Source organism: Rana temporaria, chromosome 1, assembly GCF_905171775.1.
Source record: "Rana temporaria chromosome 1, aRanTem1.1, whole genome shotgun sequence".
Classification (NCBI taxonomy): Eukaryota; Metazoa; Chordata; class Amphibia; order Anura; family Ranidae; genus Rana; species Rana temporaria.
In genome coordinates this window covers 453,212,177-453,356,355 of record NC_053489.1, presented here as the reverse complement: position 1 = coordinate 453,356,355, position 144,179 = coordinate 453,212,177, and positions in this window count along the sequence as shown.

Here is a 144,179-nt window from a genome sequence, read left to right as displayed (position 1 = left end):
TATATGATATACTGTATCTTCAATCAGAAATGCAGCAACGATTTTTAATAGTGTTCACTAGGTTATCTCTCACAGCTTTTGAACACATTGGCAACATCCTTTCTGCTCTCTCAGGCCCTGTACACACAGGCAAGAATCTCGTCAGGAAAAAAACGTTGTTTTTCCTGATGAGATTCTTGGCAAGAATCTCTTGCCGCCCAAGTGTACACACTGACCTTTTCAAAAGAACCGCGGTTCTCTTGAAAGGCAAGAACGCAGTGACGTCATCGCGTACGACGAGCATGCGCTCGTCACATTCGATGCCATCGCCGCCATCTTGCTTCACCCTACCTATGCCGTGAAAGCTACCGCGCATGCGTCAAAGTCATTTCGAGCATGCACAGGTTTCCACGGCGAGAGGTATGTATACACACCCTTGGGTTTCTCGTCGGGAAACAGGCCGAAAAGAATCTCGACGAGAAAAATAAGCGCAGGTTCTCTTTTTTTTCTCGTCAAGATTCTGGCCAGATTTCCTGATGAGAAACCTGAAAGCCTCGTACACACGAATGGTAATCTCGGCAAGAAGCAGTTTTCTTGCTGGTTTTTGCCGAGAAAACCGGTCGTGTGTACAAGGCCTAAGGTTTTTTTTCAAGTTTAATGCAATAGCATTCATTTTTTTTTTGCCTTTTTCAGGGTATGCAAAGCACACAAACCCAAGAAGATCATTATGCTGCGTACACACGATCGTTTTTCGGCATGAAAAAAACGTTGTTTTAAAAAAATGTCATTTAAAATGATAGTGTGTGGGCTTCACATCATTTTTCGGGTTCTGAAAAACGGCAATTTTTTTTCGAACATGCTGCATTTTTTAACAACGTTTTAAACAATGTCGTTTTTTGGGTTGTAAAAAATGATCGTGTGTGGGCTAAAACGACGTTAAAAACCTGCGCATGCTCAGAAGCAAGTTATGAGACGGGAGCGCTCGTTCTGGTAAAACTACTGTTCATAATGGAGTAAGCACATTCATCACGCTGTAACAGACAGAAAAGCGCGAATCGTCTTTTAATAACACGGAATCAGCTAAAGCAGCCCAAAGGCGAATGGAACTTCCCCTTTATAGTGCCGTCGTACGTCACCGCGCTTTGCTAGAGCATTTTTTTAAAACGATGGTGTGTGGGCAACGTCGCTTTAATGATGAAGTTGGAAAAACTTTGTTTTTTCTACATGCCGAAAAACGTAATTTTTTTTCATTCCGAAAAACGATCGTTTGTAAGGGTTTCAGTAGGAGCTGTACACATGAATTCATTGCAGCTCAACCCATGCACTATGTGTACAAAACCTATGCATTAAATGAATAAATTAACCCTTAGGGCCCTTTCACGCTCACGGATCCTGTGAGGATCTGTTCCTTTACTATTCACTTGCTCAGCAGGGGGTCGCTCCGTTGATCCCCGCTGAACCGGCAGATGATAGGGCGGTCCCTGCACGCTGTGCAGGGACCGCCCTGTCCAATCTTCGCTCTCCTCTATGGGGGGATCGGATGAACACGGACCGTCTGTTCATGTTCACTTGATCCAATAGGATTTTCCTCCGTCTGCAGAATCAGGCCATAGCGGGGACCGATGAGATTGGCTGCCGCTGACATCCGCTATCTCCTTACAGTTGTTTGCCTTTGACCAGACCAACTTATGGTTTCTAACCCCATACTGGAAGATGAATCTGCTTGTTTATTTGTTGTCTGTGCAGTTCTCGGCCCAATCAGCATCCACATTTCTGACCAGTTTTGCATGTGAAGTTGCTGGTAACCAAAACTTCATTTGAATTGTTTCTTTAAGGTACTGCATCACTCTTTCTACTGCGTTCCAGTCACGCTGACAGGGAGCTGAGACATTCCTGCATAGTTTGCCCACTGCTGCAGCTAGGTCTGGTCTTGCCACAGTGGCAACATACTGTATAGCAGCTTACCAATTGCTCTATGATACATGTCATTGTTGGGTAGCAAGTTTTCTGCTATACTGCTCTTTTGATAGTCTGGTTCCATAGGAGTTTTCACTTCCTTTGTATCTTGAATATGGATTTGTTCCAAGATTTCCAAGGTTTTCTAAAATTGGTTGAGAAGATAACTTCCATCTTCTTCACTTTTAGTTTGGATTCCCAGATGTTCCCAAATTCTTTGATTGCAAAATCTTCTTTCAGCTTGGGAATTATCTGATTGTAATCCCATGCTTGTTCAAAACAGGCGACAATGTAATCGACATAGATAGGGAAGTATATCCATCTGTCTTCTTGATTCTTTGAGTAGAGACAGGGGTCTGCTTTACTTCTTGAGAATCCTTCTCTAGTAAGCACTTCATTCACTTTCTCATTCCACATCCTTGTAGATTGCTTAAGACTGCAGATGCTCTTCTGAAGTTTACACACAAGGTTGTCTTCTTGCTCAAACCCTGGTGGTTGCTCCATGTAGAGGTTTTCCTTAACGTCTCCATATAGGAAAGCAGTTTTAACATCTAGGTGTTTCACTTGCATGCCCTTCCCAGCTGCAACGCTAAGAAGCTCTCTGATGACAGAGTGTTTTACGACGGGAGCAAATGTTTCATCGTAATCTTCACCAAATTTCTAGTAACCCTTGGCAACTAGTCTGGCTTTGTATCTGTGGATATTCCCTTCTGTGTCTGACTTTATATTGAAAGTCCACTTACTTCCTATAGTTTTACTGTTAGGAGGGAGCTCTGTGAAGCCTCGTACACCCGACCAAGTTTCTCGGCAAAAAACTTGCTGTTTTTTTTTTTTTGCCGAGGAAACCGGTCGTGTGTACACTTTTCGACATGGAAACTGTCGAGGATCTCGTGAAGCCAAAAAGAGAGCATGTCTTCTTTTTCCTCAACGACAATGGAGAAATTTGGCTCGCCAAGATCCTTGACAGCCTAATAACAAACTCGACGAGCAAAACTATGTGTTTCGCCCGTCGAGTTCCTCGGTCGTGTGTACAAGGCCTGAGTGTCCGGATTTTATTTTCTTGAAGTGACTAATTCTTCTTCAGCTGCCTTTGTCCATTTATTGGCTTCACATTTTGGAAATTTTCTATGTCTTCCCAGGATGTTGGTTCAAGTATACTGTGTGTTTGACAGTGAATGACAGCTTGCGGGGTGGTATCCCCTTTGTCGGCTGAATAGATCTTCTGACTTCAGGCAGTTCAGCAGGATCTGGTGGGGAACTTGATTTAGGCAATGTGACTTCCACCCCATTGTTCTGACACCTGCAAAGGTTCGATTTGGTTGAGGTTTTCTTCTCATTACCTTTGCATACTCACGTCACAACTTTCAGGGATCAGTGTTTCTGTGGGCTCTCATCAATATAAACACTATGGCTTACGGTTACTTTGTCAGTCTTTGGGTGTAGGATTCTGTAACCCTTAGTTTGCTCACTGTAGCCTACTAGAATGCCCTTTTTGGCTCTGTTCTCCAGCTTGTATAGCTTTTCACTTGGAATATAGGCATATGCTTTACAACCAAACACTCTGATGTACCCTATGCTAGGCTTTGATCCATGCCACATTTCAAATGGAGTACTTGTAATGGCTCTTAAGGGGAAGCTGGTTTTGTAGGTAGGTTGCAGTCATAACTGCTTCTCCCCAGTGCTTGTGAGGTAGGTTGGCATCCGACAACATGCATCTGGCCATTTCTATAAGAGTGAGATTTCTCCTTTCTGCTGCACCATTTTGTTCAGGAGTGTATGGTGTGGTTGTCTGGTGTACTATTCCTTGCCTTATAAGATATGAGGCCACTTCTTTGCTTATGTATTTTCCTCCATTGTCGGTGCATATTATTTCGGGTTTGTGTTGAAATTTGTTGCTAGACATGGCAGCAAACTCTTGAAGTTTCTCTGTTGTTTCATTCTTGTGTTTCATCAGAAAAGTAGGTGTGTACCTGAAATAATCATCAATAAAAGTCAGTAGATACAGTGGGGATCGAAAGTTTGGTCACCCTGGGTAAAAATTTGTATTAATGTGCATAACGAAGCCAAGGAAAGATGGAAAAATCTCCAAAAGGCATCAAATTACAGATTAGACATTCTTAAAATATGTCAAAAAAAGTTAGATTTTATTTCCATCATTTACAATTTCAAAATTACAGAAAACAAAAAAATGGTGTTTGCAAAAGTTTGGGTACCCTGCAGAGTTAATATCTTGTACTGCTCCCTTTGGCAAGTATCACAACTTGTAAACGCTTTTTGTAGCCAGCCCAGAGTCTTTCAATTCTTGTTTGAGGTATCTTTGCCCATTCTTCCATACAAAAGTCTTCCAGTTCTTTGAGATTTCTGGGCTGTCTGTCACGCACTTCTCTTTTAAGGTCTATCCATAGATTTTCAATTATGTTGAGGTCAGGAGATTGTGAAGGCTATGGCAAAACCTTCAGTTTACGCCTCTTGATGTAATCCCCTGTGGATTTTGAGGTGTGTTTGGGATCATTATCCATTTGTAGAAGCCATCCTCTCTTTAACTTCAGCTTTTTCACAGATGGCATCAAGTTACCATCCAAAATTTGCTGAAATTTTATTGAATCCATTTATCCTTCTACTCGTGAAATGTTCCCTGTGCCACTGGCTGCAATACAACCCCAAAGCATGATTGATCCACCCCCATGCTTAAAGCGGTAGTTCACCCTCCTTCACCCCATTATTCCATTACTTTCGGCATCGTAGCGCGAGCTACGGTATGCCGGTCTTAAATTTTTAAACCCCGTACTCACTGTGCTATTGTTGATTGAAGAATCCGACTCCCGCGGGGAATGGGCGTGCCTATGGAGAGGGAGGATGATTGACGGCCGGCTCTGGCACGTCACGCTCCCCGAAGACAGCCGGAGTAGGTCTCGGCTATTCACAGCGCCTGCGCACAGGCTATGCGCAGGCGCCGTGAATAGCCAAGCCTATTTCGGCTATTTCCGGAGAAGCGTGACGTGCCAGGGCCGGCCGTCAATCACCTTCTCTCACCAGAGGAACGCCCATTCCCCGGATTCTTCAATCAACGATACCGCAGTGAGTACGGGCATAAAAAATGTAAGACCGGCATACCGTAGCTCGCGCTACGATGCCGAATTTAATTGTCTAATAAAAAAAAACTTTTTTTTTTTTTTTTACAGGGCGAACCCCCGCTTTAACAGTTGGACAGAGGTTCTTTTCATTAAATTCTGTGCCCTTTCTTCTCCAAGCGTACCTTTGATCATTCCGGCCAAAAAGTTATATTTTAACCTCATCGGTCCATAGAACTTGTTTCCAAAATGCATCAGGCTTGTCTATATGTTCATTTGCAAAGTTCAATCCTGTTCTTCTGTCTGTAAATACACACCGTAATACGAGGCTTTCTCCCTGGTGTGGTGAAAGCCTCTTGAGGGGGGAGGGGGCGAGCAGGATGGTCAGGACACTCTCTACTTTGTAGATAGAGAAAGGAGCTGTGTGGTAGTGGGGGTCCTGACACTCCTGCTCGCCCCCTCCCCCCTCAAGAGGCTTTCTCCACACCAGGGAGAAAGCCTTGCAATACTGTGTGTAGTTACAGACAGAAGAACAGGAAGAAATAAGGACATTTAAAAGCAAAATGGAAGGATGAGGTAAGTGAAGGAGGACTGCACTAAGGTAAAGGAAGCTATTTAGGGGGGAAAAAATTCCTTTACAACCCCTTTAACTACTAGCCGACCAGCCGCCGTCATTCTACGGCGGCAGGTCGGCTCTCCTGGGCGAGAGCCCGTAGTATAACGTCGGCTCTTAGAGCGGCCACTAGGGGCGCGTGCGCGCCGCCGGAGGAACGCGCGCACGCCCCCCGCTCGCCCCCGACTCCCGTGCGTGTGCCCGGCGGGCGCGATCGCCGCTGGGCACCCGCGATTGCTCGTTACAGAGCGGGGAACGGGAGCTGTGTGTGTAAACACACAGCTCCCGGTCCTGTCAGGGGGGGAATGCTGATCTTCTGTTCATACAATGTATGAACAGAGGATCAGTGTTTCTCCTAGTGAGGCCACCCCCCCCCCACAGTAAGAACACACCCAGGGACATACTTAACCCCTTCCCCGCCCCCTGGTGTTAACCCCTTCACTGCCAGTGGCATTTTTATAGTAATCCAATGCATTTTTATAGCACTGATCGCTATAAAAATGCCAATGGTCCCAAAAATGTGTAAAAAGTGTCCGAAGTGTCCGCCATAATGTCGCAGTACCGGAAAAAAATCGCTGATCGCCGCCATTACTAGTAAAAATAATATATTAATAAAAATGACATAAAAATACCCCCTATTTTGTAAACGCTATAACTTTTGCGCAAACCAATCAATAAACGCTTATTACGATTTTTTTTACGAAAAATACGTATCGGCCTAAACTGAGAATTTTTTTTTTTTTTATATATATATATTTTTGGGGGATATTTATTACAGCAAAAAGTAAAAAATATTATTTTTTTTCTAAATTGTCGCTATATTTTTGTTTATAGCGCAAAAAATAAAAACCGCAGAGTTGATCAAATACCACCAAAAGAAAGCTCTATTTGTGGGAAAAAAAGGACGCCAATTTTGTTTGGGAGCCACATCGTACGACCGCGCAATTGTCAGTTAAAGCGACACAGTCCCGAATCGCAAAAAGTGCTCTGGTCTTTGGGCAGCAATATGGTCCGGGGGTTAAGTGGTTAATAATGCTAAAATGCTTTTTCACAATGGTAAGGCCTCTTACACACGACCGTTTTCCTCGACAAAATCCATCAAGAAACTTGGTGGCAGAGCTTTTTCGCCGAGGAAAACGGTAGTGTGTATGTTTTTTATCGAGAAAACTCGTGGATCTCAACGAGAAAAAAAGTTCTCTTTTTTCTCGTCGAGAGTCTCAATTTCCTCATCGCGTTTCTCATCGGGCTGGTTCGTGTGTATGCTTAGAAACGCGCGCATGCTCAGAATAAAGTTTGAGACGGGAGCGCACCTTCGGTAAAAGTAGTGTTCGTAATGGAGATAGCACATTCGTCACGCTTTTACAGACTGAAAAGCGCGAATCGTCTCTTACCTAAACTTTTACTTAACACGCAGTAACATGAGATTAGCAAAAGCAGCCCCAAGGGTGGCGCCAGTGGAATCGAATTTCCCCTTTATAGTGCCGTTGTACGTGTTGTACGTCACCGCGTTTGAGAACGACGAGATTTTGTCTTGACAGTGTGTACGCAAAGAAAGCTTGACAAGATTCTCGACAAGCCTGACAAGGAACTCGTCGAGGAAAACAATGTTTCTTTTATGAAGAGGGCCTGAGGGCTTGTTCACACAGAGTGCTGTGACATGATTTTTCCTGATAAACTTGCAATCACATAGTTTTTTATGTGCCCCATTCACACTGCAATGCAGCTGGGAAGTGCAGTATGGTGAGCTGCAGGAAAATGCAGACATATAGCATTTTACTGAACCACACAGGAAGTCACTGCGTGACAGTCACTGATATGCGCTACTGTGTGCAGACATGAATGAAGTGCGACACTTCATATACGTACATAATAAAAAGGAAATGCGCTTCACAGTGCCCCCCCCCCCCTCACTACAAGGCAAAACAGACATCTGTCCACACGGTAAAAAAAGAGCGTATAGAATGTGGTCAGTATGAATGAACCCTAAAAGATGAGACTGTACATAGGCTGTCTTCAGGTCTGCAACAATGTTTTGACACTTCTGTTTCATAAGAATCAGCACAATTCTACCACTTAGACATCTAATTATTATCTTTAGTAAAAACACAGACAAATTATTTTCACTTCAGAAACTACTCTCCGTTGGCAAAGCATGGTATTCATTAACATTCTAAGTTTAACCACTTGCCACCAAGGCCAATCCTGACATTTCTCTCCTACATGTAAAAATCATAATTTATTTGCTATAAAATTACATAGAACCCCCAAACATTATATATGTTTTTTTTAGCAAAGACCCTAGAGCAGTGGTCTCACAGTACCGGCCCGCGGGCCATTTGCGGCCCGCGGACCAGTTATAAATGGCCCGCAGGCAGGGTGGAAGTGAGGGGAGCAAAAAAAAATAAAAAACATTTTTTTATTTTTTTTTATTTTTTTTTGAGCTGGCGCCATCTGGTGGTGAGCCGTTGGTATTACAAGTTATTACCACCAGATGTGAGCTGGCGCCATCTGGTGGTGGCCGTTGGTATTACAAGTTAAGCATTACAAGTTAAACAGCAATTCTAATGTCATTTTACACTATTTTCACTGCCATCTTCTTCCCTCTAATTAGAACCCCCAAACATTATACATTTTTTTATCCTAACACCCTAGAGAATAAAATAGCGATCGTTGCAATACTTTCTGTTACGCCGTATTTGCGCAGCGGTCTTACAAGCGCACTTTTTTGGGAAAAAATTACACTTTTTTTAATTAAAAAATAAGACAACAGTAAAGTTATCCCCATTTTTTTTAATATTATGAAAGATAATGTTACGCCGAGTAAATTCATACCCAACATGTCGCGCTTCAAAATTGTGTCCGCTTGTGGAATGCCGACAAACTTTTTTACCCTTTAAAATCTTCATAGGCGACGTTTAAAAAAATCTACAGGTTGCATGTTTTAAGTTACAGAGGAGCTAGAATTATTGCTCTCACTCTACCAATCGCGGCGATACCTCACATGTGTGGTTTGAACACCGTTTACATATGCGGGCGGTGCTCACGTATGTGTTCGCTTCTGCGCGCAAGCTCGTCGGGACGGTGTGCGTTTTCTGGCTCCTAACTTTTTTAGCTGGCTCCTAGATTCCAAGCTAATTTGTCAAACCCTGACTTACACCAGTGCTGGTGGAAATAATGCGCTCGCTGACACCAGTGCTGGTGGTAATAATGCGCTCGCTGACACCAGTGCTGGGGGTTAATAATGTGTTCGCTGACACCAGTACTGTTGTTTTTGAAGTTTGAAAGTTTACATGCGGCCCCCCATGGCATATGAAAACTTGTCTTGTGGCCCTCAGGTAATTTGAGTTTGAGACCCCTGCCCTAGAGGATACAATGGCGGTCATTGCAAATTTTTATCTTGCATTGTATTTGCGCAGCAATTTTTCAAACACTTTTTTTGGGGTAAAAAAAATGTTTTGTGCTTTAAAAAAAAAAAGATTAAGTTAGCCCAATTTTTTAGCATAATGTGAAAGATGAAGTTACGCCGAGTAAATAGATACCTAACATGTCACGCTTCAAAATTGTACGCGCTCGTAGAATGGCACCAAACTTCGCTACTTAAAAATCCCCATAGGCAACGCTTATTTTATTTTTTACTGGTTACATGTTTTGAGTTACAGAGGAGGTCTAGGGCCAAAATTATTACTCTTGCTCCAACGTTCACAGCGATACCTCACATGTGTGGTTTGAACACCATTTTCATATGTGGGCGGGCCTTACATATGCGTTCGCAATGCGAGCACATGGGGACAATTTTTTTTATTATTGTTAATCTTACTTTATTTATTTTAGTTACTTTTCCCCCCCAAAATTTTTTTGATCACCTTTATTCCTATTACAAGGAATGCAAACATCCCTTGTAATAGGAATATGGCATGACAGGTCCTCTTTACAGTAAGATGTGGGGTCAATAAGACCCCACATCTGACCTCTAGGCTGGAAAGCCTGAAATAAAAAAAAAACAATCCTGGCTTCCCAGCCGAGGCGGCACCATTTTTTTGGAATGCAGAAGCGAGGCGTGACGTTATAACATCGCACCTGGCCTCCGACGATCATAGAGACTCCAGCGACCATCTGGTCTGGGAGAAATCTCTATGACAAACATCTGGGGCCGGCGGATCCTGTCTCTGATTCACCGATCATAGCGGTGAGTCGGTAGAAGCATTAGAAGGTGGCGGGAGGGGGGATGTCCCCTCTCGCCTCCCGTAAGAATGATCAAGCGGCAGAACAGCCGCTATGATCATTCTTATGTTGTAGGGAATCGCCAGCTTTAAGATGATATCTGAATGATGCTTCGAAATCCAGGAAGTCTTATGGCGGCTGGCGGGCGGGAAGTGGTTAACCTCTTTAATCTCAGAGCCTTCTCCTCCTTAATTTAACATGATGACATTTTCACAGGTTTGCCATCACAAAAAAAAAAGACGTGACACTCACAGATGCAAATTCAGATCACCTATCTGATGTATTTGTTGGGACCTAGCAATTAAAGTGAATCTATACCCTAATTTTTTTTTTTTTTTGATAGAGCAGGGAAAGGTTTTTCAGCTAGCTGGAACTCCATTACAGAAATTTCCTTGCGCTGCTCTGGAGACAACCTTTTACCAAACAGGGAACAGGAGAAAATCTGCAAGGGAAACAGACAGCAATAAAAAAAATTACATAGATTCTAACATTCCGCTAATTAGATAAAAACAAACCTGAAATTTTCCTTTCCTGATGCATCATGGCAGCACTCACTGGGAAATAATTGGCCAGTCTGGTGGGTGCTAGAAAGTATCATTTATTAACATGGGACCAAAGAATTGGCTTAAATAACCATTTTTCCAAATTCCACTGTCGTTAACTGAGCAAAGTCCACTTTATAATGGGACCTAAACGTGTTTCTTCATGACCAGGTTGCCGCTTTGCATATTATTTCTGGAGATACTCTGCAATATGCTGCCCAGGAGGTTGCCACTGTCCTAGTCGAGTGAGCCTTAAGACCTAGGGTATCGGAAGTTGCTAAACTGAGTACGCCTTTTTTATGGTCTTGATGAGCCATGATGTTATCGTGCGTGGCGATGCTGTTTGACCTTTCCTGAGACCATGAGGTCTCTTATCTTATCCATATCTTTTAACTTGTGATTAAAAGATATGCATTGATAGTAGATTTGACGTCCAAAGGATGTGGTTCACCTTGAATGTCGAGAAAGTTTGGTAGACTTATGTCTTGAGAAAAGTGGAAATAAGCAATCCGAAGGTCTTAGGATCACCCTATCTGTATAAAAGACCATGGAAAAAAAAACAAAAAAAAACACTGGCGCTAAAAATGGTAGTATAGATGAAAATAATGAATGGTGATTGATTCAGGAAGTTACCAAAAATCTCCTAGGAGGGTGTAAAGGAGAGAGACCAGAGCGGCAGGAAAAAATCGTACCCGGAAGTACTGATTAAACACAGAAAAAAGCACTAAAACCAGCGCTCATGGCTCTCAAAGTCAGGGAAATTAGGCACCCACAACGTTTAAATAGGAAAAAGGGGAGGGAATAAGGGCAAATGAGGGGAGGGGAACAGGGGCGTGTTCTTTAAAACCCTGAACCTTAACCCATTTGTTGCTCATACAACATAAGCACATACATACATATAATAGAAAAATAGAAAAAAATATATAGAAAAAAATTGAAAAAAATATATATAATAAATAAATAAATGATTGAAAAATATGATAAATAAACAAACGAAGGATAAACCTTAAAAATTAAACATAAAAAATAATATATTGATGAATACAAATGTTGAATTAAATTAGAAAAATATTATTACAAATATTAAAAATATTAAAGAGGGGAGAGAAAGACTATAAAATTCTCACAAAATTTATATAAAACTACAAGTCTCTATCTCTTCATTTAACCCTTTAGGGATCAGAGAATCGAACATAAAAATACAAAACACTTCCCTTTTGCATAAAAGGGAGAATCTTTCATTTGACGTTAGGGTTCCTTTGGGAATGTGTTCGATTACAAATACTTCCAAGCATTTGATGTCCCTATTGTGTGCACGGTTAAAATGCCGTAGCACACTATGTTCAATACAGCCTTTTTTAATGAGTCGGCGATGATCTCAGACTCGTGCACGTAATGCCTGTATGGTGCGCCCTACGTAAAATAACCTGCATGGGCACCGCAATACATAGATGACAAAGTCAGTGGAACAGGTGATAAATTGTTTAATCGTATACACTTTACCTGAACTCATACTGATCTTGTCAGTTCCATGTGTAATGGACTGACAGGTCAGACATGCTCTTTTTTTACATTAAAAAATATCCTTTCTGTCATTAAAGTAAGGCCTGATGTCTAATGGAGATCCTGTGGATTTTTTCTGCACTTTACTAGGAGCCAATATGTTTTTGATGGTTCTAGCCCTACGAAACGTTATTTGTGGGGTAGTTGGTAATACCGAAGCCAGTCTCTGATCTAAATGCAAGATGTTAAAATGCTTTTTGATTTATATTTATCATTATAGGTAGATATAAACCTTATAGTATGAACATCATTGACTGGTTCCTTCCCTACCCTCTTTTTTGGGTATGTGCCCACATAGGAAGAAAACACCTCATTAATTAGTTCACAAGGGTACCCTTTCTCTTCAAACTTTTTCAGAATAAGGCCACTTTGTTCTACATAGTCCTCATTTCTTGTACAGTTCTTCCTAAGTCTATTAAATTGTCCTTTTGGAATATTTTGTTTCCAAATAGGATGGTGGCAACTTTTGTAATGGAGATATGAATTCCCACTGGTGGGTTTCGTGTGGTTCTTGGTAATAATCTTGTCCGAATCATTCGTTAACACCAAGTAAAAAAATACCAGTTCATGTGAATCCAACACATATGTGAACGTTAAGCCAAAAGTGTTGGCATTGCAATGCGCCACAAAGGAGGAAAAAACATCCATACCCCCGCTCCAAATGAGCACAATGTCGTTGATGTAGCGACCAAAAAAACACAATGTGCTCCGCAAAAGGGTTGTGAAACCAGATGCATTCCTCCTCCCAGTGGCCCATGGTAAGGTTACATACACGGGAGCAAAATTTGCTCCCATTGCTGTACCTTTGCGTTGTACATAAAACTGTTCACAAAAAGAAAAATAGTTGTGCTTCAAACAAAATTCTATAGCATCAACCAAAAACTGTGATTGCAGTGAATTGAATTCTCCACTTTTGCTTAAAAAGTATTGTACAGCTCTAATGCCTATATTGTGGGGTATGGACGTATACAGTGAAGCCACGTCCAGAGACGCCCACAGGTAACCTTGCTCCCAAGAGTAGTGCTGTAAGGCATCAATCACTTCATTAGAGTCCTTGATATAGGACGGTAATTGAGTAACCAAGGGTTGCAGAATAGAATCAATATACATAGATAACCCACTGAGAAAGCTATTTGTGCTTGCTACAATAGGTCACCCAGGAGGGTCAGTAAGAGATTTATGGATCTTAGGGAGGTGATAAAAGTGGAGGGTGCTACACTCCGATGGTAATATGAACTGTCTCTCTTTCTTTGTGAGGACTCCTTTCTCCCATGCTGTATACACTAAAGTTTTTAATTCAGGCTGATAGTCCTGTAGAGGGTCATTGCGGAGTTTGAGATAGGTGTCTGTATCGGCTAGTAGACGGCTTGCTTCTTTAATGTAATCCACTCTAGTTTGTATAACCACACTCCCTCCTTTATCGGCCTGCCTGATGGTAATATCAACATTAGCTTTAAGATCATTCAAAGCCTGATTTTCTTCTTTTATTAGGTTGTGTTGTTTAACACTTTTGGGCATATCACAGAGGGCCAGTAGATCCTTATATACAGCTTGGTAATAAGTCTCAATGAACGGACCTTTAGAGCTACTGGGGAAAAAAGTTTATTTTGGCTTAAATGAGGTATATAAAATAGGGGGCTCTAGATGAGACATAGGTGTATAACCCTCCATCTGACCCTCTTACCATAGATCCTCAAGGATCTGTAAGACACCTTCATCCAAAGTGGTAGAAGGTGTAGGTTCTATAGGTAATACTGGCTTGTTCACATTGTCATTAATGATCTTCTGACCAGCATAAGGGATGGGGGCATAGTGGCGTTTGAGGGTAAGTAACCGTATAAATTGATGTAAATCCTTAAAAAGACTTGTTGGGACCGGTGGAAGGGGAGAAACTTAACCCTTTTTGAAGTACAGACGTTTCTGATGGAGTGAGGGTATGTGATAAAAGATTATAAATTTTAATAGTACTAATTACTCTTTCACTTCTGTCCTTTCTTTTTTGTTGTTTCTTGTTGTAAATTCCTCTTCTTCGTCCTCGTCTAGTTTTCTTTTCTCTTGATGTACTGCCTTTGGAGGCAAGGAGTGAAAATTCTGGCTCGTGGATGGCAAAGAGATATTGGTTGCCTCTTTTAAAGAAGAAACATTCCCCATATCCTCAAGAGACTTAGGTCTAGTGCCCAATGCCATATATTTTTCTAAATCCAGAGATAGAGGACTATAACTATTATGGGTCGGTGTATTATAGCTCACAAGTAAAGGAGCCAGGGGGCAAATAGGCTGAGATAAGATGACAGGTTCTACTATGGAAGAAGGTGGAGAGAGTCTAGGAGGTGTGATGCTATTTAACACTCTGGTGTCTAAAGTAGACGCCATTGGTGCGGTGTCAGTAGGCGTAGGGATCTGAGTGTCCCTCAGCCTGTGAGAAAATAAAGGGGGGGCGTTGTTGGTTATCCTCTGTGATGGTGAAATTGAGAACTTATGTTCATTCTGTTTAATTTTCATCAATTTTTTTACCCTGGGGTTTAGGTTTCTTGGCATTATTGCTATTACCTTTATGTATCAATGGACTAATCTTCTCATGTCGTGAATGTTTCCAATCAAAAATTTGGCCATTGCTATAATCGAATAGATCCCGTTCTAGTTTATTGGTTTTCTTAAGAATGAGATTATCCTCATCTTTTTTAACGTTTTTATTCAGAACTTCTAGCCATTTGGCAAACAAGCAGGAAGAGCTATAGTCTTTAATATTGGTCTCTTTCTCTGCAGCCTGTTGCTGTGCTAGCTCGAGTTTCCTACGTTCCTACGCTGATTACGTTTGAGAGTTCCAGCTCCCTCCCCTCCACCATTGATGGCTGACAGGTACTGACAGGTACTGTGTATCTCTTTGAACATAGGAGCTGCTCTCTGAGTCCTGAGACCTTAACCCATTGTGCTCCCTGGATCTTGGACACTACTATTGCTTGCTGTACATTGCTGCTTATTTTATATATATTTTTATTTTTAACTGCATTCACTTTTTGGACTATTATCCACTCATGATTGGATCCAGTATATGCTATTGTGACCAATAAATGGACTTACTTTACATTTTTTGGTATTGAGTTTATATGTGTTTGAGAGCCATGAGTGCTGGTTTTAGTGTTTTTTCTGTATAAAAACCAAGTAGGGCTCTTTAATTAGCAACGCATCTCGGAAACTTTTTTTGCCGAGGTTATGGGGATAATAAAGGTTATTTTTAATGTCAAAGCGATTGTTACCGGTAACCCAAAAAAATAAAAACAAAGATCCTATTCCTTTAAAGCATGTTATACAGCACAGCGCCTTTGCTGTGTAATTTGGCCCCCTGGATCACCTGAAATTCCTGGCTGATCCTGGCAGTTTCTACCCTCCCCTCTTTACGCTGACCACAATATATCAGGGCTGCTGTTTTTTTTTCTATATAAAGCACAGGCACTAGGATGCAGCTTTTTATCTGACAGAGGGGATGATATAAAGATGAGAAAGTGTCTTAACAACCACTTTAAATCCCAACAGTGAAAAGGAGAACATGAAAGTGCCTCTAGAACTACTGACAGATCCCATGGGGGGAATGTTGGTTTCCTTGGAAGTCTTATCTTCAAGCTTGGCCTCATGAACTGAATGACAAGGGAACACAATGCCCATTTTACCACGTTTTGGCAGATAAGGCAGAGACTTGAACTTTTAGGGTACTTGAACTTAGGACTTTCCCCAAACCGAATTTGTGATATCTCTGGAGACAATGAGTTTCAAGCCTTCTGAGCAAACAAAGTAAATTTTTCCCATATTCTTCCATATATGGTGTTAGTAGTATTCTTCCTGGCTTGTAACAAGGTAGACACCACTTCCCGAGAACAACCTTGTTCTAGAAGTCTATTCCTCTCAACTTCCATGCCATCAAGTGCAGTCTCTCCGGCGCTGGTTGTAAGAACTGACCTTGAGAGAGAAGATCCTGTATTACTGGAAGAATCAAAGGGTTCTCTATGCTCAATTGTAGAAGGGTCATGAACCACTGTCTACTAGGCCAAAAGGTAAATACTGCTATCACTGTGGATGCTGATCTCCTGAGTCTGGATAGGAATTTCGCAAATCAGAGGTGTTAGGGGAAAAATAAAACCCAGCTGGAAGTTCCAAGGCTGGTTAAGGCAGTCTACTCCCTTGGCTGAATTGGGTAAAAGGCTCTTGCTAGATATCTCCAACAATTAGCATTCACAGGTGTTGCTGCCAGGTCGATTTCTGGAACACCCCAAGTCTCGGTCAGGAGAGAAAAGGCTTGATGACTTGGGGACCATTTGTTGTTTAATAAAAAATTCATGCTCAGACTGTTGGCTAAAAGGTTCTGTGCACCCAGGACATATATACGACTGTCAGGAAAAGGTTTCACCTGCTGGTGGCACTGTCAGATCTATGGGCCGCAGTACTGGTGTCCACCAGAGGGTGTCTCTCAGCAGTCTGGAGCCGACATTATCTCCTGCAATCAGGCGTCACCTGAGACTGATTGCAGGAGGTGTACTTATACCCGGCAGATGCTTGCACTCATCGCCTTGGTATTGTTCCTTGAGCCCTGACCTTTGTTGCTATCCTGAAACCTGTATCCTGTTATCCTGAACCCTGTATCCGTTCCTGGACTCCTGACCTGCAGCCTGATCTCTTCCGCCTTCTCCCCCTGTCTCCTGTTACCTTCTACCTGCTCCTTGCCCCCATCTGCTTGATTTCCTGTGTATAACCCTGGCTTGTTTACGATTAGTATTGTATCTTTCACTTGAATATACATTTGATTTGGGTAGTTATTTGTGTGTGTCACTGGGGTTGGTTGCTGGTTTATTTTATTGTTTGTCACATCAGAGGTGCATTTACTTTGGTGTATTACTTATCTTCATAATAAATCATATTATTATTATTACTTTACATGCATTTGGTCTTCCCAATCACAGTCCACACATTTCTGGTCGCACTAGTTTATGACAAGGACTTTCAAATCTGCTAGGTATATTTGAGCCCAATCCAGGATAGGTCGAACTTCCCTCAAAAGTTTATGACTCATGGTGCCTCCTTGCTTCTGGATGTAAGCTACTGCTACTTTGTTTTCTATGCGTAGCATGATGCTCTTCCCTCTCAAGGATGGGGAAAATGCCAGGAGTGCCTGAAAAGCTGCCAGTACGTTCCAGTACATTTGAAACCAATCCTTCCCTGGACCGCTTGGTATTGATAGTGAGTTTCCCATCCCTCCAGACTGGCATCCAGTGTGACTATCTCTGGCTGCGGACAAATTATATGTCAATGTTTCTTGAGATTGTAAACATGTGTCCACCACCATATGGATTGCTTCACTACCCTGTGGATGAAGATCTGTTCAAGTACTGATGTTCCATCCCACTGCCTTAGAAAGGAATTTTGCCACATTCTCGTGTGCCATTGGGCCTATTGGACCATAGGGAAAGTGGAAGTTATGAAACCCAGTATGCTAATACAGACTCTGGCTAGAAAGGGAAATTGCTATTAGCAGTTGTTTCATTTTTTTTAATTAGACAGTTTATCTTCTCTTGAGGAAGTTCTATTATGTGTGTTCAATTCTGCACCCAATAAAAATCATCTTTTGAGTAGGCTGAAGATTGCTTTTTTCCCAATTTATTACCCGGCCGAAGCATTGGAGTGTTGTGATCAGTATTCTTCCTGCTGACTGTCAGCTAGAAGAAGGATGTCATCCAGATAATGGTAGACTCTCAATCCTTTCTCCATCAGGATGGCAACTACTGGCAATAGGATCTTTGTAAAGGTTCTGGGAGCACTGGAGATCCCGAATGTCAAACGTTAAAAACTGGAGGTGCTGGTGGTCTACCACAAAACGGAAAAATCACTGAAAGGTGGGATGTATAGGGACATGAAGATAAGCGCCCCTAAATCTTTTGACAGCATTCAGCCACCTAAGTTAATTGCTAGCAGAGTCGATTGTAGACTGCCCATCTTGAAACATTCAACCTGAAACTTTTTGCTGAGATTTTTTAAAGTCTCCTGTTTTCTTCTTCAACAGGAATAGTAGAGAATACAATCCCTTTCCTCTCTGTATCGACTGAGCCTCTATGAGTGCATGTTTTTGAAGAAGTTCCAAAACATATTTCAGCAACAGCCTTCTTTTTTCCATTGTTGATGGTAATCTGGTTGATTGGAAATGGTCTTTTGGAAATCTGCTTTTGAATTTCCACCTGTGTCCAAATTGAATGGTAGAAATTGTCCAAGGGTCTTTTATGTCCATCCAAACCTGTACAAAAAACGTAAGTCTGGCTCCCACCATTACAGGTTGGATGGGCGTACCTTCAAAAAGATTTCTGCTGATCTATTGCTGCAGAGGGTTTTGACTTCTGCAGTCTCAGAAAGAATTTCTACAGTTCCTCTTGAACTCCTTCCCAGGTCTATAGGACTTTGTTTTCCTGTATCATTCAGGAAAGTTGCACTTCAAAGGTGGGCCTTTCTGTGGTATTGGTCTTCTGTCAGGGGGAATCAGACCTGATTTTCCACCTGTCACCTTTGAAATGACAGAATTCAGTTTAGACCCAAATAGATTGGAACCATCTAGGGTATTTTGCACCAGTTAGTTTTGAAAGCTGCGTCCGCTATCCATGGCTTCAGCCACAAAGCCATTCTGGATATCACTGAAGCCAACATTTCTTTGGCGGATGATCTAATGATGTCCACTGATGCTTCTACCACACAATCTTCTGCCAGCTTGAGCTCCTGAAGAGAGGTTATGATTTGTTTCCTGATCTGCTCCTTCTCACAGTGACTTTTCAATGCTGGAGGTCCAATCAGAAAATGCTCTAGCAACCGCCGCTGAGGCTGGTCTGCTGCTGAGTATGCTCTTTTTAGATCAAGATCAATCTTCCAGTCAAGCACATCTCTGAAGGTCACCGCATCTTCTATAGCAGTGGTTCTCAACCTGAAGTCGGAACCCCCTCTGGGGTGAAATGATGATTTGCCAGGGGTCACCAAATCCTGGGCTGTTCCTGAAGCCTGCACCGCTTTCAGCTTTTATGCGGCTGCCCAGTAGGGCTGTCCCTGGAGCCCACGGCCACCCACTCAGCCTCTTCGCAGCGGCCCATTCAGTTCAGGGCATGGCTGGGGGGCAGAGACTAGAGGTCCGCTGACTGGTGAGGATTGTGAGGTGGGAGGGGCTGGAGGAGACCCCATCTATTGATTTCAGCATTGGTGTCACTGCTATGAGACACCACAAAGTCGGAGACACAGTGAGTAACACTACCTGTGATTATAGTTCCCATTAAAAGTCCCCACTACAGTTCTCAGATCAGCAGATGACCTTGATCAAGAGCATCTACGTTGGCTGTTCAGAATTCCCCCAGCATTGCCACTCATTCCATCCCCCCCACCAAGGATTAAGAGAAGGAATAAAAATAGAGAATACATGGAAGGGAGAGGAAAAGAGGGGCAGGAAGAAAGAAAAATGGAGAGAAAGAATAAGAGAAAAAACAAAAAAGATGGCTAGAGAGAGGGATGGGGAAAAATAAATTAGGATAGCCAAAGATAAAATGGAAAGAAAGGAGAACAAAGAGAAAAAGTTGTATATCCTAAAATGTACCGTATGAGGTTTTAATGCTGTACGAGTGGAAGGGACTCACGGAGCACTAAATTTCCGTGGGTTAGGGTCGCAAATTACTTGTCTTGCCTTGGGTGCTGACGACCCAAGCTACGAAAAGAATTTTACTGTTGGGGGTCCCCACAACTTGGGAAATTTTATCAAGGGGTCACTGCACTAAAAAAAGGTTGAGAACCACTTTTCTATAGGCAAAGATACATGGCTGGCTAATTGCATCAAAGAAGCAGGTATAACTTTGCTAGTCTGTTGTTGAGGCTAGTCTTTTTGTCTGGTTGTGCCAGGCTGTGTAAAGGTTCCGCACATCTTGTATCTCCATACTCAGGTGGAGTAGCAAAATGTATTTTGGGGTGTATTGTAATGTACATGCCATCTGTTAGAAAAATCTTATACATTGACAACTTTGTGTAAAGAAAATTGTTTTAATTTTCTTCCCACATTCTTCGAAAACTAGTGGAATAAAATTACATGTTCAAAAGATTCATAATGCCTCATAGATTATACATTGAGGTGTTTGCTTTCCAAAGGGGCATTGGGCTCAATGATAACTGGTATCTCTTCTAACTCCTCCTCTGCTGCATACATGACATTTATTTTGGTGTCTTCTTCCTGGATTTTGTGGGGGGAATGTTATAGGAAAAATGGTGCTCATGAAGTCGACTCACACTATCAGAGCGAATGCTTCAAGGAGTGGGTCCTTGCTGGTAAATCAGGGAAGTGACAACGTCTTCAATATATTTGAGGTAGGTGATGGGTTGGTTTTTGGTAGCAGACAAACAAATTAAACATGGCCATATGAAAGAGATGACTTTTTTTATACCAGTAACGGGACTTTCGGGTTGACAAATATGGTTGTAGCATCTGGTCATTTAAATCCACCCCCACCCCCCCCCCATTAACAGATTATAGTCGTGGACTATAGTGGATTCAGGCTTTACAACGGGCCCTATCTTCTTTAAATCTCCACCAAGGTGTCATTATGGATGGTAAAGAGGATGTGAACATATTTTTTGTCCCTCCACTTCATGGCCAACACTTCCTCATTTCTCATAAATGCAGATTCCCCGTTTTGTAGCTTTTTTGTCAATACGTTTTGTGGGAAGTCCTTCCGTTTCGTTTTTAACCACTTAATGACCGCCTCCTGCAGATATACGTCAGCAGAATGGCACGGCTGGGCACAAGCACGTACCTGTACGTCCTCTTTAAGTGCCCAGCCGTGGGTCGCGGGCGCGACCCGGTCCAAAGCTCCGTGACCGCGGCCGCGGGACCCGCGGACCCGATCGCCGCCGGAAGTCCCGTAAACACAGCTTCCCCGTTCTTCACAGTGGCAGCTTCATTGATCGTGTGTTCCCTGATATAGGGAAACACGATCAATGACATCACACGTCCAGCCCCACCCCCTACAGTTAGAAAAACATACAAGGTCACACATAACCCCCTACAGCGCCCCCTAGTGGTTAATTTCCAAACTGCAATTGTCATTTTCACAGTAAACAATGCATTTTTATAGCATTTTTTGCTGTGAAAATGACAATGGTCCCAAAAATTTGTCAAAATTGTCCAATGTGTCCGCCATAATGTCGCAGTCACGAAAAAAATCGTTGATCGCCGCCATTAGTAGTAAAACAATATTTTTTTTATAAAAATGCAATAAAACTATCTCCTATTTTGTAAACGCTATAAATTTTGCGCAAACAATCGATAAACGCTTATTGCGTTTTTTTTTACCAAAAACAGGTAGAATAATACGTATCGGCCTAAACTGAGGAGGACATTTTTTTATATATTTTTGGGGGATATTTATTATAGCAAAAAGTAAAAAATATTGATTTTTCTTCAAAATTCTGGCTCTATTTTTGTTTATGACCTGCTGTGATTGGATACAGCCGATCACGTGGTAAACAACCAATTTAATTGGCTGTTTACCCTGATCAGGTATGGTCTCTGTCCGGGGGACACGCGCCATCCCCAATCGCCGCACTGCATGGCCCCTAGCCTGTTATCCTGCTGGACATCATATGACGCCCAGTCAGGATAACTGAACCACTTTCCAGCCATCATTCTGCTATATGGTGGGCAGGAAGTGATTAAACAGGTCCTGCCATCCATGAAACCACAAAGCCCAGAAAAAAGGGAAAATACCCACGTGCAAGAGATAAAAAAGGTTTCTGGAGGCCACTGCAATTATATAAGCCTATTTAAGGTTTGTAGACACCAGCAATCGTTAAGCATTCCCCTCAAGACCACCAGAATGGGGTTCCCTCCATATAGCTCCTTTAGAGACCTTACAAAAGAGGACTTCCACTCAGAAAAGGCTAAACCTGGCTGGGGCAAAATGCAGTAAGGGGTAAGCCCTTATCCATCCATCCTGTCAGGCAAGGAGAAAAAAGCAAATGCTGCAGGGTGTCTCTCTCTAAGATTAATAGCTAGCCAATCCTATCCGGTTGTGGGGGAGGAGTCACAACCCAGTGTGTACTGCCATGATGTGTCAGGAAAAAAACCTGGCAAATTCCTTCTATTCCTACCCCATTCAACTAAAAACATAAAAAAAAAAAGTTTTGGGTATAGATACACTCTACCACCAGAAGGTTTTACCCTCTTTATGACCAGGGCATTTATTCAGCACTGGGCTACTTTAACTGACAATTGCTTGGTCACACAAAAATTATATACATTTAATTCCTTTCCGCAAATTAAATTTATAATATTTTTTCACACAAATTCTTTTTGTGGTATTTTATTTTTGTGGTATTTTATTTATTTTTTTAAATTGTTTTTTATTGAAGAAAATATTTTGTAAAGAAACATTACAATGTAAAAATGGAAACATTACAATGTAAAAATACAAAAGTAAGCTATACAGCAAAAATACAGCAGTCGTACAATATGTATAAACATACACGATTAAAATATATATTGCCAAAAACATGCAAATTAACCTGAGAACATCATCAAGAAGAATCTGCAGCACCATTTACTCATGGATATCCGTGAGGGAGAAAAGGGTGGGGAAAAGGAAGGAGCAAAAGAAAGGAAGCAAAATAAAAGGGGGAGAGGAAAAGTTTAAACCGTGGTGTGACCGCTAATAAACATAAACGAGATGGACAGAAATACTATAAGCGATAATCAGATGCACAAATACAAGCGTAATACCTGTAAGTGGAGTTTAATTTATACCACTATACCACTTTACCACTTTTGGTGGTATTTAACCACCACTGGGTTTTTTTTTTTTTTTGCTTTATAAACAAAATATACCCAAAAATGTTGATTTTGCACACAAATAATCTTTCTTCATACATTTAGGCCAAAATGTAGTAAATACCCCAAAGGTAGAAAAATGCCCCAAATAAGTGTACAATATTTAGTCTGTGTGAAAATTATAGAGTCAACAACCTGTGGTAAATATATTCAAAAAATTATCAATCCTGATGTACTGGCTGCGCATCTCATTCTCTGAGGCCCTAAAATGCCAGGACAGTACAAATATTCCCCAAATGACTCATTTTTGGAAAGCAGACAGACCAAGGTATTCAGTAAATGGCAAGTTGTATATTTTTGGTCACAACTTTTTAAAAAAATTAAGAAATTTAATTATTTTTTCCACAATTTTTTTAACTGCTTGCCGACCACCCGCAGTTATACGGCGGCAGGTCGGCTCTGCTGGGCGAGATCACGTAGCTATAAGTCATCTCGCCCCCAACTCCCGCGCGCGTGCCCGGCGGGGGTGATCGCCGCCGTGCACCCGCGATCACTCGTTACAGAGCGAGGACCGGGAGCTGTGTGTGTAAACACACAGCTCCCGGTCCTGTCAGGGGAGAAATGCCTGACCGTCTGTTCATACAATGTATGAACAGCGATCAGTCATTTCCCCTAGTGAGTCCACCCCCTCCTACAGTTAGAACACACCCAGGTAACATACTTAACCCCTTCCCCGCCCCCTAGTGTTAACCCCTTCCCTGCCAGTGGCATTTTTATAGTAATCCAATGCATTTTTATAGCACTAATCGCTATAAAAATGCCAATGGTCCCAAAAATGTGTCAAAAGTGTCCGAAGTGTCCGCTATAATGTCGCAGTACCGAAAAAAAAATCGCTGATCGCCGCCATTACTAGTAAAAACAAAATATTAATAAAAATGCCATAAAACTACCCCCTATTTTGTAAACGCTATAACTTTTGCGCAAACCAATCAATAAACGCTTATTGCGATTTTTTTACGAAAAAATATGTAGAAGAATACGTATCGGCCTAAACTGAGGAAAAAATTTTTTTTTTATATATTTTTGGGGGATATTTATTATAGCAAAAAGTAAAAAATATTAATTTTTTTCAAAATTGTCGCTCTATTTTTGTTTATAGCGTAAAAACGAAAAACCGCAGAGGTGATCAAATACCACCAAAAGAAAGCTCTATTTGTGGGGAAAAAAAGACGCCAATTTTGTTTGGGAGCCACGTCGCACGACTGCGCAATTGTCAGTTAAAGCGACGCAGTGCCGAATCGCAAAAAGTGCTCTGGTCTTAGACCAGCAATATGGTCCGGGGCTGAAGTGGTTAAACACTATCACTATTGCAGTACCATCATTTTTTACTTTTTTTTCTTTATTTTACTTTATTTATTTTTTACATACTGTCATCACCATAATTACACTAAACTACTCTGGGGTTATTTTTAATGCTGTTATTGCTTATAACAATGATTATCACTGTCATGGCTTTCATTCATGACAGCTTGCTCACTATTGTGATGCTGTGATTGACTACAGCTAATCACATGGTACAGAATTCTGTGATTGGTACAGGTACCATGTTAGCTGTGGGACAATCACAGCATCACAATAGTAAGCAAGACATCATGAATGGCTTCCATTCATGACAGTTCTGCTTGCATTCAATCATGATTGGTCATAGCGATTGTATAATACCCCGGCCGCTGTACTAAGAACCGTGATCCACTGTGACCGGTTGATCATGCCACTAGAGATGTGTGCTGAGCAACGTACTCTTGTGCTGAGCATGATGTGCTGCCACCTGCCAAGTTTATATTGCTGCCTTTGCCCCTGTTAGGGAGATTTTCCGTTATCACTGAGAGTGAAAGTGAAAAGAGTCTCAAAGTTTTATCCAACTAAACAGGAATAGAGGGAAATCTTCCACTTAGGATATTAGTTTTGCAGACCATGGTGAAAACCTGGGATTTCCCCACTTTGGAGGGATTTCCTTTCACTTCCTGTGTTTGGCTAGGGAATAGGAAGTGAAGGCAAATCTCACCAATTAGACAAGGGTGGCAACAAAAAAATTCAAAACTGTCAGGGGCTATAACCTAACAGAGGTTCAGGAATGCATAACTCAGAGAGTACAGGGCTCAGGGGTGCAAATCATAGAGGGCACAGGATTCAGGTGGGGGCATGTATATTCAAATGTTACCTTCTTCCAACCCCCCAGTACAGACTTCTTTCTCCACACCCCTTTTTTCACCAGTGCAAAGCGCTCCCCCCCCCCAAGTACAGAGCTCCACCTCACAGTATAGAGCCCCCTTCTTTCCAACCAGAGCCCCTCTAACAGTACAGAGCTCCCCCACAGTACAGAGTAGATAAAGATGTTAATGGTGAACCCCCACAAAAAAAAAATAGGACTAGCATTAATTTTGAGAGAGTCTCCAAGAACAAAAAAAACAACGTGAAGTTCTCCCTAAAATCTATAGCAGGCTTTTTGGTTCTGATATAGATTCTAAGGGGGAACCCCATGCAAAAATCAGTGTAGTTTAGCCATGTAGGTTCCCTCATAGTTCATACTAGGCCCTACAGGTCTGGTATGAACTTTGAGGACCATATGCAAAGAAAAAAACATACCAGTGGTTTGGTGGGTATTGTGATTGATGTAGATCTACATTACAGGATAATGTGACTGAGGACTTGTCCAAAACGTTCTGTTTATAGTTCTTTATTTTTTTGTGAATGTGTATTCATAAATTTTTTCACCGGATTCCCACTAAAAATCTATACCAGACCCTAATTATCTAGTATATAATTTGGGGAAGGATGCAGTTGCGATAGAAATACCTGCCATAAAGTTTGTTGTTGAGCTACTGCCAAATAGGCTGAAAGTTTGGATTGCGAAAAAAGTGTGGGAACTCCCATCCATGATCCACTCCCCCACCAAAAAAAAAAAAATGATACACTCATATGCGGAATTACTAAACCGCATGTTTTTTTTTTTTTTTTTTTCGATCCACTGTACCTTAGTAATCCTTTATGTTACTGCCCGCTTCCTGTATATGGATTCATCTGGTAGTGTGCTGGTATTCCGTCACTTTCTCGAAAGCTCTTTCTAAATCCCGCGATAACTCGCGACAGACCTCCGCAATGTCTCCTGGGAACAATGACAAAAGCTCCCAGAAGACATTGCGGCATCGAGGAAGTGACGGAATACCTGCACACTACCTGATGAATCCATATACAGGAAGCGGCCAGTAACATAAAGGATTACTAAGGTTCCCCTGCCCCTGACAGTGACTCGAGCTGGGCATCGCCGCTTAGTGAAGGATTGGCTCGGGCGGCTCGGCTGCTCTCAGCTGCTCTAGTCCTGCAAAGAGAACTGCGTTCCTGCTGTGAAAAAAGTGCAGGAACTCCGTTCCCACTCGTTCCCGCAGGACTTGAGCCCTGGGAGCAGTGGTTTATAATCCTCATCAGTTTGGATTTTAATTAAGAATATCCCAAGTTACCAAGAGTAAAACATGGTATTCTCTACCTTATGAGTTCACAACCACAGAATGAATATATTTAAAGGTCTCTATATATATGAATCAAGGTTTATTTTTAGATGCTACAAGCTTAGCAATATTATCCATCTACCAGGAGCAAGAGTCTCATTTTGCTGAGATCAGAGACAAAACAGTGTCAGAAATGTTTGACTTGCATTCTTGTTCACAAATTTGCTGATCTTTGCAACATTTACTGACTAGTAATTACTTTGAGTATATGATCTGTTCAACAGCCTAAACAGATTTGATGAATGGTTTTATCATTCACCATTGATTGGTCCTGTTTACTTCAAACACTTCTTAAATGCTGAAATCAACCATCATTTCAGATTATCATTTAACAAGTTTTTATTTCTTTGACATCTATTCCACATTATCTGAGGTATGTTTCACATTATTTTTTATTTATTTAAGTAACTTGTATCCTAATTTGGCTCTTGAATAGCTAATGATTGTATTATTATTATTATTATTATCATTATTATTATTATTATCATTATTATATGTTTTTATTGTTCAAATAGAAAAAGAAGCATATTTAAAAAAATAATTAAATAACTGTATAGAGAAAGATTTTTTTTTGTAAATCTATACACAAAGGAATATGATAAAAGTTAAATGCTGCAAGAGAATTTTTTTTTATAATTTTTGTTTAATTCTAGGGATATGCTAATTGACAACAAATCCACACAATACTGTACTTCAAAAAAAAAATGGCACTGTGAGTTGATTAAAGTTATATTATATTTCTGTAGTGTCAGTTTTCAATATTAAATATATTTTTCAGGTTAAATATACATCTATCTATATCTATATAGATATAGATATATATTGATATTGATATATATTAGATAGATAGAGTATAGCAATTGCTGACAACATATGGGGGGTTGGGGAGGATTTACTAAAGTTGGAGCAAACAGAACCTGGTGCAGTGGTGCATAGTAATCGATCAGCTGCACCAGATTCTGTGTTCTCCAGTTTTAGTAAATCCCTCATTGTAGTATATAGGATTGTAGAGCATGAACAGCATTGTAGAGACATTTTTTTTTTAGAGGTGCTATAAGGATAGGGAATAAAATAACGGGTTTGAGATATTACAATGAAATTGAAAATAGGATGGGTGTATATAGGAGAGCAACTCTTTTCTAGGGCAGAATGAATCTACTAAAGAAATGGCTTTTACATTAAAAACAGTACTTGCTAAGAAGAATATGGGAATTCCTATTAGGGAGGACTGAGATTCCAGGGGTGGCTTGGGTTCCCACCAACCCAGATGTCTCCTGTAAAAAATAAATAAATACGGTATATATATATATATATATATATATATATATATATATATATATATGTGTGTGTGTGTAAAATACAGAAAACCATTATAATAAACATAAATAGTGGCTTTTCCTTCAGATGTGATGGAAATTGAATATGGGAATATGGGAATTCCTATTAGGGAGGACTGAGATTCCAGGGGTGGCTTGGGTTCCCACCAACCCAGATGTCTCCTGTAAAAAATAAATAAATACGGTATATATATATATATATGTGTGTAAAATACAGAAAACCATTATAATAAACATAAATAGTGGCTTTTCCTTCAGATGTGATGGAAATTGAATATTGGGGAAATACTTAAATAGGTACGTTTTATGAAAACTAAGTAAAAAATAACAACATTAGTAATAAGAGTGTGATGTGAAATAATAAAATAATGAAATAAGATGAACATTATCATTCAAATTGCTATATGATTCTTTGTGTTGGAAGACACCACTTTGAGGTAGGTTAAATGTATTTTGAACATCAGATATTTCCTTGGTATCTTATGCTACATACGCGTTCGGAATTTCCGACAACAAATGTTCTGTGAGCTTGTTGTCGGAAAATCCGACCATGTGTATGCTCCATCGGACATTTGCTGTCCGAATTTCCGACAACAAATGTTTGAGAGCTGGTTCTCAATTTTTCCGAAACCAAAAGTTCTTGTGGGAAATTCCGATCATCTGTAGCCAATTCCGACGCACAAAAATCATACGCATGCCCGGAATCAATTTGACGCATGCTCGGAATCATTGAACTTCATTTTACTTGGCTCGTCGTAATGTTGTACGTGACTGCGTTCTTGACGTTCGGAATTTCCGACAACCATGTGTATGCAAGATAAGTTTGAGCGAACAATCCATCGGAAAAAAATCCACGGTTTTGATGTCGGAATGTCCGATCATGTGTACGCGGCATTAGTGTGCTAATCATTTGTAGAATTTTGTAAGGCTTGATTTTGATAAATTAAGTTTTATTCATGAAAGTTTTGATAGGTGAATGGGCTGTTTTTAGCTTAGGCGGTAATAGTCTGTCTTAGATTGACTTGGCTCATTACTATAAAATGTCAGCTATAACAAGATTAGTCTTCATCTTGTAGACATCTCACACAATACATTTCAATACATTTCACAAAAATGTTGCCAAAAAGTAGAAACTGGATTGGATGGCGGCACAGAGCAACCATAGCGACAGTGTATTAAAACTGAAAATGAAAGTATATAGAAATCTGAGAAACTGCATAACAAGAGATTAGTGTCAGTAAGAAATAGGGATGAGCCTGATGTTTGAGTCGAACGTAAGATCAACTCGAACATTGGGTGTTCGCCCGTTCGCCAAATTTAGAACATTATGGGGTGTCCTGGGAAAATTGAGACCCTTTTGGTCTGGTATGAACATTAGGGGAACCCTGCGCCAATTTTTTTTTAAATGGCGTGGGGTCCCCCAAAATCCATACCAGGCCCTTCAGGTCTGGTATAGATTTTAAGAGGAAAAATGTAAAAAAAATGTAAATGTAAATAAAAATGGCGTTGGCTTCCCCCAAAATCCATACCAGGCCCTTCAGGTCTGGTTTGGGTTTTAAGGGGAACCCCATGTCAAAATAAAAAATAAATGGCATGGGGGTCCCCCCAAAATCCATACCAGTCCCTTGTCCAAGCATGCAACCTGGCAGGCTGCAGGAAAAGGGGGGATGAGAGAGCACCCCCCCTCCTGAACCGTACCAGGCCACAGGGCCTCAACATGGAGAGGGTACTTTGGAGTCCATGATGATAGGGATAAGGGCCTCTTCCCCACAACCCTTGCCCGGTGGTTGTGGGGCTCTGCGGGTGGGGAATTTTATCAGAGTCTGGAAGCCCCCTTTAACAAGGGGGCCCCAGATCCCCCCATGTGAATGGGTATCGGGTACATTGTACACCTACCTATTCACCTTTCATTTTTACATGGTATGAAATTTGGGGGGACCCCACAACATTTTTTTTAATATTTTGGTGCGGAGTTACCTTTAAAGGGGTTGTAAAGGTACAATTTTGTTTCCTAAACAGCTTCCTTTACCTTAGTGCAGTCCTTCTTCACTTACCTCATCCTTCGATTTTGCTTTTAAATGTCCTTATTTCTTCTGAGAAATCCTCACTTCCTGTTCTTCTGTCTGTAACTCCACACAGTAATGCAAGGCTTTCTCCCTGGTGTGGAGTGTCGTGCTCTCCCCCTCCCTTGAACTACAGGAGGGTCCTGACTAATATCAAAGGGCCTGGTAATGGACTGGGGGGGACCCATGCTGTTTTTTTTTTTTTTAATGATTGTTATCTATATTACCTGGATCTGACAATACATTACAGCCATGAGCAGTTCTAATGATATTTTTTCCTTTAGAAATGTAATTTTGCTGTGGTACTGTTATAAACATGGGAAAGATGCGTTACTTTACAGGCAGTCTAGGGCGACCCCCCAGGCAGGATATTTAAAGGAATTTTTCATTTTTATTGTTTCACTTCAAGCATTATTAAAATCACTGCTCCTGAAAAACTTGCATTGATACATGTCCCCTGGGGGAGGACCCAGGTCCCCAAATACTTTTTATGGCAACAACTTGCATATAAGCCTTTAAAATTAGCACTTTTGATTTTTCACATTCGTGTCCCATAGACTTTAACGGTGTTTGCACACATTTTTTGCCTGTTCGCATGTTCTGCTGAAAACCGAACCGGGGGGGGGGGGGGGTGTTCAGCTCATCCCTAGTTATAAAATTGTACTTTAACTCTGATTGCTAGCTCTTTGGGTAATTTATTTATTTTGTTTCTTTTTTTTTCATAATATTGGGAGATTTTTTTTAGTCTTAATTTTTATTTTGTGGTTGTCATGAGGCCAGAAATCTGTTTTAGCTGCTGTCCATATGAAACATCAACTTTAAAAAAAGATGGATTTTTGGTATGAGGGTGGAATTTCAAGGTTTTTGTTATTCCTTTTGGTATTTAATTGAGGATTACCAAATTTCTTGGAATCTCATACATAGTCTTAAGAGTACAAGGACTTCTTTTTGATCATAGAAATGTTTATCATTTAAATTTAGTTCCTGAAAAAAATCACCTAAATAATTATCTACTAATTTCTTCTCTAGAGATTGTGAAATGATTTCTTTGCTGCTGTTCTACCTACAATTTTCTGTTGCAATTACCGTAAGTTACCCAATATTAAAATGTATTATTTCAATTTTTTTGCTTGTGATAGCAAAACTAATCAGAAAACTCTATTCTCACATAGATGCCTTTCCCATACAGAGGCAGCAACAGTGAAGAGGTAAGAAAATACCTTGTGCATCTGTTGGCAAATTTTATCAATAATGTTAACATTAATTTACCAGTTGGCAACTTGGACCTCATGCTATCTGCATCAATTTGCAATTGTTGTCCAGTACAAACCTGAATTTATTGCCAACACACAAATCCTAATGAATGTTGTGTTCTGAGCCTCTGAAACGCATTGGAGTTTTTAATTATGTGTCTTGAAAAATAAAAATTCTTAGTGAACTAAATCAAGCTTTGTCGCACTCCCATCCTTCTAGTGTTCTACATTTATTTTTAATCAGGAAATAACTTCTTTATGACCAACTCAGTTAAAGTGTTACAAAACCTACAGCAGTAAAATCATTCTGTATATGCAGTAAAGCATGCTTGGTATACTCACTGTGGAACATAAGGGGTTAATCCTCTGCATTGTGTAAAAAGACTGCTTGAGTTTGTATGCACAGATCCTCCCTCCTTCCACTGTTTTCAGAACATTTCTGATAAGGCAGAGCCTTTGGAGTCAGGCTGCACATGCTCAGTTTGGTGTGTATTGCTAGAGAGTTTTTTTTTTCTTGGGAAAGTGCATGTGAACAACACAGTGCCAATTAGCACTGTCCAGACAGAGGGTAAGGGGTCCTGGATCCTGATAGAACAGATCAGTGCAGTATGAAAACTCCTCCTACAAGCTTTACTGGAAACTGATAGAAGTCACAAAACTGCTGTATACTGCTGATGAAAAAAATTTGATTTTTCCTACAGCTTACCTGTAAAATAATTTTCTTGGAGTACATCATGGGACATAGAGCAGCCATAATATAAACTATGTGGGTTATACGCCACCTATAGGTGAATGGACACTGGCAGATCAATTAAACAGGAAGTCCTCCCCTCCTACACAGGAAGTGCCTTGGTTTTGTAGCAAAGCAATAAATACCCCAAAAAAGAGGGGAGGGACCTCTTGGCAAAATCGCAGTAAAAACGCACAAATTTCTGTCTGAAAACAAAACGCTCGGGTGTGCATGCAGTCTTAACCACTTACGTACCGCCCGTCGTCGTTATACATCAGAAGTTTGACATTGTACACCATTGTTATTGCTGTAGATAGCTGCCATAACCCCAATATTTTCTGAAACAGGTGGCGGTCCGATAAAAGTGGTCTCTGCAATGGATTCGCAGCAAGATCACTTTTATCGGCGGCGAGAGAGATGCCCCCCTCCTGCCACGTCCCGGTCGTCTACGCACATTGTACACCATTGTTATGGCTGTAGATAGCTGCCATAACCCCAATATTTTCTGAAACAGGTGGCGGTCCGATAAAAGTGGTCTCTGCAATGGATTCGCAGCAAGTTCACTTATCGGCGGCGAGAGAGATGCCCCCCTCCTGCCACGTCCCGGTCGTCTACGCCGCTTACCAGAGCCTTTGATTGTGACAGAGATGATCTGATAATTTCCGGGGGCCCTCAGTCGAGTGAGGGAAAGATGGCCCCCACTCAACTCAATGCCGTTGCATGATGGAAGTGACATCAAACATCACTTCCACCCAACGGCCTTAAAGGGACATTTTTTTTATTGAAAAATATCTTTTATTTATTTTTTTACTTATTGCATCTAAGAGTAAATGTGTGATCTGAGGTATTTTTGACCCCAGATCTCACATTAACCGCTTCAGTTCCACGCTATAGCCGAATGACGGCTACAGCGCGGACCAACTTTGCAAGGAGGGCGTCAATAGACATCCTCCCGTGCTCGAGCGGCCTGCACGCACCATGCAGGGCACGCGGGGCGCGCTCTATGATCAGCAAGTCTATGAGACTCGCTGGGTCACGGATCGGAGTAAGGGATCGATCCCGACCCTAACCACGTGATCAGCCAATGACAGTTGATCATGTGATGTAAACAGAGCCGGCAATCAGCAATTTTTTCTCCTCACGCTATTAAAAAAAAAGCCGATCACCAGCGGCTGTCAGAGGGACATTGGTCCCCATCAAGGAGAGCTGCTGCCAGCTCATCTGTGCCCACTTGTGCCACCTGTCAGTGCCACCTACCAGTGCACAACAGTGCCCACCAGCACCACCTACCATTGCCCACAGTTCCACCCATCAGTGCCCACAGTGCCACCTATCAATTTCACTGATCAGTGCCTCATCAACAGTGCTGCCCATCAGTGTCACCTACCAGTGCCCATCAGTGTCACCTACCAGTGCCCATTAGTGCCACCTATCAGTAACACCTATCAGTGCCCTTCAGTGCCACCCATCAGTGCCATCTTATCAGTGGTCATCAGTGCCTCCTTATCTGTGCCCATCAGTACAGCCTTATCTGTCCCTATCAGTGCCACCTGTTTTATGCCTATCAATGCCACCCTATCTATGCCTATTAATGCCCATCAGTGAAGCCTATTAGTGCCCACCAGTCCAGCCTATCAGTGCCCATCAGTAACGCCCTATAAGCGCATATCAATGAAGGAGGAAAACTACCTGTTTGCAAAATTTTATAACAATTTTATTTCAAAATGTTCCTTTTTTTTTGTTTGTTTAGCAAAAAATAAAAACCCCAGTGGTGATTAAAAACCACAAAAAGAAAGCTCTATAAGTGTGAAAAAAACGGACAAAAATTTCATTGGGTACAGTGTTGTATGCCTGCGCAATTGTCATTCAAAGTGCATTAGTGCTGAAAGCTGAAAATTGGTCTGGGCAGGAGGGGGTTTAAGTGCCCAGTAAGCAAGTGGTTAAAGAGGTCCTGTCATGCTTTTTTTTTATTACAAGGGATGTTTATATTTCTTGTAATAGGAATAAAAGTGTTCCAAATTTTTTTTTAAGCTGGGTTCACATATTTGTGTTGCGGGAACCAGCGCGTTTCCAGCGCTGATTTCTGTATCACTTCTCTCCCACAGGCAGTTCACACTGCCTTGTGCGAACTGCTGCGGGTGTCATTAACACACCCCCAGTCTTGTTCACAGATCGCAGTGCGAACTGTGAACTCGCACAAGAATCGGATCGCATAGGTGAGAACACCCATGCAATCCGATTCTAGTGCGGTGAAAAACAAGTCCCTGCACTATTTTCTGTGCGAATTAAATGCGAGTGTGATCGGCACCTGCAGTGCGTGTCAGAATCACATGTGATCTCTGAGATCGCAGCAATGTGAACTCATGCTCAAAGGAACAGTGTAAAAATAAAAAGTAAAATATATAAAAATAAATACATTTAAAGCGCCCCGTTCCTGCGCACAGAAAACGCATACGTAAGTCGCGCCCCTATATGTAAACGATGTTCAAACCACACATGTTAAATATCGCCCGATCATTAGAGCAAGAGCAATAATTCTAGCAGAAGATCTCCTCTAAAACTCAAAACTGGTAACCTGTACAAAATTTTAAACGCTGCCTATGGAGATTTTTAAATGTCAAAGTTTGTCGCCATTCCACCAGCGGGTGCAATTTTGAAGCATGAAATTTTGGCTATCAATTTACTCAGCCTAACATTATCTTTCACAATATAAAATAAAATTGGGCTAACTTTTCTGTTTTCTTATTTTAAAAAAGTGTATTTTTTTTTCCAAACAAATACAGTGTGACATAAAGTATTGCAAAGGCCGCCATTTTATTCTCTAGGGTGTCTGAAAAATAAAATAGATAATGTTTGGGGGTTCTAAGTAATTTTCTAGCAAAAAAAAATACTTTAACTTGTAAACACCAAGGGGCAGATGCTCAAAGATCGGCACCGGCGCAGAGTATCTGAGATACGCTACGCTGCCGTAACTTACCTGGCTTTGGTTTGAATCCAGAAAGAATTTGCGCCGTAAGTTACGGCGGCGTAGTGTATTTCTCGCGGCGTAAGGGCGTGGAATTCAAATGCGGCGAGTAGGGGGTGTGTTTCATTTAAATGAATCGCATCCCCGCGCCGAACGAACTGCGCATGCCCCGTCCGTCAAAACTCCCAGGGTGCATTGCTCCAAATGACGTCGCAAGGACGTCATTGTTTTCGTCGTGAACGTAAATGGCGTCCAGCCCCATTCACTGACGACTTACGCAAACGATGTAAAATTTTCAAAATTAGACGCAGGAACGACGGCCATACTTAACATTGAGTACGCCACCAGATAGCAGCTTTAACTATACGGCGAAAAAAGCCAAACGGAAACGACGTAAAAGAATGCGACGGCCGCTCGTACGTTCGTGGATCGTCGGAAAAAGCTAATTTGCATACTCGACGCGGGTTACAACGTGAACGCCACCCAGCGGCCGCCGGAAAATTGCATCTTAGATCTGACAGCGTACTAAGGCGTACGCCTGTCGGATCTAACACAGATGCCGTCGTATCTTGTTTGGTGGATACCAAAACAAAGATACGACGCGCAAAATTTGAAATTACGCGGCGTATCAACAGATACGCCAGCGTAATTTCTTTGAGGATCTGCCCCAATGTGTAAAAAATAGGCCTGGTCCTGAAAGTGGGGTTCCTGGCATAATTTTTTTTTTTTTTGCAAGCTAAAATTAATCACATTAAATAGTCCCTAAAACATATTAATAGCTCCCCAATCGTTCCAGAAATCATTACAAACACTTGCCTTATATCCTGAAGCTTATGTTGTGGCCGTATCCATCATATGTGTGGGCATGTGAAGCTCAGTTCCTTTTTCTTCCTGGTTTTCAGGGAGAGGTGCATGCTGGGCGATTTTTAGGCACAGTAATGCCCAGAGACTCCTCATTTCCCAGGAGGTAATGGGGTCTTAGGACAGGAAGTTGAACCACCTACAGTAGGACCAGGAACTAGGCAGATTCCGAAATAGTAACAGCCAGATAGAAGTGAGTAAAAACTTTTTTTTTTCTTTTTACATTAAAGGCAAGCTGTTAATAGAAAGTTTATTTTTAGGGTGGAACTCTGCTTTAAGTGGTTAACTTTATTCCCTGTTCAAAACATTTTCTGTACCCTCCAGGTCCGCAGCTGGTTACACTTATTTTGCCATTTAACTGCCCATGTTGCCATTTTATCAATATCCAAAATATTCAGGCAGTTTCCAAAAATTTGAGTACATTTTGTGTCATCTGTAAAGCTGGCAGTATTGTCTATTTCATCCTTAAAATCAATAATAAAAAAAGTTTTAAAAGCGGCCTAGTGGATCGAATCTATGTGGTATACCACTGATAATAACTTTACCTTACCTTTGTTTTCTATCATTTAACAGGTTTGTTACCTTTTTACTAACTTCTCCCCCCAAATCCTTGCATCCCTGATTACTGTACAGTGTTATAATGGAAAACAGCATTGAATTATTTAGCAAAATTCAAAAAGCATTTCTGCCATCCAGATTTTAACATGCCTCCTTATAAAAACCAAACATGTTAGACATGACCTACTTTCATAAACCCATGCTGATTCTCTCTTATTAGATTGTGTGCCACTTTATATTTCTGTAAGTACTTCACACATAACAAAGTCATGAATGCTGTTCTATAGTTAACAGGTTCTAGTTCTTTACCCTTCTTAAGTAATGGTATGGCATCCAATGAAAGATATTCTTGCAAACAGAATAAATGTATTGTAGCACTAACCCCCGAAGGAGCTGCTGAGTATTTCGGGTGGCACGTTACCTCTAACTTCTCGCTGTCCAGGGTAATAAAAGAGAGTCTGAAGAATTCCAATGTCCACAAGATACACTTCTTTTTCAAGGATTTATTTGCAGAACTTAGTAGAAAAAAAGTTGGAGGGGTGGAAGGGTAAATAGGTAGGTAGGTTCAGGTGTATAGTCTCAAATAGGAAACACTCCTGCTTCCAGCAAAAAGTTCTCGTCGCCACTCTAGCCAGAGTGGGTATTGCTCATCCGGATAGGTCCTTCTCTCTGACATATGGGCCACGAGGCGTGTGGGACGACAGACCGACGATCTCGCCCCAATGGCGTCTGTCCCTTAAGTACCCCTCCCCAGAATGCACATTGGGACGATCACTCCCACTGATTCGCTGCCAAGGGGGACACTCAACAAACCCTGACTCTGCTGCTGCCACCCTTGCCCTGGGATGGCAATAGCACCCCCAGGCGAACAATGGTGGTTACTCCCAGCGCAGCCATGGCTGGAACAGAGGCTAAATTGCCCATAATTACACATGTCTGAGACAAATAAAAGCTCAGGCCCCCTCTAAATTTACAGCAGCGCCTGTTCAACAGGAGCAGGCCGATACACACTCCCCCCACTAAATTTAGACACTGTACCCAGTGTCAGGAACCATGGCGTCTCAAGTCTGAGCTCCAACACCTAAACCCCCAAAAAAAAGGATGGGGAGGGGAAGAAAGAAAATAGAAACACAACAGGCATTATCACATCATGACAAATTACAAATTTAGATTATCATTCCTATCTATCTAGCTTGCCCCATTCTCTGGCAGTCTTGATAGAAGATCAACTGGACCTGAAAGAAACAAACAAAACAAAGCACACACATAACAATCCTATACCTAAAATCATGTACATTTTTAAGGCAGAGCAAAACTACACCTCCGTAAAGGTGGAGCTTTCCTTTTCCTTCTAAAGAATACTTAAAGTGTGATGGCTAGGCTTAAAATAAAGTCCTTACCTAGCATAACTGACCACTGCCGCCTAGTGGCAGAAGTTGCAATTCAAAGTGTTGCACAAATCCTAGAGCAAAAACAATTCTTGATCCCGGAGTCCTCAGAGGCCCTGTCCTAACTGACTAGTTTGCTCCCCCCAGAGTTCAGCAGCAAAAGAGAGAAGAATGTAGCTCCTCATAAAACTTCTCATAGAAAGGGTAAAAAACCCTCAAACAAGTCCTGCCAGTTCTTTTAACAAATAGAACCGAGGATCTGGCAAAGTTAGGGATCTTCCCTGGTCATCAAGAGTGGTGATGAAATAGACCCTGTCATCCTTCCCAGGCCTTTGCATAACCACCCGATCTAAATAGATGTGTCGGCCATAGCTCCAGGATTGCCGACATCCTTCAAAGCGGTGAGCCATGAGGAAAGAAAACTTAAATTCTGGGACGGCTTTGGTACTTTGAGATACTCCCATATAGCTTCTTCATACCATTTCTCACGGCTCGCCTCGATCTCCTTCATGGTTGCTTCTGGCACATAGGGAAGCTCCAAGCCGTAATCAAGAGCTACCCTTTTTAACAGTATAACAACTTCTAAATTCACACCCGGGGATTCCGCCAAAGGCGTTGTGTCCCCAGAGTCCATTAGAGAACATTTCCCTCAACTACGGGTAGAAGCAGCTTTAAATCTCTTGTCCCACTTCAACTCGGGAAACTCTGGCTCGAACCAGTGATCATCACCGTCATCTGACAAAGAGTCCAGATCAGAGTCTGCATACTCTTCCGCAGGCAACTATGTACACACAACTTTAATCATTTTGTCCCCAGCCTGCTTACCAGTCCCTGTCGCAGTCTCCACAAGGGCAACATCTTCCTCGGAGTCCGGTCCCGGTAGACCACAAAATAAATTTTATGTTGAAAATGAAAGGTTAAAACTCAGATAGAATATGTATTTATAATATGATCTCAAGTGCTAGAGATAGAAAAAAAAAAGGGTTCTGAATATTAATTCACTTAAATCAAAGAGCCCCAACAAAAGCAAATGCTTTATGTTGTAGTATTCTGAGAAAATATGCTGGGATAGGGATTGGTAAGACTCGAAAAAGATATACGATTTTGGGTAATATAGTCATCTTTATTACATTTATTTTACCAATCCATGATATTGGTAAGGAGGACCATTGCTTAAAGAGATTGGAGATATTTGGTAGTATTGGAGGGAAATTAGCAGTGAAAGGGTCTGAGTGATTGGGGGTAAGAGTAACTCCTAAATAAGGGAGGCGCGAGGTGGACCAGGAGAAAGGGAGGGATGTTTGTGCTTGTTGTAAAATATGAGAAGGTAAGGAAATATTTAAGGCTGTAGATTTTTGAGAGTTAATAGTTAAACCAGAAATTATCAAATTTGTTTATAAGGTTAGGAGCAGAGATATGGGGGATGAGATGAAAATTAAGATATAGTCAGCAAATAGGCATAGTTTGTGTTTGTGACCAGCTAAATCTAAACAATTAATAGAGGGGTCGGTACAGAGGTTCAATAAGTAGGGCAAATAAAAGTGGAGAAAGTGGACAGCCCTGACGTGTTCCTCTACATATGTCAAACATTGATTTATATCCTGCATATTCAATATCTTTGGGGTTTTTGTATAATGACGAAACCCATTAAAGAAAATGAGGACCAAATCCCCATTGTTGCAGGGCAAAATCTAGGTATGACCATGATACTGTATCAAATGCTTTTTTAATATCTAGTGATAGAAGACACATGGGTATTTGTCGTGTTTTGGCTGCTTGAATCAATAGAGTAGTCCTGCATATGTTGTCTGTAGTTTAGCGTAATGGAAAAAAGCCTACTTGATCTTTGTTTATTAAAGAACCTATGATATTAGTTAAGCGTTTCGCAAGAACTTTCGCTAGTAGCTTAATAGCCTGTAATTAGCACAAGATTTTTCATCTGACTAAGGTTTGGGAATCATTAAAATTATAGCTGTTAAGCCCTGTACACACGATTGGTTTGTCCGATGAAAACAGACCGATGGACTGTTTTCATCAGACAAACCGATCGTGTGTGGGCCCCATTGGTTTGTTTTCCATTTGTAAAAAAAAAAAAAAAAAATAGAACATGGATAAAAAACCGATAGAAAAAAACTATCGTCTGTGTGGAAGTCTATCGGTCAAAAATCCACGCATGCTCAGAATCGAGTCGACGCATGCTTGGAAGCATTAAACTTAATTTTTTTCAGCACATCGTAGTGTTTTACGTCACCGCGTTTTGACACGGTCAGATTTTTGACTGATGGTGTGTAGGCAAGACTGATGAAAGTCAGCTTCATCGGATATCCGTTGAAAAAATCCATCGGATTAGATTCCATCAGATATCCGATCGTGTGTACGAGGCTTTAATGTTTCAGAGCGAAAGGATTGATTATTGAGAAGGGAATTAAAAGCATGTGTTAACATTGGAGCAAGCATATGAGTACATTTCTTATAATAGAGGGCAGAGAAGCCATCAGGACCTGGTTGTTTGTTAGGTTTAAGAGATTTAATAGCTAATTCAACTTCTGTAGATGTAATAGGGCTTTCAAGGCTATCACGTTGTGTTAAGGGAATAGTCAGAAGTTTAATTTGTGAGAAAAATGATTCAGCAAAGGTTTGATCAAAAGATCCTTCTTTTTTATATAGGGAAGTGAGATGTTTGTGAAAGGTATGAAGGATCTTAACTGGGTTACTAGTGTATGTATCATGGGGTAATTTTAGTTGAATCGGTTTAGAAGGGCGATTACATTTTTTAAGTGCTCGGGCAAGAAGAGTACCAGGTTTATTTGCATTGAGATAGAATTTATGTTTAGTCTTACGTAAGGATTTATCAGCAGATTCTGATAAGAAAATGTTGAGATTTAGACATGCCTTATCAAGCTGTTTTTTTAGTTATAGGGGTAGGATTAGATTGAAAATCTCGATGGAAAGTATTAAATTCCATTTCTAATTGTTGTTGCATTTGTCGTTTTCTTTTTTTAAGAAATGATGCCTGGCTTAAACAGACCCCTCAGAGAACCGGTTTATGTGCTTCCCATAATGTTAATGGTGATATATCAGGAGTCTTATTGTTAGCTAGATAGTCTTTTATGGCTATTTATAGATCAGAGGAGTGTGATGGGTGGGATAGGATTGAATCATTAATATATCATGTGGGATCTTGTGTTTTAGGTATTTAAGTGGTAAAAGTTGAGAGAATAGCAGTGATCAGTCTATGTAAAAGGGATAACTGATGAAGTAAGCAGTTCCGGAGACATCTAGCAATGCATGTTCTTGAAGGAGTTTTTGAAACTTTCAAGATTGAGGATTGGATGCAGTAGGGGTTGGGGATTTGTCTAAAAAAGGATATAAAACTTGAAATGAGTCTGCATAGATTAAACGTGTGCCCATTTTATGTGTGTCTATTACCTGAAATAAGTGGGAGAGGAATGAGGATGGATTTCTATTAGGAGCATAGTAGGATACTACTGTGATTGGGAATCACATAGATGTCCCGTAAGTATAAGATAGCGACCCTCCGCGTCTTTTATCTCTGTCAGAAGAGAAAAGGGTGTAGATCGATGAAATGCTATTAGCACCCCTCGTTGTTTAGGCTGTGATAACTTGGGGATAAGCTGAGCAAAAATATTTGGGAGCTGATAAGTGAGTGAAGTGCGTTTCTTTATAGGCATACCTATGTGTGCTTTTGCAGAAGCCAAGGAACGAAAACCATTAGTTTTCTTTTGCGGGATATTTAGACCTTGTACATTTAATGTAATGGCATTTAAGGGGGCCATCTAGAAACCATAAGGAGTATATTGTAGTATATTGCATTCATAGATTGTAAATTTATAGGTACCCCAGGGAGGGGCAAGAAAAAAGAAGGAAGCAAAGACAGATTGGTAAGGAAGAAAAAGAGAGTAAGGATCATATGCACAAATAATTTACAATTAACTGTGTAAATAGCAAAAAATAAAATAGTGGCTTACTGAGTGCATATACAATGCTAACTCAGAGGCCTAGTATCTGCCAAAGGAAATCCCCCACCAAAAAAGTGGAGGATAAACCAGAAAAATGGTGGAAGCAGTGTCCAACGGCCAATAGCTATATTTGAAAAAATTAATATTGTATCTTGGACATCCAAGTTTGGCAGTATATAAAAAAAATGGGTGAAGCGAAAAGAAAAGTTAGTTACCCATAAACATCTATAACATAAGGTAAGTGTAAACCTTATCTGTGTTTCCTGTGGTTATATAACTAAAGAAAAGAAAAAGTAAAATCTGTATGATTTTTCTTAAGGTAATATAGTTAATAAAAATAAAAATCTATATGGTTTGCTTAACATTACTGATTGTTATAGGAATGCCAGTAATGAAAGAGGCAAGTAATGCTATTAATGATCCGGAACATAAAATATGGAACAATTGTAGAATATAAAAAAGGGCGGGTGGGGAATAGGTAGATAATATAATAAATATAATTATCTGAATCCGGGGGAGATTTAGAGGAGAATTCATAACTTATTAAAACAATATTAAATTAAGTAGGTATATTCAAAATATAATAAAGGCAGTAAATACTCGAGCGATTCAGCGATTGCTGAAAGGGAGAGCCTTAAAATAAAGTAAACTTCAGGTTGATATACGAAAGCCATTCAGTCCATTGTGTCCAGAGGGTCTGGGTCTGGAGAGTTGAATTGATCTGTCGTAGAGGAGTTTTATCTGCTTCTATCATTTCCGAATTTGGAGGATTCTTGTGGAGAACTGGATTTTGTGCATCGACGAGGACGAGCTGAGGGTCATTCATAGACATGAAGTTCCTGTAAGGTATTCAGTACAGTAGTTCATCTGAGGATATGCATGAATGCTTGGTGCCTTGATGTGTGAAGTGAATAGAGAATGGGAATCCTCATTGGTAAGGGATCTGGTTTCATCGCACGTCGCTTAGCTACAGTTATCAGGGATAGGTCAGCAAAGAGCTGATAGGGGTGAACTTGGAAGATGAGGGACTCTGCTTCTGGCAGCAGCCATAAGTTGCTCTTTATTGCAAAATAAATGGAATTTTGCAATTATGTCACAAGGGGGACCTATCTATCTATTTCTAATCTTTCAGTTGGTACTGATGGTGACAATTCTTGGAAGAGTGCAGTCATGGTAGATTGAAGGTCAATAATAGCCTCAGGTATACCACGTATACGGTGGTTTGAGCGACGTGCTCTATTTTCAAAATCCTCTAATGGAGTTTACAGTATAGGATTTTCATCTTTAAGAGCCTCTATTTCATTATCTTGAGACAGTACATTAGTTTCAATGTCATCCATTTTATTTTCTAAGTCAGCAGTGCGCTGACCTAATTTATGTATTTCTTTAGTAAGGCTTTCAGTAATATGATCGGAAGTCTGCCTTAAGGCTTTCTGAAGCATTTCCTTATTGTCTAATTATATTTGGGTGTAAGGTATCTCCCTGTTTTCCCTGGGAGGTGGTGCTGTGTTCACAGTCTGTGTCATAATCTTCCTGAGGTAAATGCAGCTGCATTTACCTCATTTATCTATTAACTTTATATTGACACCCGCAGCAGAGAGCAGTGTGAACTGCATTTGAGTCAGGTGTAATGTGATACGGGAACCTGCACAGAAATCGCGGTGGTTCTTGCATTGGGCCAGTATGAACCAAGCCTTCATGGCAACTATCCAACCAGGTTTCTAGTGTTCTTGATAATCATAATCTTTGACAGTCATTGGCAATTATACAGTAATTTACCATTTTTAAGACATTGTATTATTCATTAACACATGCATTTATTACGTCCTTATAATCCTGCTAACTCAGTATGCTAAATTAGTATGCTAAATCAGTATACGTTTCTTTCTGCAAAAATTTAGTAATGTCCATCAATGAAATGTTATGTTTATATTTCAAATTTCAGGCCCAACCATATGGACCATACAACCGTCTACAGGTAAGGAGTTACACTCCAAACATGAATTGTTGTTTAACCACTTAAGGACCATCCCATTGCAGATATACTGCTACAGGGCTGCAATTCTATGCAGAAGCACGTATATATACGTAAACCTTAAAGAGGAAGTAAACCCTTGTGGGTTTTTCTTTCTTTCTTCTTACCTGCAAAGTAAAGGCATAATGTGCTAGTTATTCATTGTATACTAGCACATTATGTGACACTTACCTGTAAACGAAGCCCACGCTTTTACAACCTCTTTAAATATGAAGAGAAAAAAATAAGAAAAGCCTATATCTTATTTTTTTTTTTTTCAACAGCTTAGTAGATGTCCCCTACTTATTCAAATGTGGCAGTGCACTGTTAATAGTGAAGTCAAATTTTTATTTAGTAATAATCTTTTGACTAAATGACATTTTTGTTTTAGTCTTATTTTAGTCAACTGAATGTTTTCGTTTTAATCATATTTTAGTGAACAAAATAAACACTGCTTCAGTGTATATCACTGTTAGACACAAAGCTATTAATCCCTGTAGCACCCAAAGGGAATATTTAATTACAGGTAAATTATGTGACTGCACAAAAAAAAAAATCAACTTAAATTTGCAAATTATAAGGCCAATGCAGGATACTAATAAAGTATGTGTGAAGGCATTTTTTTTTGTTTCGTTTTGGATAAAGTGGGGAGGGATTAGAACCTCTGTCAAGTCGATTTTGCTGTCTGTGTCCTCACTGGGAATATTCATCTCCTATGCTTGTCTGGCTGACCACTGTCCTTAAGCAGGAGAATTTTTGAAAATCCCAACTTTAAGGCTGGGTTCACACTATTGTGAATTGGATGCGGGTTTCACTGCATCCAATTCACATGTCAGGAGATTGTGACCAGCTCTCTATGGAGCCGGTTCACACATCTCCAGAGCAGCTCTGATGAGAATTTCACAGAAGCCCTGTGTGTCTTTTGGTCTGTTTCAGGTCCGAATTCAGCCAAATATTCGGACCTGAAACGGTGATCGGGGCACACTGGACCCCTGCTGTGAGACGCTCCGTAATAATTTATATCTCCAGCAACCCGCCCATATGAATATAATAATGGTGGTTCTCCCATTAGTTATTAGAACATTCTACAATACAAATAATATTGAATATTAATTTCTTGCTCATACATCACGGGACACAGAGCCTTAATTACTTAATGGGTTATGTAGTCACCACAGGTGATTGGACACTGGCAAACCCAATTAGAATTGAGTTCCTCCTCTATATAACCCCACCCAAACGGAGAGTACCTCAGTTTTTTCGCCAGTGTCTAAGGTGGTTGGTCACGTTGGACATGTGCTAAGAAGAAAAAAGCTATTTTTTATGGTTTTCAGCAGAAGCCTAGGAGCTATGACCGGATCCATGCCTCGGGCCGATATCAAAAACCTAAGATGGGTGGTACCCGGGCCTTGTGCAAAGAAGAAACTAGGTTTGCCTGTAATGTCTCTCTGCAGAAGTCTGGGCTCTGGGATCCAGGCTTTGGTGTACTAATGCTACTGTGGCAAAAAAAGTTACTGGCAGAGTCTTCTACAGGTCCAGGTATGAGGTTCCTCTAAGTAGGAAACCAATTCATGTTTTTCAGATCTAGAATAGGTCTGACATCCCTGTGAAAATGTTTGAGTAGAACCCTGAGCCCTGATCCTCTGGGGCTAACTCTATGAAATCCCCACAGGCTGCATGCTCCTTTCCAGTTCATCCCTTGCTGGATAAACTGATGTATGATGACTGGGTACGGGGCATAGCAGTAACAGCCTATCTGGACGATCTGTTGCTCATAGATCAGTCCGCTACACGCTTGGACCACAATGTGCACAGCACAGTGGAGTATTTAGAGTACCTAGGCTGGGTCTTCAATCTGGAAAAGTCCTCCTTACAGCCTCAAAAAAGGCTGGAATATTTGGGCATGATTATAGACACGTCCCAAAGCAGGGTATTACTACCCAAGCCAAGGGCAAAAGCCATAGGAGACTTGGTCCAAGTGATAAAGGCAAAAAGGAGGCTTTCTAGCTGTCTATGCATGAAATTATTAGGAAAGATAGTAGCCTCATTCAAGGCTGTCCCTTACACCCAGTTTCACTCAGAATTCTGTCCACTTGGAACAAAGATGTTCAGGCCCTGGACCTTCCAATGATCTTATCTCCAAAGGTTCACCAGAGCCTCAATTGGTGGTTTCTCCCCCCAAATCTATCAAAAAGGAAGATCCTTTCCTCCGGTTACCTGGAAAATGGTAACCACAGACGCCAGCCTTCTAGGCTGGGTGGCAGTTCTGGAAGAGGCATCTGCCTGGGGGAAGTGGTCCGGACCTGAAAAGCTCCTACCCATCAACATTCTGGAGATTCGGGCAATTCATCTGGCCCTCAGGGTCTGGTCTTACAGACTGCAGGGTTGCCCTGTTTGGATACAGTTCGACAATGCTACAGCTGTGGCCTATATCAATCACCAAGGGGGCACCAGAAGTCTGCATGCTCAAAGAGAGGTGAATAGCATCTTCTCCTGGGCAGAAAGACATATTCCTTGCCTATCTGTGGTCCTCATTCCAGGGGTAGAAAATTGGCAGGCAGATTTTTTAAGCCGCCAGCAACTGAGTCCAGGATAATGGTCTCTACACCCCGACATATCAAGTCATATGTCTGAAATCGGGTACCCCAGATGTGGACCTGTTGACTTCCAGGTTCAACACAAAACTGGACCACTTTGTGTCAAGGACAAGAGATCCTTTTGCTCAAGGGTCAGATGCCCTGACAATTTTGTGGGATATTTTCTGATTTATGCATTCCCTCCAGTTCTGCTTCTCCCACGATTCCTTCAGAGAGTCAAGAGGGAAGAAAAGCCAGTGATTTCGGTTGCACCGGCTTGGCCCAGGAGACCCTGGTACGCAGAAATCGTAAAAATGGCAGAAGGAAGACCTTGGGTTCTCCCACTATGCTTGGACCTACTGTCGCAGGGTCAAATATTCCATCCTGCCTTACAAAGTCTAAATTTGACTGTTTGGCTGTTGAGACCCACATTCTGAGAAAACAAGGGCTCTCAGGCCCAGTCCTATTCACTCTAGTTAATGCTAGGAAGCTGGCCTCCAGGCTCATCTACTACATAATCTGGAAGGCATATGTTTACTGGTGTGAACCCAGACAATGGCATCCTAGGAAGTATGTCATTAATAGGATTCTTGCCTTTCTTCAGTTGGGCTTAAAAATGAAGTTGGCCTTGAGCACTATCAAGGGCCAAATCACGGCCTTGTCGGTATTCTTTCAAAGACCGCTTGCCTCTCATTCCCTAATCCAGGCCTTTGTTCAGGGAGTGCTGCGCTTGAATCTGCCTGTTATGTCCCCTGTGTGCCCATGGGATTTGAATTTGGTCTGTTTTACAGAAACTACCTTTTGAACCATTACACCTTGCTTCTTTAAGTCTTTTGACAAAGAAACATTTTTTTTCTCGTAGCCATATCCTCAGCAAGGAGGGTATTGGAACTGGCGTCTCTTTCGTGTAAAGAGCCGTATATGATTATTCATGATGACAGTGTGGTGCTGTGTCCCCACCCGACTTTTTTTTACCTAAGGAGGTTTCAGGATTTCAAGATATAGTCCTACCGTCTTTTTTTCCAGATCCGCAGTCTGGGGAGGAAGAGAGTCTACACTCTCTAGATGTGGTAAGAGCAGTAAAATATTATCTGCAAGCTATGGCTCAGATACAACAGACTGATTGTCTGTTTATTCTGCCACAGGGCCCAAGGTAGGGCCAGGAAGCGTCGAAATTGACTATTGCATGTTGGATTCGACAAGTCATTATTTAGGCCTATTGCTGCGTAAACACGACCGTTTTTCGGGTTGTAAAAAATGACATTTTTTTTTAATGTCATTAAAAGCGATCGTGTGTGGGCTCCAGAGCATTTTTCATAATGTAAAAAATGGCCATTACAAATTTCGAACATGCTCTAATTTACCACGTCGTTTTTAACTTTGTCGTTTTTTTCACGATGTTGTGTAGGCAAGGCTGTTTAAATGATCGGGTTGAAAAAAACTTTGTTTTTTCTAGACCATTAAAAAAAAAATTACAACCCAAGAAACGGTCGTGTGTACGCGGCATCAGGTTTAGAAAAGAAGATTCCTCCTTTTTGGGTGAAAGCGCACTCGACTAGAGCAGTTGGTGCTTCATGGGCAGTGCATCACCAGGCCTCCATGGCTCAGATCTGTAAGGCTGCTACTTGGTCTTTGGTCCATACATTTCTTAAGTTCTACCAGGTATATGTGAGAGGGTATGAGGATGCCGCCTTCAGGTGTAGTGTACTGCAGGCAGTAGTATAGATCCTCTGGCCCAATGGCGGTCTTTATTTCTGATCTGTGTCTCCCTCCCCTCAATTTAAGAATTGCTATGGGACATCCCATTAAGTAGTTAAGGCTCTGTGTCCCGTGATGTATGAGCAAGAAAATATAATTTTTTATTACAGCTTACCTGTAAAATCCCTTTCTTGGGAATACATCACGGAACACAGAGCTCCTGCCCCTCTTCAGAGTTAAACGTGGGACACTTATTGCTTTGCTACAAAACTGAGGTACTCTCCATTTGGGAGGGGTTATATAGAGGAGGATCTCAATTCTAATTGGGTTTGCCAGTGTCCAATCACCTGTGGTGACTACATAACTCATTAATTAGTTAAGGCTCTGTGTCCTGTGATGTATTCCCAAGAAAAGGATTTTACAGGTAAGCTGTATTAAAAGATCCTATTTTTCCATTGTCTGTGACAGGTAGGCAAAATTGGCAACATTTTGGTGCAGTTGTCCCAACCTTGCAGTTTCCAAGAGGCAGAAGTCAGCTTGTCATTTAACTTGTAAGAACTCAAATTAATTGAGATGTACTGTACACGTGCACAGTCCGCTTAAACTCTTATAATATGTCATTATCTTTTAGATGCCTCATGTTGGTGCCATGTATGGATTTGGCCTTCCACATTATTCACAAATGATCCAGATGCAACAAGCATTATCCCGGCAACCTGCTCCATGGCTGCCACACCTTCCACAAAATAAGGAGACGGCTCCCCCTCAAATGCCACAATCCCCAATAAAGCAGCAATTTCCACAGCTTCCATCTCTTCCACTGCCACAGCCAAATCCCAACTATCAACATGTAACAAAACAACCTTTACAACTGCCTCCAGCACCTGAATCTCAGGCTCCACAGGTAACCACAAAAAACAGAATATACAGTATATATTAATAGCCAGATTCACGTACGCCGGCTTAACTTTGTGCGGGCGTAGTGTATGTCATTTACGTTACACCGCCGCAAGTTAGAGAGGCAAGTGCAGTATTCACAAAGCACTTGCTCTGTAAGTTGCGGTGGCGTAGCGTAAATGTGCCAGCGTAAGCGCGCCTAATTCAAATTGTAAAGAGGTGGGCGTGTTTTATGTAAATAAAGCATGACCCCACGTAAATGACGTTTTTAACGAACGGCGCATGCGCCGTCCGTGGACGTAACCCAGTGCGCATGCTCCAAATTACGCCGCAAAGACTCGTTGCTTTCGACGTGTACGTAAATTACGGCCAGCCCCATTCACGGACGACTTACGCAAACGACGTAAACATTTTAAAACTCGACGCGGTTCCGACGTCCATACTTAACATTGGCTGCGCCATCTTTTTGGTGGTTTATCTTTACGCCTGAAAACGCCTTACGTAAACGGCGTATCTTTACTGCGACGGGCAAGCGTACGTTCGTGAATAGGTGTATCTCGCTGATTTACGCATTCTAGGCGTAAATCAGCATACATGCCCCTAGCGGCCAGCGTAAATAGACAGCTAAGATACGACGGCGCAGGCGGTCGTATCTTAGCAACATTTAAGCATATCTCAATTTGAGAATACGCTTAAATATACGACGGCGCAGATTCTGAGTTACGACGGCCTATCTACTGATACGAACAGCGAATATTATGGGGCGTTCCTGGGAAATTAAAGCGCCGTGGAATGCCCCATAATGCACTGCTTATCAGAATCAGGAAGCCCCCTTTATTAAGGGAACCCCCAGATGCTTCAATCACGGCAGTCCCAAGAACAAAAACTGAAAAACTGTGTCCAGCCTTTTCACTGTGACAGCTGTTATATAGCCATGGGGCGGGGCCACCCAGTGACATGAACAGGTGACCCCACCCCTTTTGACATCATGTGATGTCAGGGGGGGCAAGGTCATCCATTTACGTCACCGACCCGTTTTGGATCGGATGTTGCTGGTAACCGTAACTTCATCTGAATTGTTCCTTTGAGGTATTGCATCATTCTTCACTGCGTTCCAGTCATGCTGACAGGGAGCTGAAACTTTCCTGCATAGTATGCCCACTGCTGCAGCTATGTCTGGTCTTGTCACAGTGGCAACATATAGCAGCTTACTGATTGCTCTGCAATACATGTCATTGTTGGGCAGCAAATTTTTCTGCTTCATTGCTCTTTTGATAGCCTGGTTCCATAGGAGTTTTCACTTTCTTTGCATGTTGCATATGGAATTGTTACAAGATTTCAGAGATTTTCTGAGATTGGTTGAGAAGATAACTTCCATCTTCTCTTTCCATTTGGATTCTCAAATAGTAGCTAATGTTCCTTAGCTCTTTGATTTCAAAATGTTCTTTCAGCTTGTGAACTATCAGATTGTAATCCCCTTTTTGTTCAAAGCAGGTGATAATGTCATCAATATAGATAAGGATGCATATCCATCTGTCTCCTTGATTCTCTTGAATCTTGGAGTAGAGACAGGGGTCTGCTTTACTTCTTGAGAATCCATCTCTGGTAAGCACTTCTTTAACTTTATCATTCCACATCTTTGCAGATTGCTTAAGACCGTAGATGCTCTTCTGAGGTTTACACACAAGGTTGTCTCCTTGCTCAAACCATGGTGGTTGCTCCATGTAGAGATCTTCCTTAATATCTCCATATAGGAAAGCAGTTTTAATGTCTAGGTGTTTCACTTGCATGGACACACTGGCTAAATAGTTAATCCAAAAATATAAATTGTATTTAATTAAATAACACATGATATAGGGAAAAGCAATGTGGAGAGGGGGATAAAATCGATAACAGTGGGATCTGGGCCAGTTGGGGCTTTGGTCAGATCAACACATTGACATACACATTAGAGACAATTGACATAACAGAAAAAACATATATATGGACCGTCCGGATGTCAGTTAGCAAAGGGGGGCTGTCTATCCCTGCAGGGGAAATTCCCGGTGAAAACCTAATAACTATGTATATGAGATAACAGAGATAGGCAGTCCCTCTTAACCTCCTGGAGGAAGCCCTGGCTTTTCCCTTCAGAGGTGATGCTTTTCCCGTTTGCTAGGGAAACATTGTCTTTTGCACTGTAATCAATGTTTAGGAAGAAGGTCTCATTGCTAGTCATGTGGCTTGTCGCACCTGAGTCTATGCACCAGCCATGTGCTTTGTGTTTCTTTAAAGGTGCCACTCCAAGATGTGTCTGCAGTTTCCTTTGTGATTGCTTTGACTTTTTCTGTTGTGAATAGCTCTAGCTTTTGCTGCTCTGCTTTGCAGATAGAACAGTCCTTTTTAAGTGACTGGTCTTCTTACAGCGAAAACAGGCTCTGCTTTCTTTGTTGTGCTTTGTGCCTTTATACATGTTAAGGGCTTTGTCATCATGGTGCGTATTTTATTTCCTTCTGTCATATTGATCGATTAATTTCCCTTTGACATATTCCAGTGTCAGCTCCTGCTCGGGTCTGGATTCTAAAGCGTTAATGAGAGCAGTATATGTCTCTGGAAGGCTGCAGAGGAACAGGGCAGCAATATGGCTATCTTTGATGTCCTCCCTGATGGCACGGAGCTGCTCTATGATTTCTAGCATAGCTTTAACGTGGTTACACATTTGCTGGCCTTCTAGTCTCATCTTATACAGCTTTTGGAGCAAAAACAGCTTGCTGTTTAGACTTAAACACTCATGCAGCTTTTGTAATGAAGTCCACACACCTTTGGCCATTTTCTCTGTTCTTATATGGAAAAAGCTGGTCACCTTCCTTTTGCCTGTCTATCCTTCCTATCCTAATCCTCCGTCTGTGGGTCTGTCTGTAGTCAGCACTTGTCACAAGTCATCCATGCTAAAAAGCATTTGTAGCTTAAACTTCCACAGCTGGTAATTTGCATTGTTCAGCTTTGCGATTGCAAACTTCACATCTGAACCACTTGTCATCTTTCAGCCACTTGTATACAGTACACACTGACTTACTGTAGAATTCTTTCCAGGGCCTGTAGTATCCTCTCCAATGCCTGGGTGCCTGTTACCCAGGGCTTTTTTTCTTATAGTCACATTAGAAAGCTGCTTTACATTACATGTTGTTGCTGCAGGGAGCCGATTATAAAAGTTTTTTTTTATCTTAATGCAAAGAATGCATTAAAGTAAAAAAAAAAAGAGAAAAAAAACCCCTGCCTTTAAAACCATTTTAATCATAACCTGGGCAGAGACAAGGCTCCAGACCCAGCCTGGGCCTGGACTTTAATGGGGTATCACAGGGACAAACTTGAAAACTAACAAGAGTCAACAAAAATCACATATGGAATTTACCACTCTTACACAAATACACATTACATGGCAAATAGCTATGATTTATGAGCAATATAAATTGCTAAGTAGAAAAAAATATAGCTTAATTATTTCTGTCAGGAAAAAAAAATCTTACTCATCAATTTTAACCATGAAGCATTTTTGCATGTTGAGGCTTAATACATGTATGTTGTTTTTTTCAGATGTTTCCTCAATTTTTAAATCCAATCAACCCATTCTGGCCACAGGTGTGTGAGTTAACAAATACATAATATTTTCTCTTTTAACAAGACAACAAATATCATGCATTTGAAGATGCAAGGTCCAAGGATATTGTGTTTTTTATCCCAAAAATGTCACTGTCCAATGAGCTTAACCTGTATTATGTATTAGTAAATTATAATAAGGTTGTACCAGAGCTGCTTGTTCATGTTCTCAGTGTCTGACAATGATAATCTTTCAGTTTATAAATTATGAGAAAATATTAATGTAGCAGAACATCCCATTATTATTTAGATGCAAGTGCATGCTTCTTTAACTCTTTTTCTCACAATCCCCTGTGCTCCTAGACACACCCAGGGGATAGAAGTTTCCTGGTTTCCTTCCCCTTAGCAGCTCAGAGAGACTGCAACTGATAAGGCGGAGGTAGTCAGGAATGTGTTCTGCTGGTCCTCCACTGTGGTACTAGCACCTAGATTTCTCCAGCCACTTGCCTGGGATACCAGCCCTAAGGCCCCATGCACAGGGGATGCCGGTGCAAACTCTGCTGAACACACGTTTAAAGGCTAAAACTGGCGTTTAGAAATGCCCGTTCTGCCGCGATTTTCACAGCGTTTTATAGAGTTTTACCGCATTTGCGTTTATAAGCGTTTAGTTAAGAAACATCATAAGACACTCCCTAAGCTCAAAAAACAGTATTATTTAACCATTTCAGCCATTTTGTGAGACCAGAGTGAGTAGCAGCTGAGAGAGCAGCAGTGTACATGTATTTAGCGTGTCACTTGCCACATCACCTGCCACAACCTGCGGATTGTCCACTTGCCACATCACCTGCCACGTTACCTGCCACAAGTTGTGGATTGTCTACTAGCCACGTCACCTGGCCACATCACTGGCCACGTCACCTGCCACAAGTTGTGGATTGTCCACTTGCCATGTCACCTGGCCACGTCACCTGCCATGTCACCTGGCCACGTCACCCGCCATGTCGACTGGCCATGTCACCTGGCCATGTCACCTGCCACAAGTTGTGGATTGTCCACTTGCCACATCACCTGACCACGTCACCTGCCACAAGTTTGGATTGTCCACTTGCCACGTCACCTGCCACAAGTTGTGGATTGTCCACTGGCCACGTCACCTGGCCACATCACCTGCCACGTCACCTGGCCACAAGTTGTGGATTGTCCACTGGCCATGTCACCTGGCCACATCACCTGCCACAAGTTGTGGATTGTCTACTTGTCAACTTGCCACGTCACCTGACCATGTCACCTGGCCACATCACCTGCCATGTCATCTGGCCCTGTCAACTGCCACAAGTTGTGGATTGTCCACTTGCCACATCACCTGGAGAGAGAGAGTTACTGTAGGCAGGACAGTATAGTGATCAGTATAGTGGTCAGTGTAGTGGTTAGTGTAGTATAGTGGACAGTATAGTGTATAGTATAGTGGTCAGTGTAGTATACTTATACTTACCCAAGCCCCATCAGCGATGTGCATAAGAGCAGTGTACATAATAAAATATTTAACAGGAAATGTTATAATATTTAAAGAAGTACTCCAGGAACAAAATTTTAATTTTACATTGGGCTGCAGGAGAGTCTTAAAATAACTTTAGTAGTCTGTGTCATGTACAGAAAGCACTTTCTTGTCCTCTGAGTGCTAGAGCGTCTTCCCCTCCAGTGAACTGAACACCGGTAGAGTTGCCCACTCAGCACATCTACCATTCAGAAAATGCACTGTATTCAAAGGGCCAGATTCACAGAAGAAATACGCCGGAGTATCTACTGATACTCCGGCGTATTTTCAAATTTGCCGCGTCGTATCTTAATTTGTGATTCACAAACAAGATACGACGGCATTTGGCTAAGATCCGACAGGCTTACGGCTTCGTATGCCTTCGGATCTTAGGCTGCAATACTTCGGCCGCCGCTGGGTGGAGTTTGCGTCGTTTTCCAGCGTTGGGTATGCAAATTAGCTTTTACGGTGATCCACGAAGGTACTCGCGTGCGTTACGTCGTCGCAAGTCGTTTTTTCCTGTCGCAAAGTTAAGCCTGCTTTTTAATGGCTTAACATTAGACCAGCCATGTTAAAGTATGGCCGTCGTTCCCTCGTCGAATTTTAATTTTTTTTTTTGCGTAAGTACGTTACGCACGTCGCCATTCACAAACACGTCGGGGAGCCGTAATTTCGCGCAAAGCACGGCGCGAACTTTCCAAACGGAGCATGCGCAGAACGTTCGGCGTGGGAGCGCGCCTAATTTAAATGGTACACGCCCCATTTGAATTAGGCGGGCTTGCGCCGGACGGCTTTACGTTACACCGCCGTAAGTTTACACGCAAGTGCTTGGTGAATCAGGCACTTGCGCTGAAAACTTGCGGCGGTGTAACGTAAAGACGATACGTTACGCTGCCGCAAATGTACCTGAATCTGGCCCAAAGTGTTTTCTGATTGGACAAGGGTAGAATGTGTCATCATTGGTCTCTCCTCTCTACCTTGTGTGAGGAAGCGACTCTTTGTTTTCAGTTTACCATAGGGAAAGTCACTCCAGCACCACTGAAACAAGAAAGCACTTCTTGTATTTGACACAGAATACTAAGGTGATTTTGATACTCTCCTGCAATGCTTTGGAGGTGACAAGCTGGTCAAATGTAAATTAAAAAAAAAGATTATTCATAGAGTTCAGTTTTATTTACTCTTATAACATAACCAATCCTTATACATATCTCTACATGCTTTTTAACGTGTGAAGTGAACCAAAAAAAAATGTGAGATCGAGGTCAGGACTCTGTGCAGGCCAGCCAAGTTCCTTTACCCCAAACACACTCATCCATGTCTTTATGGATTTTCAAATCTACATTCTCCCTTGGACCGCTGGACCGTTTTCATCGGACATGTCCGGTCGGAGATTTCTGTCTGATGGTTGTACACACCATCAGACAGAAATGAGAGGCAATCCGCGCGGACAGACAGCGCGGTGACGTGTCTGGGCCGTCGCTGCGACGATGACGCGGCGACTTGCGTGACGCAGGAAGGTCAATGCTTCCACGCATGCGTCAAAGTCATTCGACGCATGCGAGGGATGGCGGCCGCTCGGACATGTACGGTAGGTCTGTACAGACGACCGAACATGTCCGACGGACAGGATTCCAGCGGGCTGTTTCTAAACAAGTTTGGAAATATTTGCCCACTGGAAAAAGGTCCGGCGGGCAAATGTACGCTGGAATCCTGTCTGCTCGGCTGTACAGACGACCGAACATGTCTGCTGAAACTGGTCCGCGGACCTGTTTCAGCAGGCATGTTCGGTCGTCTGTACGGGGCCTTAGATTTGTAGCGGGATTTGGAGAAGGTTTTGGTTAGTTGACCGGAGCACGCGATTGGTGACGTAGGGTTTAATTTTCTCGCTTAAGTATTGAGGAGCGTTTCCTTGTGCGCATTTGTGGGTGAGGCAGAGTGTCTTGAATGTGATCCGATCTTTTACGGCTAGCCAGTGGAGGGACCTCAAGACCGGGGGCGATAGGTTCCCACGTTTTTTTACCTGTTACCAGTCTGGCTGCCGTGTTCTGGATGACTTGTAGATGTGAAATCTGGTATTTTAGTAGTCCTAAGTAGAGGGAGTTTGTGTAGTCGAGTCGGGAATTGATGATTGTTCCAACCACTACTGCTGTATCCTCTTCCGGGATGAAGGGGATGAGTCTCCGCAGCAAGTGGAGAAGATGGTGAGAACTGCTGACTACTGCTCCTATTTGTGCGTCCATCGTCATGTCTGAGTCAAAGATGACTCTGAGGCTTTTGACTTTGTTGCTTGGGTTGATGGTTTGTCCAAGGATGGTGGGTGGTGTCCATGTGGTCCTAGAATTAGATTTCCGATTTGCGGGAAGGATAAGGAGTTTTGTTTTGGATACATTGCGTTTGAGTGAGCTTTCAGTCATCCAATTATCGATCAGTGCGAGGCATTTTCCTAGTTCCTGATATTGGTGTTCTTTGCTGGTGATTTGAAAATAAAGTTGCGTGTCGTCAGCATAAGAGTGGTAGCGCAGGTCCTGCTTGCTGATGATTTGAAGGAGTGGGCGGATGTAGATGTTGAAAAGTACCGGGGAAAGGGGTGATCCTTGAAGGACTCCGCATGTAATGGTCCGTGTTTCTGACGTGAAGCCTCCTAGTTTCACGGTCTGTGTTCGATTTTCTAGGAAAGATGCGAACCACGGTAGGGCCTAGTCTGAGACTCCGGGTACTTCTTTGAGTCGAGTGAGCAGGGTGTTGTGGTCTACCGTGTTGAAAGCTGCACTGAGGTCCAGCAGCACCAGGAGACATGATTCTCCATCATCTGCTGCTTCGAGAGCTTCATCCCATATCTTGAGAGCCGTTTCTGTCCCGTGGCCTGGGCGAAAACCTGATTGAAGAGGATCTAGGAGTTTGTGGGCGTCAAGATGGGGGTGTAGTTGTTGTACTACTGCTTTCTCCATGATCTTGGAGATGGTGTTCAGGCTTGTTACCAGTCTGCGATAGTTAGGGTCTTTAGGGTCGAGGTTGGATTTCTTTAGGAGGGGTTTAATTATGCCTTGCTTGAGGGGGGTCGGAACAATACCTTCCCTGAATGATTGGTTTATGATGTGTGTTATGGTGGGTGCCAAGATGTCGGTGCATTCTTTCAAGAGTTTTGTGGAAACGGTGTCATTCGGAGATGTGTTGTCTCGGAGGCTTCTGATGATGTTTTTAGTTACGTTATTATTTTGGCTATTAGAGAGGTCAGAAAGGTGCTTATGGAATTTACCTTTTTATCTGCACAAAAAAACTCAAACTAAACAATACCAGTACTGGGTACTCAGAGTTAGCCATAGTAGTATACAGCATTTTATATACAGGTAACACTTCAAACAATCACAGGTAAAAATATTAGTTATAGATTTTAATTTATCTGTAAATATGTTCTTTTGGTGGTCCTTAAGGACTGCAGTTGGGAAAAAAGGATCTGTATTTAGAGATATATAATAAAATAAAGCTGACCATACATCAAACATTTGATTTGGCCAAACTCAGGACACTGCTATATACTAGCTAGGGCAGTTGCAGCTACTGTGCAGAGTTGTGCCACTCACCAGGTTATTCTGCATGCCTCCTCTATTCATAGAATTCTAGAATTTTTTCCAGAATGCAAAGCATTCTATAAATGGAGGATGGGCAGATGAATGACCGAATCTGCCTCCTCCAATCCCAGAACAATCTGCATTCTGAGAAAAAATACTAATGCGGCATACACATGACTGTTTTTCATGAAGTGAAAAATGCAATTTTTTAAAGGGTGGCGCCATTTGAAAGGAACTTCCTCTTTATAGTGCCGTTGTACGTGTTATACGTCACCACGCTTTGCTCGAGCATTTTTTTTTCATGATTGTGTGTATGCAAGGCAGGCTTGACAAGAATCACGTTGAGAAAAACGTTGTTTTGTCTAGGACATTAAAAACGATCGTGTGTACGCCGCATAAGAGTTCTATGAATGGAGGAAATGGGTGAAAGCGGAGGGCAAGTGGTACTATTCTTTCACGCTCACAGAGGCTGATATGCAGAACATTTCTAGTATGCAGCAGCCAGCTGGACATGGGACACACTTAATTAGAGGTAAGTTATGTTCTTGGTGCTGCAAAAAAAAAACTGCAAAAAAAAAAAAAAATTGCAAACTTTAGCTTTAAACACTCTAAACTTTGATATTTTGATGTCATGTTCCGAAATAATTGATAAATGTATGTAAAATCTATTTGGATGCCTAAACTGTTAATCTTTAAACAGGGTAATTACTTTGGATACTTTGGATTTGGAGGTAGACCTCCATATAATTCTGAGGAGGCGAATGAAGATGAAGAAGCACCTAAAGAAAAGGATCCACCAAAAGCAGAACCTCCAGTTACAGAGTCCAGCAACACATCAACTGTAGAAACCAATTCAACAATAGTAGATCATGCTCAAGGAAATAATACAGCACAAAATGAAAGCCTTGCTGGAGAAATTCAACACGCTCCTAATGTAGTAATGAGTGGGCCAAACATATCTCCACCAGGAGAACATATGATACCATCTATTCATGGAAGACATGGTAGCATAATACATGGTCCACCAAGACCATCTCATCACATTATAAGAATCCCAAATAGGGAAAATCTTCCACCAAACTTTCAGCAGAGGTATTATACAGTTACCAGAGTTTTAGGAGGTCGCGGAGACCATCCAAGCAGCACCTATCCATCGAATTACTTAATAAACAAAGCAGATTCCACACCTCACCTTCCAGTTGATAAAAGGGTCATTAATGGTGGAACACAATTCACTCATGTAGATAGAGTTTCTGGTAGACCTACTTCCCAACCAGTAAATGCTTTTAGAGGTATATTTAATGATCCCAAACTGAGCGTCTCCAGGACAGAACATAGCCAAAAACACAATGGCTACAATACTGGAGTCCATGGAGATTTCCCAAAAGTTGTGGATCATTCTCAACCAAGAGAACATCCAAATTTGCAAGTTAACAGAAATATTGTGCCAGACCATAATATCATCATTGTACACCCACAACGTAATGAGCGTATTTCAGAATATTCCAGATATCCAATTGTTGAAGAAAGAAAACCAAACATTCCCAGTGGCATTTTTTCAAGCCATCACCATGAACAGTATCAACCAAAACAAAGTGAGACAAGCCAGAGAAGTAACATTTATGACTTTAAAGGTACACATGTGAATCACAACAGTGATATACCTGCCAGAAATGAAGACCCCTATGCACCAAGAGGGGCTTTTGACTCAGGCAGTACATGGAATAACAGATACATTTCAGTGGGTGCAGGAGAGTCAGGACAACCACCAGAAATGATTTATTTAATGAGCTCTCTTCCTTCAGATATTGATGCAGTTCATGGTTATAGTAATCAAAAACAAAATCAACAGGAATATACACCGGATCTAAAAGAAAGTCCACAATATGTAACAGATCAAAGAGGAGCTAATATTTACACAGAAGATGATCTCAAAACAAATGAATTTAAAACTAGTACTAGCCCTCAGTCTGAAAACCAACTTTGGCAAGCTAATGACTTTGCTACAGCTCAGAGTGAAAATCTGAAACCACAGCCATACAGAAGGCTGGGACCTTCAAGGAATCTTCAAATCGAACAAGGTAAGAAGGAATTGTACACTGAAGGCAGATATCCAAATAATCAAAAACGATTCTTCTTCATTTCCAAACCTAACATCCCAAAAACCCAAGAGCAAATTAATTTCTCTGGGATTGAGCTACCACCTCAGTTCAGGGAACCCAGTTCTCCGAAACTAGCAGATACTTTGGATCATACAGGATATTACACAGATTATGAAACTAACCCTCAGACATTAGGTAAGAATACACAAACTATTGGAAGCAGACCATATGACCCTGTGGAAAATGTTCAAATTGCAAATAGAGATGAGATTCATGTCAGAGAAAGCAGACCAATTAATTTGCAAATATTAACATTACCTGAAGCACAACCTTGGGGCTACAATCCACAGGAGATTCCATCACAGCAGAGACAATACAACAACTATGATAGCTATCCTTCTAATATGAAAGTTCACCTGCCTTATCAGAGAGAGATGAAAAGGGAACATGGGGGTCAACAATATTATATGTGCACATTACCCTTTGTGGGTGATGACACTGGAAGAGGTATTACTAATTCTCTACTATACCTTTGTTGCAAACTTGCTCAGGTTGACCAAGGAAGTCCTTCAGTGACTGCAGACAACATCCCTGAGTTCAGGCTAACTTTGAAGGAATATAATGACTTTATTCCACAACGGGACAGAACTCATAGACAACACACAAGAAACGTAGGAGATCCCCCCAAAACAGTAAATAACCAACCTAATAATTCTGTGTTATCAAACTGTAATGCTTCAAATACTCCTGAAAATGCACAGTTTTTTAGAAGTGAACCAGGAGGGACACCATGTGCTACAAAAGCATGCGATGACCAGAATTTGGAACATCCACATGAAGGTTTCAATAACTTTGCTACTGTACCATGTGGGACGCGAGGAGATAATTATTTGTCACCTAAGCAAGAAGAAATGAACTCACAGAAGAAAATCTTTCATGGCAGAGAAAAGACAGAAACACTACAAATACATGTCCAAGATGATGGGTCACGTCATGGTGAAAATAATATGAAAACAAGCAAAGGAACAGGACAATTATTGCAAATACTGACATGTCCCCAGGACAGGCAGATGCATGAGGCTGACACACCAGCAAATTTAGACAACAGAAATAAAATAGATGTTTTTTCTTTGAGGCATGAGATTTCCAATAGGGAGCCTGGAATCAATAAACAAGATGGATCTTCAGTTCTTCAGCTGGCAGAAAGCGATCCAGTAAATAATGCCCCAGACTGTTTAATTCTTAAAAAATAACTGGGTGTAGCCCTAATAAACAACTGGTGCTTTAAATGATTGCAACAAACCAGAAATACACATTCTTAAGTTTAAAGCAGAGCATTCAAGGTTCTTTTAGATAAGAGATGGAAATTGGAATATCTGGTTGCTGAGCTATCATAAGCAGGGCTTTTTTTCAGGGGGAACTTGGGGGAACTCAGTTCCACCACCTCTGGCTCAGACTCTTTGGTGCCTGCTCACCACAATCACTTGTAAACACAGAAGTCTGGTTTCTGTGTTTACAAGTGACAGCTTTGTAACCCCCTGAACTCTGCACTCTGTATGTAATGCAATTCTGGTATTTAATGCCCCTTTAAGACCCTTCTACTGTTTGTGAAATCTGAACGGGTTGTGGTTGAGTTCCTGCACCTATTTTCTGAGAAAAAAAGCTCTGATCATAAGTGACAAAATGTGCTCAAAAAATGTGTCCAAGCATGCATACATTTGAATGAATGCACTGTGCTGTCATCCCCCAAATTGGTGTTTACTCCAAAAAATTGTAACAATGAGATGGAACAACTCAACCTAGCCAAACAATTCCCACGATACTAGACAACTTGGAGTTGTTAGAAAAAGTCCATAGACATAATGATCTTCTGAACCAGATGTAATCACCCCGACTGTGTTATGATCATTACATGTACAGTGGGTATAGAAAAGAATCACCCCACCCTTTAAAATAATCACATTTTGCTGCTTTGCAGCCTGAAATGAAGACAGACAGTTTTTGTTTTATTCAGCTGTATTTACTCAGTGGAACTTATAACACCCAAGTGAAAGATATAACAACATGTCAGAAAAAAGGATCACCCCCCTAAAAAATTACTTGAAAACTCAATTAGGTGTAGCTGGAGATGGATACAAAGAAGTCTGGTGATGGATACAAAAATGTCAAAGGCTTTATTAACCTCCCTGGCGGTAATCCAGAGTCTGGCTCGGGGTGGAAATCCAGTACCATTAGCGGTATCCCCGAGCCAGACTCGGGATCGCATCGCACTATCCAGGCAGAGTTTACTTACCTTGTCCCTGGATCCTGAAATGTCTCTCCGCTGTGTGTGCGAGCTGTCTCCTCGCTCGATTCACACAGTGCCCCGAGTGCCGCCGAGCTCCGTTCCCTGCGATGTCACGACGCATGGGGGCAGAGATCAGCGCCAAATTAAAAAAAATAAAAACACAGTACACATACAGTATACTATAATCTTACAGATTACAGTACTGTATAAAATAATTTCACATCCCCTTTGACCCTAGTGGTCTGTCCTGTGTCCTACGTGCACTTTTATATAGTAATAAAAACTATTATTTCTGCCTGGAAACTGGAGATTGTCCATAGCAACCAAAAAGTGTCCCTTTATCATCCCCACCAAACTGCTAAAGGAATGTGCCGGTATCCTGGCACCCACCCTTGACCCCAAAGACCCAACACACCGTTTACAGTCCTAAACATCCTCTCCAAGGAAATGGAGAAAGTAGTGGTACAACAGCTGCAACAGCATCTAGATACCTATAATTTGCTCGATCCATTTCAATCAGGATGATGCTCTCGAGGCCACAGACAAAGGAGAATCATGTCTTCTAGTACTGCTGGACCTAAGCGCAGCTTTTGACACGGTAGACCGCAAACTATTACTGACTCGGCTAGCAGAAGTAGACAGAGTCGCGGAATGTGATCTATCTTGGTTCTCCTCCTTTTTGGAAAACCGATCACAAACAGTGAAATTGGGACCGTTCACTTCTGAAAACGCACAGTGTCATGCAGAGTCCCTAAAGGATCCCCTCTGTCGCCGGTGCTGTTCAATATCTATCTCCGCCCTCTCTTTGAAATCATTAGCAGCCAAGAGTTACTTTACCACTCTTATGCAGATGACACACAACTCTATTTTCGCATCTGCAACAAAAAGGATCATCATCTCGGCCTAGAGAAATGCCTCTCTTTGATTGACAACTGGATGACTAAGAGTTATCTTAAACTCAACGGTTTGAAAACAGAACTTCTCCTGTTTCACGCCAATCGAAAGAATCAATTTGCAACAACTTGGACACCTCCGCCCATTCTGGGCAAAATCATCGCCCCTAGCACCAAAGTCAAAAGTCTCGGAGTCATCTTTGACACCTACATGACAATGGATGCACAAATAGTGTCAGTAGTCAGCGAATCTCACCATCTGCTACGTCTACTGCGCAGACTTATTCCATTTATTCCTAAAGAAGACATAGCAGTCGTGGTGGGAACAATTGTTAACTCCAGACTGGACTATGCAAATGCCCTCTACCTCGGACTCCCAAAGTACCAAATCACTCATCTGCAAGTCGTTCAAAACATGGCTGCTAGACTTGTGACTGGGAAAAAAACATGGGAACCATTCTCACCTTCACTGAGATCCCTTCATTGGTTACCAGTAAAAGACAGAATCACTTTCAAAGCACTCTGTCTGACCCATAAGTGTATTCTGGGAAATTCCCCCCCAATATCTATGCGACAAACTAAAAGCCTATAACCCCAATCGCATTCTGCGATCCACCAATCAAAATCTACTCCAAATACCCAAAGCCAGATACAAGTCCAAAGGAGAGTGAAGATTTGCGGTCCAAGGCCCCAGACTATGGAATGCTCTACCAACCAGCATTCGGTTGGAGGAGAATCACTTGACCTTTAGGAGAAAGATCAAGACCCACCTCTTTTGAGTCCAAAGGAGAAATGAACAACGAGCGCCCAGAGGCGATTCAGTTCGCAAATTTTTTCACTCACTCACTTTATGTCAGAAGTGGTTTTAGAACAGCTAGAAAACAGTGATAATAAATTAGAATCGCTTGCAGAATTGAGAGATAGTGATTTGTGGGGAAATTCGTCATCAAACCTGAGAAGAAGGTTTACCTTCCAACACAACACTGACCCAAAGCACACAGCAAATATTACCACACAGTGGTTGAAGGAGAAAAAGGTGAATGTCCTTACATGGCCTAGTCAGAGCCCAGACTTAAGCACCATTGAAAATCTGTGGAATGACTTGAAGACTGACGTCCACAAATGTCACCATCAAATATACCTTGAGCAGTTCTGCAAAGAAGGCAAAATATTGCAAATTCTATATGTGCAAATTTAGTAGAGACATATCCTGGCAGACTAAAGGCTGTAATTAAGGCAAAGGGTGGTTCAAGAAAATACTGATCTTTTTTCCAACTCCAACAACAGAGAGCACTATTTGTTGTAGTGTTTGGAAGTGATTCTGTTTTTTTTAAATTTTTTATGGCACGTTGGTGTTATATCTTTCACTTGGATGTTATAAGTTGCACTGTAAATACAGCTGCATAAAATAAAAACTGTGTCTGTCTTCATTTCAGGCTGCAAAGTGGCAACATTTGATAATTTTAACCACCTCCCACCTGCCGTATAGACAAATGATGGCTGGGTGCTCCCTTGTTCTGGGACGTCATATGATGTTGCCCCAGTCTCACTGCAGCGATCGCAGGCACGCTGTGTCCCTGGGACATGGCGCAACCCTGATCTCAGTAAAGAGCCAAAGACACTGCTCTTTACCCATGTGATCAGCTGTGTCCAATCACCTCATCAGTGCACATCAGTGCAGCCTCCTCAGTTCACGTCAGTAAAGGAGAAAAATTACTTATTTTCAAAATTTTCAGACAGAAACTAAGAAAAACTATTTTTTTTAAGATGATCAGTATTTTTTCTTTTTTTTGTAAAAATTCAAAACGAACCCAGTGTTCATAAAATACCACCTAAAGAAAGCTCTATTCATGTGAAAAAAAAATTATAAAAATTTGGATACAGCATTGCATGACCATGCAATTGTCATTCAAAGTGTGACATCACTGAAAGTTAAAAAAATTGGCCTGGACGGAAAGGGGGTAAATGTGCCCAGTATTGCAGCGGTTAAAGGTGGCTTAATATATCTAAAGCCAACACTTTCTTTTGGTTTTTGGATATAGCATGGAAGGGTAAAACCACTGTCAGTTTTATTTGTGCTCTTTGTTCTGTAGGAAGGTTTCCCTTTTGCTTCCAGTAATGTTGACAGGAAGTAAGAGAACTTACTTTCAATATCACCAGAATGTCTCCAGGTGTCTCTACAAACTTTTTTCCATACATTCCTGTTTTGGTGGCAAGTTAAAATTTTGGATTTACCCCTCACTATCTTTTCCAGGAACAATGGTAATGTGGACAATTAGAAAAAGTTAAAGAGGAACTGCAGCCTGCTCACATAATTTGTAATAAAAACATCTTTGCCATTCTGAAGCTTCCCTCCAACCACTTTGCATATTATTTTATATATACTGTGATTCTGTACTTGCCAAATATGCTGCATAAATCTCCCTTCACTGAGACTGCAACCATTTTAACTGTGGGCAGCTGAAGCTGCTGCCTGTTTACTTCCTGGATTTACACCGACACACACCTCCAGCTCTGTAGCTCTCATTAGCCCTCTTATGACTCATCCCAACTCCCTTCCTGGCAAACGCTCGCGAGAGAGTGCATGATGTCATAAGCCTCAGCCTTTTACAAGGCAAGAAAGAGGAAGTGGGCTGTATAAGGTATTTACTGTCAGAAAGAAAAAAATTTAATATCCAAAGTTAAAACAACAAGGGCAGAACATTTAATAGATGCAAAGTTGAAAAAATTACTGAACTTCCACTTTAATCTCCCTAACAGGAACACAAACAGTGATAAAAACCTGACAGTGGTTCTGATCCTTCACTACTTTATCCAAATCTAGGGTCTGTGTTGATGGGCTTTTTTTTCGCATCAGACAAGTTTTACATTTCCTCACCATTTATGGGAATTCAAAACATGCTTGAAACAGGTCAGGAGGAAGTCCATTGCACCTGTTATTGAATTCTGAATGATCTCAGAAAAGTCTCAAACAGATGTCATGGACACAACCCCAAAGTCCATGGACACAGACCCTTATTTTTACCATGAAAAGTTCCTGTGTTTCTCTTAACAACCAGTTAACTTCCAGTTATCTTTGTTCGGTCGGAAATAACAATGGAACAAAGATCAGTCTTGTTTTCTCCAGCTTTATACAATTAGCCTCTTATGGTAAGCTGAATGTTTTATTTGTTTTAATTTTTCCAAATAGTTTTTCTATAGTGTCAGTCTGAGCTGTATAAATAATGAAAATAATGAAAATAAATAATGAAAACAATAAAGAAAAAAAACAAAACTTAAAAGAGAGGATTGAATTGTATCTATAGTAACTAATAATGGTTCAAAACAGGTATGTTATTGTTCTATATATACAATACTAAAAAGAGCGTTTGAAACTTTTGGTTCAAATGTTGTTTTAGAATGGGAAGTAGAAAAACATCTCAGTTTTATAAAAATATACATTTTAGTTTAGAATGTGTCGGAAGTGTTGCATAAAGTTTAAATACTACAAAATAAACAACAAGCATAAAAAAGATTATACTTAACATTTTTTTATAAAAAAACTGTCAAAAAAATTCATACAAAAATAAGTAAAAAAATTGATTAAATAAACATTCAATTACAAAGTGATATATAATGATGAGCTGAAGGTGCACGCCTACCGTACGTCACAAAGGCAAAAAAGTTCCAGTTCCTAAATTGAAGTTTGGATTATAAGAGGGAGACCATGTTTGCAATCATAGAGGAAGGGTAGAGTTTCTGAAATGTAGAATTTTTTCAATTAAAATCCATAAATCAATTTCTTGAAAAAAATGTTGATTAATTTTATCTATATTTTCATTCTTAAATCTATTCAAATGCTGGTTCCCCATTTAGGAAACACTGGACTGTTTATTTCACTTATCTATGTACATGGTGAGATGACAGTGCACTCACATATACGTCTCCCAAATATGATAAAATAAAAAAAAATTGATCATCGAGATCCATTTTATTTTCCTTTGATATTAAAGTATAAGACTATTGAGCTACAAACCTAAAGAGGTTTTTTTTTTTTAGGATTATATTGGTGGCCATCTCAGTTAAGGAGGTTGGGCAGCAAGGAGTGCTGCCTCTTTTCTTGATTTCCCAAGTCGCAGCTAAAACCATCTGCTGCCCCTTTGCCAAGTTCGCCCTAGCATCAAATTGCAGGTTTCTTTCTTCATTCCCGCTCATCTTGTTTTGGATCTGGGCTAGAACGAGATTGGTTCTATCCTTTGAAGTTTGAACCGGAGGTAATCTTTATGCATTTTTTTCAAGAGTTTGTTCTCCTCTTGATTTGGATTAAATCAGAAGGGGTACATTTTTTGATTTATGGATTTTCAATGAAAAAATTCTGAAAAAGATTTTCAGAAACTCTACCCTCCCTCTATGATTGCAAACGTGGTCTCCCTCTTATAATCCAGACTTCAATTTAGGAACTGGAACTTTTTTGCCTGCGTGATTAAAGATGTACGGTAGGCATGCACCTTCAGCTCATCATTATATATCACTTTGTAATCGAATGTTTATTTAATAAACTTTTTACTTATTTTTGTATGAATATTTTTTGACAGTTTTTTTTATCAAAAATTGTTAAGTATAATCTTTTTTATGCTTGTTTCTTTTGTAGTATTTAAACTTCATGCGACCCTGCTGGAAACTCCTGAGGAAGCTCTTTTGAGTGAAACATGTAGAGTGAGAAGTGGTTGTACATGTTATTTGGATGATATGTACATATGAACAGCTATTAAAAAATTGTTCACAATTACAATTTACCACCCAAACACAGTAAAAAAATTTTTTATTGACGGTGCCCCAGGTTCTGCCATCCAATAAACAGTGGTCAACTGTTCATACTAAACAATTTAGCATATATGAGATCCCAATAAAGGCAGCTTTTGATCACCCAACTATGAGGTTTTCCCAAGCAATACAAATATATTGATGGAAATGTGAAATAGTACGCTTACCAAATATAATAAAGATAAAGAAAAAAGCAGCAAACTCAAAAATGTTATACAAACATAAATATCATAGACAAAAGGTGGAGTTGCACTAGAGAGTGAATATGCCTTCACAGGTCATGTGAACATATGTGAAAAGACCAAAAAATAGTCCAATAAGTGACAAAAGATATATGATATAAGTCCAACAATGTATCAAATCTGTGTGATTGCACACTACTGCGAAGGTGAAAATAATGACACTCTGGGACCACCGCTCACTAGAAATGCTGGCGTGTCAGATCGGATTCGTCCTCGGATAGCGGTGACGTCAGCACGTCGCCTCCCGACATTTCGTCTAAGATAGACTTGATCACAGGAATGAGGAGACGTTCTGCGTCACCGCATATAAACACAAGAGGGGCGGGGACTGTAATAGACACAAGTCTCAAACGGCCACATATCCGCCATCTTGACTAAGGGAAAAGGTAAGGGAAGGCTGTGAATATCATTAGGCATAGAGGCACGGCAGGTGAGTACTGGGAAAAACACTGCCAAACAATGACACACCGCCACATTAACGAGTATATTGCCTATAAGTAAACCATATATAAAATAAAACCATATATAAAATACAAATGAATGGACTGATATGCGCCGTTTGAGACCAATGTCTAAACAGACAATTGGTAATAATATCGTGTCATGAACGGAACCGGACAGTAATCCAAATGCAAAAATAGCATATGCATATGTATACAAACAAATAGACTACATTTAAAGCCATAGCATATATAGATAAAATAACAGCCCATATTGTGCAGAATAAAAGTATGAAAAAATCAAAAAAAAATCAAAAAAAATCATCAACTCCTGGATTCCAGAAGTATGAATAAAAGCATTGAACTGCAAATTTCAAACATGATATATACAGGTACAAATTAATAAACAATAAAAATCTAAAAAAGGACCTAGAACACTTTCTAAGAATTGTCAATGAAGCAGTTGACGTCTACCTCTATGTTCAGACCATGCGGTTCATAACATTTAAGTGTATGAACCCACATCATCTCAGTTCTGGAAATGCTCCTCACCAGGTCACTGCCTCTCCAGTGGGCCTGGAATTTGTCTATCCCCAGGAAGGTGGTGCCTGTAGGGTCTTTATTATGGGCCAACAAGTAATGTTTAGAAACAGAGTGGTTTGGAAAACCACTATAAATGTTGGTTAGATGTTCATTCAAACGTATTTGTAAAGAACGTTTGGTTCTGCCCACATATTGGAGCCCACAAGGGCATTGGAGTAAATAGACGACTCCCATGGTGGAACATGTAATGAATGATTCAATTGGGAACCTCTTGGGTGAACGACTAGAACAGAAGCTCGTGTTTTTTTTAGGGGTGTGGCTATTAACTGCACAAACTTGACACTTCCCACATTTAAAAAACCCCACAAGGCCGGACAGAAACATAGATGGAATCCTGGGAGGATCCAATACATTAGGTACCAGCTTATCTTTTAAGGATGTAGAGCCCCTGAACTCCACCCGGGGTTTGTCAGGCAGAATAGCACTCAGAATCTTGTCGCTTTTAAGAACATGCCAGTGCTTAGCCATAATATGTCTAACATTGGCATGTTGACAAGAATACTCAGTCACAAAACGAGTTTTGAAACTACCCACTTGATCATCCTTGGGTTTGGTCTGAAGTAAATCTTCTCGATTAGTGTTGGTCACCAACTCTAGAGTATCCACAAGGGAATTCCGACCATATCCTTTTTCAATGAAGCGTTCTGTCAAAAAGCCAGCCTGACCAAGGAACGTATTATGTTCGCTACAATTCCTTCTGAGACGAAGGAATTGACCCTTGGGTACAGCTTTAAGCCATGCAGCATGGTGACAGCTGTCACATGGGATAAAAGAGTTTCTGTCTGTGGTTTTGAAATAGGTGGAAGTGACAAACCTACCATTTTCGACAGAAATTACCAAGTCCAAAAAATAAATTTTGTCCTTGCTAGCCTCATACTTGAGGACTATACCCCTGTTGTTGGAATTAAGGAATGTCATAAAACAGGACAATTCCTCTTCGGAGCCTCTCCATAGGAGAAGGATGTCGTCAATGTATCTGGCCCACAGCAATATCTGGGGCCTAGAGGCAACATCGACGACATCCTCCTCCCACTTGGCCATAAATAAATTTGCCAAGCTCGGGGCATATTTAGCCCCCATGGCAACTCCTCTATCTTGCCTATAGTAATGAACATCGTGCCAAAATAAGTTGTGGGAAGCAGCATACTATAGCAGTTCCATAATGAAGGAAATTTAGACCCCAGGAAGACCTGAGTCTCTTTCCAAAAAATAGGTAACTGCCTCCAATCCTAAATCATGTGGGATAACAGTATATAAAGACGTGACATCTGCGGTCACAAGCCACAAATCAGGTGGAGGTTGTATGCCAGACAAAAGATTGATAACATGTTTAGTATCCTTTAAAAAGGAGGGCATATTTCTCACCAATGGCTGCAGAAAAAAGTCGATGTATTTGCCCACCCGGGACGTCACGGAATCAATTCCGCTGACTATAGGGCGTCCCGGGGGGCAAACAGGATCCTTATGTACTTTCGGGAGATAATACATAATAGGAACTCGTGGGGCCTTGGGGACCAAAAAAGCTTTCTCTTTCTTATTTAAGATGTTGAGGCGAGAACCCTTATTAACAATTTTGACCAGAGCTTTCTTATACTTGTCTCCCGGATTGAGAGGGAGGCGAGTATAAGTGTCTTCATCACTGAGAATGCGTTGCATTTCTGACAAATAATCTTCCTTATTCAGGACCACAATGCCACCCCCTTGTCAGCAGGACGTATGACAAGGTTTTTATTCTCACACAATGATTTAATGCCCTCCTCTATATTTTGTTTACATCTGACTTTTTTGATGTTAAGGTTTTCCAAATCCTTGAGGGTCAAATCCCTGAACACCCTCAAGGAGGCGGGCAATTGACCCGGAGGGTTTTACGTTGAGGCGTTGGCCAAACCAGAGTTAACATAAATAGATCAGAGAATAATAATATAAATAAAAATATAATTTATTGGAAAATACAATATTTCACAACATTGAAACATGACAGTGTTGATCCTTGTAGTCATATAGCGGCTTGGATAAACCAAACAACGCCCAGACCTGTTAGAAAGTGCCCGACATGTTTCGCTAACAGCTTCATCAGGAGCATATAAACAGGGGAGGCTACAAGGGATAGACAAAAAACAACATGAATATTCATACATATAGATCATAGGCGTGTCAATAGTGTTACAATGACAAGCAATTAGGAAATTTAAACAATCAATAATGACGATCAATCATAAAGGTTTAAGGGGGAGAAAAAAACAATTGGATAATGTCAAATATTCATGAATAATACATAGATCACAAAAAAAACATATATGAATAGAAGTGATCAAGAGCAGACTTACCACGCAAGATCAAAGATCATCAAGTAATGATAGAGTAAAAACTACGCATACAAAGCCATAGTTACTAGCCACATTTGGCCTGTAGACATAGAGCCACACTGGAACCAGTCCGTACATGGATTAGTCAAAAAATTGCTGCAGTACAAAAGAGAAAATAGATAAAATTAAATATACAGAAGGTACTATACGGTGTATACAGCATGTGTGTCCATAAACTTACAAACACACACATGTATACATACGTAGAAAAATCTCTGCAAGGACCCTGTACTTACAGGGTATTGCATAGAGGGTAGTGATAATAAATATATATATAATGAGTAGGATTTGTATTAAAAATACCTATTTAGGTTGGTGGGATCCGGTAGAGAAACTGGCAACAATGTATAAATGAGTCCAGCACATAAATGGTTAACAACCACTGGTCAAAAGCAGGAAAAAATCCCCAATATAGAAGACTGGTAACAAAAAAGAAAAAATTTATGTATATAATATATGTTATAATCCGAAAGAATCAAAAGATAACATAAGATAACGATAACAATTGGTTGATTTAAAAGTAATGAAGGGTCCAAAAAAATGGGAAGCAGCAAAGAAATGGAAAGCAGCAAAAGACAGTGCAACACATACCTGATTGCTGGAAACAATTTGGCTGGAGAGTAAAAGTAGACCAACAGAAGGCAGTCTAGTGACCCTGCAAGGCAGAGCCATAGAATGGATCAGAAGGAAAGATCCCTTTATATACCCGAGCGGCGTGTGATGACGCCGCTGGGGGTGGGCTAAGAGGATGGTCAGTGATTGGTGCTGAACTCAGAGGGGGAGGACAGGGGGAAAACCAAACTGGAGCTCCCCTGTCCGGGATCGCCACTAGCGGTGACACAGACCCGATGCGCGCACGCCTATGACAGATGGATGACGTCACAAAGCGGCGCTGGGAGTGAGCGCCATCTTGGAACAGGGATAGAAAGCCTGGCAAAGACGAACAGTAAACTCAAATGGGTCACTGAATGTCATTACGTCGACACCGAACGGTGAACGGCGCAGAGAGAGAGTGACCACAATTGGGGGCTGGCGGGGCAATAGTAGATGGAGGCCAGAGTGGAGGTGGCCAGGCGATACCTTAAAATCCTCATCAGTGGCAGATGGACGAAGCCAAACAGAGAGAGAACATCAAACACAAAACCAATAGGGATCACATAAACTGCAGGGACCGGACCCAGTTCCCCATAGTAAAAAGTGCGCCCCTAGTGCCCATACAGCAGTATGACACCAGCATGGTAGGAGAGGAAACAGTGAAAACAATCACAGATACAGGCGTGGCAGAACATAAATATGTGTATGGGTGTGCAGAAAGACCCAAAATTGGTGGTAAATATGAAGCGAACACAGTTGTTGTGGTTGTTGTGTCAGCTAAGGAGAAATATATAAGAAATAACGAATAAATATGAATATAAATATTTCTCCATAATAAAATAAGGATGATCTTGATCAAAGAAACTAAGCAAGTCTGCTCTGTATAAACATGTGTACATTAAATAATACATTAAATATAAAAATGACTGATTTAACAATAAAAAAATCTCAATATTAACCAAAGGACGAGAAAGAAGAAAAAGGAAAAAGGGAAAATAAGTGAGGGCGGGGGGAGGGGAAAGAAGGGGAGGGGGGGAAGGGGGGGGGGGAAAGGGGGAAAGGAAAGGAGGGGGAAGAGGGGGTGCCAAGGAGGGGGAAAAAAGGGGGGGGGAAAGAAAATGGGAAGACAAAGGGGGAGGGAATAATATTGAGATTTGTTTATTGTTAAATCAGTCATTTTTATATTTAATGTATTATTTAATGTACACATGTTTATACAGAGCAGACTTGCTTAGTTTATTTGATCAAGATCATCCTAATTTTATTATGGAGAAATATTTATATTCATATTTATTCGTTATTTCTTATATATTTCTCCTTAGCTGACACAACAACCACAACAACTGTGTTCGCTTCATATTTACCACCAATTTTGGGTCTTTCTGCACACCCATACACATATTTATGTTCTGCCACGCCTGTATCTGTGATTGTTTTCACTGTTTCCTCTCCTACCATGCTGGTGTCATACTGCTGAATGGGCACTAGGGGCGCACTTTTTACTATGGGGAACTGGGTCCGGTCCCTGCAGTTTATGTGATCCCTATTGGTTTTGTGTTTGATGTTCTCTCTCTGTTTGGCTTCGTTCATCTGCCACTGATGAGGATTTTAAGGTATCGCCTGGCCACCTCCACTCTGGCCTCCATCTACTATTGCCCCGCCAGCCCCCAATTGTGGTCACTCTCTCTCTGCGCCGTTCACCGTTCGGTGTCGACGTAATGACATTCAGTGACCCATTCGAGTTTACTGTTCGTCTTTGCCAGGCTTCTATCCCTGTTCCAAGATGGCGCTCACTCCCAGCGCCGCTTTGTGACGTCATCCATCTGTCATAGGCGTGCGCGCATCGGGTCTGTGTCACCGCTAGTGGCGATCCCGGACAGGGGAGCTCCAGTTTGGTTTTCCCCCTGTCCTCCCCCTCTGAGTTCAGCACCAATCACTGACCATCCTCTTAGCCCACCCCCAGCGGCGTCATCACACGCCGCTCGGGTATATAAAGGGATCTTTCCTTCTGATCCATTCTATGGCTCTGCCTTGCAGGGTCACTAGACTGCCTTCTGTTGGTCTACTTTTACTCTCCAGCCAAATTGTTTCCAGCAATCAGGTATGTGTTGCACTGTCTTTTGCTGCTTTCCATTTCTTTGCTGCTTCCCATTTTTTTGGACCCTTCATTACTTTTAAATCAACCAATTGTTATCGTTATCTTATGTTATCTTTTGATTCTTTCGGATTATAACATATATTATATAAATATATTTTTTCTTTTTTGTTACCAGTCTTCTATATTGGGGATTTTTTCCTGCTTTTGACCAGTGGTTGTTAACCATTTATGTGCTGGACTCATTTATACATTGTTGCCAGTTTCTCTACCGGATCCCACCAACCTAAATAGGTATTTTTAATACAAATCCTACTCATTATATATATATTTATTATCACTACCCTCTATGCAATACCCTGTAAGTACAGGGTCCTTGCAGAGATTTTTCTACGTATGTATACATGTGTGTGTTTGTAAGTTTATGGACACACATGCTGTATACACCGTATAGTACCTTCTGTATATTTAATTTTATCTATTTTCTCTTTTGTACTGCAGCAATTTTTTGACTAATCCATGTACGGACTGGTTCCAGTGTGGCTCTATGTCTACAGGCCAAATGTGGCTAGTAACTATGGCTTTGTATGCATAGTTTTTACTCTATCATTACTTGATAATCTTTGATCTTGCGTGGTAAGTCTGCTCTTGATCACTTCTATTCATATATGTTTTTTTTGTGATCTATGTATTATTCATGAATATTTGACATTATCCAATTGTTTTTTTCTCCCCCTTAAACCTTTATGATTGATCGTCATTATTGATTGTTTAAATTTCCTAATTGCTTGTCATTGTAACACTATTGACATGCCTACGATCTATATGTATGAATATTCATGTTGTTTTTTGTCTATCCCTTGTAGCCTCCCCTGTTTATATGCTCCTGATGAAGCTGTTAGCGAAACATGTCGGGCACTTTCTAACAGGTCTGGGCGTTGTTTGGTTTATCCAAGCCGCTATATGACTACAAGGATCAACACTGTCATGTTTCAATGTTGTGAAATATTGTATTTTCCAATAAATTATATTTTTATTTATATTATTATTCTCTGATCTATTTATACTTTGACACCGTTTAAAGTCCCAGGGTTTGTTACCCGATCCCCTCATCCGAATTCTTCTTCATTTGTTACGGGATGTGGTGTCTCTTGATTTGACTCCCTATGCCTCATTCACTTCAGAGTTAACATAGTTGGAGGCTACAGTTTTGGAAGGGTTAAAGGGGTTGGATGACACATAACGCTGGATATTTAATTTACGCACAAACTTGTGTATATCCATATACGTTCTAAATTTGTTAATATTCTTAGGTGGGGCGTATTTCAAACCCTTGTCAAGAACATCCAACTCGGAGCTAGATAAGTTGTGTGAACTCAAATTAAAAATACCGGTCCCTGTTATGTTTTGGACCTTTTTGGACTTACTGCGTTGCCCCCCTCTGACCCCTCTTTTAGTTCTGCCAACCTTTTGGTTCCTTGTCCTGCCCGGGGAAAACCCCAATTGGGTTGAGAATGGTTGATTGGCTGACTAGGATAGCCCAACTCATATGATCCTGAGGCTTGTGCTTGGCTGGTAGTAGCGTTGGTGAAAAAATTATCACCCTTAAGGTTATCGAAATTCGGGAGGAAGCTATTATGAGTAAGTACATTGTAATCAGGTTCAAAGGTCCCTGCGTAATGTACAACCTCATTATCCCTATATCTCTGTGTCACATTGGGGTGAGGGCCTACAGTATTTGGATTATTACGACCCATATCCTGCGATGTTGCTTGACCACCAACATAGTTTGGGGGGTAGCCTGGAGGTGGACCATTAAAGGTACCTCGACCCCGTGAGGCTGGTGCATTGGGTCGCCCCACTGTACTCTGTCCCCAGGGTTGGGCATAGTAAACAGGGGGTGGGCCGAAATGACCACGCTGGTTACCCCCTCCTCTTCCTGTATTAGGGGCATGTGGTACTGTTAATTTCTTGAACATGTGGTGGCTTTTAGGTGTATTACTGGAAGTGGTGCGGCCAACACAACCTTTTCCAGGAGGTACACTAGAACCACTCACCAAATTCCCATTAGGATTAGGATTAAGTGGGGTGACATCCATTGCTGGATTCAAAGAACCACTGGCCTCAGCCAGTAATTTCTTCCGCCAATCAAACACAATGTTGTTCTGGTAGTCACCAAAGTCCCTATTGAACTTCTTCTTTTTCTTAATTTTTTGTTCCTTTCCCTCTTTTTCTAAAATTCTTAGTAGGTTCTTAGATCTATCAGCATATTCCTCACTGGACATAAATGGAGATAACTTCTCCTTAATTAGTTTAATCTCATCATCTAGCCGTTTTAATTTGATAGTCTTACGTTCCCCCAGGAATTTAAGCAAACTGAGTCCAGAGTCATTGAAATACTTATACCATCCCTCCAAATCAGTATCACTCTTTTGAGGGGCAATCTCCCACCTCAAGCTTCTAGGGACCATCTGATGCTTGATGTAAGTGTCCAAAAAGACAACATCCCACTGAGTATGGAGTTCTGCTATGGTCAAGTTCTTTAACCTCATAAAGAGACCTCCCAAATCATTGTCACCCTCTTTAAAGGTTTCAAACACCCCCTCAGAATTGACCACACGGGTGGCTCTTAATTCAAAAATATCCATAACTGATGGAAATGGGTGTCCTAGATGTTAATGGTACTCTGTGATAGAGCACGATGTTAGCTGTACAATATGTGTATAAGAACAATATATGGAAATGTGAAATAGTGCGCTTACCAAATATAATAAAGATAAAGAAAAAAGCAGCAAACTCAAAAATGTTATACAAACATAAATATCATAGACAAAAGGTGGAGTTGCGCTAGAGAGTGAATATGCCTTCACAGGTCATGTGAACATATGTGAAAAGACCAAAAAATAGTCCAATAAGTGACAAAAAATATATGATATAAGTCCAACAATGTATCAAATCTGTGTGATTGCACACTGCTGCGAAGGTGAAAATAATGACACTCTGGGACCACCGCTGACTAGAAATGCTGACCCTTACCGGAATGAAAGATCCTGACGGGTCAGAAAGAGCAGAAATAGCCAAATCACATGAACTGCAACGGAGGCCTGTCTCTTGGTACGATCTTTCAAGGAGTCACCAGTCCACCAGCGAAGCAACCAGAAAAAATAAAACTAACATAGTGTAAATCTGTAAGGTGATCAAGACACACAGGACATCCCCCAGTGACTGGTAACAAACAGTGTGAAATGAAGAGGACAACCACCACCAGTATACACACTGACCCTTACCAGAGCCTTCGATCCCTGAGGATCGGATAAAGCAGAGGGGATGTAGGCAGCAAAAATATATTGATGCAAGTCTGGATTTACAACAGTTTGCTAATATATGAGACAATAAGAAACTGAGCAAGATCAAAGCAACATTCTTCTCCTCAGTTACAGATAAAATTGATTATGGTTTTCTATTTATATATAAAACAGAAATTTCATGTAAAGTACAATACAATTCAGAAATAATCACAATAATGTTAACCCAGAGTAGAACAAACTAAGAAGAAAATATTAGGCTTAATGTACACGGGACGTTTTAAAACCTCTCCTGAACAATTTAACTTGACAGATAGTAACCGACGTTTAAAAATGTCAGTTTTGCCGCGTTTACATGCCACATTTGTGTTTTAGAAGCGTTTTTGTTTTCAAATATTAAAAAATTATCTCCATTAAATGTGAGTTACTGAGTTCACACGCATTTACAGGCTATTACAGGCATTTTGCTTCTAAACTCAACTGCCTATAAATTACTATAAACGACCCTGTATACATGTACTGATAAGATAACATATAAGAGAGTTCAGGGGCAGCTAAAAAAAAATGCCCAACTTCTCCGTCTGTTTACCAGCAGCAGTGTACATAAGGATAAATATATTCCTCAAGAAGACCTGTGGAAGCTGTACCCAAAAATGTCAAGCGCAGAACAAAAGACTAGTTACCAGGATTCCCTGCTGGCTCCCTGCAGCTATTTTTTTCCCATTTCTGACTTTGTTCTGCATTGTCTCTCTGCGTAGAGGCACAGGTCTTTGCTTTCTCATGTTAGAAATGCCACAATGATAACTGGCGGCCTGATAACTGATGGGGACATTTTCAAGAAGAAACAGGACCAATGGAGGAAGCAAAGATCTAAAGAATGAATGAAGCCAGAACAGGGAGATTCTTGCACGGCAGGTCCTCAGATACAGATTCCTCTCCTTAACAGCAGTAGTGACATCACCAATATTCTGAGACTAGCAATCAGAGGCACAGTGTCTTCAATGATCTAACACTTCAGATGTACAACTATGAAGCTCTGGGCACTGGAAGAAAATGGTTATTTTTCATAAGGAACTTAACCACTTAAAGCGGGGGTTCACCCTAAAAAAAATTCTAACATTACATTCAGCTCACTACCGACATTGACAGTATGCAGATCTTTTTTTTTTTTTTGCGGTACATACCTCGTATAGCTATTTTCTTAGCCGGCTTCCGGGTAGTGAATCCCCCGGGAGTGGGCGTTCCTTTGCAACAGTTGATTGACGTGATGACAAAAACTCCCCCACCCGTCGCATAAGAAGTGTCACGAGTTGCCGAAAGAAGCCAAACGTCGATACGCAGGTGCCGTATAGCGCCGAATCGAGGTTCGGATTCTTTCGGCAACTCGTGACGCTTCTTAGGCGACGGGGGGGGGGGTAGTTTTTGTCATCACGTCAATCACTAACTGCTGCATAGGAACGCCCACTCCCGCGGGATTCACTACCCGGAAGCCGGCTAAGAAAATAGCTATACAAGGTATGTACCGCAAAAAACAAAAGATCTGCATATCAATGTCGGTAGTGAGCTGAATGTAATGTTAGACATTTTGTTTAGGGTGAACCCCCGCTTTAAGTACCGCCGCATGTACAGCAGAATGGCACGTACAGGCACATCCACGTACCTGGACGTGCCTGCCTTCCCGCGGGTCGGGGGTCCGATCGGGTGGCGGTCTGTTTGTCCATGCGAGCGATCCGCTATTCATTTCTAGGCACCCCCTCACGATCGCTCCCAGCCAATCACCTCCTTCCCCTGCCTGTGAACTGTAAACACAGGCAGGAGGAAATTATGTCATCTCTCCTCGTGGTGGTCTTTTCGTCCGGCACAGAGGAGAGAAGACATCTGAACAGTGAGTTGTACCAAACACTACACTGACACAGTTACACATAGGCACACAACCCCCCAGTCACCCCCAGATTTTTGAGGTTCGCCGCCAGGTTTTAACCCCTGATTGCCCCTAGAGTTAACCCTTTCACCAGTGATTACCGTATAAGTGTCACTGGTGATGCTGGTTAGCCAGTTAGTTATTTAGTTATTTAGGTTCGCCGCCAGGTTTTTATAAAGCGTCAGGTACCCCCCGACGGAGGCTTGCCCGTGGAAAAGTCTGACCGTGTGTGCGCAGCATAACTTTTTTGCGGGAAGATGCCCCCATGTATGCCCATTATTAGAAGTGAGTGGATAAAGGGAGGTATTCTAATGGTGGAAATACCCACCGATCAATCTATTTTTCCTTCAGCCAACAGGCTGCATGAAAAAAAAAAGATTATAATACATGTCCAACAAGAACCATCAACGTACTGGTATGTTGCTGGACTTTGAATGGTTATACCAGAATGATGCCTGCGGGTTTAGGTATCATCTTGGTATCATTCTTTTCAGCCAGCGGTCGGCTTTCATGTAAAAGCAATCCTAGCGGCTAATTAGCCTCTAGGCTGCTTTTACATCCAGTGGGAGGGAATGTCCCCCCCCCGGATATAAACAGCGCCATTGGGAAAGCATTTTATCACACCGATCTTGGTGTGGTCAGATGCTTTGAGGGCAGAGGAAAGATCTAGGGTCTAATAGACCCCATTTTTTCAAAAAGAGTACCTCTCACTAACTATTGCTATCATAGGGGATATTTACATTCCCTGAGATAAAAATAAAAATGGTAAAAAAATAAATAAAATGGAAGGAACAGTTTACAAATAAAATAAAAAAGCTAAATAAATATAAAAAAAAAAGGGAAAAAAAAGCATCCCTGTCCCCCCCTGCTCTTGCGCAAAGATGAACGCAAGCGTCGGTCTGGAGTCATATGTAAACAGCAATTTCACCATGCATGTGAGGTATCACCGCAAAGGTCATATTGAGGGCAGTAATTTTAGCAGTAGACCTCCTCTGTAAATCTAATGTGGTAACCTGTAAAGGCTTTTAAAAATGTATGTAGTTTGTCGCCACTGCGCGATTGTGCGCAATTTTAAAGTATGTCGTGTTTGGTATCCATGTACTCGGCCTAAGATCATCTTTTTTATTTCATCAATAATTTGGGCAATATAGTGTGCTTTAGTGCTTTAAAATAAAAAAAAGTGTATTTTTCCCAAAAAAATGCGTTTGAAAAATCGCTGCGCAAATACTGTGTGAAAAAAAAGAAGCAACACCCACCATTTTAATCTGTAGGGCCTTTGCTTTAAAAAAATATATAATGTTTGGGGGTTTAACTTAAAGGGTCACTAAAGAATTTTTTTTTTTTTTAGCTAAATAGCTCCCTTTACCTTACTGCAGTTCAGGTTTTATGTCCAAATTGTTCGTTTTTGCTCTGATGTTGCTGTAATCCTTCTCTGTTCTGAACACTTCCTGGTTGTCTGTTTCCTGATAAAAAAAAGTCATGGGAGCTTTCTCTCTGTGGTCACTAATCAAGGAGGTGTGATTACTGTGTGTCTAAAACCCCTCAACACCAATCAGTTTCGTTTTACAAACCATCACTGCCCTGTATTGGCTCTGAGTCTCTGTACCTCACAGAAGCAGGAAACAGCATGCAAAAACAAAACTGAAACTGTAGGTTATATGATTGATTTTTTATCTACTTTTAATCATTTTTAAAAGGAATCAGTTAACTATTATGTCTCTATACCCTGTAAACAGTCATTTCAGCAAAAAAAAAATTAAACAGTCGGCTAGGCTCCCAAAAAGTCCCACACATGTGGTATCCCCGTACTCAGGAGAAGCAGCTAAATGTATTTTGTGAGAGAGTGGGTAACCGCTCAAAGAGAACCAGGTAATCTGATTCCTGTGGTCCGAGCCAAGGGTGCAGGCAGTGCAATCAAAATGCAGGTTAGGATGAAGGAAAAAAGCTGGGACAGCCGCACTCCAAAAAAACTCCTCCTTTAATTAAAAATCACAAAATACATGCCACAGCAAAAAACAGCACAACAAAAGAAAAGCTGACGTTTCGCACTATGCCTTAGTGCTTCTTCATAGCTCAGCTATGCTCAGCTATGAAGAAGCACTAAGGCATAGTGCGAAACGTCAGCTTTTCTTTTGTTGTGCTGTTTTTTGCTGTGGCATGTATTTTGTGATTTTTAATTAAAGGAGGAGTTTTTTTGGAGTGCGGCTGTCCCAGCTTTTTTCCTTCATCCTAAAATGTATTTTGTGGTGTAATTCCACATATGCCCATGGCATGTGTGAGCAATATATCATTTAGTGACAACTTTGTCCAAAAAAAAATCAGTTTGTCATTTTCCCGCAACTTGGGGAAAAATAAAAAAATATTCCATGGACTCAACATGCCTCTCAGCAAATAGCTTGGGGTGTCTACTTTGCAAAATGGGGTAATTTGGGGGGGGGGGGGGGGTTTGTACTATTTTGGCATTTTTTGGCCTTCGAAACTGTGATAGGTAGTGAGGAGTGAAATCAAAAATTTGTGCCCTGAAGGCGGTGCTTGGTTTTTGGGGCCCCATACGCGGCTAGGCTCTCAAAAAGTCCCACACATGTGGTATCCCCGTACTCAGGAGAAGCAGCAGAATGTATTTTGGGGTGCAATTCCACATATAACCATGGCATGTGTGAGCAATATATCATTTAGTGACAACTTTTTTTTTATCATTATTCAATAACTTGGGACAAAAAAATATATATATTCAATGGACTCAACATGCCTCTCAGAAGTTTCCTTGGGGTGTCTACTTTCCAAAATGGGGTCATTTGGGGGGGGGGGGTTTGTACTGCCCTGCCATTTTAGCACCTCAAGAAATGAGATAGGCAGTCATAAATTAAAAGCTGTGTAAATTCCAGAAAATGTACCCTAGTTTGTAGACGCTATAACTTTTGCGTAAAACCAATAAATATACGCTTATTGTGATTTTTTTTACTAAAGACATGTGGCTGAATACATTTTGGCCTAAATGTTTGACTAAAATTTAGTTTATTCGATTTTTCTTATAACAAAAAGTAGAAAATATATTTTTTTTCTAAATTTTCGGTCTTTTTCCGTGTATATTCGCAAAAAATAAAAAGCGCAGATACAATCAAATACCATAAAAAAAACTCTATTTGTGGGAAGAAAAGGACACAAATGTTGTTTTGGTACAACATTGCATGTCCGCGCAATTACCAGTTAAAGCAGCGCAGTGCCAAATTGTAAAAACACCTTGGGTCCTTTACCTGCATATTGTTCCGGGTCTTAAGTGGATAAAGTATAACTAAAGGCAAAACTTTTTTTTTAGTTTTGGATAGTGTGAAGATGGATTGGAACGCATGTCAGTTTTCACTGCTGTCTGTGTCCCCATTAAGGAGATCTACCCTCTCTATTTGTCCTGTTTACCATTATCTTTAAAAGTAAAAGAAAATCACACATCTTGGGTTGCCCTCAGAAAAGTATTAGAAGGGAAATCTTCCAATTGGTACACCAATTCTATGGAGCTGGGGGTCCCCAAAAGATTTCCTTAATTTGAAGGGATTTACTCTAACTTCCTGTTTGGCTATGGGACAGGAAGTGAAGGGAAATCTCCCCAATGGATCACAGATGTCAAAATAAATAAACCTGACCGGGTTACAACCCTCCCTTACTCTATCCAAAATGAAAAATAAAGTTTTGCCTATAGTTCTACCTTAAGATAAAGGGTAATTGTTTCAGGGTAATTAACAAAAAAGAATTACGCCTGTGGGACTTTAAATGAGGTAATCACAAAACAATAAGGCCCCGTACACACGATAGAATCCATCCGCAGATAAATCCCAGCAAATGGGTTTCTGCGGATAGATTCTATGGTGTGTACACGCCAGCGGATCTCTTTCCGCGGAGAAATCTCCTCTGGGATGGATTCCAGCAGATCGAATATTTGTTGTGCTGCACAACAAATCCATCTGCTGGAATCCATTCCAACGGATGGATCCGCTCGTCTGTACAGACTTACCGGATCCATCCGTCCAAAGGGATTCCCCGCACGCGTCGTAATGATTTGACGCATGCGTGGAATTCCTTATATGACAGCGTCGCGCCCGTCGCCGCGTCATAATCGCGGCGACGGCGCGACACGTCATCGCCAGAGGATTTCCGCGCGGATTTCAATGGGATGGTGTGTACACTCCATCCCATCGAAATCAGCGGATTTCTTTGAGAGGATTTATCCGTGGAAACGGTCCGCTGGACCGTATCTGCGGATAAATCCTCTCGTGTGTATGGGGCCTAAGAGTATACAGAGTATTAGAAATTTGAATAACATTCATTGAAGTAACTATGCAATACTATACAATCTAATATAAACTATAACTATTGCATAAATGTGTTAACTTGCCTATGCCTATAATTAGCTAGTCTATAAGAGTCGCATAAGCACAATGATATAACAAATACATCTGCTTAGTAAATCATTTTACATTTTTCAAAAGAAAATAGGACTATACCGAACAGCAGATATCTATAACATATAACAATAAAACATCAAAGATACTTATCACATACTTTAGAATAGACTCGTTGGCTGGTCTCCGGATGTTAAAAGAGAGAGCTCTGGGCCGCATGGCTTAGGCCCAAGCCAGCCAACAGAGCAAGGTCTCAAGATGGTGAAAGAGAGAGAGCCATGAGGTAAAGGCCAGCATCGAAAGAGAGCTCTCTGTTTGAAACAGCCCTTTTTACAAACCTCAGGCACACCTCATCCAAACCCCCTCCCATTGCCATCCTAACTCGGTTTTGGATGAATCAGAGTGTTCCTGGGGCATTCCTCCGTAATTGGCCTCTGGGGGCAGTATTGCCCATATCATCTTCATGACCTCTGGGATGTCTTAACTAGCTCTTAGTCTCTTTGAAGCTTGCTTACAGAGTGGTAATCACTGATTCTCATCCAGACAGGAACCAGGCCCCCCTTGCTATGCAGATTCTGCTTGGGGCTATCTGTTAGTATCAATCAGGGAACGAAATACCTTTCAAATGCAAATATCAGCCTGGCTGATCTTGGGAATAGGAAACAGATATGTAGAAATTCCAGAAATATTATATTGACTCATGTTGCCTTCCAACATTCATCATATATGACTATATTTCAATGGGAATGAGCGGTGGAGGAGCGGTTAACACACCACTCCTCTCACCGCTCCAAAGATGCTGCTAGCAGGACTCCAGTGTGAAAGCCCTCGGGCTTTCACACAGGAGAAACAGCATCCGCTGTTTAGGGTCAGTTTGCAGGTGCTATTTTTAGCACAATAGTGACTGCAAACCACACCAGTGTGAAAGGGGCCTAAGAGTGGGGGTAGGGATCTGAAGTATTCACACAGTCGACAGCGCTGAGCCCTGATTGGAGGGAAGGGACACACCTCTCTCCACACAATACTGGGAACAAGAACAGCTGTGTCACAGGTTGAGTGCTGCAGCTCCTTCCCCAGTCACAATTTTAACTTTCAGTTGGGAAAAAATGACAGAAGTGACTCATGCTGATGAGGAACCCGGCAAAAGCGAGAAATTACATAGCTGTGGCGAGAGACAATTACACAGTATACACAGAAGGATGAGCTTTTTTCCTCTTTCATGTCTGAGGTTACCAACCACTTTATTCTACAATCAATAACTGAAAAAGGTACAGCGCTGTCCAAAAAAAAATTCAGTGCATGAATAAATATATAGCAATAAAAAAATAAATATCCAACCACATACTCGTTTGCCTTTTTGAGCTGTGGTCTTAGTTAAAAATTACAGGGCTCAAGGAGAGATGTTTGGTTAGCCCTTTATGGTATTAATGGGCCACCATCTATTGGACACGGTTGCAGAGAAATTAAATACTCTTTTTTTCCAAGCGCTGACAGATTAGCTTAAAGTGGTTGTAAACCCTTACATACTGTATTCACAGTGAAGTGTCTGGTCTCAGGTGATATACAGAGATTAAACAAATCTTTCTACATACATTTTACCGGTTTATCTGTGTTTCCCCTACATTCAGTCAAAGTGCAGAATTTACACAGAATCTCTCAGCTCTGAAAAGTAGGGGTGGAGAGCTGAAGTTACATCAGTGAGGAGAGGTCTGAGAGCTGATTGGAGGGAAGGGAAACACCCCCCTTCATACAGCACACAGGAACATAGCTGAGGCTGTCAATCAGCTGGAGCTCTCCCCCCGTCACCATTTTTCTCTTGGTGTTAGAAAAACTTGTCAGTGATTCATGCTGATAGCAGAGGAACAAAGCAGCAGACAGAAATTACACTCAAAAATATTCCGATTGCACACCTTCCGGCAAAATGGCCAAGTAGTAAAAGGGTGCTGAAACGATCACCGGCTGGGAATCGGAAAGTAAATCATATATATATATATACTCGCCAGCACACCAGGAATCATAACGTCCAAAGATTTAATGCATATCTATTATGTCAAAAAGAGCAACGTTTCGAGGCCACGCAGGACCTCTTCGTCAGGCAAAAAGATACAAATACAATAAAGCAAACAAATATATAAGAAGCTGTCACCAATGAAAATCTTTGAAAAATAAAACCCACCCACCCCAAACACCTCCTCCCTCTACCCACCCATCCAATCAGGAGTCTACATTAGGTATGTTATGCAAGCACCTATTAGTGATCAGTTAATCACAAACAGGCATGAGCAAAGAGTCACATGGGGTACATACCCCCAACTGTGTTCACGATCAAAACAGTGATCGCATAGCTGCTCAGTTGTACATTGCCAGAAAAAATTTATAAATCCCCTACCTGCAAAAGGAGCTATCCATGTACCCCTCCGCTGTGTCATCGATCATAATCCCGATCGCACAGCTGATACCACGTGTGCTGTCTTGTGGTATCCCTCAGCCAGTGTCAGTCTGCAAAATTGTGGTCAGCGTCGTTGTGCGGCCGCCGTCGCCATAGAAACAATGACGTCGGCGCGTCATACGTCTGCTCAGCCAATCAGCTTCGACCAATGTGACAGTGAGGCTTGGAAAGCAAGCCTACGTCACATGTTACAAGGGGCCAACGAGAGCGCAGTTTAACAGTTCAGATCTATGTGACAGCGAGGCTTGAAAAGCAAGTCCCTGTCGCATGGTAGCAGGGGTCAAGGAGAGCGCAGCCTGACAATTCAGGCTAATGTGACAGCGCGACTTGTAAAACAAGCCGCTGTGATATGGTTCAATGGGAGGTACTAGAGAGGAAGCGTGCTATATTCACCCAGGATAAGATAATAAGTGAAGAAAAGAAGAAACTTTTTTAAAAAAGTAAAATGACTAATAATAAGCACCAATACAGAACCAAACACCTACATAGATAGACAAAAAAAGAAGAAAAAAAGGAGAAAAAGAATAAAGAAAAAAAGAAAAAAAGTAAAATTAAACAATAATAAACAACTAGAAAAAATGTAAGAAATAAAGAATATAAATAAAACTAAAAATAAAAATAGATGTAAATTAACATAAATAAACATAAATAGAAAAAAATTAAAATAAATATAAATAAATATAAATAAAAATAAAAATAAATATAAAAAATGAAAATAAATATAAAAAATAATAAAAATAAATATAAAAAATAATAAAAATAAATAAAAATAAAAATAAATAAATGCAAATAAAAATAAAAATAGAAAAATAAAGATAAATAAAAATAAATATAAAACAAAAATAAAACAAAAATAAAACAAAAATAAAAATAAAAATAAATAAAACAAAACAAGGCAGAAATCAAAAAACAAAACAAAGTGAAATTACTGAAACAGAAGAAAAGAAAAAGCAAAAGAAAATACCAAAAAACAAAAAGGTAAGAAAGCACCAGGGTGAACAGACTATTAAAAAAGTGTAAGATATGACATGTAGACACAATACAGAGGGCTAACGGTCCGGGTGAGAACACCAACAGACAAATGGTCACTCAAAAACGAGCCATATCGATGTACATCCTATATCAAACCTGCCTAAAGGTCTAAGTTGATAGGGTCATCGTCCATACATAGTCAAATGTAAAAATGTCTACAATGTCAACCATGAAAAAAGAAAACAAAATACAGTTAAAAGAAGCCCACGGGGGCTTGAAAAAAAACGATGGTATAAAAAATACCATATGGGATGTCATTTCTAATATACAATGGCAAGATAAGATCAGAGAATAACTTTAAATAAATACGATGGCGCAAGAATAATATGCGATTGAAGAAGAACACTAGATAGATAAGCCCAATCAAAGGCCATAAGGCATTGCATAGGGGAGCTTAATGGAAGTCACAGCGATCAATCAGCGATCATCTATAAAGCACGTCAGTGACAAATTCGCGTTCAACCCACCAGGTTGCACTGTCCCTAATGTGTGTATCCAATAGGCCTCGCGGCAAAGTAGTGCTCGATTCCGATCACCACCCCTATAGGGTGCTTTAACGTGTTCAATAACCATACCCCGGAGTTCGTGGATCTGGTGTTTGACTGTCACGAAATGTAAAGCCACAGGTTTGTTGAAGTCTACCTGTTCCCCCTTGGCGGTCTTAGTTAGGGCTACCCTAATGTCGCTCCTATGTTTTTGGAAACGCTTCTTAAATGGGCCTATAGTCTTTCCAACATATACCAATGTACAGGGACATTTTAGAATATAGACACAGAAGTCGGTGTTGCAGTTTAAATATTCGCGTATAGGATAGCGACCTCCCATATGTGGATGTGAAAAATATTCACCACAAATAAGGGAGTTGCATATATTACAGTTATAGCATCTAAAACATCCGGTTTTAAGGGATATCTTAGTTGCCGTCTTCGCGTACTTGTGTCGTGGGTCAGCCTGTACTAGATGGTCTCGTAGCGTTTTTCCGCGTTTGTACGCCATCATTGGTTTGGTCTTGATTGTAGGACTCAAAGATCTATCTGACTGCAATATTTTCAAATTGCGTTCCGTGGCGCATTTGATTGTGCCTGACTCTTGGTTGTACGTGTGAACTAGCATAGGGCACGAACTAGCCCTAGAACTTTTGCTACTACCAGTTAATGCCTTATCTAGAGCTTGATCCAGAATTGGTCTGGGATAACCACGTTCGAGAAATTTCTGGTACATGATATCAAGTTCTTTCTTTTTATCTTGCTCATCTGAGCAGATCCGTAAGACCCGTACAAACTGTGAGATCGGCAAATTGTGGCGTAAATGCGTTGGATGTGCACTCTGAAAGTGTAGCAGAGTGTTTCTATCGGTGGGCTTAGTATATAGGGATGTGGTCATACTACCACCAGCTTCTTATATATTTGTTTGCTTTATTGTATTTGTATCTTTTTGCCTGACGAAGAGGTCCTGCGTGGCCTCGAAACGTTGCTCTTTTTGACATAATAGATATGCATTAAATCTTTGGACGTTATGATTCCTGGTGTGCTGGCGAGTATATATATATATGATTTACTTTCCGGTTCCCAGCCGGTGATCGTTTCAGCACCCTTTTACTACTTGGCCATTTTGCCGGAAGGTGTGCAATCGGAATATTTTTGAGATTACTTATTTGGGTTTCCTTTTTGCACCCCCGGATGCCGCCCATTGATTGGGTTTATTCATTTCCGTGCCCTTGCATGTTGGGACACGGTGTCACCAATTGAATCTGATTGGGGTGTATCATTCGAATATCAATGGCATTTGATGAGACAACAGCTTCCCAGTTCAACAGAGCTCCAGGTTGTATCTACAATCAAGAGGAGATTGACGCCATCTTGTTTCCTGCTAGTGAAAGCAGAGCGTTTGGGAGCGATACTGTTACCGACATACATCGCGAGATTAAACGATTGAAGAGAAAACGTGTGGATCTTGAATTACATGGACAGACTCTCTCTGAGTATTATAGGACTAAGAAAATTCCAAGAGGTTTTCGTATCAGGAACCAACCCACGATTGGACGCCACAAACGTGAGTTTTGTGAAAAGTGGTGTGAGGTTTCCACGCAGAACTCACTTAATTACATGTTGATTGTGATAGAGGAAGTAAAGGTGCAACTGTGCCAAGTCAACAGGGAATTATCATCGTTTGAAATTACTACTCTTGATGATGACACACAAACAAATGCACTGCAGACCATTGACAATGAAATTTTAGCATATTCTGACAAACAGAAACAGGCTAAACGTGACAAGTTGAGATTGGTTAATCAAGACTATCAGGAGGGACGGGTTTACCCTTGGATATCAGGTGTCACTCGTGCTAGGAGGCGACTCCGCACACGTGGTGGTGGCACACGCAAATTTGGCCAACCACCAACATCTGAGAGTGACCGACCCACCGAGAATCCATCGAGCGACAGTGAGGCCGGAACCACTGCAGGCAACAAACACACGGGAAACGCCAGTAACGGAAACCTTTTTCCGGTTGCCGGCGGAAACGCAGATCCAGGAGGGGCGTCAAGAAATCCGGTCCCCCCCCTTACCTCGCATGAACACGAGACGGGGAACCGGGCGTGCCCGGTGATTAACCTCTCTTCAAGACCAATCACTGAGGGTGAATCCAAATTGTTGTCCAAGGGTCTGTCATTTTGCCCCGCTAACAGATTAAATCTATTTGACTTTGAAGTAGAGATGTTCAAGTTTGAACGTACCTTGAAAATTAAACAATTCTTTCACAATCAACCTATGTCATTATCTAAAGTACCGTCTCCATTTAGACTAAAAAGTAAGTTTATTCCTCCAGGACAATTTCATTCGATCGAAAGCTACATCAGAACGATCAAACATGATGTCGTTCATAAAGCCTCTAAAAACGCACAGACCAATTTGGGACCTATGGACTTTTCAGCATTGAAATCCCTCAAGAATGACAGAAACATCATAATTAAGCCCGCCGATAAAGGCGGGGGGTGGTTATCATGGACTATAGTGATTACAGGGAGGGAATGCTTTCCATGTTGGCTGACACGTCTAGTTATTTATTATTGGGGAGTGATCCCCTATTGAGTACCAAGAATGGTTTGGCGAGACTGATCGGTATCGGTCGGACCAATGGCTGGTTGACAGACGAGGTTGCTGATTTTTTGTACAACGAATTTCCTCGTACACCTGTTATATATGGACTGCCTAAGATCCATAAGGGCATTACGCCCCTTAAATTTCGGCCTATAGTTTCCGGCACTGGTTCTGTCACCCAGCCATTGGCCCAGGTTGTAGACTATTATCTACAACCGGTAGTCAAGGATTTACCAGCATACATCCGTGATACGGGTGATTTCCTTGACAAACTTGGTCCCTCCTCCACATGTGATGACGGTTGGAAGCTTGCCACAATGGACATTTCCTCACTATACACCTGCATACCCAATGAGGCTGGTCTTCAGGCTGTTGATCATTTCTTGTCTAAACGAGGTTCCCTTGAGTTACCAAGGGCTTTTGTTATTGAATGTCTTGAATTTATTTTGGTGAACAATCATTTCAGATTTGAGGGAACGATGTATACACAGATTAGAGGGACAGCTATGGGGAGCTCTGCAGCTCCCTCTTTTGCTAACCTGTTTGTAGGCTATCTGGAAGAGGTATATATCTATCCATCTCCTTTGTTTCATCAATATGTAAAAAAATGGATGAGATATATAGACGACATCTTTTTGATATGGACGGGGAGTGAGACGGACTTTGTGAAATTTGTGGAGTATATTAACAGCATTTTCCCAGGGATCGTGTTCAACCCAGAGATTTCGGGTGAATGTATTCCATTCCTCAATGTACTTATCACCATCACTGGTGGTAGTATGACCACATCCCTATATACTAAGCCCACCGATAGAAACACTCTGCTACACTTTCAGAGTGCACATCCAACGCATTTACGCCACAATTTGCCGATCTCACAGTTTGTACGGGTCTTACGGATCTGCTCAGATGAGCAAGATAAAAAGAAAGAACTTGATATCATGTACCAGAAATTTCTCGAACGTGGTTATCCCAGACCAATTCTGGATCAAGCTCTAGATAAGGCATTAACTGGTAGTAGCAAAAGTTCTAGGGCTAGTTCGTGCCCCATGCTAGTTCACACGTACAACCAAGAGTCAGGCACAATCAAATGCGCCACGGAACGCAATTTGAAAATATTGCAGTCAGATAGATCTTTGAGTCCTACAATCAAGACCAAACCAATGATGGCGTACAAACGCGGAAAAACGCTACGAGACCATCTAGTACAGGCTGACCCACGACACAAGTACGCGAAGACGGCAACTAAGATATCCCTTAAAACCGGATGTTTTAGATGCTATAACTGTAATATATGCAACTCCCTTATTTGTGGTGAATATTTTTCACATCCACATATGGGAGGTCGCTATCCTATACGCGAATATTTAAACTGCAACACCGACTTCTGTGTCTATATTCTAAAATGTCCCTGTACATTGGTATATGTTGGAAAGACTATAGGCCCATTTAAGAAGCGTTTCCAAAAACATAGGAGCGACATTAGGGTAGCCCTAACTAAGACCGCCAAGGGGGAACAGGTAGACTTCAACAAACCTGTGGCTTTACATTTCGTGACAGTCAAACACCAGATCCACGAACTCCGGGGTATGGTTATTGAACACGTTAAAGCACCCTATAGGGGTGGTGATCGGAATCGAGCACTACTTTGCCGCGAGGCCTATTGGATACACACATTAGGGACAGTGCAACCTGGTGGGTTGAACGCGAATTTGTCACTGACGTGCTTTATAGATGATCGCTGATTGATCGCTGTGACTTCCATTAAGCTCCCCTATGCAATGCCTTATGGCCTTTGATTGGGCTTATCTATCTAGTGTTCTTCTTCAATCGCATATTATTCTTGCGCCATCGTATTTATTTAAAGTTATTCTCTGATCTTATCTTGCCATTGTATATTAGAAATGACATCCCATATGGTATTTTTTATACCATCGTTTTTTTTCAAGCCCCCGTGGGCTTCTTTTAACTGTATTTTGTTTTCTTTTTTCATGGTTGACATTGTAGACATTTTTACATTTGACTATGTATGGACGATGACCCTATCAACTTAGACCTTTAGGCAGGTTTGATATAGGATGTACATCGATATGGCTCGTTTTTGAGTGACCATTTGTCTGTTGGTGTTCTCACCCGGACCGTTAGCCCTCTGTATTGTGTCTACATGTCATATCTTACACTTTTTTAATAGTCTGTTCACCCTGGTGCTTTCTTACCTTTTTGTTTTTTGGTATTTTCTTTTGCTTTTTCTTTTCTTCTGTTTCAGTAATTTCACTTTGTTTTGTTTTTTGATTTCTGCCTTGTTTTGTTTTATTTATTTTTATTTTTATTTTTGTTTTATTTTTGTTTTATTTTTGTTTTATATTTATTTTTATTTATCTTTATTTTTCTATTTTTATTTGCATTTATTTATTTTTATTTTTATTTATTTTTATATTTATTTTTATTATTTTTTATATTTATTTTCATTTTTTATATTTATTTTTATTTTTATTTATATTTATTTATATTTATTTTTATTTTTTTCTATTTATGTTTATTTATGTTAATTTACATCTATTTTTATTTTTAGTTTTATTTATATTCTTTATTTCTTACATTTTTTCTAGTTGTTTATTATTGTTTAATTTTACTTTTTTTCTTTTTTTCTTTATTCTTTTTCTCCTTTTTTTCTTCTTTTTTTGTCTATCTATGTAGGTGTTTGGTTCTGTATTGGTGCTTATTATTAGTCATTTTACTTTTTTAAAAAAGTTTCTTCTTTTCTTCACTTATTATCTTATCCTGGGTGAATATAGCACGCTTCCTCTCTAGTACCTCCCATTGAACCATATCACAGCGGCTTGTTTTACAAGTCGCGCTGTCACATTAGCCTGAATTGTCAGGCTGTGCTCTCCTTGACCCCTGCTACCATGCGACAGGGACTTGCTTTTCAAGCCTCGCTGTCACATAGATCTGAACTGTTAAACTGCGCTCTCGTTGGCCCCTTGTAACATGTGACGTAGGCTTGCTTTCCAAGCCTCACTGTCACATTGGTCGAAGCTGATTGGCTGAGCAGACGTATGACGCGCCGACGTCATTGTTTCTATGGCGACGGCGGCCGCACAACGACGCTGACCACAATTTTGCAGACTGACACTGGCTGAGGGATACCACAGGACAGCACACGTGGTATCAGCTGTGCGATCGGGATTATGATCGATGACACAGCGGAGGGGTACATGGATAGCTCCTTTTGCAGGTAGGGGATTTATACATTTTTTCTGGCAATGTACAACTGAGCAGCTATGCGATCACTGTTTTGATCGTGAACACAGCTGGGGGTATGTACCCCATGTGACTCTTTGCTCATGCCTGTTTGTGATTAACTGATCACTAATAGTGTTGCTCACGAATATTCGCATTGCGAATATTCGACTCGAATATAGCATATTCGAGAAATCGCGCTATATTTCGAATTTCGCGGTGAATATTCGCAATTCCGAATATTCGCATTTTTTCAATTTGATTTTTAAAACAGATCACATCCTATCGACGTCTAAAAGCATTGCTGGTATGATTAGAGACCCTGGGCCGAGTAGCTAAGCTGATGCGATCCTTTTATGTTGCCAAATTTAAAAAAAAAAAATTGCGATTTTTCGCTATTGCGAATGCGAAAATGATTGCGAATTTTCGATAACTGTGGTAGGAGAACTCTGATTGTCTCTGATGCAAAAGGGGGGGGCTTTGTGTATGTGTATGTTATGAATATTTGTATGTTTGATATTATTATTTTTTGTAAGAAGGAAAAAATTGCGCATACCTTAAAAAAGGGGAGAATACAGCAGCAACTCAAAAATGTTATACAACATAAATTAATACAAGACAGAAAATGGAGTCGCTCTACAAGAATAAAAAATATGTCTAGTGACAAGACATGTGGGCAAATTATAAAATAAGCAAGCGCAAATAACTTGTGAAATACACAGTGAAACAAATATATAAAGAAATATAGTCCCAATAATAGAAAAATAATCTTTCATAAAAATGTCTTTGATATGTGAAGTGAAAAAAAGTCCAAAGCATGCAGCATGAACGTGTTCAATCTTCAAGGTGTTTGATTGACAAATGGCTGTGACAGATGGATAGAGTAAAGAATCACCACCAATGCAAAACACTTTTTATTTTGTATTGTAAAATATCACGAATATTCTGAGCCAATCAGAGTGCTCCTTCCGCATTTGCCGAATATTCGCAATTATTTTGTATTGTAAAATATCAAGAATATTCTGAGCCAATCAGAGTGCTCCTTCTGCATTTGCCGAATATTCGCAATTATTTTGTATTGTAAAATATCACGAATATTCTGAGCCAATCAGAGTGCTCCTACAGCATTTGTCGAAATTGCGCAATAAATATCGCATTCGCATGTTGCGATATTTCGATAAAATATCACGAATATTCTGAGCCAATCAGAGCGCTCCTCCAGCATTTCTCGAAATTGCGCAATAAATATCGCATTCGCATGTTGCGATATTTCGATAAAATATCACAAATATTCTGAGCCAATCAGAGTGCTCCTACCGCAGTTATCAAAAAATCGCAATTATTTTCGCATTCGCAATAGCGAAAAATCGCAATCATTTAATTTCGATAAAATATCACGAATATTCGAATTTAGCGAATATATCTCGAATATTCGAATATATATTCGAGATATATCGCGAAATCGAATATGGCATATTCTGCTCAACACTAATCACTAATAGGTGCTTGCATAACATACCTAATGTAGACTCCTGATTGGATGGGTGGGTAGAGGGAGGAGGTGTTTGGGGTGGGTGGGTTTTATTTTTCAAAGATTTTCATTGGTGACAGCTTCTTATATATTTGTTTGCTTTATTGTATTTGTATCTTTTTGCCTGACGAAGAGGTCCTGCGTGGCCTCGAAACGTTGCTCTTTTTGACATAATAGATATGCATTAAATCTTTGGACGTTATGATTCCTGGTGTGCTGGCGAGTATATATATATAGAAATTACACTCAGACGTAAGACAAGCACATACTATAGCCAGGGGCGGACTGACAACTCATGGGGCCCCCGGGCAATAGGAGATTATGGGGCCCCCAGGCAATAGATTATGGGGCCACACAGTATACACACACACATACAGTATACATACACAGTATACACACAGACACACAATATACACACACAGTATACATACACACACAGAATACACATAGACACACTAAAAAGGTACTGGAGAGGCGGGGCAGCTACTGTATAATCTTGGGATTTTTATAAAAACACAGATTTTTACATACTGTCCCTGGTTTTAGTGAGGCTGGCAACCCTGATGGGGCCCCCTAGTGGCATGGGGCCCTCGGGCAGTGCCAAAGTGCCTGAATGGTCAGTCCGCCCCTGTCTGAGCTTTACAACCACTTTAAGGGGTCTCCATTTAAGGTGAGAGTATTTCAACAGGCATGTGGTAAAAGAAGGGGATACCTGCTGGTGGCACTTCAATTTTTTTTCAAGATTATCACTGGGTCGATAATTGCTTTGTTAATCAATTGGACTGAGAGACTTCACTTGTGCTTTTCTGTACTTTATTATTCTTTTATTATTATTTTTTATATGTATTTATTTGAGAATTGTTTGATATATTGCTGTAACTGGAGTTTGTTTTTACATTAGTAAGTAATAAAGTACAAAGAAGTGAGGATTGCATGCTGTTTTTCTTTATTATTGGCATGTATTTATACAGCATATGCACCACATTTTTTAGGACAGCGCTGCACTTTTTCCAGTTATTCAATTATTTTAGAATACTGCTTAGGTGCAATTATAATCACTCTTTATATTTAATATTTCTAATTACTGTTTTAGGTTAACTGGCCTATTGACACTCATAAGTACTCTTGAAACAGTGATGCCAGTATTTGGCATTTGTGTGTTCAGACTTGATGATCTTATATGCCAGCCAAATGAGGCTTAATCGCATTACGAGGGTGCCAAAGAGAAGAACGTTTCTTTGTGTTCAACACTCTCTGCTTTGTTCCCGTGAATTAAACAACTATTAATTTGAAAAAGGTATATTTCACCTCTCAAAGGTTTGCACACAAACTTCCAGGCAGGAAACAAATCTCATGCCATATTACTAATTATTTCAATGAATTTTAAGCACAATAACTGAAGAACAGCCAAACTCTTATTCCAGATAATAGGTGGATATGACGAAACCTGCATTTTCCATAGACCATCGAGCCACAAAATGTAAATTCATAATGATCGTACAGTATGTTAAAGTGTTACTAAACCCACAACAGTAAAATCTGTCTGTATATGCAGAATAGCATGTGTGTTATACTCATCTTGGAACTTAAGGGGTTAATCCTTTGTATTATGTAAAAAGGCTCTTTGATCCTGTATGTACAGATCCTCCCCTACTGCAGGGTCTTTCTTGGCAAGGCCACATAAGACACAGTCAAAGTGGTAAGGCTGGATATGGTCTCTATTGCTGGAGAGAACATTTCCTGGTTGATCAGAGCTAGCCAGGTCACATGGTATTGACATCACACATTTGGGCGTTTATACAGATCCTAAATGTCAGCCCAGTCCCTCCCTTTTCCTCCATGCCCAGTAACAAAAAAACACACAGTGAGTGGGATGTCACATCTTGATTTGTGGATGATCCGCCTCCCATAAAAGCATGAGGACACAGGCTATAGTGGAAATCTCCTCCTACCTAAACACCGAGCTTTCAGGCAGACCCTACAGTTTATCACATGACTGTGGTATATAGATCAGCTAAAAGGGTTGTAAGGGTGGGACTCTGTGCTATGTGAAAGATTGCTGGTTTACGCCATATTTTGGAGAGAGAGAAACATTAATTGCACAGCTGTGTCTTGGGTTTTTTAAGTCTGATCTGACATGGCTCAGGGCCCCACCCTACATACAGGAAGTCTGTCCTGGGAATCAGGTGGATTCCCAAATCCTTCTGAGAGGAGTCAGAGGCTGTATGCATGTCTGCAGGAGGCAGATGTCATTAGTGGTTGAGCAGCAAGACGCTGACAGGAGTAAGCTAGGTGCGTGCTTATCTCTAGGAAACTGTTTGTTCTGAGAAACAGAACTTAGGCCTAGGCTAAAGGCATGAAACAGCTGGATGGCAAGTATGAAAGCCAGGAGGCTAAACTGTTAAATTGGCAAGATACAGGAATGGTGGAACAGCGAGGGCTGCTAATGTATTTGTGAACTTTTGTGCTTTTAAATAAAAGTGGGCTACCAGGCCCTTAAAAACTCAGTCCTAGACTGGCGTACTCACTGGAAAACGCACCTATCGCTGGAGTCTAATAACCCCAATCTTACATATGGTGGAGGTATTGCTTCGGGAAGTTTTGGAAGAGTTTCAGATCCTTGCATACCAAAAACAGTGAGTAGAAAGAAACTGTGTGTTTTGCAGCAGTACTGTGATGAGCAGCCAGGCGAACTGCATTGCACAGGAGTTCAATTGATGGACTGTGTTTCATACAGGTGGTGTACTTGTGGAAGTGAGCTCAGCGTGGCCTAAGAAGATATATCCACTTGGGAAGGCCCAGTGAGTGGATGGTTCAAGCGCTACCGCAAAGAGTAAAGTCTGCATGTGAAAGTGTGCCGTTTGCAAGTCTTGGAGACAGTACACCAACATTTTCCTGTGTTAAAAAGGAACTGTGTTAAAAACCATTGCCCTGTTTGCAGTGATGGGGAGGTCAAAACGCAAACAGAAAGCAATGATTGCAGAAATGAGAGACAGAACCTTGTGGCTGGAGGTGTTGTTACCGACAGAACAAGCCCCAGACTGGTGCAAGATGCACCTGGCTGCACTAAACCAAGTCAAAGGGAAAGTGCATGCTGTTGCCCCTGGCAACGTTGGTGTAGGCCGGCCAGCTATTAATATGAAAAGTGTTGAGCCAGGTGCACTGTTTGCAGTGCAGTGAGTGGGGACATGAAGTTTCCAAATGCCCTTTGTCCAAGGCTTCAGCAAAGCAAAGGTATGAGAAGCCTGCTCTGAGTGTAAAGAGTGAGCAGATGGATGCAGTTCAAGGTGCTATAATCTGTGCCTCTGATTACATGCAACCCATGCTACCTACAGAGGAGGTGGGAGACTTCCTGAAAAAAATTGAAAAAGTCGCTGTAAGGAGGAAATAGCCTAGAGACCGGTAGCCAAAATTGCTACAACCTTTATTACTGATAGAGTACCGGTCGGTTTTACATTTGATGGACGGTGACCATGATGACTCCTGCCAGTTTAAAGAGGAAATCCTTCTTAGAGGAGAGTTTCATCGCATTAGGGGCCAGCAGAGCTCGGCAGGAGAAAGTCGCCAAACACCATGTCTGGAATGTGGCCAGCTAGGGCACGAAATATTGTCTTGCCCAGGGGTCAAGTCCTGGGGAAAAAAGTGTGGGAACTCCCACCCAAGATCCACTCCCCCACCAAAAAAAAAAAAAAAAGATACGCTCATATGCATAATTACTAAACCGCGTGTTTTTTTCGATCCACTGTATCTTAGTAATCCTTTATGTTACTGTCCGCTTCCTGTATATGGATTCATCGGGTAGTGTGCGGGTATTCCGTCACTTCCTCGATGCTGCAATGTCTCCTGGGAGATTTTGTCATTGTTCCCAGGAGACATTGCGGAGGTCTGCCGCGAGTTATTGCGGGATTTAGAAAGAAGCAAGTTCTTTCTAAATCCCGCGATAACTGTGAGACATTGCGGCATCAAGGAAGTGATGGAATACCCGGACACTATCCGATGAATCCATATACAGGAAGAGGCCAGTAACATAAAGAATTACTAAGGTTCGCCCGCCCCTGACAGTGACTCGAGCTGGGCATCGCCCCTTAGTGAAGGATTGGCTCGGGCGGCTCAACTGCTCTAGTCCTGCAAAGGGAACTGAGTTCCTGCTGTGAAAAAAGTGCAGGAACTCCGTTCCCACGCGTTCCCGCAGGACTTGAGCCCTGGTCTTGCCCTAGATTCTGGGGTGCAGCTGGAGGTAGTGTTGCTGAGCAGAACTCTTTATCGGTGGGCCAAGATTCCTTTTCAGATATGTTTGCAGTCACCCCTGGAGTTTTCTGTTGTGTCTGCAGGGGGTGCTAAACAGTGGGAGATGCCTGCTGTGATTTCATCCTGTGGCCACCAGGGGGAGTTGGCCAGTAACTATGCAACTGAGAGACAGTGCACTCAAATGAAGATAGAGTTACCTGCTACGGGATATGGTAAGACTGTTGCAGTTTGTGATACAAGTGAAGTAGCAGTGTGTCTGGTGAGGAGACGGTGTAAAAATGGACTTGCTGCAGTGTGTTACCCAAATCAGTGGGGAGACACAGGTTAAAACCCTCCTTGCAGCACGGTCAAAGACTGAAAAGGACATATGGACTCTGTGTGCGCCTAAGGTAATCCAGCAGAGTGCTAGGAGAGATGGGTTAGGGGTGACCAAAACAGTTGGTGTGCCATGTTCCCTAGCAATAGAGACAGGTGCTGCAGAGTTGCCAAGGGAAACCGCCAAGGAGCCTGTAATGGTGAGGCAAGTGGTTTCCCAGGACAACTGTGAAGCCGCTCTAGTGGGAAAAATAATTCCTTTGGAGAGGAAGGGTGATGTGCTGAGTGGCATGCAGGGTGCCATGCATTCTGACAAAAGACAATCTGATAGAGATGATAAAATTGCTATGTTTATGATTGCTGATGATACATGTACTTATGGTGATGTGATGCTTAATGAGGTAGGGGTGATCGCTAAACAGGATATGCGATTCCCCTTAGCAACCCTATATAAGGCTGCAGAGGTGTCCTTAGAAACCTCCCGGGAGCTCTGTGTGTTGGAGCTAGAGGTTGCCTGGGACAACTGTGGTGCCGCTCTGATGGATAAGAGGGTACTTGACCTTGGTGATGAGAAAAATGGTAAAACTCAAATGTTTAAAATTACTTGTAGTGATAATGGGTTACTGCGGTCTGTCACTGCTGACAGAAAAAGTCCTCATGAGTTTAATGACGCGCCACCTGAGCAAAGTGGTGAAGTTATGTTATTGCAGCCTGCTGTGTTTAAAAATGTGTTTGCAGTGGGTAACAGTGGAGTGGACAAGTTCTGCTATGCAAAATGGAGAGACTGCAGGGCCAGTAGATATGGGTGCGTTGGCTTTTGCAGAAGTTAACCCTCTCCAGTTGGAAGGATCTGAAAAGGGCGCATACATAGCAGAGGTTTTGTCCACAGCAAAAGAGATGAGGAATGTTGAGCGTCAGGTTGATGGGGTAATGGATAGCGATTTGGAGTCGCTCAGTGTTGCTGAGAGTGAGAGGATGAGTGTGACACATGCGATTTGCAATGCTCATGGGGAGCCGCAAGTTTTGTCAGTTGCCTTTGAGGTAGAGGTCTCTTTAAGTGACTCAGCCTCTCACGCCTTAGCAAATGAGCTCCTCCACATCGTTAGTAAAGGAAAAGTTCCTAGAGTTCTGTGTTTAGATACGGCATGTCTAGAAATAACTGAGATGTTGTTGCAATTGGTGAAAATCTTTCCAAGGTACACCTGCATGTATCCACAGCAGAGGGGCGACATGGTACTGCGTAGTACCAATCGGTGGACACAGGTGGTACAGGCGTTGTTAGGCAATGTTGATGAAAATTGGTTGCTGTGCTGTTGGTTAATTTTGTGCAAAGTTGTCTCACAGTTCTCTTCGAGTGCTTCCAGCGGCGGTTGTGTGCAGAAGGCGCTCAGGGGAATTGTTGGACGAATCGGAAATTATAGACATAGTGGAAGTCTCTCCGTATGCTGATGTGATGGGATGTATTCCTGCTGGTGCGGTCCGAGGTACGGCTGAGCAGTGGTTGGTACATGGACGTGGCAGTAGTGGGAATATGGTCCATCACTCGCAGAGAGGTGCAGTTTGAGGTACCCGGAGACACTTTGAAAGGAAATAACAGTGATGGTAACTGTAACGGAAAAGTGTATGAGAAGCACTGTAGAGCACTATCGGACAGCTCAGAGGTCCTGGTTGAGGTACCAATGGACACAGAAATGGTTAAAGAGATTGGTATGGAAAAATGTGCGTTGGTAGGACAATTGCTATTGGAGTGTTGGACAACAGGGGGCGATGTGAAACTGCGGGACTCTCCCATAGGGAGTAACTGCTTGCCTGTAGGTGGTCCCTCCATGGACACTGTCCTGGCAAACAAGGGGACAAGAGGTCCCAATGACAATGTTGAGTTGAATAACCCCTTGTGGAACATTGCTAGTGAGGTTAAACAGAAGGATGTGGTGTTGATCTCAGATGGTTTGGTTGCCAAAGGTAACCACATAGGGGTTAGTGAACCTGAGAAACAAATGTGGTTGGTTAATGTTGCGTCAGGTAGTGAGAGCGGTCAGTCCCTGACAGATTTCATGGAGGTGGGTCCCCAACAGTCTCAGGAGAGTAGGTTTGTGGGAGGAAAAAGAAGGATTTTGAGGCCAGAAGGTAGAAGGGATAGAGAGATTAGTGGGAGCCCACGGTTCAGGAAGAAGTGCTGGTGGAAGCACACCCGGAAGAAGATGTGGGTGGAGTGCCCCTTTAGAGAAAAGGTTGGGCAGGTTAGGACTCCTGCTACCGATAGTTGGCACATGGACGCCACGGCGAAGTGTTGGTGGAAACATACCCGGAAAACATGGGCCTATGCAGCCAATGGCTGGCATAGAGGTGTCCCATTTGTGGTGGGGGGGTCTATGTGTTCCTCCCTCCGGTTCGAAACAGGGGGGGAGGATATGTGAGGGTGGGACTCTGTGCTATGTGAAAGATTGCTGGTTTACGCCATATTTTGGAGAGAGAGACACATTGGCCGCAATTCAGATATTTTTGTCGTATCTTTGAGCGGGCGTAGCGCATCTCATATGCGCTACGCCGACGTAACATTGAGAGGCAAGTACTGTATTCAGAAAGCACTTGCTCCCAAAGTTACGTCGGCGTATCGTAAATGGGCCAGCGTAAGCCCGCGTAATTCAAAGTATCAAGGCAGTGGGCGTGTTGTATTGTAATGAGGTGTGACCCCGTGTAAATGCATGTCCGATCGAATGGCGCATGCTCAGAATCACGTCGCAAATACTCCCTAAGATACGTCGGCTCAATGCTTTCACCGTGAACGTAACGTACGCCCAGCCCCATTCAAGTACGACTTACGCAAACGACGTAAAATACGACGCTGTTCCGACGTTTCCGACGTCCATACCTTAACATGACTTACCCCTGCTTTATGAGGGGTAAACTTACGCCGGACATACGCCTTACGTAAATGGCGTAGCTAAATCCGACGGGCGCAAGTACGTTCGTGAATCGGCGTATCTAGGTCATTTGCATATTCAACGCGTAAATCTACGGAAGCGCCCCTTGCGGCCAGCGTAAATATGCACCCAAGATACGACGGAGTAAGGAGACTTACGTCGGTCGTATCTTGCAAAATTCAGGCGTATCTCAGTTCCTGCATAAGCGCATAGATACGACGGCGTGCATTTGGACTTACGACGGCGTATCTGGAGATACGCCGTCGTAAGTCCTTTCTGAATCCGGGCCATTAATTGCACAGCTGTGTCTTGGCCTTTTAAGTCTGACCTGACATGGCTCAGGGCCCCACCCTACAGACAGGGGCTGGATTCAGATACATTGGCGTATCTGTCCGCCCAGCGTAACGTATCTGAGATACGTTACGCCGCTCTAACTTTGGGCGCGTGTTCTTTATTCAAAAAGAACTTGCGCCCTTAGTTAGAGCGGCGTAGCGTATGTGTTGCGGCGTAAGGCCGCATAATTCACATGGGGATGTAGGGGGCGTGTTTTATTTAAATTTTTGTTGACCCCGCGTTTTTTACGTTTTGTTTGAACGGCGCATGCACCGTCCGTAGAATATCCCAGTGTGCATTGCTCTAAATGACGTCGAAAGGACGTCATTGGTTTCGACGTGAACGTAAATTACGTCCAGCCGTAACGCAAACGATGTAAAATTTCAAAACTCAGCGCAGGAACGACTGCCATACTTAACATTAGCTACCCCTCATATAGCAGGGGTAACTATAAAAAGCGGAACGCAAACGACGTAAAAAAAAGCACTGGGTGGTCGTTCATTTCTGAATCGGCGTAAATCCTCATTTGCATATTCCTTGCGTGAAAATACGGAAGCGCCACCTAGCGGCCAGCCTGGAATTGCAGCCTAAGATCCGACGGTGTAAAACACTTACACCTGGCGGATCTTAGGGATATCTATGCGTAACTGATTCTCTGAATCAGTCGCATAGATACGACCGTCGGAACTCAGAGATACGACGGCGTATCAGGAGATACGCCGTCGTATCTCTTTCTGAATCCAGCCCACGAAGTCTGTCCTGGGAATCAGGTGGATTCCAAATCCCTCTGGGAGGAGTCAGAGGCCGTATGCATGTCTGCAGGAGGCAGATGTCATTAATGGTTGAGCAGCAAGACGCTGACAGGAGTAAGCTAGGTGCGTGCTTAACTCTAGGAAACTGTTTGTTCTGAGGAACAGAACTTAGGCCTAGGCTAAAGGCCTGAAACAGCCGGATGGCAAGTATGAAAGCCAGGAGGCTAAACTGTTGAATTGTCAAGATACAGGAATGGTGGAACCCCCTGCGAGGGCTGCTAATGTATTTGTGAACTTTTGTGCTTTTAAATAAAAGTGGGCTACCAGGCCCTTAAAAACTCAGTTCTGGACTGGCGTACTCACTGGAAAACGCACCTACCGCTGGAGTCTAATAACCCCAATCTTACAGGGTACATAGTGGCAGTATTTTAATGTAAAAATAAGATTTATAAGCTGTGGGCACTGCGAGGGGGGTTGCGGGTGAACTATTTTTATATTACTGGGTTTAGTAACACTCAGTGGCGGTTCGTCCATAGAGGGCGCTGGAGCGCCGCCCCCTCTGGCTCTCACCGCCACTGAGTCTAATAACATAGATTCATGTATTGCACAAATCTATGTTATTGTCCCGCTGCCGCCCACTATTCAGCTGGCCGGATTTTGAGCGCCAGCCAGCTGAATAACGGCAGCTGGTTGGCTGTACGGAAGTGGCTATCAGAGTCAGTGGCTATCAGAGCCAGCGGCTCTGATAAGCTTTCCGGGTACAGCCCTCGGGTCCCCGGAAGCTTATCCTCGGAACACACGGTATGTGCGCTCCTTAGATAAGACTGACAGGCGTCTCAGCCAATCAGGTTGGCCGGTTCTGGCTACCGGTAACCTGATTGGCTGAAGCGTCATTGAGGGCAGGAGAAGACATCGAGGCGAGGGTTGAGGACTTGGATGGCTGACTCCAGTAAAGGTAAGTCTTGGGGGTGGGGGGGGGGGTGGAAGGGGCACAGTGACATCAATGGGGACAAATGGCACAGCGGCGACAATTAAAGGGCCCAGTGACGAGTCTGACGACAATACTATTCCACCTACAAGGCATTTGTCTTTACAGTTTTGCCATAAATGCTGCAGAAAGGTTTACCTATTCCTCTCTGCCAAGTAACTATTTCCAAAACTATCCTGTCCATTCCCCAACTGAACAGTGGTGACAATTCATGACACAGTGGCTGCGTTTGATGGCATGGCATAGTGACTGCATTTGATGGCATGGCACAGTGGAGCGAATTGATGGTACAGTGGCTGCATTTGATGGGCACAGTGAGGCTGCAATTTTTTTTCCGTTTGCGCCCCCCCATAAATTTTGAGCACCAGCCGCCACTGTTAACACTTTAAAGAGGACCTTCAGTCATTTTTCATCTTTCCATCTATTAAATCTTCTGCCCTTGTTGTTTTAACTTTGGATAGTAAAACTTATACAGCCCACTTCCTCTTTCTTGTCTGGTCATTAGCCTAGGCTTATGACATCATGCACAGCTCTCTCTTTTACTCTCGTGAGAGTTTGCCAGGAAGAGAGGGGCGATGAGTCATAATAGGGCCAACAAAAGCTGCAGGGCTGCAGAGCTGAAGGTGTGCCTTCCTGTGTGTCTGTGTAGATCCAGGAAGTGAACAGGCAGCAGTTTCAGCTGCCCACAGTTTAAATGGCTGCAGCCAGACTCAGTGGAGGGAGATTTCTGCAGCATATTTGGCAAGTACAGAATCACAATATTAAATAATATGCAAAGTGGTTGGAGGGAAGCTTCAGAATGGCAAAGATGTTTTTATTACAAATAATGTGAGCAGACTGCTGTTCCTCTTTAAAGCGGGGGTTCAAGATTCAAGAGATGAAGACATTATCCCTAAAGCGGGGGTTCACCCTAAAAAAAAATTCTAACATTGCATGGAGCCGACCTATGAGACCGACAGTATGCTGTTTTTTTTTTTTTTCTTGCTTACATACCATTTTAGGGCTATTTTCACCCCCGGCTTTCCCGCGGGAGTGGGCGTTCCTAATCACAGGCTGTGATTGACGTGCTTCCGACCGGCGCATACTGCGCGTCACGAGTTGCCGAAAGAAGCCAAACGCCGGTGCGCAGGCACCGTATAGAGCCGCACCGACATTCGGCTTCTTTCGGCAACTCGTGACGCGCAGTATGCGCCGGTCGGAAGCACGTCAATCACAGCCTGTGATTAGGAACGCCCACTCCCGCGGGGAAGCCGGGGGTGAAAATAGCCTTAAAATTGTATGTACGGAAAAAAAAAAAAAAAAAAACAACAGCATACTGTTGGTCTCATAGGTCGGCTCCATGCAATGTTAGAATTTTTTTTTAGGGTGAACCCCCGCTTTAGGGATAATGTCTTCATCTCTTGAATTTTACAGAAAGCTTGTGGGATTCCATTCCGCCATATTAAAATATGAAGTATTTTACTAGTGAAAACGATAACATTTTATAAAATGTAGCAAGTAACTTTGGGAAAAAATAGCCTGCACCAATGGTGGTTTATGTGTGTTATATTAAAGGCGGTATATTAGTATGCAGTCGGTTGTTTTTTGTTTTTTTTCATTGCATTTAATTTTGTTTTCACTTTGACATTATCCTCTTTTCCACCATGGTAAGTCTTTATATGGTGAATTGGAGGATGGATATTTGCCCTGCTATCCGCTGTGTACTGAGCCACCATTAGATTCAAGCAGCTTGTTACCTTGGGATCGCTGTGATTACCAATTATGTTTATATGGCTGATCCTTCCCCTTCCTCTTACAACAGTGGAAGGAAAATAATCACAGTAACTTGTAAATGGGGAATAAATTCATGAATCTGCAGAAGTATCAGCAAATCTATTCATTATTTTCCACTGACTGAGTTTTTTTTAACCCCTACCCTCCTCTCTAAAGATGGTCATACATAGATAATTTTTCAATTCCTCAGCAGGCTAATCCACACAAGTGTGGTGGGTGGAGGAGGGATCTTCCCTGTTGAGCTATTGTATTCTGATAGCAGGGACTCATCGAGTGGCGTCACTAGGGTTGGTGTCACCCGGTGTGGTAAAACATGGTGTCACCCCCCCTCCCCTCCACCAACTATAGTCACCCCCCTCAGTACAGACCCCCCTTCATCAGTAAAGACCCCCCCTCCACCAATTATAGTCCTCCCTCAGTACAGATCCACACTCAATGAAGTATAGACCGTCACCCCCTCCACCAATTATAGTCCTCCCTCAGTACAGACCCCCACTCCACTAAGTATAGACTCCCCTCCATCAGTACAGACCCCCCTCCAAGTATAGTCCCCCCCTCAGTACAGACCCTCCATCCACAAAGTATCTTCCCCCCTCAGTATAGACCCCCCACTAAGTACAGACCCCCCTCTCTCAGTACAGATCCACTCTCTCAGTATAGACCCCCCACTAAGTATAGACCTCCTCTATCAGTCTAGACCCCCTCCGTCTGTATAGACCCCCTCCACAAAGTATAGTCCCCCCTCAGAATAGACCCCCCCCACTAAGTACAGACCCCAACTAAGTATAAACCCCTCCATCAGTATAGAACCCCCTCAGTGCAGACCTCCCCCTTCAGTATAGACCCCCCTCCATCAGTACAGACCCCCCCATTACAAACCACCCCCTCCATCAGTACAGATCCCCTCCCCAGGACAAACCACCCCCTCCATCATTACAGACCCCCCCCCCAGGACCAACCACCCCCTCCATCATTACAGACCCCCCCCAGGACCAACCACCCCCTCCATCAGTACAGATCCCCCTCAGGATAAACCACCCCCTCCATATAATATAGATGTGTCCAGCAGAAAAACACAACCTCTTAATCAAGCCCCCCCATGTTAACAGGCCAGAACAGGGCACCGGACACAAACACTTCTCTCTCTTATCACAGCAACTCTGAGCTGCTCAGGTGTAAATGTGTGGCGCCACCATGCCAACTCCCCTACCACCTGTCACAACACCTCACCTCGAGTGACAGAGGACCCCTCCCTATCGCAAGCCACCAACCCCCCTGCCCGTTACCGCACCAACTCAGGCGGCTCATGTACACAGAACACCCAGGTGGCAGCGCGAGAGGAGAGGACAGTACGCAGCCACGCCGCCCGGGCATGGGAATAGACAGTGGCAGGCTCAGGCAGCAGCGCAGTAGAGAGGAGAAAAACACAGGCCGGATGAGGCCAGGTGCGGCCAGGTGCTGGAGGTGTGTTCCGGCTGAAAAAAAACTGCCAAAGGGAGCCAGGGCTTTCGTCATGTTCGGGATGGTGTCACCCCTGTAGCGGACCGCACCCCCCTAGCGATGTCACTGGACTCATCCACTGTCAGAATACACTGATGCGCAGCTGAAGCCAACAGTCTACAGGCGCTAATTTAATATAGTTTTTTTCAACAGTCCCGTTTGAGAGAAGTTGATCATGAAATCGATTTCTGTCAAGCGGGAACAGCCATCGATGGATCAAAATGTATCCGGTCCCTGCTGAACCAAACCAATTTCAATCTATCTATGGCCCGCTTTACACATCTGATCTCTATTCTGTAGATGACCTGTAGCTTAACCCCTCACCTACCTTTTTATGCACATAAACCTCTTCATCTCTATTCCGCCATCTCCATCCTGCTACTGTATGTGACTAGTACACTAACTCCTTCACACACTAACTGCTTCCACATGTGAAAGCCTCCCCCCCCCCAACCCCTGTAACGACACATCACGGGTTCCAGAAGGCTGTGGAAACATTTACAAAGTGCAACGTGCCTCGCACATGCACAGTGGGCAGCCGGCTGTAAAGCCACAAGGAAGCAAAGCTGGCTGCTCATAGGGAATATGTTGGTGCTGGGACCCAAAGGCAGATAAAGAAGCAGTTCAGGTGAGCATGGGGCTGGGCCCCTGTACAGGTGAGTATCCTATTATTAAAAGTAAGCAGTTACAGTATTTGTAGCTGCTGATTTTTTTTTTCTTTAAAGGCTGAAGAACCAGTTTAAGAAGAAAATACTGGTATTAATGAATCAGCTGCCTATCCAATATATAGTAAATCCAACCATGCGTCATATACCAAAGGAATTTATGATAACAATGTGAGCATTTCTTCATTAGGAACTAAGTTTAAAGCACATTAAAACCCAAGAACAAAGACATATTGGAGCTCGCCAGTGCTCTGATGCAGTGGCTGCATTTTCTTTTTTTTAAGGCTTTTTTTCCTTTATATTAATTTGGTAATATTGATATTTACATATTTACTATCCTACGAAAACACTCACTTACGCTACTGTATCTACAGTATGGAGGAGCAGTATTGTCACTCTAAGACAGCCGTCACTTAATGGCGGCCCGCGGTCCGAGTCCGGCCCGGGTAGCGCTTCTGCCAAGATATAAATTGTACTGAAAACACAGAACACCTGATTTCCTTAATAAAGTGGGAGGTGTTCTCTTGTTCTCAGAGGTAACCAGGACTAATAAGACTGCTTCAGATAACGCTGCAGAGGAAATAAGGAGCTCATTGGATTGTCTGGTAGGTTCATAAGTTATTTTCTGCACCTATTAAACAGATGAAACACTTTTATTAGTACAGTATATATATATTTTTTTTAACAGAGATGTTTTATTGAGACAAAAAAAACAGGGTTACATTGTCACATGTATACAAAAGCACAGCACAATACAAATATCAGGGGGAACCTATAGGGCTTATAGCGAGTCCGATTCCCTAGCCACTACACAATGTCAGGGTGAAAAACAGGATGTCCAAACCCCCACCTGTACCATAGGAAGCGTACCGGGGTCCACATCAATGCCCACCCCCCTCTGAGGATCATACAGGAAGGGGAAGTAATAGACCAAAGTGCCCAGAGAGGGGGGGGCTGGGGGGGGAGGGGGGGGAGAAGGCAATAAGGAGCAGCTTTTATTATACAGGAATAGTTCAGCAGCCAAACCTGAAACCACCTCTAACCCCTGGCATCAATCCACCCGGACCACACCTTGTCAAATTTCGCCGGGCACTGTCTGCTCTCTTACGTGATCCTGTACAGCGGGAGTACTTTATTGATAGACAGGGTCCAGGAGTCCACCGTAGGCGGATCTGCCGCCTTCCACTTGAGGAGGATTTCCCTCCTGGCATAGAAGAGGGAGAAAGTAAGAAACAGCTTGGAGTACCTGTCCCCCTGTATCTCCTCCAAATGGCTCAGGAGGAGAACCAGGGGCTCCAACGGGACCTGCAACTGAGACACCGCGCCCAGGACCTCTGCCACCCGGCCCCAGTAGGGCTGAATCCTGGGGCAGGACCATACCATGTGCCAAAACGAGCCCTCCTGGACCCTACAGCGCGGGCAGAGGGGGTCCCGCTGGGGGAAAATACGAGCCAACCTTTGAGGGGTGTAGTAGGCCCTATGTAGAAATTTGATCTGGATAAACCTGTCTCTAGCTGCTATAAGTGACGGGATGAACACGGAGACACATTCCTCCCACTTTTCGTCATCCAAGTCAGGTATATCAGCCTTCCATTTTTCAAGTGTGCGGGTCGACCCAGAGTCATACGCTACCGTCAGATAAAGATAAAGGGTAGATAGCGGACGCCCCATAGTACGTGAAGTCAAGAGTCGCTCGACCGAGTCTGATTGGAGTGTGAGTCTGTCCGGGAATTGGGCCCTGTATGCGTGTCTAAGCTGCCAGTACCGGAATGTCCACTGCGGCGGAATCGAGTACCGGTTTCTTAGCTCCTGAAAAGTCATGAGAGTGCCGTCGGAAACAATATGTTTAAGAGTTGTTATCCCCTTACCAGCCCACACCGAGGGGTCGGGAAGAGAGTGGAAGTGGGGCAGGAGGGGATTACCCCAGAGAGGCATATGAGGGGAGACATGGGAGGGTTTTGCGTATATTCCCCTAGCGTCCTTCCAGGCCCTGATGGTGGTTTTCATGGGAACCGTGACCGAAGGGGCCGCCCGGCAACCCCGGAATGCTAGGTTGCTCAGAGCGGCATACGAGCCCAGAATAGCAGCCTCCAACGTGACCGCCGGGTTCTGCTTGGGCTGGGCAAACCACCACCGGACGGTAACCAAAACTGCCGCCCAGTAATACAGCTGAAAGTTTGGAAGCGACAGGCCACCTCCCGAGAGGGGTAGGTACAATGTTTTTTTAGCTATCCTAGGGGTCTTACCCGCCCAAACAAAAGCCCCCAGCTGACTCTCCAGCTTCTTGAAAAATTCCTTCGAAAGGTGGACTGGGGTATTCCGAAAAAAGTACAAAAATTTGGGCAGGAGTACCATCTTCAGGAGGTTAATCCTACCCACCGGTGTCAAAGGGAGCGAGCGCCACGCCGCAAGTTTAGTGGTGACCTGTCTCATCAGAGGTTGAAGGTTTCGCGCCACGAAATCGTCCAACACCGCAGTGACCCTGACCCCCAGGTATTTAATTTCCCCTACCCATTTAAGGTGCGACCGAGAGTTAGAGCTAGTAGGGGAGGGATGGAGTGAGAAGAGTTCCAATTTGTCCCAGTTGATGCGGACTCCAGAGAAGCCCGCAAAGCGGTTGAACTGGGCCAGTGCCTTGTCAAGGGATCTGGACGAGTCGGCTAAGTACAGTAAGGCGTCATCAGCGTAGAGGGAGATTTTTTCGTGTAAAGGACCAACCCGTACCCCCCGAATCTCTCCGTCTGCCCTGATAAGAGCCGCAAGGGGCTCTATGGCCAGCGCGAACAGACCCGGGGAGAGGGGACAGCCCTGCCTCGTACCGCGCTGCAACGGGAATGGATCCGACAGACACGCATTTGTAGAGACCCTGGCCCGGGGGGCGTCATAGAGAAGCCTGACCCAGGAAATAAACTGGGGACCAAATCCAAATTTGGCAAGGACCGCCCACAGGTACCTCCACTCAACAGAGTCAAAAGCCTTCTCGGCGTCGAGGGAGGCCATCAGGGTTTGGCCCGCGTCGTCTGCCCTAGCAATATGGGTATAGAGCCTCCTGAGATTAATGTCAGTACCCCTACCTGGCATGAAACCCGTTTGATCGGGGTGCACCAAGGCCGTGATGACCGTGTTCAACCTAATAGCCAGGACTTTAGCAAGCAGTTTAGCATCGACGTTCAGTAATGAGATGGGCCTGTAGGAGGGGCAAAGGGAGGGGTCCTTGCCTGGCTTTGGAATAACCACAATCACCGCTTCGCCCATGGAGGTGGGAAGAGAGTGCAGGCGGTCAGCAGCCACCAGCACCTCCCGGAGCCTAGCAGCTAACACGTCAGGGTACTGTTTGTAAAGTTCTACGGGGAGACCGTCGGGTCCGGGGGTCTTGCCCGGCTGCATGGCCTTAAGTGCCTTAAGTATTTCGTCCAGGGAGATGGGTCTGTCAAGGGCAGTTCTGTATTTATCAGACAGGACAGGGACGTCAACCTCGTCCAAGTAGAGAGCCAATTCGTCATCCCCAAAGGTCACCTGTGATGTGTAGAGACGCTGGTAGTACTTGGCAAAGGTTCGGGTAATCTCCTCTGGGGTGTACAGAAGACCCCCGTCCGGACCAGCAATCTGGGGGACGGCCATGCCCCCCGAGTGCTCCCTCGAGAGCCACGCAAGGAGTCTGCCCGATCTCTCCCCCTGTTCAAATATACGGTGGGATTGAGCCAGCAACTTCTTCTGAGTCAGGGAAGTACGGAGTGACATAACCTCTCTAGTGAGGGACTGCAGTGTGATATAGTGTTGGGGGTCACGGGAGCGGACATACAATGCCTCCTGCGCTGTGGCAGCAACCTCGGCCGCAACCAGCGCAGAACGCCTCTCTCCTAACTCGAGCTATAATGGTCTGATACTGGCCCCTGGTGAAGGCTTTGAAGGTATCCCAGACCACAACCAGGGAGGCCGTGTCTGGATTAGTAGCCCAAAAGTTGTCTAGTACCACTGTGAATTGAGACTCAACATCCTGGTCCGAGATCCAGAACCGTGACAGCCGCCACAGCCCGGCCCGGGTCCCGGTGTCACCCAGACTCAGCCACAGAGGGGCATGATCTGAAATACCCCTGGGGAGTATCTTAATCTCCCTGACCCTAGAGAGGACCGACTGTCCCGCAAAGGCCAGGTCTATGCGGGAGAAGGAGGCGTATGAGGCAGAGTGACAGGTGTAGGCCCGCTCTTGAGGGTGCCTCCACCTCCAGACATCAGTCAAGCCGTAGGCCTCAGCCCAGGAAACCAGTCCCGGGGAAGAGGGACCCACACCCGCCATCCTGTCCACACCCGGGTTGGGGGCCATGTTAAAGTCACCCAGCACTATCATGTGATCCGAAGCAAAGTCAGCTAAAATAGCAGTTATCTTGTTTAACAGTACCAAGGAGGCTGGGGGGGCAGGTAGAGACCCACAATAGACCACGTTTGGGACAGGATTCTAGCATTGATAACCACATATCTACCGTCTGGGTCCAGCGCCAGGTCCAGGAGCTTGAAAGGCAGGGATTTATTGACTAAAATGCTCACCCCTCTAGCAAAGGTGGAGTATGTGGAGTGATAGTGGGCGGCCACCCAGGGCTTTTTAAGGGCCAGAGTTCTACTACCCACCAAGTGGGTTTCCTGAAGAATACAAATGTGAGGGTTATGGGACCTGATAAATTGGAACACCAGTGACCTCTTAACCGGAGAATTGAGGCCCCTGGTGTTCCAGGACATAATGTTAAGTGCCGCCATGACGAACATCGGGAGGGTAGTGGACCGGATCATAGAAGTAAAGCTCCAGGGAAACTGGCGCCAGGGCCCGAGGCGGGTCCCGCAGCATAAGATTAGACAGTGTACAATACCGTGCATACTCAATAAAACATCTGAACATAAACTCAAAGAAAAACAAAAAACAAAATGAGAGAAAGGGAAAAAAAGCACATAGTATAACCAGCCCAGATCGGGCAACAACACCCCCCCCCCACCCTGCTCAGTCCCTCAAAACTGGGAAGAGCTTCCATTCCCCAGTCCCACATCAGCGCGCTGGCTGCAAAAGGGGGTAGATGTGCAAGAGGCGAGCCGGGGCCCACCGGTAATCCGGGGGGTGTCCGCTTGAGCACGACGCCTCTCCACTCCTGGCCTCTCCAAATGGATTTAACAAGCAGGTGGGGCAGCACATCAAAAAGGGAAATCCCAAGTCAACGTTCAGTGTGCCGTCCTTGCCCCCCTGCTAGGGTACTGACCTCCAACAGTCGTGCCACACCTCACATAAACCAAAGGGGGGAAAAAAAATTTAAAAAATTAAATAGAAAAAAGAACCCAACAGGCGGAGGGTGCAGACTGCACATCATATGAAGAAGGCTTTACTTAATGTTCTCCTGAGATACTCAGGGGCCCAAGACTTGTGTTACAATGTCAGATATGAACAATGTGTCTTTGGTAAGGCCCTCCAGCCAACAAACCCCCGAAGGGGGCGCATGGACCCCCCAAAATCTCACTGTATGGCCCCCCCACAGGTCTTCCAAGGCAAGGGTAGTAGTCAGGGGAGGGGGGCCTCGGAGGGAGAGACATCCAGCCGAAAAAGGGGGGCAACAAGCCAACAACATGAGGGTCAGAGTCCTCACCCGAGATGTAGGGATTAGTACATCAAATGAGACGGGGGAGAAAACAAGGGAGGTACTCACGGATACTTGCTCAACGATGCGGAGGTAGGGTGTCAAGCCAGTCAGAGGCCTCTCTCGGGGTGTTAAAGAACCGGAGGGAAAAGGACGCTGTACTTGATGTTTCGGGCCCTCAGGATTGGATTGGATTGGAATAAATACTTATAGAGCGCCGAATGCGAGTTGCGTCAGGGCTCCCTTGACCTGGTCGAAAGACTTGCGTTGCCGTTGGGTCTCAACGGAGTAGTCAGGGAAAATCATCAGCCTGGAATTCTGGAAACGGATTTCTCCTTGCTGCCTGGCCGCCCGGAGGACCTCGTCTCTATCCCTAAAATTCAGCAGCCGCAGGATGAATGTCCTCGGGGGAGCTCCCGGAGGTCCTGGCTTAGGGGGAACCCTGTGTGCCCTCTCTGCGGTGTAGTGGGGAGAGAAGCTCGCATCCGGGAGAACGGATCGCAGTAAGTCCTCCACGTAGGCCGTCGGATCCTTCCCCTCGACCCCCTCCGGGAGGCCGATGATGCGGAGGTTGTTCCTCCAGTTTCTATTTTCGGCGTCTTCCGCCCTAAACTCCAAGGCCTTCACCTTAGTGTGGAGTGTGCGGAGGGAAGCCGAGTGTTCGATGGAGTCGTCCTCGAGGAGCCCAATGCGTTGCTCCGTCTCCGTGACACGGGAGCGGAGCTTATCCATGTCCTGACGGATGAGCCCCACATCGAGCTGCACCTCCTCTATCTTGGCCGTCAGGGTGGACTGGCAGGTCGCTATGGCGGCCATCACCTCCGGGAGCCAGGATGGTCTGGGGTCCGCGGGATCCGCAGGCAGGTGAGACGCCATGCGGGAGGAGCGCGTGGCGCGCGGCTCCACGTGGTAGGCCGGAGAAGGCTGAGACACCTCCGTCTGCAGAGGGAAACGAAGCCTCTTTCCCTTACCGGACTGCGCCCGGGGAGTCCCTCGCCTCATCCAGGTGGTAACGGGCGGAAAGGTGTAAGGCAGCAGACCGCAGGAACGGATCTAAAGGGAGAAGCCAGCGGAGCTCACGGAGGATGCGACCGCTCACGTCGCCATCTTGGACACGCCCCCTAGTACAGTATATTTAACAGACAAAACGGAAGTACATAAAAGAATTTCATTGCTAGGGTTTACATGTACTTTTAAATATTATTGAAAGCCTGGAGATCAGATTTAAAGTAAAACTTTTGGGTTGACTCCGTAAATTTGTATCTTTCTTGGATATGTGCTCAGAGGAAGCAAAAATAAATAAAATAAAGGGACCTAGGAAAACATGTCTTAAATATCAAGCACTGCCTTTAAAAGAGAAGCTCGGGATTAAAAAACAAACACTTTTACTCACCTAGGTTGACGCAGCAACGATTGTTGATTGCTCAGTTCTCGGCCTTCAGTGAGCAGAGAGCTGTGACTGTCAGTCATTGGCTCTCTGCTCTTCCCCTCCTGCGCTCACTGGAGTGCTGGGCTGTGGAGGGGACAGGACTGGCTCCACAGCTGGCTGAAAAGCTGAGCCAGCTGCCGGTCCAGGCATCTGGGTGGATCCCTGACATTAAAGCCAGGATCTTTCCAGAGTCTGGACCGACTGAGTGAAGTGAATATGGGTCACATGAGTGCAGAATGAAGTGCACTCCTCTGATCCCGAGGAGAAGTAGCCAGCTCTCTTGGCACCTCTTCCTCTCTGTTTGCCATCATAGATATCAGCTTCCTATGGTGGCAAACATGCTGTGTGCATCCTGAGCTGTGTACATCCATTAACATACACACAGCCCCACCCCGTCCCATTTCACAGGATTGGACTGACAGCAGCAGTAGCCAATGGCTCCAACTGCTGCCTCTGTCCTGTAAATATCCTGAGAGAAGAGAGAGCTGCTGAAGATGGCCAAAACGCTGGATCAAATGAGAACTCAGGTTAGAACTCAGTGAGAAATCAAGTATTTAGGTGGGGGGGGGGGGGGTGATACAAATACTGGGACATTTTTTATCTTAAAGCAGGGAATACATAAAAGGTAAATATGTCTAGCCTTTTCAACCATTTTAATTATACATATTTTGGCCCTAAAGAATGTGCGTAAGTATGCCTGTGTGACTATTATAGTGTACGTCACAGCATTTGGAGATTGGAAAACAGAACATTTTTGCTAGGCAAATATATTTAGGCAAACGTATCCCCCTGTCACTCACCCAGCCATACAGACCACAATTAATATGCACATTACATATTTCCACGCATTTACAGATATTGGGGAAGCTGGAAATCAGTGTAGTAGTTGGCACTAGGCGCAATCTTCAAGAACCTGCTCAGAATCTTTACAAGTGGCTTCCCTTATGCATACTGACCACAGGGGCTCAGCACTGCTGTCATACATAGAATGCATTGTATTTTTTTCAAATTAATACAAGGCATTCTCTGATTGGAAAAGGTGAAAATTGTGACATAACTGCTCCTCTTCTCCGCCTCTTAAAATTAGAGAATGACTTGTATTAGTAGAAAAAATACAAAGCGTTCTACCAATGGCAGCATTGCTGAAAATCACAATAGCAATAATGATGCTACAGTGATGCCACTGTGATTTCCAGCTTCCCCAATGGTCCATCAGGTGTGAGTAATGCATAATTACATTGTGCCAAGCTAGACCAAAAGAAGTATGCAATACAACTAATCCCTGGAGTTCACCTTTAAAGGGTTCCACTTCTGCAGAGAAATTTGAGAAAACTCCACTATATGTTTGATTGGTGTTCCCATAGCATACCTAGCAAACAAAATGTAAAAACATATTTTTTACCTTTTTGGATGCTTCTCAGGAGAAGGTGTCATGGCTGACTGCAAAGTTTTCTCATTACCATACAATGCAAGAAGCCCAGCCTCTACACCTTTACCCTTTAAGGCCTCGTAGACACGACCGGACATGTCCGCTGAAACTGGTCCGCGGACCAGTTTCAGGGGACAGATCCGATCGTGTATACAGGCTAGTGGACAGATTTCCAGCGGACAAATGTTTCTAAGCATGCTAAGAAACATGTCCGCTGGAAAGCTGTCCGGCAGACATGTCCGCTGGTTAGTACGTCTAACCAGCGGACCGAAATCCTGTGCATGCGTCTAATTAATTCGACGCATGCGTGGAAGCATTGAACTTGTGCGAGAGAGAACGTCAGTGTCGTCTACATGGCCGCATTCTCTGTCCATGCGGATTTCGGTTTGATGGTGTGTACAGCCATCAGTGTCGTCTACATCGCCGCGTTCTCTGTCCACGCGGATTTCGGTTTGATGGTGTGTACCGTTTTCATCGGACATGTCCGCTGGTGTGTACGAGGCCTGAGACACACTGTTTAAATCTAGTTACAACTGATAATAAAGATCTGCCTGCACAGTACAGACAGGGTAATTACAATGAACACAGCTGCCCAGTCCCCTTATAAAAAAAGGCAATTAGTAGGATTTTACAGTGGAGGATCCAGAATAGAGCAACTAATAAAAGGTAAGCTACAGTTTTTGTATATTTTTTTAGGGTATGCTATGTGAATGAGAACATGTACCAAATATTGTATAAATTACTGTAGGTGTTCTCCAGATTTGGCTGCAAAAGTGGAAATACACTTTAGTGTATGTAAGTCTAAATAAGGGATGGAGGTGGAAGAAACTGGGACAAAGGTGTAGGAATCTAACGATGGTTCTTCCATTAATAGATAGATGGGAGCTATTTTGTGCGGATATGATACTATATATTACTATACATTACTATTATATTATGGCACTAGGATTGTTGGTTCGAATCCCAACCATGTTCCCCCTGTGTGGGTTTTCTCCAGGTACTTTGGTTTCTTCCCACACTCCAACAACATGAAGGTAGGTTGATAGGCTCCTGTCTAAATTGGCCCTAGTATATGTATGAATGTATATAACTAATTTTTTAATAAAGAGTATCACACTATGCATACCTCTGTCCTTCTCCTTATGAATGTCAGCTGGGACCTTGGATTGTAAGTTCCTTGAGGACATGGACTGATGTGAATGTACAACATATATGTAAAAGTGCTACATAAATTGTTGGCACTATATAAGTACATGTAATAAATAAATATTACATATGGCAAAAATATATATATATATATATATATATATATATATATATATATATATATATATATATATATATATATCAGAACATATAAAAGTTTTTAAAGGTCACATGTTCATAGGTAGTTTTATAAGAAAGATGAAGCACTACGCAATATATAATTAAATAATGTTCTTTTTGGCTTGTGATTCTACAAATAAAGCCTTTGTGTTGTAATTTTAACTGTCTAGACTGCACAACATTCAATAATTCATCATCATAAATGCATTTATTATGCATAGAATTTAGCAATCAATCACTAAGACAATAATCTCGTTTGTGGCTTGAGTCCTGTTCAAATGGTATATATAGGCTCACTTTGGCACATCTACAACCAAGCCTCTTAGAACACTGACTTGCCTCTCTCATCAAGGTAAGAATACCATTCTAATAATGCAATTAACATTTTAATGGGACTCAACATGTTAGGTGATAATTCTGAATTATAATCAGGATATGAAGAGCTAAAAAGGCTGAAATAGAGGGATTATTATTTTTTATTATACAGATATTAAAAAGTTTGTGCAGTGCTTTACAAAAAAAGGGTAGACAGTACAGTTGCAATACAATTCAAAACAAGCAGGTTCAGAGGACCCTACTTGTAAAAGCTTACAATCTAAAAGGGAGGGGCAGGTGATACAAAAGGTGATAACTGTGAGGGATGAGATGATGGAGAAAGTAAAAATGTAATTTGTTAGATAGAGGTGGGCTAGACTTCCCTGAAGAGAGTTATCTGGATTTGGCTACAAGGTGAACAGAGTAGAAGACAAATTGTATGGAGAATTCCAAACAACGGGAGAAGCTCTTGAGAAGTCTTGGGGGTGAGCATGGGAAGAAATAATGAGAGAGTTAGAGAGCAGGAGGTCTTCAGAGGAGTGATGAAGATGGTTTGGGTGATATTTTGAAACTGGGTTAGGTATGGCTTTGAATGTTGTTGTTACCATGCACAATGTTTCTTTGATGGACGAGCGGGAGCCAGTGAAGGGATTGACAGATAAGGGCAGCGGTCACTGAATGGTTGGTTAGCTGGATGAGACTGGCAGCAGTATTTATGATAGACTAATGAAGGGAATATTATTATACATTATTATTATTATACAGGATTTATATAGCGCAGACAGTTTGTGCAGCGCTTTACAACAGTAGGGCAGACAGCACAATTAAAATACAATTCAATACGGGAAGAATCAGAGGGCCCTGCTCGTTAGCACATACAATCTAGGACAGAGGGGAAAGTGCTACGAAAGAGTAATAACTGTGGGGGATGAGCTGATGAAGAACATAAAAGAGCAGTTGTTAGGTGGCGGCAGGGTAGTCTTCTCCGAAGAGAAAAGTTTTCAGGGATCGACTAAAAGTAGATAGATTTGGAGATAGTCTGACAGATTGGGGTAGGGTATTCCAGAGGATGGGAGAGGCTCGGGAGAAGTTCTGGAGGCAAATATGGGAGGAGGTAATGAGGGAGCTATAGAGCAGGAGGTCTTGGGAGGAACAAAGAGGATAATTAGGTTGGTATTTTGAGAGTAGGTTAGTGATGTAGCTGGGGGTACAGTTGTGGATGGCTTTGTAACTTATTGTTAGTATTTTGAATTTAATTTGTTGGTTGAGTGGCAGCCAATGGAGATATTGGCAGAGAGGGGTAGTAGACGCTATGGTTTGCAAGATGAATAAATCTGGAAGCAGTATTCATGATGGACTGAAGGGGGGATGGTCTATTTAGAGGTAAGCTAATGAGGGGGGAGTTGCAGTAGACAAGGCGCAAGATAACCAGGGAGTAAATCAGGAGCTTTGTGGTTTCGTTGGTTAGGAATGGACGTAGTTTGGAGATGTTACAGAGGTTGAGGTGGCAAGCTTTCGAAAGGGATTGTATGTGGGGTCAAAAGGAGAGTTCAGAGTCCAGGATAACACCTAGCACCCTGGTATGTAGGGATGGGTGGATGGTTGTGCCATTGCTCTTGACAGAGAACTCAGGGGAAGAGGCACGTGGAAGAGGAAATATTATGAGCTCAGTTTTGGACAAGTTAAGTTTAAGGAAGTGTTGTGACATCCAGACAGATATAACAACACGACAAAATAGATTAGAGTGCACACATACAAAAATTTAATTTAAAGCTTGAATGTAAACACATTTTTAGGGTCTGTTGTTTGTATCCAAAAAGATATGTCTGTTAGTAAGTTAGTGATGCGTGAAGAGACCGATGAAGTGAGTTGAGAGGTGGAGAGATAGATTTGGGTGTTGTCAGCGTAGAAATTATATTGAAAGTCATGTGAGGCAATCAGCTGACCCAGGGAAGGGGTGTAGATTGAAAATAAGAGAGGTCCAAGAAAAGAACCTTGGGGGACCCTGACGGAGAAGGGAAGAGGTGAAGAAGAAGTAGAATTGCAAGTAACACTGAAGGTGCATTGGGATGGGTAGGATGAGAGCCACCGAAGAGCGCAGTCACAGAGAACGAGGAAGTAAAGTTTTTTGAGGAGGAAGGGGTCAACCGTATCAAAGGCAGCTGAAAGGTCCAGAAGAAGGAGTACAGAATAGTTTCCATTGGTTTTTGCGGTTAGTAAGTAATTTGTGAGTTTTAAAAGAGCAGTTTATGTGGGGTGTTGAGGGCAAAACCCAGACTGAAGGAGATCAAGAAGGTTATTCTTTATGAGGTGGTCACTCACTTGGTTGTAGACCAGGCGTTCAAGGAGTTTAGATGAAAGGGGGAGCAAGGAGATAGGGCATAGATTGTTAAGATTGGTAGGGTCCAAGGACGACTTTTTAAGTATTGGGGTGACCAGTGCATGTTTTAGAGCATTGGGGAAGAAGCCAGAGGAGAGATTGAAGATGAGGGTTAGAGAGTGTAGGATAGAGTCAGAGGGCGACCATAGTATTTGAGAGGGAATAGGGTCCAGGGGACAAGTGGTTAAGTGGGCGATAGAAAGGAGTTTAGCAAATTTGTCTATAGTAGCAGGTTTGAATAAGAAGAGTGTCAATTGTACCTATTGACATGGGTTGTTAACTGGGGGAGATACCTGTAGAGTGGAGATTTCATCACAAATTTTATCAATCTTATTTTTAAAGTGATTAGAGATCTCCTGGGCAGTAAGTGAGGTAGTGGGGGGAGGCAGTGGAGGACGAAGTAGAGAGTTGAAGGTAGAGAAGGGTTGATGGGAACTGGATGAGAAGGCGTTAATGAGAGTTTGAAAATTGGTCTGCTTGGCAGTATGGAGGCAAGAATTGTATTTTTGGAGGGCAGATATGTATTGGTTTACGTCTTTGTCTTTGAGAGACTAAGTCCCCGTACACACGACCGGATCTGTCCGTTGAAACTGGTCCGATGGACCAGTTTCAGCGGACAGATCCGGTCGTGTGTAGGCCCGACCGGACAATTGTCCGGCGGATCGGACAGTTTCCAGCGGACAAAAATTTCTTAGCATGCTAAGAAACCTGTCCGCTGGAAACCTGTCCGTCGGACGTGTTCGGTCGTCTGTACAGACTCACCGGACACGTCCGACCGACCGCCATCCCTCGCATGCGTCGTACTGATTCAACGCATGAATGGAAGCTTTGAACTTCCAGGGCCGCCCACGTCGACATTGTTTACGGGCGGATTTCTGTCTGATGGTGTGTACAACCATCAGACAGAAATCTGCGGGCGGACATGTCCGCTGAAAACGGTCCGGCGGACTGTCCGTCCGTGTGTACGAGGCCTTAGTCTTATGCCACAGATGCTCAAGAGCACGTCTACATTTTTTGAGATTTCTGGTGTCACCTGTTTGCCGGGGTAGTAGGGGAAGGCATGATTATGTGTGTAGTGAGGAGAGCGAGCTCATCCAGGGTTAAGGACAGGGATTTAGTATAGACAGAAGTGGCTTGGTTGGGGTAGGACAGGGGTGGAATTTTGTCATAGAGGTGGTCAGTAGCAGATTAGAGGAGAGAAGGGTTGAAGTAGTAAAGGTTTCTACGGGTGATAATTAGGTGATTGGAGGCAAAGGTGGTGGAAGACAGGGAGAGAGTGAAACTAATAAGGTGGTGATCAGAGAGAGGAAAATGATTGTTGGAGAGGTTGCATGGAGCACATAGGTAGGAGAATACAAGGTCAAGGGTGTTGCCATCAGAGTGAGTGGAAGCCTGTACCCATTGCTTAAGGTCAAATGAGGAAGTTAGACTAAGAAGTTTAGATGTAGCAGGAGTGTTTATATTAACAGGGATGTTGAAGTCGCTAAGAAGGATTGTGGGAATTTCAGAAGAGAGAAATTAGGGTAGCCAGGCTGAAAACTCATCAAGGAAAGTTGATATCGGTCCTGGGGGGCGGTAGATCACAGCAATTCTTAGGCCCCGTACACACGATCGGATCTATCCGCTGGGATTTATCCGCGGATCAGTTCCACCTGATAGATCCGGTCGTGTGTAGGCCCGAGCGGACATTTTCCAGTGGATAAAAATCCAGCCGACGGATTTCCAGCGGATAAAAATTTTGTAGCATGCTACAAAATCTATCCGCTGGAATCCTGTCCTTTGGACTTATCCGGTCGTCTGTACAGACTCACCGAATAAGTCCGTCTGCTCCCCATCCCTCGCATGCGTCGGAATGATTCGACGCATGCGTGGAAGTATTTACCTTCCAGCGTCGCGCACGTCGCCGCGGCGACGGGGCGGACACGACGCGACACGTGACCGCGGATGTTTTCCACGCGGATTTTGATCTGATGGTGTGTACAAGCCATCAGATCAAAATCCGAAGGAGGAATGTCCGCTGGAAACGGTCCGGCGGACCGTTTCCAGCGGAAATCCTCTCGTCTGTACGAGGCCTAAGGGAAGTTGGAGTGAATAGGTTTATACAGTGAACTTCAAATGATGAGAGGGACAGAGTGGGAGGAGAGTGAAGAACCTGGAAAGTGCTCTGTGGCAATAGGAGGAATCCTATTCCACTGCCCTAGCATCCATTAGGTCTAGGGGAGTGAGTCCAGAGAAGGTCACCATGGGAGAGGGAAGCAGGAGAAGGAGTGTCAGATTCATGGAGCCAGGTTTTGGTGATAGCAAGTAGATTGAAGGAGAGTTCATGAACAGTGGTGAGTTTGTTGCAGACAGAGCGGGCATTCCAGAGGGCACAGGAGAAGGGGAGGCTGGTTTTGGGAAGAAGAGGAATGGAGACTAAATTGTGTAGATTGCGACTACTTCCAGAGGATGTGGGAGTGATAGTGATGGATGTATTGGGCACAGTTGAATAAGGGAGGCCCAGGGTTTGGGGATATATCTGCAGAGGTTAGGAGAAGCAGAAGAGTAAGGGAGGTAATATGAGAATATGAGGGGACATGCTTCAGGGGTTTTGTTAGCATGTGGGATTAGAGTTAGAAAGAGGTGATGAGTGCAGTAATATGAAGAGGGGAGAAGTGAGAGTGATATGTACAGTTTGTGGGGTGGAGAAGTGGGGTGGAGAAAAGAGACTTTGAGGAGGGAGGCGGCATCTGTGAAAAGGAGAGGTAAAGATTGCATGTTTCAGAGAGGAAGGATTGTTGATTTGGAAATGGGGTTACCTGCAGTGTGGTGTTTTGTAAAGTAGTCTGCTAATGCTGTTACAACTGTGAAAAGGAGAGGTAAAGATTGCATGTTTCAGAGAGGAAGGAGAGTTGATTTGGAAATGAGGTTACCTGCAGTGTGGTCAGAGGCGGCTCTCTAATTAGGCAAATTACCGCAACCTCAATGATTCACCGGGACCGTCCTGCAATATGATCCATTCTCGACCTGGAGTCCCGACGAATCAGAGTCCCGCAATGCCCGTGGCTTGTACAGGGTGTCTCCGTTCCCGAATGCTGCAAGCTCAGTGCAGTGAGTGCTATGTGGAGTGGAGTGAACTGAACGCACATCTCCTCCTCCTGTGCGGTAATGTTTTCCTGTGCACAGAGGTCAGAGGAGGAGGAGGGAAGGAGGCACACCACCCGTACTTGTCCGAGAGAGCGCTGGTCTGAGGTCTGTGTAATCTAATCCCCCATACCATCCCGGCTCCATCCACCCTATCCCCATCCCAATCCCATCCATTCCCTCGATCCCATCCCAGCTTCATCCATTCCCCCAAATCCCATCCCAGCTCCATCCATCCCGGATTCCTCTATCCCCTCCGATTCCATCCCCGCTCTCTCCTTTCCCCAGATTACTCCATCCCGGCTCCATCCATCCTCCTGATCCCATACTGGCTACCTCCATTCCCTCGATCCCATCCCGACTCCATCTACCACCCTGATCCCATCCCTATCCATCCTCCAATCCCATTCTGGCTCCATTCATTCCCGATCCAATTCCAGCTTTATTCCCCCTTCCCCTCAATCCCATCCCTGCTCCATCCATTTTGGCAGGAGAGGGGGAGAGCCACACCGATGCACTAGCCTCTGAAGTGCAGGGGGGTGACACCATGTTCTGCCGCACCAGGTGACACCAACCCTAGTGATGCCACTGTGTGCTAGGGGGCACTTTAGGACTAGTGCTAAAAGGGGGCTTGGATATAAAAACCCACCCCCCAGAACATGTCTTCTCCCCTCCCAAAGGCCCCCTAGCACATATCCTCCCCCCAATCAAACAGATGCTGTCTTCCACAAAGGGGGTGGCTCTAGGCACCCTACAAGATATGTGGATAAATGGGGCACAGTGGCTGCAATTGATGGAACAGTGGCTGCATTTGATGGGCACATTGGCTGCATTTGAAGGGCACAATGGCTGCATTTGATGGGCACAATGGCTGCATCTGGTAGGCACAGTAGCTGCATTTGATGGGCACAGTGGCTGCATTTTAGGGTACAGTGGCTGCACTTGATGGGCACAGTGGCTGCAATTGAGGGCACAGTGTCTGCACTTGATGGAACAGTGGCTGCATTTGAGGGGCACAGTGGCTGCATTTGATGGGCACAATGGCTGCTATTGAGGGCACAGTGTCTGCATTTGATGGTACAGTGGCTGCATTTGATGGGCACAGTGGCTGCATTTTAGGGTACAGTGGCTGCACTTGATGGGCACAGTGGCTGCACTTGATGGGCACAGTGGCTGCAATTGAGGGCACAGTGTCTGCATTTGATGGGCACAGTGGCTGCAATTGATGGGCGCAGTGGCTGCAATTGAGGGCACAGTGGCTGCATTTGATGGGCACAGTGGCTGCATTTGATGGGCACAGTGGCTGCAATTGATGGGTGCAGTGGCTGCTATTGAGGGCACAGTGGCTGCACTTGATGGGCATAGTGGCTGCACTTGATGGGCGCAGTGGCTGCAATTGATGTTTTTTTTTCAGTTAGTTTGAACCCCACCACCACCACCAAGAGTCGTGAGCACCAGTCGCTACTGATCTCTTGTATTATGTCTGCAGCCTCTGACCATCTCTTGTATCATCTGCAGTCTCTGACCATCTCCTGTATTACGTCTGCAGTCTCTGATCATCTCTTGTACTATGTCTGCAGTCTCTGATCATCCCCTGTAGTATGTCAGCACAGTCTCTGACCATCTCTTGTATCATGTCTGCAGTCTCTGACCATCTACTGTATCATATCTGCGACTCTCTCACTCTGTGGAAGATGCTCTAGAGCCCCCTCCACATTAGAGTTTCCATTAAATGCAAGTTGGAACTCTGTGATGTAAAGGGTAATGCAGTGCACTCTGATATAAAGGCAGTCTTTGGTCACCAGAGCTCCCCCCTCCCTTACATTAGAGTTCCCCTTTACACCAAAGTCTGCAGGTTCTCCCTTAGATCATGACCTGTAGCATTCCCCTTTATATCAGAGTTCCCTTGCACTGTAAGGGGGAATCCTGCAGACTCTGAAATATGGGGGAACTCTGTGCTGGCTGGGTTTTATTAACCTGACCTTCATGTAAATGGAAATATGTAATATATATATATATATATATATATATATATATATATATATATATATATATATACATATTTGATTAAAGAAAAATTGGTTAGAGAAAATTCTATAAACAGGGAATTCATGGAATTTAAAACTTTTAACAAATGCAATTTATACAGTTAATTTTATCGCTTGACTTATTGTTCCCATTATGGATGTGAGTGAGGCCTTGTGTCTCAGATTTGCCTAAGGCCTCACAAAGCCTAGAGCCACCTCTGAGTGTGGTGTTTTGTAAAGTAGTCTGCTGATGCTGTTTGCTTTGTGCAAATCACAGAAGTACCACTAGCATGTGCCTCCCCGGAAAAGAAGGAAGAACATTTTATAGTTTATACTGTGATGGGTGTGGGTGGGATTTTGCAATTAATCAATTAGGAGGTAATATTAGGCACACAGTTAGCACAGCACATTTTCCTCACCACAATCAAACTGCAAGGACCAAAAGGCCAGAATTGTAAAGATAAGGGAACCTAAAATTTAGGTAAGACTTAAATAAAAATAAACATCACAATAATGTGAACATGATACAGATGGAATGTGAAACAGCAGTAACATAAATGCAGTTTACCAAAGAGACATTTGAAAAGCCGTCAATCTGTTTAAGGTGGATGGGATTAGCAGGATATAAAGCAGTTTACCAAAGAGAGAATATATTACTTTGTATTATCAGGCTATATCTGTGCTATACACAGGCAGTGCTATATGTACAAAACCCAGGCATATAAGCATTGATGTGCAATGGCTGCACTCATCCAGAAGCAATGCCTGTTTATTACATTTAAAAGAAGGTATATTGTACCGTTTCAATTTTTAACTGACAATGAAAAAGGCTTAATACACGTTTACAATGCATTGAACTACATTATGTTTTACTTTCATCAGGAATTGAAGATGAAGTTGCTGTTGATCTTTGCCATTTTATTCATAGCAGTTGAGGGCTGGCCAGTAAGTATGCTTCACCTGTTGTACTTTTTTTAGGCTCCATTCACACCTAAGCAATTCCAAATGCAGACTAAATCGCCACAATTCTGACAGCAATTCCAAACCGCTGCAAAATGCGGGACACGTTTGTGATGCCATTACTACTTAATGGCACCCCAATCGATGTGCAATTTTGCTGCGATAAATCGCAATGCAGTTGAGGCAAATCACAACTTGAGCTGCTGTCGCCCAATAGAAGCTCCTTTTTGAGCTACAAGCTTTGTGCATCCCGCATTTTGCCACGTTTTGGAATCATGGGTAGTATCACAGTGATTCCGCCTGCGATTTAAATCGCCTAGGTGTGAATGAAGTCGAAATCCGGGGAAAAAAACTTTACTCATGCAGTGCAAGGGCTAACTGCTTATTTTGCCCTGAGTAATAAGGTAATATTCTTACCTTATTCTTTGCTCCCCCAGTAGTCCACACCCCTCCTCCGCTGTCCAAAGTCCCAATATGTGAGCGGGCCCTCTGTAACTTCACAGGACTGCACAGCACAGAGGAAGCCTGTGAGAGTGAGGAGTAAGGTAACTATCACCTTATTCATCATCCCCTAGGAATATCGAGCAGTTAACCTTTGCGTTGTAGTGGTGGATCTACTGCAAGTGTAATTTTCGTTTAAAAAAAAATTCTGTGTTGACCTAAACATTTGCAGTAAAACTGTAATTAGAATTTTTAATTTTGCTTTATCTTAGAAGATTACTTGGAAAAGTGCAAAATATGATTAACCCTCTGCTAGTTAAAAAAATATATACATTTCTTCAACGCCTATAGTAGAGCTGGGCATTTTGGTTATTAGTAGGCTGCATTCAACTCCTAAGATCACTCTTACATGGGCTTTAGCTCGTATAAAGCAGTGTGTACAACGATGGCTTCAACTTTCCAAATGCTTTGCAAAACCTTAGGCTCTGTTCATACCTAGATGTTTTTGGGCATTTTTCTGCTGTATTGCCGCGTACACACGGTAGTTTTTCGGCATGAAAAAAAATGACATTTTTAAAAACGCCATTTAGGCCAGGTTCACACCTATGCGAATTGAGTGCGGCTTAAACCGCATCTAATTCGCAGGACATTTCAAAATACATTGTTTTCAATGAGGCTGGTTCACATATGTGCGATGCATCCGCACTGCGCATTGCCTCCAAACCGTGTGCGGTTTTTATGTCTTGCGGTGCGGCTCAGGTGCGAATTCAGTCCCATTATCTTCTATGGGTACGCAGCTGAATTCGCAGATGTGTTCATTTCTCTTCAGTATTTGTCTCATTCAGTTCAATTCAGTTCAATACACTTCCCCCCTCCCCCTCCCCTCTCCCAGGTCTCCAAATTCGCACCTGATCTGCAGCTAAAACGCAGTTGATCTGCAGAACACCTTATAGAGAAATTCGCAAAGACAACAGAGCTCCAAAACGCAACGCACTAGTGTGATTTAGGCCTTAAAATCATTGTGTGTGGGCTTCACATTGTTTTTCGGCTTCTTAAAATGTCGTTTTTCAGGTTGTAAAAAATGATCGTGTGTGGGCTAAAACAACGTTTTAAACCCGCACATGCCCAGAAGCGAGTTATGAGATGGGAGCGCTCGTTCTGGTAAAACTACCATTCATAATGGAGTAAGCACATTCAGCACGCTGTAACAGACAAAAAAACGCAAATCGTCTTTTAATAACACGGAATCAGCTAAAAGCAGCCCAAAGGCGAATAAAACTTCCCCTTCAGAGTGCCGTCGTACGTGTTGTACGTCACCGCGCATTGTTCATCATTTTTCAAAAACGATGGTGTGTGGGCAACATCGTTTTTAATGATGAAGTTGGAAAAATTTTGTTTTTTGGACATGCTAAAAAATTTTCATTTTTTTTTCATGCCGAAAAACGACCGTGTGTACGCGGCATAAGCCTCAGCTCTAAAAACACCCAACAAGACAAATCCCATTAATTTCAATAGCCCCTGTTCACATCTGAGCATTTTGTTATCCGAAGCAAAATGCCTGAAGCTCAAAAAAGTACAGGAGCTTTTTGTTGGCAGATTACAGGCTTTTTCTGCTTTTTACATTGGTGACCTTTTGACCTGTACAAAATTGCAGTAAAATCACGGCAAAATCTCTAGAAAAATTGCTCGACTTTCTGCCTGAAAACAAAATGCCTAGGTGTTAATAGAGCCTTACTGTACACACTGCTCTTATACAAGTAATGGCCCATGTCAGGAGGGCCTTAGGGAGTCAATTGTTTGCAGCTCTTCAACTGTTGGACCATGAAGCTAAAGGATTTTGATTTTATTCACTAGAGAAGTGAAAAACGTTATTTGGTTAGGATGATCAATTATTCAACTTTGGAAAATAATGGGGTTGATTTACTAAAGGCAAATAGACGGTGCACTTTGAAACTAAAGTTGCTCCAGAGCTTAGTAATTGAGGTAAGCTTAATTTTTACAAAGAATACTTAATCACATGCAAGGAACAAAAACGTCATTCTTGCTTGCATATGATTGGATGATGGAAATCAGCAGAGTGCAACTTTAGTAAACCTCACGGAATCTCTAAGCTTGAGCCCAAACACACCAAAAACATATTGGCTTTGGATCTCCGATTTGCTTCTGAGCTGATTTTTTTTTTTTAAGGGCTCTAAAAAGCTTATTAGTGATGCCAATCAAGAATGTCCGAAACTAAATGGAAGAACACTCCACTTTCTTGTTAGATGGCAGTATTCCTGTAATGAAAAGCCCATCCAATGACATGTTTACTGCAACAGTTAAGCTGGCCATAGATAGTTGGAATCTTTGCCCGTTCAGCGGGAGCCAGCTGAGATTGGAACCATGTATGGACAGGCTTAATGTACCCAAGTTGATTGATCGGTCAACGTGGGTACAACCTACCTGCCGGATTTAACATGCGATTATTGCTAGCGGCTTCTAGCGGGGGGTGGGGGAAGCCGTCCCAACCAGGAGAACACAATGGCCCAGCGGGAGGGATTTCCCCTATCAACATTGACTGTTGCAAGAAAGACAATCGCTCCGTCTATGGCCAGCCTAACAGTCACACTATGCACAAGAATACTATTATACTTGTCACTTAATACTGCAGTTGATCAGAAGATTTACATTGATTTTCTTTCTCCAAATAAGTCTCGTAAGCATAGTGGCTCTCCTGAACACAGAAAAAAGCTGCATTTCTTTGGCCCCACACATGGACGCATGCCTACACATGGATATTTCCCTCATCGTGGACATGAACCAGGATTTAAACATCCGCACATACCTAAGTTTCCAAACAAGGTAATTTTAGGCTGTTGGAACATTTTACCTTCCTTTTTTTACCTTCCTTTTTCACTGTAATGCTGCGTACACACGACCGTTTTTCATGACGAGAAAAATGCAATTTTTTAAAATTGGTCGTGAAAAACGGTCGTGTGTATGCTCCAGAGCATTTTTCTCAACGAGAAAAATGTCCGTTAAAATTTTAGAACCTGCTCTATTTTTTCTCGTCGTTTTTTATGTTCTATATCACGTCATGAAAAACAATTGTGTGTACGCTTTAACGTGGGGGGAAAACGTGCATACTCAGAAGCAAGTTATGAGACAGGAGCGTTCTGGTAAAACTAGGGTTCATAATGGAGATAGCACATTCGTCACGCTGTAACAGACTGAAAAGCATAAAGACTGAAAAGCGTGAATCGTCTCCCCAAACTTTAACTAACACTCAGTAACACGAAATCGTCAAAAGCAGCCCAAAGGGTGGCGCCATTCGAATGGAAGTTCCCCTTTATAGTGCCGTCGTACGTGTTGTCATACGTCACCGCACTTTGCTCGATTGTGTGTATGCAAGGCAGGCATGAGAGGAATCGCGTCGAGAAAAACGTTGTTTTTTTCAGTTACATGAATAACGGTCGTGTGTACGCAGCATAAGTGTTTACAGATAGCATTTTCATGTTTATTTTGCATGAAGTAATGCAGTGCTTGTGACCCTGGTACAGAGATCTCCCTTCATGTCCAATCCCACTGTGGGAGCTAATCTGTTGTGAGCTGAAATTGTTGGTCCCTGACTCTGAAGTGCATTTTCTCCTTATTCCCATAGCAAATACACATGGAGATGGAGACCAGTAACAGCAGTGTTATGCTGTCACCAGCACTCCAGTTAATTCTTCATTGGAACATACTGACAATGTAGAAAAACTGCACCCCAGTTTACATTAAGGCCCCCTTTACACTGGCGGAGTCTGCCAGCAAATCTGCCTGCTCAGTGGGTATCTCTTTGCTGATCTCCGCTGAGATCCTGCATCAGACACATCCTGTTTACCTCTATGGGCAGTCGGATGGAAACGGACCGCCTATCTGTTTACACCCGACAGTCATCCGATCCAATACACCGGATCCCCAGCTATTTGTTTTTAGTGGACAAAAAAAATCAGAAATGGTAATACATTAGTCTATTTATAACATAGTCCATATGTGATCATTCAGAGATAAAATCGTTGGTATAATATTCAAACTCACAAGGAACATCACTCCATGCACATGGAAAAATGTCCAAAGACAGCAGTATCCCAAAAGTGAAAAAACAGCCGACAAGACAGTGAAGCAGTGATCCAGGTCCCGCCACCACAGACAGCCTCTCACCTCAATGATTTGACCTGAATCGGGTCACAAAACCAAAAAATCCACTCCTGGGATGGTGATGGTACAGCTAGGAGCCGGTGAACTTCCACAGCATATATCGATAATGCAAGATAAAAGATAGGACAATCTAGTACTCTCAGTATAAAACGATTTAATTGACATAAATTTACAAAGATTGTACTCACAAGGAAAGCACTCACGAACGAGTGCAAGAATGTAAGGTTGTTTACAACCTGAATGATGGCCGCGGGTGATGTCAGATGTGGCTCCTCCCCCCGTACGTGTTACGTCCAGTGGGCGGAGACTTCTTCAGTGTGGGGATGGAAGCTTGTTGACAGCCCGCAGTGACTTAATATATATACCCCAACGGCTATCAATCAACAGATGACACTCTCCGACTGGGCGGCACTATCCCCTGCCCAATCTAATGAATAAACATTCAGTTCCAGGAGAGCCGTTGATCTAAAACAAATCGCTGTAAACAAACAGTCAGCAAGGAAAAAAGACTTGGAAAATATTTAAAAGATAAATGTAAAATGCCTATTTTACCAATTGTGAGTAACGATCCACACAATCACCTTTGATAAAAGACATCAGAATCCAAGGATTTTTTTTAAAGGGGATGGTAACACCCTTTAAAGTGGCACTCCACCTGGAGCTAGAAAGTAATATTAAAATTCAAAGAATAAAACCTTATTAATAAAAAAACTGACGTCAGCCCATGACCATCTTCCAGATAGAAAAATAGAATGCATAGCACATAACAGAATAAAATCTAATAAAATACAATAACATTATGCATTTAGAAAAACAAAAACACTGATAATCATAAAAATATAAACCCCAATAAATTATCTATTAGAAATAAAACAGTTGAGGTCGAAGTCAACATTCAAGCCAGCCGGCGCCATCACCTTGGTCTCAAAAATCCAGAAGGACTCTCTACGGCTTAGCTGGCGAATATAATGACCCCCCTCGCCAATGTCTAGGGACTTTTTCAATGCCCCAAAATTTAAGATGTCTCGGATCCCGTTGGTGACAGATCCTGAAGTGTCTAGAGACATTATGCGTCTTCACACCTCTTTTTATGTTGCTTATGTGTTCACCAACTCGTACATGTAGTGCTCTCGAGGTCCTGCCAATATATTGGAAACCGCAGTAACACTCGAGCATGTACACCACACCCACAGTCGCACAAGTAATTAAATCTTTGATTTGATACTTTTTTTTTTTTTTTTTTTTTTTTTATTTATCATCGAAAAGCCAGTCCACACGGACCTCCAACATACGAGATTAACAGTACAGACAACAGAACTTGGATACAGATATATACTTGGGCCTATGATTACGTACACAGTAGTTCAGTGGAATAGTATGGTACAGATGAGCCCCGTTAGGATGTGTCTATCAGGGTTGTAGAGTTATCTCCACATGTCCCGGCATTGGGGTCCGGTCGGACTGACCCCCGGATCCATTTTCCATTTTCAGTAGATAAAGTAGAGTAAAGGTTAAAGAGCATAGTGGGGAGGGATAGAGAAGGGTTTAGAGAAGTAGGGGGGGGGGAATGGGGGGGTATTTTTGCACAAGCAGGGTCAGTGTAAAGCGCCCCTACGGGCGTAACGTGTAGTTAATCCGTTCCCGGATATTCCACATATCAATGGGATCAGGTATTATACCTGTGGCTGGGTTGGCGCCGAGCAGTCAGTCTCTCTGAGACTCTGCCCCTCGTCCGAGTATTTAAACACGTTGTATAGCTGCCACGTCTCAGAGTATGTCTCCTGACGTTGTTGGCTGGAGAGGATCAAGTCTTCCATTCGACTGATCTCATCCACCCTATTCAGCCAGAGAGCAATAGTCGGAGGGTGAGGGGACTTCCAGCGGAGAGGCACGCAGGCCCTGGCTGCATCTAAAAGGTGACGCACCACCGACTTCTTGTAGACTCCTGGTGGAATGTTGGTTGCATGCAGGAGGAAGTAAGCCGGGTCATCCGGTACCGTGTACCCAGTAAATTTTTGTGCGATCCGGCGTACCTCTCCCCAGAAGCCCCTGATTCGTGGACAGGTCCAGAACACATGGAGCAGGGTGCCCCTGTCCTGCTGGCATCTCCAGCAGATGTCGGAAGTGTTGGGAAACAGCCTATTTAGGAGGTCCGGGGTCCTGTACCAGCGGGTAAGGATCTTGTAGTTTGTCTCCTGGGTTTTCGCACATAAAGATGACTTGTGCGTGAAGCGGATTATGGTCTGTTTTTTGGTGGGTGAGAGTCGTGTACCCAGATCCCTTTCCCATTTTGTCAGGGCCGGAATCTGGTAGTCTCCAGGGGGGGGGCGATCAACATGGCATATAGTAGGGAGAGAGCGTGTGGGAGTACTCCAGTCTCTCCACACAACTCTTCCAACTCTGTCAACGGTGCTTGTCCGGCTGGGGGGGCCGGGATACTACTCAGGAAGTGGGTCAGCTGGTTTGCTCTCAGAAAGTCAAGGCGGTAGGCGCCGTCGGGATCCATCAATTCCACTGCCGATGTCCACCTCCCCCCCCGAGCTGAAATGGGATGCCTGAAAAAGACCGTCTCCTTCAAGGTCAAGGAACCGCCTATCCTGTAAGCCCGGTCCAAAGAGCGGACGTCCAATGATCGGCCTGAGAGGGGAGTCCCTGGAGGCAAGGGAGAGTCGTGCAAAAAGGTCTGCGCATATGTTAATCGTGTTCCCCACTAAAGGGTGGCGCCTAATCGCGGAAGGAATCGACGCCGAGCACCAAGGGGCACGACGTAGGGGGGTTCCGACCTGGCTCTGCTCCACCTGCGTCCATAACTTATTATGTCCATGTCGACACCAGTCAATCAGTCTCACCAAGTGTGTAGAATGGTAGTACGTCCGGACGTCCGGTAGGGCCAGACCACCATGTAGTTTAGGAAGGGAGAGGACAGTTCTGCGAACTCTCGACCTTTTCCCCGCCCAGAGGAAGCGTATAAACTTGGAGTGTACCTGCTTAAAGTAATCCCCAGGGATGTGGATCGGGAGAGCCTGTAGGAGGTACAAAAATTTGGGTAAGATTGTCATCTTTAAGATGTTACACCTGCCCACCCAGGAATGCAGTCCACTGGTCCATTGAGTCAATAATTTCCGGACCTCAGTCAGAAGGGGGGGAAAGTTCAGGCGGTATAGGTGCGTGAGTGAGGGGGGGGTGTATGTCCCTAAATATTTTAGCGCGACTTCCGTCCACTTCAGATTAAACCCAGTTTTAAGCTGGGCGAGGTGGTGCTGTGGGATTCCTATGCCCATGGCTTCCGACTTCGTCAGATTGATTTTTAAATTGGAGAGCCTGCCATAGGTGTCAAATTCCCGGAAAAGGGCCGGGAGGGAGGCGTCAGGGTCCGTGAGGGTGAAAAGCAGGTCGTCCGCATATGCGGAGACTTTGTATTGTGCTTTTGTGGTAAGTATGCCTTTTATGTCAGGATTTAGTCGGACATGACACAGGAAGGGTTCTAACGACAGAGCGAACAAGAGGGGTGATAGAGGGCATCCCTGTCTCGTCCTGTTAGTTATTGGAAACGAATCTGATAGTACCCCATTGGCCCTCACCTGTGCCGTCGGTCCATTGTATACCGCTGATACCCAGTTTCTCATTTTGTCCCCCAACCCTATGTGTTCCAGGGTAGACATCATAAACTGCCAGTCTACCCGGTCAAACGCCTTTTCGGCATCTGTTCCGACAGACTGACTAGGTGTTTTACTGGAGGACACTATGTGTAAAAGGTTGAGGACCTTAATGGTGTTGTCCCGGGCCTCTCTCGTGGGTACAAAACCCACCTGATCCAGGTGTATCAGGCTCGGGAGGTGTACCTGGAGCCTAGATGCTAGGATTTTTGTGAATAATTTGAGGTCTGTGTTGAGGAGGGATATGGGACGGTAGCTACCACAACTAGCTGGGTCCTTACCCTCTTTTAGAATTACAGATATTTGGGCCTGCAGTGTGGTGGCGTGGAAGGATTTCCCTGCGCCCAACTCGTTGAAGAGCTTCACCATATGGTCCCCTACTGCCGGTAGCAGGGTCTTGTAGTATGCTATGGTGAGGCCGTCAGGGCCAGGGGCCCTACCCGGTTTGGCGTTTTTCAGTGAAAGTTGAATTTCTGGTAGTGTAATGGGGTCTTCTAAACTGTCTCGAGCCTCAGTGGGTAGAGATGGCATTAGCGACGTGTAGTCCTGTATTGTGTCCGTCAGAGTAGGGGGTTTGGTCAGGTTGTACAGGGAGCTGTAGAACTGCCTGAATTCACGTGAGATCCGCTGTGGAGTTGACTGTTTCTGCCCTGAAGGGGATAGTACATGTGGGATATAAGAGGCCAGTCGACGGGATCGCAGCGTGTTGGCCAACAATTTACCGCATTTTTTGCCCGATTCATACGTGTAACGTCTACAGGTCTGCAGTGCCGCTTTGGCCCTGAAGTGTAGGAGGTCCGTGACCTGCGAGCGAAGCACATTCAGTTCCGCGCCAACCTGCTTGCTCGGGGTTATTTTATGTGTGGATTCTAGCGTTCGCAACCTAGTAAGAAGCGAGTCCAATTGTGCCGAGCGCTCCTTTTTTAGCCGCGCGCCGTGTTTAACCACTTCCCGACCCGCGTATTGTAAATGTACGTCCTCTTTTTAAACATGGATATCTCAGTAACGGAAGCAGCTGCTGCCACAACTGAGATATCCATGTTTTCAGCGGGCGGCCGTGTAAACGATAACGGCGGTCACCGTTATCGGTGGCGGGAGAGGGGCCCCCCCCCTCCCGCCGCTTTTCCGCGCCCTCCGCCGCTTACCGGAGCCGTCGGTAGCGGCGGAGGAGATCCGATGCTGCCGCCTGGAGAGTGAGGACTTGAGTGAGGGCAAGATGGCCCCCACCCGTCCTCATAGCTCTGCTGGGCGGAAGTGACGTCAAAACGTCAGTCCCGCCCAGCCTCTTAAAGAGACAATTTTTTTTTGTCATTTTTTTAAATGACACATTTTCCTGTTTTTTTTTTTCTTGCATTTAAGCCTAAATATGAGATCTGAGGTCTTTTTGACCCCAGATCTCATATTTAAGAGGACCTGTCATGCTTTTTTCTATTACAAGGGATGTTTACATTCCTTGTAATAGGAATAAAAGTGATCATTTTTTTATTTTTTATATTTTAGTGTAAAAAATAATAAAATCAATAAAATTAAATAAGAAAACAAAAATAATTTTTTTTTTAAAGCGCCCCGTCGAGCTCGCGCGCAGAAGCGAACGCATACACGAGTAGCGCCCGCATATGAAAACGGTGTTCAAATCACACAAGTGAGGTATCGCCGCGATCGTTAGAGCGAGAGCAATAATTATAGCCCTAGAGCTACTCTGTAGCTCAAAAAATGCAACTTATAGAATTTTTTAAACGTCGCCTATCTAGATTTTTAAGGGTAAAAGTTTGACGCCATGCCACGAGCGGGCGCAATTTTAAAGCGTGACATGTTGGGTATCATTTTACTCGGCGTAACATTATCTTTCACAATATATAAAAAAATTGGGCCAAATGTATTGTTGTCTTATTTTTTAATTCAAAAAAGTGAATTTTTTCCAAAAAAAGTGCGCTTATAAGACCGCTGCGCAAATACGGTGTGACAAAAAGTATTGCGATGACCGCCATTTTATTCTCTAGGGTGTTAGAAAAAAATATATATAATGTTTGGGGGTTTTAAGTAATTTTCTAGCAGAAAAAAATGTTTTAGTCTTGCAAACACCAAATCTGAAAAACACCTAAGGTCTTTAAGTGGTAAATAAGTACCCCCCTGGATCACCGCCTTATGGGCTTCCCACACTACTCCCACGTCACTGTCAGGGGTACTATTAGTGGAGAAGTAATGTCCCAATTCTGTAATGACGTCAGTCATGACCTCTTTGTTTTGTAGAAGACCTTCGTTAAGTCGCCACATTGGCCTCTGGCCTCCATTTAGTTTAGAGAGAGAATACTTCAAGGTAATGGGGGCGTGGTCGGACCATGTGATCGACCCAATATCAATGTCCTGTATTGCGTCCAGTTGCCCATGAGGTAGGAGGAAGTAATCGATCCTCGAGTACGTGTGGTGGGGCTTAGAGAAAAAGGTGTAATCCCTGTCTCCAGGGTGCAAGAGACGCCAGGCGTCAATCAGTTGCATTGAGTGTAAGGCGGCATCGATACGCCGATTTGATACTTTTAATTTGTGACTGTTGAGCTGAACTCTGCGTTTCTTTACATTATTTCTAGCATGTTTACAGGTGGTACACCTGCCACATGCATAAAAGCCAGAAAGGAAATTGAACAGCTTATTCTCTATAATCCTAGGTGGGTCAATGACACTCGGTGCCAAACTTTCCCGCAAGGAAGGGGTCTTGTGGTAAATGAATCCTGGACGATTACGCAAATGAGGGCCCAGAACACTTGTCATGTTTCAAAATGGGCCAATATTTAGCCACAATTTTTTCGAATTTCTTATGCTGTATGCTATAATCCATAACCATCTTAAATTGGTTAGAAGTAGCAACATTGTCAGGTTTATCTGTTTTATCAGCTATAATAGAATTCCTATCTATAGCTCTTACTCTATATTTCTTTAGAGATAACGGGATAAGTATAGCCTTTCTGTCTAAATCTAGTTGCCAATATTTGTGACTGAGACATACTCACTCTGACAGGTGCAATTACTCCGCAATCGGTCAAATTGGCATCTTGGAATGTTGCATAGCCACATCTGATGGCAACTGTCTAAGGGGATGTAGGCATTGCGGTCATTGGTTTGAAGTGATTTCTGGTATGGAAACAGTTATCTTTCTTAAAGATCTCTTAAGTTTAGAAAGGTGACCTGTTGCTTATCAATACGCCAAGATAATTTGATATTCTTGGTGTTATTCAGTTTATCAATAAAAGGCTGTAAGCTAGTCCTGTCACCTTCTTACACCATCACCAAATCATCTATATACTGTTTATAACGCAACAACTGAGGTGGGCAATCACGGAACACTACTTCGTCCTCCCAGTGGGCCATAACAAATTGGCCACATTGGGAACAAAATGAGCGTCCATCGCCACAATTTCAGAATATTCAGAAAATCCCCCCGGTCGGCCGATTGTTAACAGGATTGATTCCGTAACATCTAGCATGGGCCAATATCCATTTTTTCCCCCTACAACGCCTTGTCATCAAAATGGAAGCATATCTCCGACACCAAACAGATCATTCACGTTATCTTGTACTCCGTCTAGTCTTTTAATAACTGCGGATGTAGGATCCCTATACACCATTATAGACCACGATGTGGCCTTGGCTTCAGTGGAATGGGCCTTAGCAGGGACGGATCTGTCTAGAGAGCATATTACATTTTATTTTAAGGGGTCTCAGGTTTTGCTTATTGAACAATTATTTTTGGTTTGACAAACAGTATTTTTTGCAGACACGAGGTGTGGCGATGGGCGCTCGTTTTGCTCCCAGTGTGGCCAATTTGTTTATGGCCCACTGGGAGGACAAAGTAGTGTTCTGTGATCGCCCACCTCAGTTGTGTTACAAACTGTATATAGATGATTTGGTGATGGTGTAGGAAGGTGACATGATTAGCTTACAACCTTTTATTGATAAACTGAACAATAACACCAAAAATATCAAATTATTTTGGTGTATTGATGGGCAACTGGTCACCTTTCTAGACTTGGAGATCTTTAAGAAAGATAACTGTTTCTATACCAGAAATCACCTCAAATCTACTGACCGCAATGCCTACTTCCCTCTAGACAGTTGCCATCATCAGATGTGGCTATGCAATTTGTCCGATTGCGGGGTAATTGCACCTCCGAGAGTGAGTATGTGTCTCAGTCACAAATATTGGCAACTAGAATTAGACAGAAAAGCTATACTTATCATGTTATCTCTAAAATATCTCTGAAATAGAGCTATAGATGGACCTGACAATGTTGCTACTTCTAACCAATTTAAAATGGTTATGGATTATAGCATACAGCATAAGAAATTCAACAAAATTGTGACTAAATATTGGCCCATTTTGAAACATCATCGTGTCCTGGGCCCTCATTCTCCTAATCGTTCAGGATTCATTTACCGCAAGGCACCTTCCTTGTGGAACAGTTTGGCACCGGGTGTCATTGACCCACCTAGGATTATAGAGAATAAGCTGTTCAATTTCCTTTCTGGCTTTTATGCATATGGCAGGTGTGCCACCTGTAAACATGCTAGAAATAATGTAAAACGCAAAGAGTTCAGCTCAACAGTCACAAATAAAAAGTATCAAATCAAAGATTTAATTACTTGTGCGACCATGGGTGTGGTGTACATGCTCAAGTGTGACTGTGGTTTCCAATATATTGGCAGGACCTCGAGAGCACTACATGTACGAGTTGGTGAACACATAAGCAACATAAAAAAAGGTGTGAAGACCCATAGTGTCTCTAGACACTTCAGGATCTGTCAAACGGGATCCGAGACATCCTAAATTTTGGGACATTGAAAAAGTCCCTAGACATTGGCGAGGGGGTCATTATATTCGCCAGCTAAGCCGTAGAGTCCTTCTGGTTTTTTGAGACCAAGGTGATGGCGCCGGCTGGCTTGAATGTTGATTTCGACATCAACTGTTTTATTTCTAATAGATAATTTATTGGGGTTTATGTTTTTATGATGATCAGTGTTTTTTTTTTTTAAATGCATAATGTTGTTGTATTTTATTAGATGTTGTTCTGTTATGTGCCATGCATTCTGTTTTTCTATCTAGAAGATGGTCGTGGGCTGACGTCAGTTTTTTTATTAAGGTTTTATTCTTTGAAATTTAACCCTTTCTCACCTGCTAGCGGGGGTTAAAAGTGGCCTGCTAGCAGCCGAATTGCGCCACAAAAACAATGATGAAGCCGCTAAAAATAGCAGCACTTTATCGCCGACGCCCCACTGTGAAAGTAGCCTAAAGCTCAATGTAGGAAGGGCAACTCAGATGCTGAAAGGACATCTTTCAGACAATTTTCAGGACAATTTCTTTTAGGTTTTTATTTCCATCTGAGACATTCTTTAACTTCCTGTGCCTGTAACAAGAATAGGGGGGCAGGCATCATTAGGAAGGCACAGACAACAAAAGAACTGTAACATTCTCACACAATTTGGGATGCACAGGTACCCAAGGAGGCAGCAGAAAGTCTGTATGACTTCTCTGTCACCTGGGGGAGCAGACCAGAAGCAAGAATGCAGTATGTAACATTACCAATTTCTGCTGTTGTAGGGGCCCTTTCTGGACACATTTTTGGTCCATGGCATGACAGCTGTTAAAAACCTGGACTTGCACTTTTTATTTTATTTTGAAGGTGCACTGCAGACTACAGTAGTTTTTGGGATGCCATTCTAAATGTAAAGCACTGCAACACACAACTTAAAGCCATATATTAGCATGAGCTGGTGTAACAAGTGGTAAAACTTAAGTTTTACCACATCATATTTTCAAACCACATAGGTGTGAAGCCAGAGAAAAGTTTTCAGCTAGATATTTTATATGGGGGCCAACATGTAGAAGTCAGTTAATTGTTAGTGAAGGTCTGCTTTAAATTACTACAGGTGTGTTCTTCCATTTCATACATTTAACTACTGTACTATTATTTCAGAATCCAAAGACATGTCGGCGTACAACTACTGGAACTCCTACATCAACTACAGTAGCTTCAACAACTACACAAACGCCAAATAAAACCATAACTCCGATAACAACCCAAACACCAATAACCATAAATCCAACTATTTTGGGAACCAGTATTGCACCCGTTACTGAAAATTTGAATACTCTGAATATCCAAGGAACAGGAAGAGGAGATATATGACCTATTAAGAAATTACTTGTCATTCATAATGTACAACAAAATAAAACTCCACATTAATCCAAAGTGGTATGACCTTTAGATTCCAAGAGGTGAATTTATTGATTGTTTCACCCAAGATTCACACATTTTTCAATTAAAAAAATGTGTGAATCTTGGGTGAAAGTTGTGTAAATGTTGGGTATAAACATTGATATGCAGACTCCCCAACTATAAAAAAAAAAAAAAGACATGGAAAACAATGTAAACCTCATTTAGTCATACGGCCAAAGCTAAAACACACTATAATTCGTACCACATGTACTGTGTAAAGTTAATAAAGCATTCTTCAGAAAATGTCTGTGTATGTTCATTAACAGTTAAGCAGTTACAAGCAAAACGGTTATTTACCTTTGGAGGACTTTGAAAGTACTATAGAGAGTCGCAACACTTCATTTATTTTGGTTCACACTTTATTTATACAAAGATTAAAATGCCATAGGGCCAGCTATCTCCTAGATCAAGTCTCTACAACACCATATCTCAAATAACTTAGACTTTAATTGTCAGATACATGACACAATAAAAATATGTATACTTTTTTTTTCTAGGATATGGACAGGGGTGGCTTGATGCTCATTGAAAAACAGTTTTCTCATTGAGTCTTGCACCACTGCTGTCCATATACCAAGACAAATTGGAGATATGTGCGTTTATTGCATCATATATGTGACAAGTAAAGGTTTCAGGCTAACTGGACGTATGACATGTATTTTTTCACCTTTATATAAATTAAGTGTGAACAAAACTGCTTTATGAACACACATTTTGAGACTCTTTAAAAGGGATCTTCAAACTACAGCCCTCCAGCTGTTGTAGAACTACACGTCCCATGAAGCATTGTAAAACTCTGACATTCAGACATGACTAGGCATGATGGGAATTGTAGTTTCTGAACAACTGGAGGGCCGTAGTTTGTTGAAGACCCATGCTCTTTATAGTACCCACAAATTCATACAGTGTACATAACCGATTTCCTTGATTATGACTGGGATGTGATTCTGGTACTTAAAGCATAACTCCACTTTTGTTGATAAATCCCACCCCCCCCCCACCCCCCTCCTGTGTATATATATATTCATTGCAAGGATTTGAAGAGATTTTGTTGCAGATTCCTACCTTTTTGTTATTCTAAAGAAATCCCTGTGTTTTTCTTCATGTTCATGTGGTTAAGTGAATCTACTGGGAGTGGTTTCATAATTCTCAATCAGCTGTAGCAGATACAGGGCACTAATAAGGAAAGCTGCTGGACCTGCATCCCTTTAGACATGTTCCTATTGGTAGTATTTCACCAAAAATTACATTTTTGGTTGACAAGCCCGAAATCTGACTTGTATCCTAGTGCAGACTTCTAGGAAAATTGGTGAGGCAATCACACGAGCAGAGAAAAATATTTCTGAGGGGTGTTCTGTACAGAAAACCTCCAGGTAGCCATATTGCATTTTCAGAAAATTACAGCAGTTGCTGTGTAACGACTGTGTACAGTGCTATTAAAGAGCCATGCCTGTGTTTGCATTGAGATTTGAAAACAAAGCTGGTTCTGTGTTTTGCTGAAAGAAAGCAGACTAATGCCCCGTACACACGATAAGACTTTTGCCTGGCCAAACTCGCTTCGGAATTCCATCGGAGAGAACTCCGATGGAATTCCTCGGAATATCTGATGGAAAAACTCCCATGGGGCATACACACGATCGAAATTCCGATTGTGTGTACGGGGCTTTATAGTTTAAAGATTTGTGTCTCAGATACCATTTTTCCTTTCCCAACATGTTATAAAGCCAGGACATTTTTTTACCCTAAGGCGCATTGGTCTTCAAACTACAGCCCTCCAGTTGTTCAGGAACTACAAGTCCCATCCTGCCTAGTCATGTCTGTGAATGTCAGTGTGTTACAATGCCTCATGGGATGTGTAGTTCTACAACAGCTGGAGGGCCGTAGTTTGAGGATCCCTGCCCTAAGGTATTCCCTGAATTGAGCTAAAAGAAATGTCCACTTCTTGCATCACTCACCTACCTCAATACACTACAATCCAGCACTGTGTCTATCTGCAGTCGCACTGGTCTTCAGTCTTCTCACAGGACACAGAGGCAGCAGTTGGAGGCATTGGCTGCTGTCAGTCAAATCCTGTACGGAAGGAGCAGGGGGAGGGGCTTAGCCATGTTTGCGTCTACGGCTAAACGTGGCCCAGCTCGGGAGAGAGCCTGCACATCTGTCCCTATAGAAAGCAGCCTGCTATGGGGGCAGACAGAAAAGGATAAGCCTAGATCGCTTAGGGGGGGGGGGGGGACCTGTGCAATACCATTGCACAGATATGTATACCATGTTAATTATTTTAATAAAAAATGTACCCTTTACAACTAAGCATGTAAGCATGTTTGCACAAATTAAACAAGGCAGTGGTGGGTAAATTGATTCTGGTTTTCTGGATTAGATTTGTTAATTTGCACAATTGCAGCCCTCCTCTTGCTTCAGCAACTAACGCATAGTTTTAACAGCTTTGATTCAGAGCTTTAAGTAGCTTGCCATTTAAAACCTTATAAAGGTTTTCATTTAGATTACAATTCTTCTTTAACCATTTGCCTACTGGGCACTTTCACCCCCTTCCTTCCCAAGCCATTTTTCAGCTTTCAGAGCTGTCGCACTTTGAATGACAATTGCGCGGTCATGCAACACTGTACCCAAATTTAAATTTTAATCGTTTTTTATTCACAAAGATATTTCTATTAGTGGTATTTTATCACCTCTGCGGTTTTTATTTATTGCGCTATAAACAAAAGAAGAGGGACAAGTTTGAAAAAAAAACCCAATATTTTTTACTTTTTGCTATAATAATAAATATCCATTTTTTTATTA